The sequence below is a fragment of the Somniosus microcephalus genome, chromosome 20 (assembly GCF_052327205.1).
Source record: "Somniosus microcephalus isolate GS21.2 chromosome 20, FLI_Smic_1.0, whole genome shotgun sequence".
Taxonomy (NCBI): domain Eukaryota; kingdom Metazoa; phylum Chordata; class Chondrichthyes; order Squaliformes; family Somniosidae; genus Somniosus; species Somniosus microcephalus.
Genome location: NC_141006.1, coordinates 41,800,691 through 41,944,869, shown reverse-complemented (window position 1 = coordinate 41,944,869; position 144,179 = coordinate 41,800,691). Strand labels below are relative to the sequence as shown.

At 45.8% G+C, this 144,179-nt stretch overlaps 2 protein-coding genes across 2 annotated transcripts; both read left to right on the top strand.

The window, feature by feature from the left end:
- The first annotated feature begins 30,979 nt into the window (after positions 1-30,979).
- Positions 30,980-121,495, top strand: rhbdl2 (rhomboid, veinlet-like 2 (Drosophila)). Its single transcript, XM_085962490.1, has 8 exons — positions 30,980-32,790; positions 58,211-58,449; positions 62,128-62,276; positions 64,877-64,989; positions 76,801-76,901; positions 105,308-105,368; positions 105,946-106,007; positions 116,983-121,495. Exons 2-8 carry the CDS (start codon positions 58,246-58,248, stop codon positions 117,160-117,162), a joined length of 870 nt encoding a protein of 289 aa, XP_085818616.1. The 5' UTR covers positions 30,980-32,790; positions 58,211-58,245; the 3' UTR covers positions 117,163-121,495.
- An 11,539-nt stretch (positions 121,496-133,034) lies between these two features.
- Positions 133,035-134,640, top strand: LOC147103149 (gap junction alpha-9 protein-like). Its single transcript, XM_085963135.1, is given in 2 exon segments — positions 133,035-133,436; positions 133,438-134,640. Coding segments are annotated over 2 exon segments (1,536 nt in total). The 5' UTR covers positions 133,035-133,059; the 3' UTR covers positions 134,597-134,640.
- Positions 134,641-144,179: the final 9,539 nt, after the last annotated feature.

Sequence of the window (144,179 nt, the reverse complement as noted above, 5' to 3'; positions counted from 1 at the left end):
GTCGCAGTCATTGACTGCTGCGGTCTGCTCCACGTCCCTGAAATGCACGGAGGGATCTCCTGACTCGGAGAGTTTTGGGATGTGACTTATCATCTCTCTTAGCTGTCGTGCGCTATGAGGCATTATGATCTGACTCTCAAGGGGTCCGTCATCGCCATTTTCTTCATTTGGACCGAGCTTCCGGTGCCTCGTTGGACACAACGGCGCTGGCCCCGACTCTACTGTCTGGGGTTGCTCTACCTCAGGGCTCTCTTTCTCTACCGCCTCCGTCTCCTGTCCCAGAGTCCAAGACTCCTCATAGGCAGGAGGCGCAGAGGGTTCGGGGGTTGGTACCCCAACTGCCTCTTGTGGAATCGGTCTTTTGGATTCCTTGGCTAGCAACAGCTGACTCGCTGGTGGATTTATGAGACACACCAACCCGTTTGCCTTCGCTAGGGCCTTTCTCAGGTCCTCTAGCTCCCGGCGGCAAGCGCTGTGGTCGGTGTTCTCAGATCTATCCTCCATGGCCATCTTATATGCTGCCCTGGCTCCCAGGAGCTTTTCCTCTTGGGCATCTACTTGTTTGGCTAGACGGAAACACCTCTCTCTCATTCTACCTTCACTGGCCTTGGCCTCAACGACCTGACATTTCAAATATTCTACCCGGGTTTCGTGGCAGCGAATTACGGAGCGGCGTTCCTGATTCAGCGCGTCAAGCGATTCAATCAGTTTTTTGACCTCCCGCAACCTTTTCCTCTACGTCTTTAAGCAAGCCGTTGATCTGGACTGTCTGTGCTGCAACTACCTGGTCCAAAAGCTGGACTTGCTTCTTGTAGCACATCAGCCAGACCGCCTTTTCTACAGATTTCTTATGCTCTCTACCCGCTGTCCACCTGATGGCTGCGTCTAGCGGGCGCCTATCCCTTAATAGACCAGATATCCATTGTTTTGTGAGGTTGACTTTTCCGAAAACATAATCTGCTATTCTTTCATCCATCACATTTCGTTTATTCAGATCTTGATCTAACACACTACTTTCCTGCTGCCAAGGTCCTGCCGCGGTCGCCATTTCTGTAGGGTTTTTTTTCCTGCTCTCTTGCCCGTTCTGGCCTCCTGCCAGGCTTCGTGCAAGAATTACCCTTGAGTGGTTCGACCGACTCCCCCTATGGTTCTAGACCTTGGACTTAGATGCAGAGAACAGTAGTGCAGAGAAAAGGACTCAATAGACCAGGCTGAATAGCACGAAATGGATGCTTTTATTTTTAAACAGTTTGAAGCATTACAAAATACATGTCATAGGCACAGATTAAAGCAACTACAATCATGCACAAATTTATGAACTTGACTCTATGGAAATGGGGAACACACGGCACGTCGTAAAAGGGGAAACACATTACGATTTCCCTTAACTCCCTCCCCTATACCTAAACTAAGTTTCGACCTGGGGAACCTGGGATCATGCTCACCACTCTCGAAATCGCGAGAAAGGGGGTTCGCAGCCTTTTTGGCACCGCTTTCCGTCGTCACGTGGATTTGGAAACTTCTGGCGCAGTCGATATTCTCTCTCTCTCGAAGCGGTGGGGTAGACACAGCCTCGATGAGCGCTCGTCAAGGTTGAGATCCACTAAGCCTGTCGTGGATTTTTGTTCATGGAGTAGAACAACAACCCAATGGGATGTTGAGACACGGGAGTGTCAGGCCCGGACTGTCCTTTTTGTCTCCGGCCTGGTCGGTTCTCCAGAGGGTTTCTTCTCCGTCGGCCTGGGTCATCGATGATCTCCCGACCCCAGCACCCGGGCCACCCTCGTCGTCTTCTCGTCGTGGCCGAGCCTTGTTTGGCTGAACACCGACCACGTTGTCCTTTTTACCAAAACCGTCCGTCTTTAAAAAGACGAAAACGTTTTCATCGATTCTGCATCTGCCGAAGTGGAAGAGGCGCCAATCCTGGCCCCGTCCGAAGAAGTTGAAGTCGTCCAAGAAGAAGAAGCAGCCGCCATCCAGTCAAGTGAAGTTGTTCAAGTAACCCGAAGTCCGAAGTAACTTAGATGGACTTTCAATCCATAGTTATACTCTTTTGGGACAGTCTTATCTCCCGCCAAATCATAGTCCTGTCTTTGTATTAATTTTGGCGGGCAGAAATCTCTGCAGGGGCGCTTTGTCTTGTAACGGAGCCGGTGATAACTTAAACTGGCCTTCCTGGCCGATAATGTCTTTTAATGTCTTTTGCATTGTCACCGCGGCTCGGTTCGCATATTGATCGGTCCGGAGATTTTCCTTGATGGCTGCTAAACGGTTTTTCCTTTGTACAATAAATGGGTATGAGTGATTTTGCATTGTCCGCCCATATCTAGATGGGCCCCATCCTGTACTTGTAATCCATTGAATATGTATGCTGTTCCTCTGAGTTTCGGTTCCCAGATACTGGCTTTCGCGGGCTCACTGTCTTCAATCCACAAGCCTGTCTGGCTTGCAGTAACAGAAATAAAATGGTTCAGAAACTGATCACGGGGCCTGGCGGCCATTTTGTATGCCCTTTTATCAAAGGTTTTTCTGTGCAAGCTTACTTTGGTCAATAAACAGTCTTATTTTATCCAGTTTTTCTTGCGTGATTTTTGCTGAAAATTGCGAATCTTACAGTACCGAGACCGGACGGGGCATCTCTTGGATTGCCTTTCGTCGGTCACTCGGCATAGTCCGGGTCCCCTGGGATATCTGTTGCCCCAAATACGTAACTGTGCTCTGCCCAATTTGAGCCTTCTTAGGGTTTATTTTAAATCCCCCTTTCTCTAAAGCTTGTAAGACTTCGGTTAAGGCAGCGGCGTGTCCGCGCTCATCTTCCGAGGCAATTAATAGGTCATCCACATACTGCAGCACAGTGCTGCGGTACGGGCTGAGGTCCACGGTCTCCAGTAATGAATTCATTACTCGGTGGAAGATTGCCGGACTGTTATGGAACCCCTGGGGTAACCTAGTCCATGTATATTGTTTCTCCCTGACTGTAAAGGCAAATTTATTCTGAGATTCCTGGTTTAAAGGTAAAGACCAGAATCCGTTAGCTATGTCCAAAACGGTAAAAATCTTGTGCTCCATGCTCAGGGCATTTAGGATTGTGGATGGGCTGGCTACTATGGGGTGTAATTTAGGCGTAACCTTATTTAATTCAGTATAATCAATAGTTAACCGGAGTGAGTTATCCGGCTTTACGACTGGCCATACGGGCGAATTGGTCGTGCTTTCAGTAATCTTAATTATGCCCTTCTCATCCAAATCACGTACAATTTCTTGCACAGCTTCCCGTGCTTCTGGCTTAATAGGGTATTGTTTATGGGGCTTGTGTTCCGGACTGGGGACTACGATTGATTCTATCTTCACCAATCCAGTGTCCTGTTTCATTTTGGCCCAGACTCCTTTCATCAGCTCACATATGGTCCCGTAGGGTTTTTGTTCCAAATCCCATTCCCTACTTAAAGAAGTTGCGCTTCCCACCTTAGCCAAGTGAGCACACGGTTTATCTATACTAACCTTGGATCCACCTCCTTTAAGCCAAACAATTTTATTTCGCGCTGAGTCCACTAATATATTGAATTCTTTCAGCAAATCTATTCCTAGCACGGCGCCTTCATTATTTGGGCAGACATAGAACTGGGCGGGAAGGAATTTCCCTGTTATTTCTAAAACCTGTACCTCACTTTTATAAGCTTTGATCTTGGTGCCCCCTAACCCTACTATAAAAATCCTTTCTCTGGTTAACGGAAGGGGCAAATCAGTCAAGGATACTGATGCCCCTGTGTCAACTAACATCTCACACGGTTGGCCCCCTAACACTGCTGCTATGTAGACTCGATTATCCGAGCCTCCCTTTGCTGGGGCCGCCTCCCGTCATTGACCTTTCCCTTTCGACTTGAGGTACTCGAAGAAGTCCCTCCTTTCGTCCGGAGTAAGATAAGTGTTTGTCTGTTGGTTTCCGTCACCTTTCTTTTGCCAACAGTTACTACTCTGGTGTCCTGGTTTACCACAATAGTCACATTCTGTCTTCTTTCCACTTCTACAATCTTTTGCCATATGTCCCATTTTTCCACAAGTAAAACATTTCCCTTGAATTTTTTTACTTGGCTGTGATGAACCCCCTGCTGCTACCCGTTCCTGTTTAACTTTTACACCTCCCTTATCGGCGCTTTCAGATTCTTTTGCGTCTATCTGACATGCCCACTGAACCGCGAGCTCATGCGTGGGGGCAGCAACTACTCCCAGTTTTAAGATAGTTTGGTGTGCTGATGAGAGTCCGTCTTTAAACATCTGAACAAATGGCAGATCTGCCCTTTGGGGGTTACCCTGACCCGATGATTCACAATAAACGTCAAATAGACGTTCTCCATAATCACTGCTAGATTCTCCCTTTCTCTGTTTGACTGACTGTATTTTTCCCCAATTAGCAGGGGCCGCTCCTAATGCGAGTTCAACTGCAGCTTTAAAGGGAGCATAAGCCAGCTGTTGTGCTGCTCGATCTGCTGCAGCCGGAACCACTGTTGCCCACGCCCCATCCTGCATATTTGGCCCTACGATGTTTCTCCATTTCTCCTGTGGACACTTTGCTCTTATTATTTGATGGAGATCTCGTGGGTGCATGTCATGTGTGTCCCACATTTCGTCCAAATTTCTCCAAAATTCTGAGTTTTGACTTCGTGCCTTTAAAGTACCCAAATCCTTGAGAATAGTTTGTTTCTCTAAGGGGGAAAAGGCCTGATATCGATCATTTGCTGGGTTAACATATCGCTGAACTGGCGCAGCTGATACCACCAAGCCGTCGGGCTCCTCCTCAGGAGGAGCCGAGGGAAAAGGAGGTGTCCTCATATGCTACTCGTTCCTATTTCCTTTCCCCATTAATTCCATTCTTGTTACTAAGTCCTCCCATTCCTTTGCCAGCTGCTTTAGTTCCTCTAATTCAGCAGTTTGTGTCTTAACCTTTTTTGTCAATACCATTAACTGATGCACTAGGATTATTCCTGCCTTTCTGATTTTCTTGTGCTTTTGCTTCTCCCACCATTCTCGTTGTGTTATTGGTTTTCCCTAAGGATCCCATCCGTCTTTTGTCATTTTATCGACCAAACCTTTCTGATCATCAGCATAGAGCCAACTTAATGACCCTGGCGGTCCCCACTCTGGGCCTCCACCTTCTGCCATAATGTATTATTTTTTGATACTAGTTTACCGCATTCCGGTCCCCCCTAGTAACTCGTTCTCAGAGGTCTACCGTTCATCCACCACTAGTGATGGCGGTTCTGACTTGTAACTATCTTGCTGTCAGAGGTGATTCATTCTCACTTGTAGCCGTTAACACATTAATCTCGCTCTCAGAGGTGATTTCACTTGCAGCCGTTAATACATTATTACCATACGTCACGTCACGCAACACAACGGAGACTTTTAGTCTGTCTCGGATTCCCAACTAACTCTGGCCTTCACGTGGGGCCCAATTGCCCTCTTAATTCCGGCTCAGTATGGGTCCTCGAGACATTTACATTCCGAAATAACACATCAGATTTCAATCAACTTAACCACTTATTTAGACTTATCCACTATTTAAACTGCATCTCTCACCCGTCACGGATACCAGATTCTTTTGGTACTGCGTTGCTGTCACACCGCCCTTCCGAATGATCCAATTTCTGGACGGTCAAGATTTGACTGCTCGCCCCATTCACTGGTACAGGCGGTCTTCCAGCTCTGAAGTACCCTGCTCGCAGCGCCAATTTGTTGGGGTGAAAATAAATTCACATCTAAACCATGTAAAAGTAAAAAGATGCAGTTTATTATCAGAGCTCTGGGAGAAGCGCCTTAGACCCGTGTGAGCACCTTCTCAACTTTACATAGTGTGATGAAATATGCCATTCATCAGACTCTGTAGTTAACTGTATATATTGTATTGCCTGCTCCGGTGTTTGTACCTTGTATTGTGTATAGGGCACTGCCCCCTTTGTGTGTCAGCTCCACCCATACCTGGCCCTACTTAAGACAAGTCCAGGCTTGTCTTGCAGTAGAACAGCAGCACGCTAGGTGAAGCTAGGTGCAGACACCGGCATCTTTTCTTTGCTAATAAAAGCCTTGTTTTATTCTGCTAACTTCGAGTCTTGAAGTTATTGAGGCGCATCAATTTTATTAGCAAACTTTTAACGATGGATCAACTTTTGAAACCGGAACGCTTGGATTTGGACCCGCATGCTTCGGATGCATCGGCACGGTTTGGACACTGGTTCCAGTGCTTGGAATTCTTTATGGCCAACTCTGAAGCCGTCACAGCCTCTAAAGCCACCGGAGATGTGAAACTCGGGATCCTGCAGAATCGGGTAAGCCACCGGGTTTTTCCACTCATACAAGACGCCGCCACCTACCTGGATGCCTGCAACATTCTAAAGGCCCACTATCAGCGGCCTACCAACGAAGTGTACGCCAGGCACCTGCTTGCTACCTGCACACAGCGACCCGGAGAGTCGCTAGAGGACTTTCTAGTCACCCTAAAAGTGCTTGGCAAAGACTGCAAATGCAAAGACGTGAAAGCCACGGTATACACAGACGAGCTGATTTGGGATGCCTTTATCGCAGGCCTTAGCTCTAATTACATCCGGCAGAGACTGCTAGAGAAAACGGGCCTAGATCTGACACAGGCTGTGGACTCAGCGCGATCGTTGGATGTGGCTCAGAAGAACTCTGACTCCTACTCGGCAGGCCGCGCGGCCCACGCCACCTCTGCTTCCCCGCCCGGTAGCCCAACACCGTCGGGGCCCTGCTCTCCCCCCAGAAGCCCTACGACCGCCGCGACGCATCGGGGCCCCAAATGTTACTTCTGCGGGCAGCCGAAGCACACCAGGAACCTGTGCCCGGCGAAAGGCACCACCTGCTTTAAGTGCGGTAAGAAGGGGCACTTTGGGAAGGTGTGCAGAGGGAACCCCGCAGGCAAAACCACCACCGCCGCGTGCGCGCCGTGGGAGCGGCCATCTTGGACGCCATCTTGTCCGACCTCGTGGGGTCCGCCATCTCGCGAGCAGACAGCATGGACGCCATCTTACCCGGCCTCGTGTGGCCCACCATCTTGCCCCGATCAGGGCCCTACAGTGGCGTCGATCACAGTGGACCAGTCCAGACCGCACCCACTATCCAAATCGATGGTGGACATTGAGGTAAACGGGTGCAAGGTTAAATGTTTAATTGACAGCGGGAGCACAGAGAGCTTCATTCACCCTGATCTGGTACAATGACTCTCTCTAACTATAGTCCCTACTCAGGGCAGGATCTCTATGGCCGACAAAACCCAGATATCGACTATTGCGGGTTACTGCGCGGTACGATTGTCCGTTAAAGACACTGTATATAATAATTTTAAACTGTTAATTATGAAGGATTTATGTGTGAGCGTGATCTTGGGCCTGGATTTTCAGTGCCACCACCAAAGCATCACGCTCAATTTCGGTGGGACCCAGCCGCCCCTCACAGTGTGCGGTCTGGCTACCCTGAAGGTAAAGCCGCCTTCGCTATTCGCGAACCTTACCCCTAACTGCCGGCCAATAGCGACCAAAAGCAGGAGGTACAGCTGGGAGGACAGGCGGTTTATCGCGACCGAGGTAGACAGGCTCCTGAAGGAGCGCATTATTGAACGCAGCAACAGCCCGTGGCGCGCCCAAGTGGTGGTGGTGAGGGGTAGCGAGAAGAAGCAGATGGTGATTGACTATAGTCAAACAGTCAACATCTATACCCAACTAGACGCCTACCCGCTACCCCGCATATCCGAGATGGTGAACCAAATCGCCCAATACAGGGTGTTCTCCACCATCGACCTCAAGTCAGCGTACCACCAGCTCCCTATCAGACCAGAGGACCGTTCGTACACCGCCTTCGAGGCAAACGGATGCCTCTACCAGTTCCTCAGAGTCCCCTTTGGGGTGACGAATGGGGTCTCGGTCTTTCAGAGGGAGATGGACCGCATGGTCGATGACCACCACTTGCAGGCAGCCTTCCCCTATCTCGACAACGTCACCATCTGCGGCCACAACCAACAGGACCACGACTCAAACCTCGCGAGGTTTCTGAAAACCGCACAAAAACTCAACCTCACCTACAACGAGGACAAGTGCGTTTTCAACACCACGCGCCTCTGCATACTAGGCAGCGTGGTGGAGAATGGGGAAATCGGACCAGACCCCGACCGATTGCGCCCCCTACGGGAGCTGCCCCTGCCCAACACTCCCAAAGCCCTGAAAAGGTGCCTGGGGTTATTCTCGTATTATGCCCAATGGGTCCCTAACTACTCCGATAAAGCCCGTCCCCTCTTGAAAGCATCCTCTTTCCCGCTCTCTGCTGAGGCCCATGCTGCCTTCAAAAGCATTAAGCAGGATATTGAGCGGGCCACGCTACAGGCAGTGGACGAGAACACTCCCTTTCAAGTGGAAAGTGATGCATCTGACTTTGCCTTGGCGGCCACCCTCAACCAGGCAGGGCGGCCCGTAGCTTTCTTCTCGAGGACCCTCCAGGGGCCCGAGATCAGACACTCCTCCGTGGAAAAGGAGGCCCAAGCCATCGTGGAGGCAGTGCGCCACTGGCGGCACTACCTAGCCGGCAAACGCTTCACCCTACTTACCAACCAGCGGTCGGTAGCGTTTATGTTCAATAATAAACAGAGGGGGAAGATTAAAAATGATAAGATTCTTAGGTGGCGGATCGAGCTCTCCACCTTCGAGTACGACAGCATATACCGGCCGGGGGCCCTTAACGAATCCCCCAACGCCCTCTCACGAGGGATGTGTGCCAACGCCACCGGGGATCGGCTACAGATCCTCCACAACGACCTCTGCCACCCAGGGGTCACACGGCTGTTCCACTTCATAAAGTCCCGCAACTTACCCTACTCGATTGAGGAAGTTCGGTCCCTGACCAGGAACTGCCGCACTTGCGCTGAGTGCAAGCCTCGGTTCTACCGCCCTGATAGAGCCCACCTAATCAAAGCTACACGGCCCTTTGAGTGGCTTAGCTTAGATTTCAAGGGCCCCCTCCCGTCCGTCGACCGCAATGTTTACTTCCTGAACATTGTGGACGAATACTCCCGTTTCCCATTCGCCTTCCCCTGCCCAGACATGATCAGCGCTACGGTCATTAAATGCCTCAACAGCCTGTTCTGCCTGTTCGGTATGCCAAGCTATATCCACACGGATAGGGGGGCGGCCTTCATGAGTGAAGAGCTACGCCAGTACATGCTGTCCAAGGGGATTGCCACGAGCCGTACCACCAGCTACAACCCCCGGGGTAACGGTCAGGTGGAGCGAGAGAACGGGACAGTATGGAGGGCAGTCACCCTAACTCTAAGGACCAAGGGCCTTCCTATCTCCCGCTGGCAGGAAGTCCTCCCAGATGTGCTCCACTCAATACGGTCACTATTGTGTACCGCCACTAATGCCACGCCTCATGAGCTAATGTTTGTGTTTCCCCGGAAATCCACCTCAGGCGTATCCATACCGTCATGGCTCTCCACCCCAGGTCCGGTACTTCTGCGAAAGCATGTGAGGGGTCACAAGACGGACCCTCTCGTGGAGCCAGTGCACTTGCTCCACGCCAACCCACAATATGCGTATGTCCGGCACGCCGACGGACGGGAGGACACTGTGTCCATAAAAGACCTCGCCCCAGCCGGTAACAACAGCAACAACGACAACGACTACAACAACAACAACAACAACAACAACTATTACCCACCCACTCCACCCACTATTCTTTCATCACCCCCGGAAGAACACCAGCCAACGGTACCCCCACCACCTACCCCCCCACCACCTACTCCTTCAACAACCCCGGTGGCGCCCCCGGCAGAGACCCAGGAGACCACCCGGGACACCCAGCCGGCACCCGCGGCACCGCAACCGTTACGTCGGTCACAGAGGACTATCACACCCCCGGACAGACTAAATCTGTAGAAGGGGTGAATGTGATGAAATATGCCATTCATCAGACTCTGTAGTTAACTGTATATATTGTATTGCCTGCTCCGGTGTTTGTACCTTGTATTGTGTATAGGGCACTGCCCCCTTTGTGTGTCGGCTCCACCATACCTGGCCCTACTTAAGACAAGTCCAGGCTTGTCTTGCAGTAGAACAGCAGCACGCTAGGTGAAGCTAGGTGCAGACACCGGCATCTTTTCTTTGCTAATAAAAGCCTTGTTTTATTCTGCTAACTTCGAGTCTTGAAGTTATTAAGGTGCATCACATAGCTGTTAGGCTCCTTTTATACACCTCAAGGAGCTGAAAAAAAATACAGAAGATACATAAATTCACGTGGTTATTACATCACTGCTTAAGCAACAATTGTTCTCCAGTTAAAATCTTTAAGAAAAAGTTGATTGATTACAAAATCTAGTCTTTCAATTGATTTGACATTGTATATTAGTTAATTAACCATATCTTATAATGATTCTGGCATCTAAGCCCTTGTGACCCTTATTCGGTCTATAATACTGGGCTGCAGGTCCTAGGTTACTTACAAACAGTCTGTTTGTAACTGAGCCCCTTCTTTCTGTTTTGCTTCTTATCTCTGTCATTTGGACGATGAGTGCAATTCTACAAACTGCCAGACCAGCTGATGTTTCCTTTCCTCTACCTTTCCAAAACTCAGAATAACTATTAGTATATATATATATATATGCAAGCCGATAGCCAATTCGTAAAGCCATTTTTATTTCTTTATGTTACTACTTCTAAGTTTAGCTGACATTTTCTTAAATTTTTCTCACACTTTAGCATTGGCTGTGTGTAGCCTGGTGGCTACACCTTATCTTATTCTTGTAAGGCTCCATTGTATAAAGTCCTTGAGCTGGGCAGACATTTTATCTAGCCACCTGGCTTCTCCTCAGCTCTTAGTGATTTCGCACATAACCCCTTTCTCTTTAGGTGTACAGATAATAAGGAGATAGAAAGGTTGAAAGAAATTTGAAAAGGACAAGATAGTTTTTAAAAAATCAGGAGTTGATAAGGCAAAAAAGGAAAAATTGCAAAACCAAAAGGAATCTAAACAAAAATGCGTATATATTAATGGAGAGTATAAGAAACAAAATTGTGGAACTTAATTTGATTGAAACAGAAAATCATGACGTAAGTGGCACGATTTTATTCTATGGGCACTTGACCGCGCACTTGACAGGTGCAATGTCCCTGAGATACGCTGCACGTGTCAGAAGAGGGGATCACATGTTTTTTCCTGTCCCAGGCCATTTGCATGGAAAGCAGAACAGAAAGCAGCAGGGACTCCAGACTTACAATCTATCCATATCTGATTGGACTCTTGATTTTGGGCCTGTCCTATGGCTACTCCCTCTGATCTGCTGGGGTCTTCGCACATGCCTTTGTGTAAGGTTCCTTCAGGCACCCAGCTGACAAACATTGAGGAAACTGAGGCAGGAGGCTGCGAACAATCCCCTTCCACCTTGGTAAGTTTTAACAGGCACAGGGGGACACATAAAATCGTGGGACAAAATAGTGAGGGTGGAGACCTGATGTAACGGGTCTCTGACCCTTTTTCTTCATTGTGCTTGGGAAATCAGCATTCCCCAGGCACAGAGAAGAGGAAAATCCACCCCATGCAGAATAACTGAAACATGGTTGCAGCTGGGTCAGAATTCGTATTTAGGTATGGCTCCCTAGTGCCTCCCTCCCCTGAGGGCTCCAATGCTTCCTCCTTGTATGGGGTGAGAGGATGTCGGTTGGGTGGTCCACCTAATCTTGCTCTGATGTTATAGTTTGTGTTACAAGTTTCAGCTCTGCCTTAGATATTCTCTTGGATATAATGGCGCTGTTTACTCCCACAAGCAGTCTCAGCATCTTTTGTTAAGGCGCATACCCATGTAGCCCAATATCTAATTGTATGGTTGTGTAACTTGGGAATTTAACAATAGAGCCCATTTGTGATATGAACTGGACATCATGTCTTTCACACACACACTTCTCCAATCTTTCTGAAAGCAGACTGAAAAAACACTTTAGTGAGAGAAGGCCAGATATGAAGTAGTGTACATGAGTTAAAAATCATGATAGATAAATAAATAAGTCTTTTACTGTGTGCAGTTTTGAGTGCCACACTTTGGAAAGGACTTTAAAGCCATAGAGAGCACACAGCATAGATTCACTGGGATGGTGTCCGGGATGATAAACTACAGTTATTAGGAGAGACTTGAGGAAACTGAGACTTGCCACTAGAGCAGAGAAGGCAAAGAAGAGTTTTAATAGAGGTTTTTAAAATTATGAAGTGTTTTAATAGTGAATAGGGAAAGACTATTTCCACTAGTTGAGGCTGGGAAGTCAGCAATGTGGTGTCATCAATTTAAAATTGTCATTTAAAATTTTTAATAGTGAGGATAGAGATGAGGAGAGAGAGGGTTATTGGAGCATACTGCCGCAGGAAGTGGCTGAGATGGAGCCGATTGCATCTTTTAAGACAAAATTGGATAACTATTTGAAGCAGAAGAGGTACATAGGAACAGGAGTAGGCCATTCAGCCCTTCAAGCCTGTTCTGCCATTCAATGAGATCATGGCTGATCCGTGACCTAACTCCATATACCCGCTTTTGGCCCATATCCCTTAATACCTTTGGTTACCAAAAAGCTATCAATCTCAGATTTAAAATTAACAATTGATCTAGCATCAATTACCGTTTGCGGAAGAGAGTTCCAACCTTCTACCACCCTTTGTGTGTAGAAGTGTTTTCTAATTTCACTCCTGAAAGGTCTGGCTCTAATTTTTAGACTATGTCCCCTAGTCCTAGAGTCCCCAACCAGCGGAAATAGTTTCTCTCTACTAATCTGACCCCCTTAATATCTTGAAAACTTTGATCAGACCACCCCTTAACCTTCTAAATTCTAGGGAATACAACCCTAATTTGTGTAATCTCTCCTCGTAACTTAACCCTTGAAGTCTGGGTATCATTCTGGTAAACCTACGCTGCACTCCCTCCATGGCCAATATATCCTTCCTAAGGTGTGGTGCCCAGAACTGCTCACAGTACTCCAGGTGTGGTCTAACCAGGGTTTTGTATAGCTGCAGCATAACTTCTACCCCTTGTATTCTAGTCCTCTAGATATAAAGGCCAGCATTCCATTAGCCTTTTTGATTATTTTCTGTACCTGTTCATGACATTTTAATGATCCCCAAGTCTCTTTGGACCTCCACTGTTTTTAGCTTTTCACCATTTAGAAAGTACCCTGTTCGATCCTTTTTAGATCCAGACTGGATGACCTCACATTTGCTTACAATGGGCAAAACTGTGGCAAATGGATTTCATTCACTTAATCTTACAGTAACATGCATTCTCCTACAAATAATAAAACAAACTTTAATTGTAATTTTATGCTTTCATTTACACTGCCTACAATGCCGCCTATCTTTGTGTCATCGGCAAATTTGGATTGATGACTTTCTATGCCATCATCTAAGTTGTTAATAAATACTGTGAATAGTTGCGGCCCCAAAACAGATCCCTGCGGGACACCACTAGTCACATCCTGCCAATTTGAGTACCTACCCATTATCCCTACTCTCTGTCTCCTGAAGCTCAGCCAATTTCCTACCCAGGTCAATAATTTGCCCTCAATTCCACGGGCTTCTACCTTAGTTAATAGTCGCTTATGTGGGACTTTATCAAATGCCTTCTGGAAGTCCATTCCTGTCTACTACTTTAGTCACTTCCTCAAAAAATTCAATCAGGTTTGTCAGGCATGACCTAGCTTTCACAAATCCATGCTGGCTTTCTCTGATCAACTGAAACATTTTGAGATGTTCACCCTATCCTTAATTCCTTCATTATAGACTCTAGCAATTTCCCGACAACAGATGTGAGGCTAACTGGTCTAATTCCCTGGTTTCCCTCTCTCGCCATTCTTAAATAGCGCAGTGACATACACAATTTTCCAATCTAAAGGAACGGTTCCTGAATCGAGAGAACTTTGGAAGATTATAGTTAGGGCACCTACTTCCTTTAAAATCCTGGGATGGAAACCATCTGGTCCTTGGGATTTGTCACTCTTTAGTGCCATTATTTTCTTCATTACTGTTATTTTACTTATGTTAATTTTATTGAGTCCCTGCCGCATTTCAATGTTAGTTTCCTTGGGATTTCCGGCATGGCTTAACTATATACTGACACAAAGTAATTATTCAACATATCTGCCTTTTCCTTATTATCATGGGCAATATCACCACTTTCAGTTTTTAAGGGGCCAACATTACTCCGGACTACCCTCTTTTTCCTAATGTAATTGTAAAAATTCTTTGTATTGATTTTGATATCCCTGGCAAGTTTCTTTTCATACTCCCTTTTTGTAGCTCTTACTATCTGTTTTGTGGCCCTTTGCAGTTCTCTGCATCTTTCCCATTCGCCAGGATCTGTGCTATTTTTTGCATTTTTGTGTGCGTCTTATGCTGTCCCTTACCTCGTTAGTCGTCCATGGCTTTTTTGGCACATAGAGCTCTTGCCCTCAGGGGTATAAACTGGTTCTGTATCACATTAAATTCTTTTTTTAACATCTCCCACTGACCTTCTGTCATTTTACCCATTAACAGATTTGCCAAGTTTACTGTGGACAGTCTCTGCCTCATCCCATTGAAGTCAGCCTTACCTAAATCGAGAATCTTAGTAGCTGTTTTGCGTTTCTCCCATTCAGGGCTGTAGGATGACAGCGGGCAGTGCAATTAGATATTTTCTCGAGTATAGCAGTGCTCGTCATTCCCGTATGTGCTCTGTTTATCTTATACTTAGGAATGTGCTCACACTGTCCAATTTCTAACTGTATAATAGCATAACCTAGTTGTAATAGTTGTATCCCCTTGTGCTCTAAACTGGGCATTCATGTCTTGCACCTGTGCTCCACTCTTTTTGAGGTGATTTGAGCAAATATTTGGTGAGATGCTTTGTTAAGCTGTTTTATTTTATAGCAACAATTATGATAAAACTCACTTGGTTCAACCTGTGCAACTTGTCTTCATGTAATAATACATAATAATGAAGATGCTATGCTTCCCCACATTGGGGTCATCTTGTTTCTCAAGCATAGTTAATTTTAACATTTTTACCTTCTCGCAGCTTTTGCTGGACCTGCCTACCTATGTAGCCTTATGTGGACCTCCCTGCCTGTCTCTGCCTTTGTGTTTAATCTCCCTCTTTTCACAGCTGGAAAGGAGCCAGAGACTTCACACACAGTGGATGTGAGATGTTTATGAACAGCTCAGTCAGACTAATAAATTGCTTATTATTTACAGTCAATGGGGAAACAACATTAAAGCTAATTTATTATTAGCATTTTAACTACCTCAGTGCCTTTTTTAACTTGTGTGAATACACTATGTTATGAAACAGAATATTTAAAAAGTAACTCTTTTTCCAAATAATCAAAAAATCCTGAAGGGTGACAAACACATTCAAAGAAAATCCGATCTAAAGATGTGACATCCAGCTTCCTTGAGCAGCCTAACATAGATTACTTGTACAGTTAGAAGAGATTGCTGTAATGGTGCATTACGTTTAAAACACATTACAAGAATTGTACACATGGAACTATGCTGGAAATATTGCTTTTACAGTAACATGCATTCTCCTACAAATAATAAAACAAACTTTAATTGTTAAAAGCACTGACGATACAAGCCTCACTATGATGTATTTGTTCAATTAAATAAAGTGACTTTAATATAATACTAAACTGAAAATATAACAACAACTTTTCCACAGAAACGCAAAATGTATCTTATGGCATTCTGCAGCTTTCTCATGGTAGATCTTTAGAATCATGAAGTGGGAAAGAAAGTGCCAAAGTAAGGGTTGAATTGGATTGAAACAATTACAAGGTTCACAAAAATTATGCTGTAGTTTTGGGAGTTTCAAAAGAGGGGTTAGGTCTTCGTCATTTGCTTTTTAAATATGTAATTTATAGCCGAATAAATGAATATGAAGAACTACATCAATCTTCCACAAGACGTAAACTTTCAAAGGCTGAGTATTGGTATCGATATCACTTTTAAACATAAAGTTCTACCAAACCCACTCAATCTCCAACTATAGGAAAACTTTTAGGATAAAGTTCTATGATATTTCTCCCTGGCTACAGACGTAAAAAAAAAAATAACTACAGAACATAATCCAAATTTACAACCCACACTTGCAATTCTGACTATCTGAATACCACAGCTGATGTATTCATGCATGGACAATCTTACTCTAACCAGCATTTGATTTTCTTTGTTTATCTTTATTGCTTCTAATTCCATTCTTAAATAGATATTTATCCATCTCTTTTTAAATAAATTAATTAATATAGCATTAATTGCTTCTGTTGTGAGTTTATTCCACATATCCACTATTAATGGGGGGGAAAAAATTACTAATCTCTAGTCTCGCTTACTTGTCCTCAGTTTCTGCACCCACAGTATTCGCTGTGTCTCTCATAATTCCACAAACTACTCAATTCCAAAAACTACTCAACTCAATCTTTTGTCTTGCAATGAAGAAAAGTTTAATTCTGTTGTGAGTCCGTCTTCAGAACTGTGACCTAAAAGTCCCAAATAATAGAGATTAATCAGTGTAAGTAATTTTACTTACATCTGCAGATGTGGAGTTTGCACATTCTCCCCGTGTTTGCGTGGGTTTTCTCCGGGTGCTCCGGTTTCCTCCCACAGTCCAAAAATGTGCGGGTTAGGTTGATTGGCCATGATAAAAATTGGCCCTTAGTGTTAGGGGGGGATTAAATATGTGGGGTTATGGGGATAGGGCTTGGGTGGGATGGCTGTCGGTGTAGGGACCGGGTGCTAGGGTTTGGATGATCAGCCATGATCTCGTTGAATGGCGGAGCAGGCTCGAAGGGTCGAATGGCCTACTCCTGCTCCTAGTTTCTATGTTTCTATGTTAACCTCTCAACCAGCCAAGCAAGGATACCCATAACTTTCTACTGACCATATTTTGAAAGGAATTCGAGTCAGTTTTTCAGATGAGATGGTGCTTTTCTGTAGAACCAGCAAGCCAGCTAAATTTGACAGCTTGGGAGTCTTGTTTGCTGCTGCTTTTCTTAGAGGCCCTGTTTAATATTGGGATATCCTGATTAAAATGGAATAGCTGAGATTTTGGACATAATCCACCAAAATCAGGGACAGTTGTTTTTGACTGTACACACTGCCTCAATCCTGTCTTGAACCTTAATTTGTATTGTAACCACCTTTTACACACAAAGCTCTTACAAGAGACTCGATCCATGTGTTGCACCAGTTAAGTTGTTTTTATAACAACAACTTATATTTATATAGCGTCTTTAACGTAGTAAAATCTCCCAAGGCTCTGCACAGAAGTATTTTAAGACAAAGAATTTGACACCAAGCCACATAAGAATAAATTAGGGCAGGTGACCAAAAGCTTGGTCAAAGAGGTAGGTTTTAAGGAGCGTCTTAAAGGAGGAAAGAGAGGTAGCGAGGTGGAGAGGTTTAGGCAGTGAATTTCAGAGCTTAGGGCCTAGGCAACAGAAGGCACAGCCACCAAAGGTTGAATGATTGATTATAATCAGGGATGCTCAAGAGGGCAGAATTAGAGGAGCGCAGATATCTCAGGGTCGGGGGGTGGGGGTTTGTGGGGCTGAAGGAGATTACAGAGATCGGAAGAGGCGAGGCCATGGAGGGATTTGAAAACAAGGATGAGAATTTTGAAATCGAGGCGCTGCTTAACCGAGAGCCAATGTAGGTCAGCGAGCATGGGAGATGGGCGAACGGGACTTGGTGCAAGTTAGGACACGGGCAGCCGAGTTTTGGATGACCTCAAGTTTACGTAGGGTGGAATGTGGGAGGCCAGCCAGGAGTGCGTTGGAATAGTCAAGTCTAGAGGTAACAAAGACATGGATGAGGGTTTCAACAGCGGATGAGGTGAGGCAAGGCTGGAGACAGGCAATGTTATGGAGGTGGAAGTAGGCGGTCTTTGTTATGCTGCGGATATGTGGTCAGAAGCTCATTTCCGGGTCAAATATGATGCCAAGATTGCGAACAGTGTGGTTCAGCCTCAGACAGATGTTGGGGAGAGTGATGGAGTCAGTGGCTAGGGAACGGAGTTTGTGGTGGGGACCGAAAACAATGGCTTTGGTTTTCCCAATATTTAATTGGAGAAATTTTTGCTCATCCAGAACTATATGTCAGACAAGCAGTCTAACAATTTAGACACCGTGGAGGGGTCGAGAGAAGAGGTAGTGAGGTAGAGCTGGGTGTCATCAGCGTACATGTGGAAACTGACAGTGTTTTCGGATGCTGTCACCAAGGGTCAACATGTAGATGAGAAATGTACTGCACTTCTGGTGTTGCTGCAGTTACCCGTGGGCCTGGATGTAACACCAAAGTGCATTATGAAATGGGCAGGCACCCATCATTCCATTATTAGAGGTTCCTCCATCAAAGACTTGATGCATCACTGGTAAGGATGGGCGTTTAGCTCTAATAGAAACGTAGCTGATGTGAGGGAACAAAGCAACTATATGGGATCTTGTCACATCCTTTACCCTGCACTTGCTTAAAATCTGTTGCATCTCGAACATCTCTAACTTTTTCCAGTTCTGACGAAAGGCCATCGACGTAAAACGTTAACTCTGTTTCTCTCTCCACAGATGCTGACTGACCTGAGTATTTCCAGCATTTTCTGTTTTTATTTCAGATTTTCAGCATCCACAGTATTTTGCATTTGTATATGGGGAGATCTTGCATTTGTATCATTTCATTTGAAAAGGAAACAAAGTTCTATTTGTGGTCATAAATGCTTAAGAATATTGTACAGTGTATGTACCTCTTTTAAGTGAAGGAGTCACATTTGATTTGATATTTTGTATCAGTCTTCACAGTAGAAGTCACTAAAAACATCCCAATAATAATAGATATTCAAGGGGCTATAGGGAGGGAGGAACTTAAAACAATCACTAGAGAAAAAGTACTTGTCCACCTTTTAGTCCCATTAGTTTGCCAAGTCCCCTGGACCTGAGGCCTGCATCCTAGGAGCTTAAAAGAAGTGGCTGCAGAGATAGTGGATGCATTGGTTGTAATCTACCAAAATTCCCTGGATTCTGGAAAGGTCCCAGCGAATTGGAAAACCGCAAATGTAACGCCCCTGTTCAAGAAAGGAGGGAGACAGAAAGCTGGGAATGATAGGCCAGTTAGCCTAACATCTGTTATTGGGAAAATGCTGGAGTCCATTATTAAGGAAGTAGTAGCAGGACATTTAGAAAATCATAATACAATCAAGCAGAGTTAGCATGGTTTTATGAAAGGGAAATCATGTTTGACAAATTTGGTAGAGTTCTTTGAGGATGTAACGAGCAGGGTGGATAAAGGAGGACCAGTAGACATAGTGGCCCCGATTTTCTGCCCGCCGAGGGCCGAAAATTGGCGAAAAAGTGGGTCGGGACCCCCCCCTGCCTGATTCCCCGCCCCGTCCGACTTTCGGACTGCCGTTTCCGCGCGCCCTGCTTCAGTCTCGGCCGCCGCTGGCGGGACTGGTCGTTGGAGCACTAACAAGCAATTATCTGCTTGTTGAAGTGGATTTTCCCGTGCCGTTGCGACTTTGGGGCTTTCCCCACCTGAAACCCGCCTGCGGGGAACCCCGCTGCTGAGAGCTGGCGTGAAAACAGCTGGCTTGCTTGCTTGCAGCAGCAGGTCGCTGAGGGCTGAAGAGATTTAAATAGGCAGCATTTGCAGGCTTGTTGATCAAGGCTTGGGGGAACTTTCTGAAGCCTTAGGAGCAGCTGCAGAAAGTTGGAGCCTCACACACTTCTCCAGTGTGAGCTCCTGGGAAGCCCCTCTCACCACCCTAACTCAGCGCCCCCTCAACGGAGGCATCTGCCAGAAGCATGGGAGGCCTTTGGGACGTTCCCTTCCTGGCAACAGCAGAGGCGGCAGCAGCAGAACCAGGAACAGCAGGCTGCTGCTCACTCACCTGAAGCTGCAGGGACCAGCGCTTGGAAGTGGCTTGAGAGCACCTTGCTGCGCTTTAGGGGGCCAGTGGGACCCGTTTCTGCACTGGCAGTCCTACTCAGAAGGACTTCCATGAAGATCTGGTTTCTCTGTTCAACAGATGGCCAACGCTCCTCAAGAGATGTCATTCTCTTATGAGCACTCACCATGTTTTCCGTTCCCTGGCGACTTATCTCCTGCATGGAGGTTGCCAACCTTTCCATGGTGATGCATTCATGCGCCAATGACTCCACAAAGGCTCTGTTCATGGTCGCTATGGACTCCTCCATTCGCTCCACACTCGCAGCGACCCTGGAGACAAAACCTGCCAGAGACTCCTGCATCTGTGCATGGAGATCCATCACCTCTTCTCTTGCGGATGGACCCAGAGGCAGAGGGTCGTCATGCAGCACAGCTGAGCTGAGCTGGCAGAGTCCTGCGCCCTCCGACGAGGACTCTCCACTGCTGTCCCTGTCTCCAAAATCTGCTGAGGCTCACTTGTGAGCTGTGAAGCACCAGGTGACAACAATACTCTATGTCCCGAAGGTCCCCCCGAGGTGTGAGTGTCTGCGCTGGTGCTGGGTGCGCTTACTTCTGCTGATGCTGTGCCCTCAGAGGTTGGAGCTTCCTCTGAGGAGTCTGGTTGCACAGCCTCTTCCTCCTCCACAGTGAGGACGGGGGCTCTGGATGGTACTGTGGGGGAGTAAAGGAAGGAGATAGAGATGTAATGCCAAGGTTCTTCTGGTGATTCCCAGCGAGTTGGTATCTGCTGACACCTGCATCCATGCAGCATTGGTCTCAGTGGGAGGCCTCTTCCCCCCTGACCTAGGGGAGAGGACCTCCCTGTGGGCCCTAACCCCATCCAATAATGCCTGCAGTGAAGCCTCGTCGAATTTGAAGGCAGCTCGGCCTCTGCCGCTGGCAGCAGCTGGTGCAGGCTCCTCTGCCATTATGCAAGAGTGGTTGAGAAGCCTGCAGAGGTGGAGAAGCTTGCTGGACACTTTGAAAGCACCACGAATGATGACATCATAGTGTGGGGATTTCTGACTCGAATTGGACAATTAGCAAGGCTTCCCAGATGCTGGGAATTAATTGGCCACTTGAGGGAAAATTGCGTGGAGCTGGCTGACACTTTTTTATGTGTGTCAGCAACCCCACATTCGGAGAAATCCGACCATTCCCCACACAAGCCAAAAATCGGGGCCAGTGTATTTGGATTTCCATAAGGCATTCAATAAGGTGCCACATAAAAGGTTACTGCACAAGATAAGAGCTCACGGGGTTGGGGGTAATATATTAGCATGGATAGAGGATTGGCTAACTAACAGAAAACAGAGAGTCAGGATAAATGGGTAATTTTCAGGTTGGCAAACTGTGACTAGTGGGGTGCCACAAGGATCAGTGCTGGGGCCTCAACTATTTACAATCTATATTAATGACTTGGATGAAGGGACCGAGTCTAATGTAACCAAATTTGCTGATAATACAAAGATAGGTGGGAAAGCAAGTTGTGAGGAGGACACAAAGAATCTGCAAAGGGATATAGATAGGTTAAGTGAGTGGGCAAAAATTTGGCAGATGGAGTGTAATGTGGGAAAATGTGAGGTTATCCACATTGGTAGGAAGAATAATAAAGCTAATTATTATTTAAATGGAGAGACTACAAAGGGACCTGGGGGTCCTTGTACACGAAACACAAAAAGTTAGCATGCAGGTACAGCATGTACAGTAATCAGGAAGGCAAATGGAATGTTGGCCTTTACTGCAAGGGGGATGGAGTATAAAAGTAGGTAAGTCTTGCTACAACTGTACAGGGCATTGGTGAGACCTCCATCTGTGTACAGTTTTGGTCTCCTTATTTAAGGAGGGATATACTTGCATTGGAGGAAGTTCAGAGAAGGTTCACGAGGTTGATTCCTGAGATGAGGGGGTTGTCTTATGAAGAAAGGTTGAGCAGGTTGGGCCTATACTCATTGGAGTTTAGAAGAATGAGAGGTGATCTTATTGAAACATAAGATTCTGAGGGGGCTTGACAGGGTAGATGCAGAGAGGATGTTTCCACTCGTGGGGGAATCTAGAACTAGGGGGCATAGTTTCAGAATAAGGGGTCACCCATTTAAAATGGGGATGAGGAGAAATTTCTTCTCTCAGAGGGTCGTGAATCTTTGGAATTCTCTACCCCAGAGAGCTGTGGAGGCTGGGTCATTGAATATATTTAAGGTGGAGATAGACAGATATTTGAACTACAGGGGAGTCAAGGGTTATGGCGAGCGAGCAGGGAAGTGGAGTTGAGGCCAAGATCAGATCAGCCATGATCTTCTTGAATGGCGGAGCAAGCTCGAGGGGCCAAATGGCCTACTCCTGCTCCTATTTCTTATATTCTTATGCAAAATATGCATCTACACTTGCTTCTGATTGGCTCAGAATTTATATATATTAAGAATGGCAACACCTCACAACTGAAGAGGTAGAGAACACATCAATTAAAAGCAGACAAAGTTACTAATCAACTACCATTCAACAATCACCAATCAGCTAAAAAGTTTAGAATAAAAAAGGGAAATCATTTAAATTAATCCAAATGTTTTTTGGAAATTCATTTGGGTGTACGGAAATACAGGTTATAACATAATAATGACAAAAGATTAAGTTATAAAGAAATTATTAAACTTACCTATACAGTAGCATCTTCTGAGATTGAAATGCTTATAACAGCCTCTCGGAGAAGCCTGAGGCCGGATTATGCACCTCATAGAATCATAGAATGATGTAGCACAGAAGGAGGTCCATCGTGCCTGTGCTGGCTCTATAAAACAGCTATCCTATTACTGTAGTATCCGGCACTTTCCCCATTGCCTTGCAAATTTTTCCACTTCAAGTATTTATCCAATTCCCTTTTGAAAGTTATTATTGAATCTGCTTCCACCACCCTTTCAGGCAGTGTATTCCAGATCATAATAACTTGCTGCAAAAATTTTTTTTCCCTCATGTTGCCTCGGGTTCTTTTGCCAATTACTTTAAATGTGTCCTCTGGTTACCTACTCTTGGGTCAGAAAAAACGTTTCTCCTTATTTACTCTGTCTAAACCCTTCATGATTTGGAACACCTCTATAAAATCTCCCTTAACCTTCTCTGCTCTATAGAGAATAACCCCAGTTTCTCTAGTCTCTCCACATAACTGAAGTTTTTCATCCCTGGTACCATTCTCATAAATCTTCTCTTCACCCTCTCTAAGGCCTTGACATTCTTTCTAAAGTGTAGTGCCCAGAATTGCCCACAATACTCAAGCTGCGGCCTAACCAGTGTTTTATAAAGATTTAGCATAACTTCCTTGCTTTTGCATTCTATGGCCAGAATTTTCACATTGTAGAGCGTGCGGGTTTGGGAGCAGGTCGGCAGTTAAAAGCACTGAAATTGACAGTGCATCGGGATCCCGCTGACTTCTACATTTAACTGGGGCATGTTTCGAAGCGCACCACGGACCCGCTCAGGAGAGGCAGGCGACCTTATTGAGGTACTTAAGGGTCTCCCAACAAGTAGTTAAGAACCTTGTTAACGTGAGGTTTCATCTTTAACTGCTTACACATGGGATTCACGGACCTTGGGAAGCTCGCCTGTGAAGGCAATACAGGAGCTCAGTGGCCATTGTGCTAGTTCATTAAGTGGCAACTGGAGAAAGCAAATAAATACACACACCTTACACCTGCTTCCTTGCCTAAGGGAAAGGCTCTTGCTGACACCATTTTGTGCAGAGATTTTGCTTTCAAGAGTTTGCAGGTGATTTCTGCAACCTCAGAAGCCACTCTCACTACATTGGAGGATTGTGCCTCTGATCTCCACTTTACTTGGCATCTATTAGATCAGCATGGGTGCCGCTTATGCTGTTTCACCTTGGATCTCAGATTCGGATCAACATCAACAACACCAGCAGCAGCAGCAGCAACAACTCACTGACCTGATGTTCCACATGAGAGGGGATCAGCACAGGGGAGCACCGAGCCAGAAGCGATACCCCCAACACAGGATGTACAGCCAGAGGATGAGCTTCCTGGACAGGACTGAACAGCAGTGCTACAGGAGGCTCAGACTATCGCGCCAGGTTGTCGCAGACATTTCTAGCTTGCTGGAATGAGATCTGCTGCCCAGAGGACCTGGTGGACACTCCTTACCAGTGGCTGTCAAAGTCACCACCACCCTCAACTTCTTCACCTCGGGCTCCTTCCAGGGATCTGCAGCAGACATTTGTAGGATCTCGCAGTCTACTGCCCACATATGCATCACCCAGGTGACCGATGCCATGTTTCACAAGTCAGCCACTTATGTAAACTTTGCCACTGATGAAGCCAGTATTACGGAGTGGGCGCTCAGCTTTGCGGCTCTGGCTGGTTTCCTACAGGTGCAGGGCACCATTGACTGCACACATGTGGCCATCAAGGCACCCTCAGGAGTGTTTGACGTAAGAAACTACTAGGCACTTGGTCTAAGTGTTAAACAAAGCTTTAATCAACTGTTTTACAACATGGCGGTCTAGTTGTGTCCTTCACTAGTTCCTGTTAAGAATGTCCTGCGCTAGCTGGGCCCATGCCCAAGTATTTATAATCTCCCTAGACAGTGCCACCCGCAGGCCGCTCAGTATTATTTCATAAGTCTTTATTTCATGAATGACTGATTCATGTCAATCGGAAGGGCTTCCACTCCCTCTTATCATCAGGCATGTGTGTGCCAGATTCCCAGGGAGCTGTCATGACTCATCCTGTGCCAGTCCACCCACCCTCAGCTCTTCGCACCTTCGAACAGACTTGCTGGCTGCTTGGAGACAAGAACTATCCATGGAAGATGTCGCTAATGATACCCTTGAGGAGGCCAAGCAATAAGGCCGAGGAGCACTATAATGAAAGCCACATGTCAACCAGATATGACATAGAGCAAGCAATCGGCATGCTGAAGATGCGCTTCAGATGCCTTGACAGATCTGGAGGAGCCCTTCAGTACACACCAGCCAGGCTCTCCAGAATCATCAGTGTAAGCTGCGCACTGCACAACATAGCGCAGCAGTGAGGATTGGAGCTGCAGGAGGAGCAAGGCACAGAGTGCACAGCCTCTTTGGAGGAGGAGGAGGAACAGGTGGAACACGAGGAGGAGGAGCAACCTGAGCTGGAGATTGCACCAGCAGCGGCACACATTGTTGCCCAGAAAGACCTCATAATGGCCCAATCTAGTTAATTTGCACCAGCGCTCCCATTTGGCTCCCAGATGCTGCATCAACTCTTCCCACCGCCACCACCCCCCCCCCCCCGACCTCCCACCAGCAACACAAAGCAGACCTAAAATGACCAAAACATTCCTGTCAAACACACACCCATTGCTTGAAGTTAAGTAATGTCTCACCATTCACTCCACGTGACAAGGTCACTTCCTAGGTAGCAGGTAAAAATGGACAAGAGGGGTAAGTGGTGCAAAGAAATAAATTTATGTGTGTCATAAATAGAACTGAAACTTAACACTAACATTTTGGCAAACACTCGTGTATCTACGATTGTGCCTTCTTTCTTTTCCGAGTGCTTCTACGAGGTGCAACCCCTGTGGCTTCAGCAGAGGTAGAGGCAGGCTGCTCACTTCCCTGCTGTGACTGCTTTGACACTTCTGGCGGACATCCTCTGGGTTTTGGAGCCTGTGAGGGCCCCGTCAAAGACTGCTCCTCCTGCAACTGTGCAGGGGCAGACTTAGCCATCGGGATCTGAGGCAGCATGTGGGACTCTGACTGAGGGGGAGGCAATGGGGGAGAAGTGGGAATGCTTTGAGCAGAGCCCCCACTTCCATGTGCCCTCTCACCATCATCCCTTTCATGGGCCATCCACTCCCCCCTGCTGACAAGGAGCTAGAGAGCACCTTGTTGCACATCAGTGAGCCGATGAACACCCAAGTCTATGTTGCTATCCCTTCTAGAGATGAGATCAGTACGAGTCTGAAATCTGTTGTTCACAGCAAGCATGTTCACGTTTGACTGGCGCATTAGCTGCCCCATGCAGGTGGCCATCCTTTCCATGGAAGAGCACATTGTCACCATCGCCTGCGATATGGTGCTGCTCATGTTAGAGATGGACTCCTCCATTCTCTGTACAATCGTGCACATCGCAGCTGGAAAAGCTGCCAGAGCCTCGCGCATTTGTTGCTGCACCTCCAAGATCAACCTCTTGGTCCACCACCCCCCGAGGTTCAGCTCTGCATCCAGCTGAGCAGAGCTTGGAGTGTCCTGTGCCCTCCGGCGAGGACTTTCCACTTCTGTCCTTGTCTCCACCATCTGCTCTTGCTCACTTGTGATGTGTGAGACACCAGGTGACAACATTGCTCTATGTCTTGCTGGACCCACCGACTTGCGCATATCTGTGCTGGTGCTGGGTGCGCATGTGTCTGGTGACGGGGGCACTTGATGGACCTGTGGGAGAGTAAAGACATGAATTTGATCTCTTATGAGAATGTTCACGTTACCATTATGCACATGATGATATTTCACTGGCTGTTGACATCAGTCACTGTGAGTGACTGTTGTATGCCATGTGAGATATTTAATTCTGTCACCAGGTTGCTGGGAGGTTCCCCTTTCTCCGTCTCCCACCGCCAGCACCTCTGCCACTCCACTTATTTCAAGTGCCTCCTCCTCTGCTGGTGTCATATAAGTATATATTGAAGGGCTACCTCCAGTTCTTTCTCTTTCTCTCCTGTTCTGCGCTCTCTTCTGCAAGGAGGGAACGAAGAGAATTTTGAGTGAGAGTGATGGAAAGATTGTAAGGGATGGATGGGCTACATCTGTAGAGGGTGACTATGAGGGAGTGGCATTGACATTGCCAAATGGCCTCTTTCTATGGCGTCACTTTCTAGGATTGCCTTAGGCTGAGGGTGAGTGTCAGTGGTAGTTAATCAGATGGGGATGTGAGTAGGTGCATAGACAGTGAGGGATGGGTGCACCTGCAAGGTAGGTTGGTGTGAGGAGTGACGTGCAGGAGTAGGCTTGGGAAGGCAGAGTGGTGGGGCTGGGGTGGCATGCACATCAGGATGAAGTTGAGTGTGGCATTGTACTCCCCTTTCCTGACCTCATGAGATCATTAAATCTCTTGTGGCACTGTATCCAGGAGTGGCTGACAATACTCCTGCTGCTCACGTCTTGTGTGATCTCCAGCCATGCCCTCTTGGTTTCACTGGCTGCACTCTTCTTGCTGCTACCAGGGAAGAGGACCTCCTTCCATGCTCTGACTCCCTGGACCAGGACTTCCAAGGAGGCATCCGAGAACCTGGGCGCAGCCATCTGGTGCTGTGACTCCATCCTTCCTTGCACCATCACAGAAGTCTTCGATAGATAACAATAGCCACCTCTCCCAACCACCTTTAAGCCTCCTTCAACTGTGATGTGTGCAAGGCTCCTTTAAATATCTGAGCCGCAAGTGAGTCATTGATGACCTCATCAAACCCGCTCCATTTAATTGGCCGGGAAACACGCATGACTCTTTCAATGGATCCAATTCAGTTAAACGCACAGTGCAGAACGCGCTGTTGAAAACTTCATGATGGCGACCCGTTATGTGGCCCGCATGCACCCGCTCCGACTCTAAGGTGGAATTTCCGGCCTATGTCTCTATTTATAAAGCCAAGGATCCAGTATCCCTTTTTAACAGCCTTCTCAACTTGTCCTGCCACCTTCAAATTCTTGTGTACATACATACCCAGGTCTCCCTGTTCCTGCACTCCCTTTAAAATTGCACCATTTAGTTTATATTGCCTCTCTTCATTCTTCCGACCAAACGGAATCACTTCACACTTCTCTGCATTAAATTTCATCTGCCATGTATCTACCCCTTTCACCTGTCTGTCTATGTCCTTTTTAATTTGTTACTATCCTTTTCACATGTTTACTACATTTCTGAGTTTTGTGTCATTTGCAAACATTGAAATTATGCCCTGTATACCCATGTCCAGATGATTAATATATATTGAAAGGTGCAGTGATCCCAACACTGACCACCGGGGGACACCACTGCACACATCCCTGCAGTCTGAAAAACAACCATTCACCACTACTCTCTGCTATCTATCCCTTAGCCAATTTCATATCCAGGCAGCCAATTCCCCTTTAATCCCAAGGGCTTTAATTTTGCTAACAAATCTATTATGTGGTACTTTATCAACTGCTTTTTGAAAGTCCATATACACAACATCAACTGCACTACCCTCAGCCACCCTCTCCGTACTTCATCAAATAACTCCATCAGGTTAGTCAAACACGGTTTGCCTTTTAGAAATCCATGCTGGCTTTCATTTATTAACCCATATTTTTCCAAGTGCCAATCAATTTTGTCCTGGATTAAGTTTTTTAAAAGTTTCCCCACCACCGACGTTAGGCTGACTGGCCTGAAATTGCTGGGTTTATCCCTCTCCCCTTTTTTGAACAGAGATGTAACATTTGCAATCCTCCAGTCCTCTGGCACCACTCCAGTATCTAAGGAGGATTGGAAGATTGTGGCCAGAGTCTCTGCAATTTTCACTCTTACTCCCCTCAGCAACCTAGGATGCATCTCATCCAGACCAGATGACTTTTCTACTTTGAGTGCTGCCAACCTTTTAAGTACATCCTATTTATCTATTACTACCCTATTCAATTTCTCTCCTACCTCCTCCTTTACTGTGAAATTGGCAGCATTCTCTTCTTTAGTGAAGACAGATGCAAAGTACTCATTTAGTACCTCAGACATGTCCTCTGCCTCCACAAGAATGTCTCCTTTTTGGTCCCTAATCGGCACCACCCTTTTGATTACCTTTTTACTATTTATATGTTTATAAAAGACTTTTGGGTTCCCTTTTTTGTTACCCACTAATCTATTCTCATACGCTCTCTGCATCATTCAGGGAGCTCTAGCTTTGGATTCACTTTCTTTCTCCCGCGTGTCTAGTCTGTGCCCAACCTATCTCCTCTTTGAAGGCCTTCCATTGCTCGTCTGTGTCTGTATCTCCCAGCAGACAGTCTATAATTCCCACTTGCTGTTTGTAAGCCATGTCTCTTCTCACTCCTGTGAACGATAGAAAAGTACTGATATCTAAAATTCCTGAGGTCGAGTCTCTAGAAGCAATAAAACAAATCATTTTTTTTGCATAAATCTCCAAAACCAGATAAAGCATGAATTTGTCAACTTGTTCTGTGGCAAAGTAACCAAAAAACAATGTAAGTCACAATATTTAAGTGATTGTTGATTTGGTGTATACATAATGTTGCGTACATTGTGACAAACACATTTTTTTTGCAATTGTTTCATTTTTAATTTATATGCTGTACTATATTCTAAAATCAGCTGAATTTATCTTATTTATGTGTGATTGAGAGAGAACTCAAAGCAATGTTTAAAAAATGATTAAATATAGGATTTGAAAACAGTGTCAGTCTGAAATTGGAGGAGGGACAGAGCGTCAGCATAACGTTGGGGGGGGGGGGGGTGGGAAACGTTGCCAGCTGAAGTTAGATGGGGAGGAATACCAACACAAAGTTGGTGGATGGGGGGGGGGAACAATACCAGTATGAAATGAGGGGCGGTTGGGGAAGAAAGTGCCACTGTGAAATTGAAGGGGCGGGGCAGAGTGCCACCTTGATCTCAGAGGACTAAGGAAATATAATACCACCTTGAACCAAGTGGAGGTGGAGAAAAGTGCCAGCTTGAATTGGGAAGGGCAGGAATTTGGCAATTTGAAGGGAGGGGACAGGGCACAAAGTGCCACCTTGAATGGGAGGGGTAAAGAAGGCAGGAGGAAGAAGGCCATGGCATCAAAAGGTAGTGAAAAGTAAGAAGCCCTGGACCATCCTAAGCACGTTTCCAAAGGTTTCAGCACAACAGCAACTTACATTAATGTAGCACCTTTAACATTCCAAGGTGCTTCACAGAGGTATAATCAAACAAAAATGGATGAGGAGCCAATGAAGGAGATATTAGGAGGGATGTCCAAAAGCTTGGCCAAAGAGCTGGATTTTAAGGAGGGTTTTAATGGAATAGAGTGGATGGAGAAGCGGAGGGGTTTAAGTAGGAAATTTATATGCAGTCTATGGACTTCATGTTGAGCTACCAGAATTGATACGTTGGACATGGCTTTGTTCATTTTGTATTTTTTCACATAAAATTGTTGGAGTTTACTCCGATTACAGAAAACACAATACTTACATTGATGCGGCCATTATCAACTTAAGTCAGTGAACCAAACGGATTAAGGTTCGTTATGAGCAATTGGTGTTTTTAAAACTAAAAAAATGAAAAATTCCAACACCATGGGGGCGATTTTGCCAGCCCTGGGGAGGCAGGTATGGAGGTGGGACTGCTGGGAAAATGGCAGAATTTGGGGGCGGGTGCCCAACCTGCCTCCATGCCATCTTCCCAGGAGGTGGGTAGCCGTCCCGGACTGGGTCCCGTCTCCTTGGAGGCAGGAAGGGATTAAAGCCTATTAACTGCCTGTTAACAAGTAGTTAACTGGCAGAAAATAGGATTATCCCCTTTTTGCCCTCACAGGTGCGGGTTTCCCGAAGGCTCCAAAACACGCCAGCTCGGCGAGGCGAGTACTGGGTCTGCGGGGGTCGGAGCAAAGGTGTGGTGTGAAGGTAAGTGATGGGTGCAAGAGTGGAGAGGTGAGTATCTGAAGTAAGTGCAAAGTGTTTTTAAAAGTGTACTTACCTTTGTTTCTTCCTGCAGGCTTCAGTTGGTTTGTATGCGGAGACTCTCAGACCTCCGTGTGGCAGATGAGAGATGGCGGTTGCATTCTCAGATGCAACAACCATCTCATTTCTGTAAAAGAAGGTTGATGAGGTCTTGTATGCAAGACCATATCAAACTGCAGAGAATGTCACTGTTTGACAGCTTCACAGAGCTGTCAAATGATGACAATTCATCTGTCAAAATTTTTTTGACAGATGAAATGTCATACGTTGACGTGCTCTGCAACCGGCTTTCCCTTAATTGGCCTGCTAAACGCACTGGGCGGGCTTAACAAGGTTAATCAAGGGAAAATAGCGTGGGTTGGCCACAAATCGATGGAGGCAGGACACCGACCCAACAAGCAGCAGTCCCGCCTCCAACGCGCCCCCAGTCACAAAATCCCCCCCCCCCCACACTATTGTCGGGATTAAAGCAGGATCTGGTGTATTTGGCAGAAAATGAAGACAAGATCAGAATGTGCTATTTCCTTGACAAGGTCCTACCAACATTCAGCGTCACACACTTTATATTGGGTTTGATCCTTAAGATATGAATGTGATGGAACATTATAGTCAGAATAGATACTTTTATTCATTAATGCATGCGTATATACAAGTAAAATCTTAATAAAAATGTATTGAAATACTGCCGTATCAATTATCACGAACAGATATATTGGTTGTTTAACTTATTGAACTTTAAAATATAATAATTCATCCTAATATTGGTAACATTTGAAGTGTTTTCGTGTAGAAAGTACTGTGTGAGGATGGAGAGAAAGCAGAATTTGATAAATAATTTGATCAATGTGCTGGCCTGACAACACAAAATGTTGAATGGCATATCAGGCAGTTCCAGGAGTGACATAGTTAATATTTCACTTTGCCGACATGGTATTTTGTTTACACATGTTTAAGAAACTACTTCCTCCATAGTTGAAAACGATGTTTTAACATTTTCTCTCCCTTTTTCTGTCTCCTTTTTCTATGTGGTGACAATGTGGGGTGCGCTTTACTGCTGAAGAACAGGGGACAGCGAGAGAACATGGCTATCCCAGCATCCCGAGTGGCCGGGAAAGCTCCCTATTAAAACTATCCAACGACCCTTGGTGGAAGCGCATGTGTATGGACAGAATTGGCACACTGTGAGATTGAAGAGGCTGCTGACCATTCTTGTCCTATTTAGATAAGGAAATGAAATGACCGTTCGGGTGAAGCGCCGAAGGGCCGTCAGCAGTTGTGGAACTGTCGGAGAGAAGGAATAAGGAAAAATTACAGCCGGAAAACCCCCCAGAAAATTCCTGATTTCCTATTGACGTTTGCCATTACGTGTGATATAAAACACAAGACATATAAAAGAAATAAAGACTTGCATTTATATAGCGCCTTTCACGACCACAGCCAATGAATTACGTTTGATGTGTAGTCACTGTTGTAATGCAGGAAATAAGTCTCAAACATTGTGGAGCACTGTTTTTAAAGAAAACTTTAAAACATTTATTAAAACGATGACTGTGATTGATTCTGGAAATGCATCGTGTCAGGGTGTCATTTGCGCAAGATACCTTAAGAACGATTCTGCCTCCGAAAGCAACACCTTTGCTAAACATCCCTTTCATGAAGATTGTTCCTTTTAATATTTTACATTATATACCAGTTGCCTTGCCAATGACCTAAACATGTTGCAACATCACAAGTGTACAGCCAAACTAAATTTGTGTTTGATACTGTCCCATGCCTACTTTCTGTCCATTAACATTGTGGCAGACCTTTTTATTTGTGGTCTTTAGAAGTCTTTTGTTGTTCAAAGTGACTTCCTCCTGGTAGTACAAGGGCAGGAGAGACATCAGATAATTGACAGCTCATCCAGCCTCTACACAGCCTCCCGGCTCCCGTGTGCACCAATCAGCTTGATCCTGGCGGCTGGAAAATTGATCAAAACTTTTACCAACAAACTCAAGGCTCGGAAGGTTTACAGAGAGTTTGTGAAAAGCAGAGAGTAGGCAGCAAAGGGATACCGGTTTCAAATTCACAGCACGATCTCGTTTAAGGACGCCAGAAAGGAAATCCTTAAAAAATATATATCTGAAGAGCACCTGATCCAGGTAAACAGTTCAAACTGCTTTCCTTAGGGCGAAACAGTCTGTCATCCCTTCTTCTTTCCTCGGTGCCATTTATTGTATGTACCGATCTTTTATGGATCGCGATAATCTTGTGTTATTTTATTCGGCTCAACCCAACAAGAAATATAACATCAAAAGATATTGCAGTTGTGAGACGGTTCACTCAACGTTGCTTTTTAAATTAAAAGAAAATAAACAATGTTTTGATAAGGATTGTTAGTTGCAGCCCTGATCTGCCGGCGAGCTCTCTTTACGTAATCCTCAATGTTCCACAGCTTTGGTGACAGGAAATGTTTAAAATAGCAGCTGATGTTTTGCGCCCAGGAACTGGGGCAAGAGCGAATGATAGCAAATGAACACGCCAGACAAAACAGGGCTAGCCGCTTATTTGCCTGTGGATAGACTGGAATAAACGTATTATTGCAATGACTTGTAGACTAATCAAAAGCTGCAGTTTCTCAGTTGGCGCTTTTAATTAAACCTTCCCAAAATATAAATAGAGGCTAAGGCCACCTACTTCTTCACAAACTGTTGGGTCTAAATCCAATTAGAAGTGTACCTTTTTAGTGTAAATGTGGGATAGGTCATGAAATATTTGTAATATCAAAAGTCCAGTCTCATGGAAAAACTCCTGGACCTTTCCCCCCCCAATTTTTTCTCACTAGTGTCCTCTCCTCTCTCAACCTATTGACTCCCCTCCTTGATGGGTGCTGGTTGCCTAAATATCCGCATTCATAGGCCAAAGTGATGGGATTTGAGAAGGTTTTTAAAGATAGTGGGGGAGCGATCCAGAGACAGAAAGGTTTAAAGAGAGAGTTCCAGAAAGGAAGAGCAAAGCCGCTGAAGGCATTGTTACCAACGGTCTGGAAGGGGAGATGCACAGGAGGCCTGCATCAGAGGAACAGAGCATTCGGGAGGGGATATAGAGCTGGAGCAGATTAGACATGGGGTGGGGCAAGGCAATGAAGGGATTTATAGACAAGGACCAATATTTTGAGTTGAATGTTTTGGGAATGGGAAGATTGTGTAGGTCTGGAGGAACAGGGTGATGGTTGAGCGGGACTTACTGTGAGATAGGATGCATGTGGTGGAATTTTCGACAGTTCAAGTTTGTCGAGGGTATAGGATGGGAGGTCAACAGGGAGAGTATTAGTGTAGTTAAATCCAGAAGTAAGGGCAGAGGCAGGCAAGGCTGCAGATGAGGAAACAAATAGTCTTGGTGTTGGATAGGATACCGAGTTGAAAGCTCAGTTGAATACCAAATAGTATGGCAAGATTGCAGATGGTCTGGTTCAGCCTGAGAATGGCCAGGGAGAGTGAGGGAGCCTATGGAAAAAGAGTGGAGTTGTGGTGGGGGCTCAAGATTATGGTTTTGGTCTTTCCAGTGTTGAGTGAAAGACTCAAGGACTTGATGTCAGACAAACAGTCTGACAGGATGGAGGTAGTTGAGTAATTTAAAAGAAAAGTTACAATGAGGAATCATCAGTGTACAAATAAAAGCTGAGTATAAACTAAGTTTAAGATCCTGACGCCCATTACGTTACAAATGTGATGATACAAACACCAACTTGCATTATCCAGTGCCTTTAATGTAGAAAATCATCCCAAGGTGCTTAACATTACTTCACCTCATTTATTGCTGTACATTTAAACAGCAAGTGCACTTGAAAACAACAACAAAGTAATGCAAATAATTTGAGATTTGTGCAGTGAGTGCCGCTGTTTATTTTCCCTGGCAAATGCTCTTTATGTAATTAGCCATTGAACAACTGCTGAGGAAACAGGAAACACTTTATATTTTCACAAATAACCTTTGACATTTTCTATCATGTCTCAATGGAGGAAAGATCCATTTTTCCAACTGGTGATAAATTAGTAAAAATAACTGACTCCCATTTCATCTGCTGCCGTGGTTTATTGCCAGTGACTGACTAATGACCTTCTGTAGTTTGCAATCCACAAAGTTTTACTGTTCATCTCCCGCCCCACCCCGCCTTCCAACTCCCATAGAAAGCATAGATAACTTGATCCAGTCTATAAATATCCATATTGGTTTAACTTAGTTTTTACACTAGCCAGCAATTTCGGTACAACAGTTTATGCTGCCCTCAGCTGTCCATGCTGGAGAATGGGCACCGTTCCACTGTGATCAGCAATTGCTCCAAAGTCAGGTATTCCAAATGTGGGAAGCAGGGTAAATTTCCCTCACATCTACTGCAACAAGGTCCATAATCCCAGAACCTGGAAGAGGTGTGACATTCCCACAATAACATCCTGATGGACCTCTCTGAGTAAGACTACCAAGTTAATAGTAAATCATGCTGAATTTTGTGTGGTTTTGTGCTCTAGACTTGTGCCCACTACCTGCACATTACACCTAGGAACATTATGACTGACAAAGAGAACAGATCGTCACTCCATCAGTCTAAGTTGTATTTGAAACCATGGGCAGAACTTTTATCTTTGCCGCAGGTGTAAAGCGGATGGTATTGGATCGGCCATCCATTATACACCTCACACAATTTTCCTTTCCAATTAAGTCTGATCTGCTGCTGCCTGTTATATGCTCCCGCAAAAGTTGAAAGTTCCACCCCATGCCTGAAGTGAAATGACAGTGATTTAACCCCTTCCCTCCCTCTCCATGACACTCATTCCCTGAGATAGGGCTCTTGAACTGTAATAATTAAATCCTTGGGCAACCAAAGGTCATCACAGCTTTTAAAAAGTTAGGCACGTTCTTGTTGTAGGAGTGTAAGGACTACAGGCGATGAATATATATTGCAATAAAATTTTAAAATTTTCAAAAAATAGATTATTTTGACTCTAATTCCACCCCAGATTCTTTCAGAAGAATCCAGATAAACCACATTTGAAAGTAATAGTGTACTTTTTGATGTTAGTAATTTGTTCCCCAAAGAGGGTCTTGCAAGTTGGGTGGGAGCCTGGGGCAGGGGAGGCCTAAGCATTCCTTGTGGGACCCGAAGGAGCACTCCTGCTCCTCCAGGCCCCACTAGGAAAGTAAAAAAACATTCTTACTTGTATGGGCCTCTTCTGGTCCTGGATCCTCTTCCTGCCAAAATGGCTTCCCTGCTCAGGCCACTGTTAAAATTGCAATGGGGCCCTGATGATGTCATCTGAATATTTGAAGAAGGAACCCACTGCCTTCTGGCTTTCCACTGCTCAGAAGAGCAGGTTAAAATAGAAGGCAGCGGGATCGGTGCGGGACATTGTTTGTCAAGTGACATTTTTTTTATTCGCTTATGGGATCTGGGTGTCGCTGGCAACGCCAGCATTTATTGCCCATCCCTAGTTGCCCATGAGAAGGTGGTGGTGAGCCGCCTTCTTGAACCGCTGCAGTCCGTGTGGTGAAGGTACTCCCACAGTGCTGTTAGGGGGGGGGAGTTCCAGGATTTTGACCCAGTGACGATGAAGGATCGGCAATATACTTCTAAGTCAGGATGGTGTGTGACTTGGAGGGGAACTTGGAGGTGGTGGTGTTCCCATGCTCCTGCTGCCCTTGTCCTTCTAGGTGGAAGAGGTCGTGGGTTTGGGAGGTGCTGCCGAAGAAGCCTTGGCGAGTTGCTGCAGTGCATCTTGTAGATGGTATACACTGCAGCCACGGTGCGCCGGTGGTGGAGGGAGTGAATGTTTAAGGTGATGGATGAGGTGCCAATCAAATGGGCTGCTTTGTCCTGGATGGTGTTGAGCTTCTTGTGTGTTGTTGCAGCTGCACTCATCCAGGCAAGTGGAGAGTATTCCATCACACTCCTTACTTGTGCCTTGTAGATGGTGGAAAGGCTTTGGGGAGTCAGGAGGTGAGACACTCGCCGCAGAATATCCAGCCTCTGACCTGCTCTTGTTGCCACCGAACTTATGTGGCTGGTCCAGTTAAGTTTCTGGTCAATTCTGGCCAATTTTACCTGCCCGTCCGTCTGCTTTCTGCCGGGCGGGTGGGGTTAAATTCAACCCTGTTGAAAGTGAAATAGCAAATTTTCTGTAAAGTACTGTGTTTAAAATCTATGTAATTACATTACTTTTATTACATTCCATAAAGAAGGCAAAGTATTCTAAAATGGCTTAGGATCTTAGAGAAAATTTTAATTGCAACTTCATTGTAGGTGTCTGCCATACTTTTTCATAATAAAAGCTAACACTTTTGAGCATTTCTAATGTTATCATCTCCTCCCCTAAGTTGGCACTTATGTCTGTTACACTGTATACCTTTGCTAAATGGTTTTTGTAAGGTCATACTTTTTCTTTGTTTGTAAGTGTCACCACATTACATGTAGAAAAAGATCACTGGAAGTTTTGCTCAATGGTTCTTCAATGACAGTAAGGCTCATTAATTAATTGCCTAGTGTTGCAGCCCTTTATGTTTATGTTAATTAAATGTTTATTTAAGATACAGGTAATTGCCTCTAATTCTTGATTTGCAGATGCTGACATGTTCTTGATTGATCTAACACGGTCAATTTTACATCTTATTGTTTATTAACTATTGGTCTAACCAAATGCCATTAAGCTATTGTACATTGATTAAAATCCATGATTTTGTAAAATATTTATTTGCCATGCATAACACAGAGGAGTAAATAAAATTGTGCAGTGATTTAATGCATTAAGTGCCGTGCACTGAAGGACTGTCATGAGTCTTTTAGCTCATTTCTACCCTTAATATCTGAAACACGGCTCCCAAAATGGAAGGCAGATTGAGGGTGTTTTGAAGGTTGCATTGAGCTCACTGTATACTCAAAACAGGGAAATTGCATTAGAAAATTGATATGTTAGAAAGGGTTTATTTTTTTAAAACTCAATCGGGTTACAGGTCTCCCTTTACATTGCAATGGAGTCTGTGTAAGTGTATATCAGAAATAGCTATGAAAATTTCTTAGCAGTTTGGATCTTATCTATAATCATTGATGTAATGTTTGCTTCCCTTGTGTTGAGGTTGAACAATGAGAGGAATTTATATAAATTTAGGTGCTTACTAAAATAAAACAGACCGTGGTGCATTTCTTCCATTTCTACATTAGAATCTACACATTTAGCTCCTTCATCAGTTGGATGTCTTTACAGCAATTATTCCTTTTCTTGCTCTATTTTTAGTGAAACTTAAATATATAGTTGATCATAAGGTTCTCATAATGCTCAGAGACCCAACAGAGCCTATCTTGATTGAAATTCCAGTAAAAAGAGGATTTTTAGCTACATATTCTCACATTTGCTTCTATAGTTTCCATTCTTTTTCTTAAGATTATAATCTTTCAACATTTTAGTAATGACCATTGATATTTAAACTCCATTGCAGATTGACCATCCTATCTTGGCATTACCCATCGGGCTTTTAGATCAACAATAGCAGTTATTATTGAAAAGGTTCAGATAACATCGTTGCTGGGCTGCTTTATTGAGCAGAACAATCCTAAACCACTCAACAATAGTTACCAGTTTTTTGTACATTTGCCATATTTTAAAGCCTAAAAACTATTGCTGATGATATTGATGGATGAACACTTAATGCATTGCTAAGACTCCTCTGTCTAGTAACACAGCTTTACTTTTGAACAGCAGCTTTTGCAGCGCACAACATGGATACCTAGTTAAACATCTATCAGGAAATACAAGCACTTTCTCTAGAAACTTAACTAATATATGAAAAATTGAATGATTATCTGAGTCTGGATCACCGGTTAACTGCACAAGACTTACAAACATACGAAAATGATGGGCAGGAAACGATTAGCTGGTCCATCAAACTTGCCCCACACTTAGCATGCCTGGAGCATCATGACCAGACACTTCCTACCCACTCCTCTGTAGCTAAGTAATCTCCCAGGAGAGCCAGTAAATGACATAAAAATAACCATGGCTAATAAGGGAAAAACAAATCTTGAAAATTCCTCTCCGTCCCCCTCAGGCAATTGAAACCAGTCTAGGAGATCACATTGACCATGTGTACGCTAACTGTTAATCCACTTACCTTTTATATGATATGATGATGTGATCTCTGCCCCAGCAAGTACAGGCCCAGCTCTCCCTTGAAGGCATGCAGAGTCAGCACACACTGGACAATCCGGCAACGTATTCCAGAGGCTCACTATTCTCTGGGAAAAGAGCTGCCTATGATCTAGCCTATTACTACTTTTGTGTATTTTAAATGCATGTCCCCTGGTCCTCACCAATCTCTCAAACTCAAATAATCCATTTCATTATTTTATATATCTCTATCAGGTTGCCTCGAAGTCTATGCTACTCTAAAGTATATAGACGCAGCTCTTGAAGCCTATCTGAGTAACAAAGGTTCTTTAAGCTAGGAATCATTTTCTTAGTTCTCCTCTGAACCTTTTCCAAGACCACTATATCACGTGAGAGGAATAAAACTGGGTGCAGTACTGCAGAATGTACAAAAAACTAATAGCTATGGTTGAGCGACTTGTTGTAATCATCCTTGACAAACCAATTTTACATTCAGCATGCAATTTGCCAGTAATTATTTTGTTTTGATTTTGCGACTGAGATCTCTGCATTGTATAAATTGTACTGGTTTTGCTTAGCAGATTGAATTCTTGCTTTAAAATTATATTTCTGACTTTGGCAAAGATAGTGAACTAAAGGTACATTTTAATGCATAGCAAGTTTTATTTGAACTTTTTTTCTCTATGTAATTTGCATATATGCTTCAGACTGTAATTTATTCATTCAGACAGAATGGCAGTCTGCATTCAATGGAAACTTGATTCTCATCTCTATGACAATTGTTGTGTGCCACAGGAAACCAACTCCAAACACATTTCTGAAACACTAATTAACTACAGTACTTAAAAGGCTACCAAAACTCTGTAATTTATCTTGGTAGCCTTTAAAACAGTGAACTATTTGTGTCATGAAGTATTTTCTTGGAGAATCTCAGAGCGGTCCTTCTGTTGCCATGCGAGATTGACTGAGGGCTGGATTTTCCCTGCGGAGGCGGGATGGCGGCGGGAAAGCTGTTTGGCGGGTTCCAGTCCCGCTCCTGTCTGCAGCCGCTCTCGATTTTCCGTAGATTGTCCTTGTTAAGCCCGCCCTGCGGAGTTCATGGCCAATTAACAGGAAGCGGGTCTGATGACATCATTTGATGACGCGTCAACAGCCAGTTTTCTTAAAGGGACCATGGCCACATTGATTTTGACAGTTGTGCTGTCAGTGTTCTGCAGCATTGAGGTGCTGCAAACACTGGCAAGCACTGCACAAAGATGCACGTCTGCACCAAGACTCTCGCATGACTCCCTCCATAAGCTTATGGAGGGAGTCACAGCATGCAGGGAGATTCTCTTCCCTTCTCATGGGCAGAAGAGACCTCCCCAGGTGATCAACCCAGTCTGGTTGCACATTGCACAGGAGGACACAAGCAGGGATGTCGTCAGGAGTACCTGGCTGCAGTGGCGCCAACCTTTCAATGATCTCATTAGATCAGGAAACGTTACTGCAAAGCCACACCCAACCTCATCCTGCTGTGCCACTCCTCACATCCCCATCACTCTGCCTTCCCTACCCTACTCCTGCATATCCTTAATCACACCAACTTACCTTGCACCTCCACCCATCCCTCTCTATCTACATTATCACTTCCCCATCTCACTAGCCACCCCTCACACTCACCCTCATCCTACTGCAAGCATAACAACTAACAACACACAAGGATAGGCACTTGAGAGGGTTATCCAATGTTCATGTGAAGTTTCTGGTAAGGTGTTGTCATCCATTGAATGGATATTTTTCAACACTTCACCTTATTGGACAGATCTGTGCGCACCTTGAGAAGTGTCTTAGTGAGTTCCAGTGAATGTTGAGACATAACTCCCCCCTCCCCACCCCAGCAATTGTGATGAGTGTGAAAGGAATGGCTTGGACATTAAAGGGATGCTTTTATGGTGCTGGCCTGGGGTGGTGTCAACCTGGCGCATCATGTGGCAGGCAGGGTTTACAGCGTCAAGTGAAGTAAATCTGGCCATGGTGATGTCATCGCTGGCATCCCGGGCAGCAATGTTGCCAGGGACTGATGTCCTGTGTCCTGTGCAGCATCAGATGATGGCGGAGAAGGTTGGCGATGTTGGTGTGCCTGGTGATGTTGGTGTTGGGGCTGATCAGAGGACCAGGGTGTGATTTATTCAAAGGCTGGAATAGATGGCAGCTGCAGTTGAGATGACATTAGCGATCTGTCAATGGTGAGAGAGGTTGTTCCAATGAGGTGCCACTGGATATACAGTTGGCTCCAAACACTTGCAAGCTAAAGAAATTGCTATAAGTCTTACAAATGCAGTTAACAACAGTTTCTGAGTTCTGAAACTGAACAGCGGCAACATGGTATCCTTTATACCACTTCTGCAGCTTTCAGGTTATCAGATAAATTAAACTCATGCCGGGGTGAGTTGGCATGTTCCCCGAGCAGCAGGTAACCTGTGGGGGGGAACGTAAAATTACACGGTAGGCTCAAAATACCATTAAATTGGCTGTTAACAAGCCATTTAATGAGCTCAGTTGTCTCCCCCGCTGCTCGGTGTTGGGACAGTTCTGCGCAGATAGACCCGACACCTGGGAGACTCGCGTGGAGGCGGATTGACAGCGGGTTTCCGACCCGCTGTCAATCTTTGCTATTTTGACAGCGGACCCACCTCCAAACCCGCCCTCTGAGCGCCAGCAAAATCTAGCCCTCTGAGACTCTAACTGAGTCTTGGAGTAGATGAAAGGTCACAGGAAAATCAAGCAAATGGCAGGAGAGGAAGAATGACAAAGAAAACAGTTATTTGTAAATAAAAGTATGATCTTTGATCAAGCCATTTCTTGCATGCAGACAGTGACTTGAGGAGTAACGAAGCAGCAAAGGAATGTGTAGGTCAGTCAGGATTGAATACTGGTGATATGGGGACGGTTGGACAAGCTGAGGTTTTGCTAAATTACTATTGAGGAACAGCGATAATTAAAGTGTAGAATTTTGAAAAGAGAGATTGTATGTGGTCTGGGGAAGCAATAGCTTTGATGAGCCAAAGGCATCACGGGAGTTAGAGAAACCAGCGAAAGATGTGGCTAAGGTGGGGTGGAGCCCGGAAAGGAGATGTGGCTTGGAGAGGAAGGGGGCAGCAATAGAGGCAGCTGAACAGATGGTCTCAATCTTAAAACCCAATTTTGACCTAACCTACTCATCCTTGTTTTCAAATCCCTCCATGGCCTCACCCCTCCCTATCTCTGTAATCTCCTCCAGCCCCACAACCCCCCCGAGATGTCTGCGCTCCTCTAATTTTGCCCTCTTGAGCATCCCTGATTATAATCGCTCAACCATTGGTGGCCGTGCCTTCTGTTGCCTAGGCCCTAAGCTCTGGAATTCCCTACCTAAACCTCTCCAGCTCGCTACCTCTCTTTCCCCCTTTAAGATGCTCCTTAAAACCTACCTCTTTGACCAAGCTTTTTGTCACCTGCCCTAATTTCTCCTTATGTGGCTCGGTGTCAAATTTTTTGTCTTATAATACTCCTGTGAAGTGCCTTGGGACCTTTTACTATGTTAAAGGCGCTATATAAATATAAGATGTTGTTGTTGTAACCTGCCCAGTGGGAATGGGGCAGATTCGGGTCCGATGCCCATCCGATTTTACTTTCCATTGAAGTCAACAGAGAGTAAAAATTGTATGGGGTGTCAAATGGGCATCTGACCTGAACCCACCCCATTCTCGCTGGGCGGGTTAGGTTAAAGTCGGGGCTTTACTGATGAAGTCCATGAGCTTGTCAAACTTGTTGAAGATGAGAGTGTTGCAGTCAGAGGAGAAAGAAAGTGTTTTAAGGAAACCGTGGGTAGTGGAAAAACTATGCTGGGGGTTATCCTTGCTCTCAGGATGATCCTGGAGTAGTGAGTGATTTTGTCAGAAGTGAGTGAGGCCCAATGGCGCTTGATGTGTTCCAGCCAGATCTGGTGATGGATGGCTAAAGTAGATGTGCACCAAATATGCTCAAGACTGCGCCCTTTGAACTTAAGGTAGCTAAGGGGTGAGGGGTGGGGGGGATGGTTTGGAGGGTGGGGAATGATCAGGATGGGGGAGAGTAAAGGGTTTACTGGGGCAAGGGCATCAGCGGTGGAGGTGTGGGCATGGTTGAGCAAATCTACAGCTGCAGAAATTATCATGGTGAATTGAAGGCCAAAGGCAAGGCAGTTGGCAGCTTGAAAGTGCAATTGTAAATAACTAACTTTGGAGAGTTTTTCCAGGGCTGACACAGAAGGATGTGGGGTTGGAAGGTGGTAGGGTGTTATGTGTAGTGAAGGATACAAGGAAATGACCAGCGATGCCCTTGTCTGTGATTGAGACCATTGATGTAGAGAGGCCACAAGAGACGGCAGGTCGAGGGGACGTCATGAATATGGGTAGGAAAGCTTATATGGAGGGAGAAGTTTAGGGAGACTAGGAGGACAATGAAATCAGAGGAGAGAGGGGAAAGTGAGTTGAAATAGAGATTAAAACTACCGAGGATGAGGAGTTGCTCAATGCAAAGGCTGAGGGAGCAAAGGAGGGAGGATATCTCGGGGAGAAACTTGATACGGAGCTTTATAGAGAATGAATATTTAAAAGAGGAGGCGAGAGACGAGAGAGGTGGAACAAGGTGAGATGCTCGAAGGAGGAGAACGTGCCAAAGGAGTAGGGGGAGAGATCAAGATGTGATTTGGTAATACGAACCTGTACGAAAGGCTGATATTTAGAGATATTTAGTAGACGAGAATCATATACATATAAATTCAAGTGTAGATATTGACCAAATAATATTACCCATAATTACTCCTGAGTAACTAAGAAAGCTAAGACTTGTTCAAAATGTAGCTGCATGGTCAAAAGCAGTTTTAACTAAGCTTTGATAACAAACAGTTACAGGCTGCGAGTGAAGGTTAAATCATTAAATAACATACTATGATGCTAAGTAGAAATTAGAATTCACTTAACAAAACTAATTGCAACAATATTTAAAGGATAATTAGAACCAAGACATAAAATGAGAGAGATCATGGAAGTTAAGGTATTTATCTGGTCGATTAAAGTGAGATAGTTTGGATACCTCAAGGCTAGTGAAACAGCGCTGATATGGGCCCTTGGTATAGAAAGGCCTTGTACCAGGGAAGCTAGAAATGAAAGAGATAAAGTAAATTCCAATGGGGTGAAAAACTATAAACAAGATAACACTGAACATGGCAAGGTTGGTGGAAAAATACTGGAAAGGCAGGATGCTACCTTAGTCTGAGTGACAATGGTATTTTGACCATTAGAACCAATTAAAAAAGGTGATTTTGTTAAAGACCATTTATGGACACTGGCCAAATGAACTGTTGATAAGAAAAGAGTTAAAACCTCGATACTCAAAGAATAACTTCACACAGACGTACTGCGAGGACAAAGGAACAGACGTAAGATGACGTCATCTGTGTCCGAGAGGTCCCAGAGACCTAGGGCTGCGAACTACTCATTAAAACTATCGCCTAATATTAAGTATATTATGCTGGATACTTAATAAATCTTGATCTATTGCTCAAACATACTGGCTGCTGCCTATTGGTGTCTTGTCCAAGAACTCAGAGATATTTAAGATCTTACAAATCACACTGTGGTTTGGGTGAGGCAGATGATGGAAGGTATAGCCAGGTGGGGAGGCTTCAGTCAGGGGTAAGGTGTCACCAGCCATGAGCCAAGTTTCTGTCAGCCATAATGTCGATGCAACCATCCACATTAAAGTCGTGGGTGGCAAGAGCCTTGTTCTTAAGTCAACGGACATTCTGGAGGGTAATGCAGAGAGGGGCAATGATAGCTGGCAGAGTCTGAGTGGGCAGTGGTGGGTGGGATGAGTGAGACAGGAAGGAGGTTGGTAACATTAGCCCTCCAACAGGTGCGCTGAGTGGGACAGTCAGCGAGAGAGGAGGATGAGGCATTTGAGATTGCTGTCCAAAGGGAGGCAGTGACAGGTGCCTTGATGGGCCCTTTGGGGAATGCCAAGAGGCACAGAAGGTAGCTGTGGGTTTATCCAAGTGGGTTTCAAGCCTAGGATTGCACGGAAGAGTAGGAAGGCAGTGAATGATGGGTTGGGTAGCAATTAGCAGGGGTAAATTACCTGAGAGCAGAGAAATGAACGGCGGCAGGACTGGGTGACAGGAAGTGGAGGAGACAGCGGAGAAGGACCCGAGAGGAGCCAAGAGGAAAAAGAGGGAGATGGAAGTAATAAGCTTGGGTCCAGAGCGGCAGCTAAAATGTGCCTATGAATGGTCACCGAGGGATTTTGGGTTATATAGGCACAGTAAGGATTAGGAGAGACATGTCCTGGTTGTAAACAGTGGACATGGAGGAGATGATATGAGAAGGTTCAAAGAGCAGGATGGGAACCAGCAGGAACAGATCAAAGCTAGCTCAGTGTGGAATGAAACATTTCTAGCAGAGGAGCAGAAAACTGAGCCTGCAGAAGCAGACCAGGTATTGGAATGGAGGCAGTCCAGCCCAGAAAACAGTCTCAGTAGAAATTAGCATTACAAAAACAGCTCATTTAAAGCAACAATATATTGGCCGGGAATTTCCTCGGAGCTGCTCCCGCTCTGCCGCCGTAACTTTGCCAGAAGGTTTCCATCGCGCTTCCGCCCAAGTTATGACAGCAGAGCCGGATCGGCTTCGAGGAAATTCCCGACCATTGTAATTTTAAAATTCCACCCTAACTTGTAAATGTAAACCGCTTCCAATTGAGAAAGAATAATTTAAGATTGGTTGCACGCTGGGGATTATTTGTTTTATCCTTGTAGAGCTGTTAATATAAACTGTGAGGATGTGCAATGGAGCACAGGCTCCCGTCTAGTGGAAATATGCTACCCAAGTACTGTCCACTCAGTTGGCAAGCATGTCTATAAATTAAACTAATATGCATGCAGGTTTAAATTGGCATATCTCTGTAATTAAAAGGAATTAGAAACAAATCTTTTGAAGCTTGCGTTATTTTAGGAAATGGTTTAAAATGGCGGTGCATTGAAGCTATAATTCAATAAGAGGTATGACAGCTGCAAATTACATCAACTTCCTATTGCTGCTGTGAACATCTTCACAATTGTAGACTTAGACTTGACTCATGCTGCCAGTTGAAGTAAACAGTGGCTTTGAAGATAAAGCTATTTCCGCCTTGCTTCTAACACAGGAATCCCCAAAGTACACTGTGATTGAAAAACAGTAGGCCAATGTGACTCACAGTGAAGGTCACAACAACATTTGGATCCATTGCACCATAGTGAGTTAGACACAGACAAGCGACAAGTGACTTTTTAAATCCAAACGTAAACATAACATTGAGGGAAATAATTTATATAGGAACAGGTAGGTCCCACAGCAGCAGCAGCAGCGGCGGTAGTGCGGACCTGGGAGGAACGGCGAGGCGACGGCGGTACCAACTCAGCACCGGCAGAATTTTCAAAGAGTGACGTCAGAAGTCAAAAGTGAGGTCGGCACAAGAGGAGGGGGCTGATTGGTGAGTATCTGGTAAGTGTTTATACTTGGCTTTCTTAAAGTTTTAAGTTTATTCCAGCTAGGTTAGTAAATAGTCTGTTAATTAGAGGTGTGGCAGGGCAGCTCACACCCATGGAATGCACATCCTGTGCCATGTGGGAAGTCCTGGACACCTCCCGTGGTCTGGACGACCACATGTGCGAGAAGTGTCGCCAGCTACAGCAGCTCGAGCACCAGGTTACGGAGATTGAGCAGCAGCTGCAGTCACTGCTGTGCATCCGCGAGGCTGAGAGCTACGTGGATAGCACGTTTCGGGAGGTGGTCACCCCGCAGCTTAAGAGTGTGCAGGCAGAGAGGGAATGGGTGACTGCCAGACAGAAGAGAAGGACCAGGCAGGTAGTGCAGGAGTCCCCTGAGTCCATCTTGCTCACCAACCAGTATTCGGTGCTGAGTACTGGTGAGGTCGATGGTTCCTCTGGGGAGTGCAGCCAGAGCCAAGTCCACAGTACCATAGAAGGCTCAGCTGCACAGGGGTGGGGGGAAGAGGAGAGGGAGAGCAATAGTGATGGGGGATTCAATAGGGGAGCAGACAGGTGTTTCTGTGGCCGCAGACGTGACTCCAGGATGGTATGTTACCTCCCTGATTCCAGGGTCAAGGATGTCACTGAACGGCTGCAGGGCATTCTGAGGGGGGAGGGTGAACAGCCAGAGGTCGTGGTCCCTATCGGTACCAACGACATAGGTAGAAAGAGGGATGAGGTCCTGCAGGCAGAGTTTAGGGAGCTAGGAAAGAGGTTAAAAAGCAGGACCTCAAAAGGTAGGAATCTCCGGATTACTACAAGTGCCACGTGCTAATGAGTACAGAAATAGGAAGATAGAGCAGATGAATGCGTGGCTGGAGAGATGGTGTAGGAGGGAGGGCTTTAGATTACTGAGGAATTGGAACCATTTCTGGGGGAGGTGGGACCTCTACAAGCTAGACGGGTTGCACCTCAACGGGAATGGGACCAATATTCTCGCGGGAGGGTTTGCTAGTGTTGTTGGGGAGGGTTTAAACTAGCTTGGCAGGGTGATGGGAACCTAAGCACAGAGTCAGTAGGGAGGGAAGAAAAACCGGAATTGGAAAACAAAAAGATAGAATGTAAATTGGAAGGACAGAGAAATCAAGAGCTAGATAGTAGTCAACAAGGAGGTTTGTCTGTACTACTGTAAATGGTATATACTTCAATGCAAGGAGTATAGCGAACAAGGCAGATGAGCTGAGGGCACAGGTTGACCTCGATGAAGGAGAGAAAGAACAACATGATCCTTTAAACACAATCCTGAGACATCATTCATCCTACAGTATGCTATGCTCGTTAAAAAATATACTTTTAAAGTATGAAATGCAGATAAATGCAGTACATAGCAGGATTAAAGCTAAAGGTCAGCCACACTTACTTGAACTTAATAAGCCCTAAAAAAAAATAAACGGAGTGATCAAAGTATAGCGACTAAAGGAAATGGGCTTATCAGGGACAGGTTTATAGCCTTTCTTCTGATCAAACTCCATTCAATAACATCACTTTTAGCTGACCTTGCCCTGCTGTGGTCGCAGTGCACAGCAAAGTATTCCAGCAGTTCATGAAACAAACAGGAAGTGAAGGGGAACTTCAGTTTTGCAGCATTTTCATCATCTTCTAACAGCTGCAGTTTTTTATTAAGTGAAGAAGCACTGTGAATGCAGTTTGAATGTTGAATCCATTTAGAACTACAATACCGAATGGATTTAAATTGAAACGTTCTTTGCACATTGGCCGGTGTTTGAGGAGACTTCACATTACGTACAAAATATTTCTTCCTCTGCTGGTCCTCATTTATGTCAACAAAGTCTTATCTGTGGGGCCTGGCTTTTCCAGAGGGAGCAAAACAAAATACAAACAAAGATCACATGCATATTTTCCTTTTGCAGAGTGGTCAACACTAGCAGTCATTCCTACAAACCAGTCTTTTTAAAAATTCATTCATGGGATGTGGGCGTCGCTGGCAAGGCCAGCACTTATTGCCCATCTCCTAATTATCCTCGGGAAGGTGGTGGTGAGCCGCTTGTTGAACCGCTGCAGTCCGTGTGGTGAAGGTACTCCCACAGTGCTGTTAGGGAGGGAGTTCCAGGATTTTGACCCAGTGACAATGAAGGAACGGCGATATATTTCCAAGTCAGGATGGTGTGTGACTTGGAGGGGAACTTGGAGGTGGTGGTGTTCCCATGTGCCTGCTGCCCTTGTCCTTCTAGGTGGAAGAGGTCATGGGCTTGGGAGGTGCTGCCGAAGAAGCCCTGGCGAGTTGCTGCAGTGCATCTTGTAGATGGTAAACACTGCAGTCACAGTGCGCTGATGGTGGAGGGAGTGAATGTTTAAGGTGGTGGATGGGGTGCTAATCAAGTGGGCTGCTTTGTCCTGGATGGTGTCGAGCTTCTTGAGTGTTGTTGGAGCTGCACTCATCCAGGCAAGTGGAAAGTATTCCATCACACGCCTGACTTGTGCCATGTAGATGGTAATAAGGATTTGGGGAGTAAGGAGGTGAGTCACTCGCTGCAAAATCCCAGCCTCTGACTTGCTCTTGTAGCCACGGTATTTATGTGGCTGGTCCAGTTAAGTTTCTGGTCAATGGTGAACCCCAGGATGTTGATGGTGGGGGATTCAATGATGGTAATACTGTTGAATGTCAAGGGGAGGTGGCTAGACTCTTTCTTGTTGGAGATGGTCATTGCCTGGCACTTGTGTTGCGCAATTGTTACTTGCCACTTATCACTCCAAGCCTGAATGTTGTCCAGGTCTTGCTACAAGCGGGCATGGACTGCTTCATTATCTGAGGAGTTGCAAATTAAACTGAACACTGTGCAATCATCAGCAAACATCCCCACTTCTGACATTATGATGGAGGCAAGGTTATCGATGAATCAGCTGAAGATGGTTGGGCCTAGGACACTACACTGAGGAATTCCTGCAGTGTTGTCCTGGGCCTGAGTTGATTGGCCTCCAACAACCACAACCACATGATGGTGTTCACAGACTGTCAAGGCCACTTTGGTCAAAGGTCGATATCTGTGGTTTCAATCCCTATGCGATTTCTTTTTTTTTTTAATTGTCCTCACCATTTAGCATTTACCTGTAATATCACGATGATACTGAAATCAGTTTTACTACATATTTTAAACCACAAAAGTCTGATCATCCTGGAATTTCATTTAGAAAGGAACAGTAAAGCCACTTTGTAAAATTAGTTTTCAAAATACATTTAAAGCTGCTGACTGAGTAAAAGCAGCAGGGCACCCCAGAGCCTGCAGGGGGAGCACTGACTGTGGGTGGGGAAGAGTGCGGTGAGGGGAGGGGGTGATAAACATTGCACCGATTATCTGGATGGAGAGCACTGACTGGGTGGGGAAGAGTGCGGTGAGGGGAGGGGGTGTTAAACATTGCACCGATTGCCTGGATGGAGAGCACTGACTGGGTGGGGAAGAGTGTGGGGAGGGGAGGGGGGTGTTAAACATTGCACCGATTACCTGGATGGAGAGCACTGACTGTGGGTGGGGAAAAGTGTGGGGAGGAGAGGGGGTGTTAAACATTGCACCGATTGCCTGGATGGAGAGCACTGACTGTGGGTGGGGAAGAGTGTGGGGAGGGGAGGGGGTGTTAAACATTGCACCAATTACCTGGATGGAGAGCACTGACTGTGGGTGGGGAAGAGTGCGGTGAGGGGAGGGGGTGTTAAACATTGCACCGATTGCCTGGATGGAGAGCACTGACTGTGGGTGGGGAAGAGTGCGGTGAGGGGAGGGGGTGTTAAACATTGCACCGATTGTCTGGATGTGGGTGGGGAAGAGTGCGGTGAGGGGAGGGGGTGTTAAACATTGCACCGATTGCCTGGATGGAGAGCACTTTTGTATCTCTACCTAGCCTGTTTTACTTCTGTTAGCAGAATGGCTACTATTGGGAGACAGACTGGTCAATACAACCGGCAAATCTAACAACAAATGTACTGATGCACTGCTGGTATTTGCACATAATCACAATCACAGACTTGTACACATAAGTCAGGCTACTGCCAGGTCACTAGTGCCATTATTTTTATCTCTATATGTCAACGGTGTGAAAACTGGTTTAAACACAGGAAAGTAACGATCACCATTGATTTGTGAGGGGCGGAGCTATGATAATTAACTTCTCACTCTTTTTGGCGAGGTTAATGGCGGAGCAGTGCAAAGGTCCCAGGAAAATAGGAAGTGGCATAATTCACTTACTCCATAAATTCCTCTTTCTTTAGCGATGTTCAGGGGTCCCTACACCGTGGATGCACCATTAGAATGGTGCAAGTCCCCAGGAAAATCTGGGCCTTTGTTTATATGTTTGAGATAGGTAAACTGAACTGGTTCTGCAGTTCTGATAATAATTAGTAGAATGTATGTGTCATCGTGGCACAACCAGTAACTCATTTGCCTAAGTTTGTGGGTTCAAACCCAACTACATGTCTGTGTAGTACTGAGGGAATGGATGTGGAGTGCTTTGGGGTGTCTTGAGGACTTAGTGCTTTACAAGTGCAAGATTTTTCTATTATATAAATTATGAAAGATGTCTCAAGTTCACATGTATGTGTTTTCCAACTGTCTCTGTTGGTAGTTTGATCAGAGCCTAAGACACAGGAAGTGATTATGATCCTAAAAATACATACACTAGAGTTTGTAGTGTAGGTCACATAAATAACTAAGCTCAAACCAGATGAATAAGTCTAAAGGATTTTTCCCTTCTCATTAAGAAAATAGCCGTACACTTGGATGGTACCGCATCAAGGGTTCAGAATGAGTAACACTCAAGGCTTCATGTTAATGTTTCTAATGCTGCACATTATTAAACTGATGTGTGTAATTTCCTGTCTAAACAGGATTTCCACTCATAAACAAACTAGTTAGTTATTTGGGACAGTATCAGCCTATCAGCAATCAGTTCCACATCTCTGCATTATTTTTTTAGCAGAATGCCAGATCTGATGTGCTGTTACAGTCTCCAACTATGTCACGAAGACTGACTGAAATACATGTATTCTATCCTGTTCCTACCTCAAGGTGCACCGTTTAAAATAAAGTCACAATTAGTGATTAGAAAACATGGAGAAAAACCTCTGGGATGGGGGAAGCAAAATGCATCATTCCAAAGCATCCGTTTTGCATGCGTAATAAGGATCTTGTAGAGTGAAGTATTTTTTCTGTTGGAACAGGTTCCTATGGGAGAAATCTTTCAAAGTACGTTTTAAGTATCAAGAATATCCATAATTTTGTTTTTTTTTTCTCCCTCCTTTGTGTGGCCTCCACGAGACCACACTTAGACAGCTTCACTCTCTGCTCCCAGTGATCACCTCACCCTGTGTGCTCCTTGGTTTAATCTCGCCAACTTCCTCCCCATCCTGCTATTTTCTCTCACTGGCACCCCCCAACTCCATCAATCAATCAACAATCACTGTCCCTCTCTGTATATCCCACCACAACAGTCACTCCCTCAAAAACAAGATCATTTGCAACTTGATCATAGATGATTCTAATGACAGCTGACACTGACAGAAACATGGACCGGAATTTTGCCTACCTGGGCGGATCTGGTGCGGGCGATGTCCATGGCGGGTCACGACCCTGCTGCTGGCTCCATCCCACTGCTGAAAATGAACTTACCTTAACGGGGCCTATTAAGCCCGCCCAGCGCGTTACCCGGCCCAATTAGATGGAGCGGGTCTGGTGACATCATTCATGATGTGCTTTAAGCCAGGATCCTTAAATTACATTTGATGCTTAATCAACAAAGTGGGTGTTGAATCTACAATAATATACTAAATGTTATATATGAGTGACAAAGAAATATTTAAATAATATTATCATTAAGTAATATGATGCCATCTACAAATATGATCAAGAACACAATTAAAAAAGTACATTAATTGACTTTTGTATCAGTAACTGGTACAAATAAAAGATGTGTGTGTATAGGTAATATATAAAATTAAGCAGATTTTAAATGTAATTGTAAAGAGGTGGATTTACAATCTTATGCAAGTTCAGCAGAAGAGCTGCGGAATCCCTGGCAAACAGTGTAAGTGGCGCTTACAATGTGTTTCTGGGATTTCTGCAGCTCTTCTATTAAAGTTAACAATGGACAAGTGAGAGAACCTCCACAGAAATTCATCCTAAAGTCTCAGACTGAAAAATTAAATTAGTCAGATTCAGGGACTGAAAGCAAATTGAACTAGTGGAATGAGTGATGAGAATGAAATTGTTACAGTTGATGACATGATTTAATGTGTAACTGGACAATCACAGTATACTGTGAGAAAAACCTGACCAGAAACAACACAAACATTTATTTAAAAGGTATATGTCATTTTTTATAGTTGATCAATTTACTGCAATTACTGTTAAGTTGGAAGGCAACAACTGAGAATGGCCAGTGAAAAATGTATTTCCCTCACCATCCAGGGTAGATGGGGAACCTTCAGCACTTACATCCCTTCAGGAATTTCTGAATTAACGTTTACCAGTAGCTTTTCAAGTAGAACAGAATCTCCATCAATCTGTTAGCTGATGTAATCAACATGTTTTTATTTTGGTTTGTTTTCCATGCTGTCAAGTAATCAGCTGGAGCAATGGCCACGGAACTCACGCCTCAGGTTGACAGTCGTGGTTCTCAAGCTGCGTGAATCCCGTGGCCATGCAGAGAAATTTAAAAGGTAAGTGAAAAAAGGCTCTCAAGTAAACTACCTGATAATCATCTCAATTGGGTCCCCCACCACTGCAGGTCGGGTCGGCTCCACGATGACAGATGCGCCTGTGGGAAAGGCGCGTGGAAACGAGATGACAGTGGCTTCCTGACCTATATTCACAATCTATATCAATGAGTTGGATGACGGGACCAAATGTAATCTATCCAAGTTTGCTGAAGATGCAAAGCTAGGTGGGAATGTAAGTTGTGAGGAGGATGCAAAGAGGCTTCAAGCGGATATAAACAGGCTAAGTGAGTGGGCAAGAACTTGGCGAATGGAATATAATGTGGAGAAGTGTGAAGTTATCCACTTTGGTAGAAAAAATAGAAAAGCAGTGTATTTTTTAAATGGTGAGAGATTGGGAAACATTGGTGTTCAGAGGGACCTGGGTGTCCTTGTACACAAATCATTGAACGTTAACATGCAGGTACAGCAAGCAATTAGGAAAGCAAATGGTATGTTGGCCTTTATTACAGGAGGATTTGAGTATAAGAGTAAAGACGTCTTACTGCAATTATATAGAGCCCTGGTGCGACCACACCTGGTGTATTGTGTACAGATTTGATCTCCTTACCTAAGGAAGGATATACTTGCCATAGAGGGAGTGCAACGAAGGTTCACCAGAATTATTTCTGGGATGGGGGGATTGTCCTATGAGCAGAGATTGAGTAGACGAGGTCTATATTCTCTAGAGTTTAGAAGAATGAGAGGTGATCTCATTGAAACATACAAAATTCTTACAGGGCTTGACAGGGTAGATGCAGGGAGTATGTTTCATCTGGCTGGGGAGTCTAGAACCAGGGGTCACAGTCTCAGAATAAGAGGTCAGCCATTAAGGACTGAGATGAGGAGAAATGTCTTCACTCAGAGGGTGGTGAATCTTTGGAATTCTCTACCCCAGAGGGCTGTGGAGGCTCAGTCGTTGAGTATATTCAAGACAGAGATCGATAGATTTTTGGATATTAATGGAATCAAGGGATATGGGGATAGTGCAGGAAAGGGGAGTTGAGGTCGAAGATCAGCCATGATCTTATTGAATGGCGGAGCAGGCTCGAAGTGCCAAATGGTCTACTCCTGCTCCTATTTCTTATGTTTTTATATTCACAACCTCTCTTCACCCATGGTCTTAATGCAATCTCTGACCACTTCCTTGTCTCCTTTATTGCCCACATCCCTCTACCCTCCTCCAAGCCCAGTTTTCTTCTGGCCATTGATAAAAACTCTTTTCTCTACTGACCTAGTCAGCAACAACAACAACAACTTGTATTAATATAGCACCTTTAACATAGTAAAAGATCCCAAGGCACTTCACAGGAGCAGAATCAGACAGGAATTGAGACCAAACCAAAGAAGGAGAAATTAGGATGGGTGACTAAAAGCTTGGTCAAAAACGTAGGTTTTAAGGAGCATCTTAAAGGAAGAGGTTTAGGGTGGGAATTCCAGGGCTTAGGGCCTAGATGGTTGACTGCACAGGGCGAAGGAAATCAGACATGCACAAGAGACCAGAGTTGGAGGAATGCAGAGTTCTGGGAAGGTTGTAGGGCTGCAGGAAGTTAAAGAGCTGGGGAAAGGCAAGGCTATGGAGGGCTTTCAACATGAGGATGAGAATTTTAAAACTGAGGTATTGGTGGATTGGGAGCCAATGTTGGTCAGCGATCACAGGGATGCTGAGTGAACGGGACTTGGTGTGAGTTAGTGATCACAGGGATGCTGAGTGAACGGGACTTGGTGTGAGTTAGTGATCACAGGGATGCTGAGTGAACGGGACTTGGTGTGAGTTAGGATGCGAGCAACAGAGTTTTGGATGAGCTCAAATTTATGAAGGGTAGAAGATGGGAGGCGGACCAGGAGAGCATTGGAATAGTCGAATCTGGAAGTAACAAAAGCATGGCTAAGGTTTTCAGCAGCAGGTGGGCTGAGGCAGGGGTGGAGACGGGTGATGTTATAGAGATGGAAGTAGGCGGTCTTTATGATGGCGAGGATATGGGGTCAGAAGCTCAGCTCAGGGTTAACATAGAAACATAGAAACATAGAAGATAGGAGCAGGAGTAGGCCATAATAGGATGTCAAGGTTGCGAACAGTCTGGTTCAGCCTGAGACAATGGTCAGGGAGGTGGGTGGAATCTTTGGCTAGGGAATGGAGTTTGTGGTGGGGGCCGAAGACAATGGCTTTGACCTTCTCAATGTTTAATTGGAGGAAATTTCAGCTCATCCAAGACTGGATGTCAGGCAAGCAATCTGACAACACAGAGGCAGTGGAGGGGTCGAGAGAGGTGGTGGTGATGAGAAAGAGCTGGACGTCATCAGCGTACATGTGGAACCTGATATCTTATCTTCGGATGATGTCACCAAGGGACAGCATGTAGATGAGAATTAGGAAGGGGCCAAGATAGATCCTTGGGCCTAGAAATTTGTGTTCGCCACGAAAGTTGCCGGTGTCACCGGGAACTGGAGTTAACAGCCGCTGAAAATGGCTGCAACATGAACGAGACTAAGTTCGCCTGGGGAGCTGGAGATTGGTGGTGCAGCGCTTACCTTCCATGCAACGCCATTCTGATGGTGTTAGTGGAGACCTCTGAGGTGTAGTTCCTGTCCTGAAGTGGCGTGGTAGCTTCGCACAGCTTCTGGGAGTGAGGCTGTGGCGCTCACAAGGAATTCTAAGCAATAAAAAGGTTTTGAATTAAAGGGGCAATGCACTCAGAACTAACACAAATTAAAATACAGTGAAACAATGCAGTTTTCAGCCCTTTCTACTTTTCAAAAAAAAAGTAACATTAAAAAGAAATCCCAAATGTGAATATTCAGCTCTTAAAGCTGAATTCCCTTCCTAACCTCAAAAATTGGAAAACTGCCTCAGCACTAACAGAAATGGCTCAGCAAGCCAGGGAAGGGGCACCTAGGGTCTCACATGCAGCACTCCAGCTTTGTGCAGGGGGTCAACATTGCAAGAGCAGCCCTCTACCCACAAGGGCCAGGAGGCCCTCCAAACACCATATCACCGAGGCCGTCACTGCCAGCAGTGTTGCCCCCACCACCTGGTTCCAGTGCCCAAAGAAGCTTCGTGGCCTCAGACCACTGGTCAAGGTCAGTGAATGCATCTTCAAAAGTCGTCTCCTACCAACTGCACCACTAGCCTCACACACTCTTAATGCATGGCCCACCACCAATCACTCACCTACCAACAATATGCACCAATCACAAGGCAGATCTCCCATTCCTAGCCTCACCTCACCCCCTTGGAGGATTCGGTACAGGCCATTCTTGGCAGGCGCATGGCTGAGCCCTTGGCCAGTGCCAGGGCTGAAAGGTTAAAAGACACTGGTATCCTCATACATTATCCTCCTTCTGGCATGCACCGCATGCTTTCCTGCCCTCCCCTCACCACAACTCCACCCTTGTAACTTCCTCATTTCACACAGAAATGCAGCCTGTCCAGCCAGTGGGTGACCAAGAAGAGGGAGAGGAGAGTGAAGAAGAACAAGAAGAAGAAAACTGATTTGACACTCCCAGCCGCCAGCTCCTCAAGGTCGACCAGCAAGGCCATTTGCAGTGTCCCCCACTGAAAGTCAGCAGCCTTCCACTAGCCATGCTGCAGCCATTGGGGGAGCACAGTGTGACATCAGTAGGATTGGCAAAGGCACCCACAAGACAGTCACTGAGAGAATGCATACAGGTGATGAGTTGATTTCTTGGTGTCATATTGGATGTATAGATGGATAAAGTTGGATTAGAAAGTTTGCTTTGTGGTGGCTTTTATTTCAGCATCGTGGCCAAGAGGACATTGTGATGGTCAGTAACAGATGGAAGGTAAGGTGTGGGATTAATGTTGAAAGGGGACTTGGGGATGTGGTCATTGGGACCGCAGGTGGATGATTCCATCCTGGATATCCCGACCACAAAGGGGCTGTCTGGGAGGCATCCTTCCTTCCGCTTCCTCCTCTTCAGCTTCCTCCTCTTCGGCTTCCTCCTCTTCAGTATCTTCCTCTTCCCTCTGCAAGCGGATGCTGTAAATCTGAAATGACAGCATAAAATGCTGGAAATACTCAACTAGCCAGGCAGCATTTCGACCTGAGACGTGAACTCTGTTTTTCTCTCCACGGATGTTGTGTGACCTGCTGAGTATTTGCAGAATTTTCTGTCTTCTCAAAGGCCTTCATTTACCATCAGAGCCCTTGCAAGCATCCAGCAGCACTCCCTACACACTTAAAAAACGTTTAACATCCAATGCAGCAAGCCACTACCTCAATAACATCAACAAAACGCAGTCCAAGAGCTTAAATCTAAACTTACCTGAAAAATGTGTGTGTCCCTTTAAGAGTCGTTGACATCGCCACTGTCAGTCTGCTTGCACGCCAGGTGCTTAGGACCCAGCGCTGAATTCAGCGCTGGGGTTGAGTTACGCATTGGTAACGTTAAGTCGACGTTGCACGCCGATTGACGTCACCACGCCGCCTTTTTTATCTGCATTGTGCTGCTAGTTACCGGCAATGGTAAGGACGGAAATAACGGCTAATGCGGGACCCAACACCAGCTGTCGAAAGAGCGGCAGCCGGTGTTTTAGTGCCAAACGTGTGGCGCTGAGTAGACAAATTTCTAGCCCTTGGGGTCTTGCGGGACGAGAAGCCATTGCAGGATATTCTCTGGCTATGACTGGATAAGTAAGGGTGGAGCCAGGCGCGGGTGTTCCCACTCAGCTAGGTAATGGAGGAGAGATGTTACTTAATCATTAGATCTAACTTGATCACGTGCTTCGCCCTCCTCAGCCAAAATAGCCTATTAATTAGGATTGCCACATAATGGCTGGATAGATACCTCAGATTTTAGGTACAGAGGGATACAATAGATGCTGGAATGCTGTGGAATAGTTACTTCAGTGAAAATGTTCTGCATCTTAGATCAAATCTGCTATTCATTCAACACTGTTTGGTACTTTTAACATCCAATAGTTGTCTTGTCTAATGGTATATTGGAGCAGGAGTTGAGCACTATATCACACCAAATACAATATGTTCCTCCATTTCCATACTAGTTTCTGCTGATCAGCCAAGAATAGTATGTCTCTGATCTTGGCCAATGTAATTCTGAACTGTTGGATTTTGGTGTCTTGGAAATTGTTTATGTTGTGACTTTTTTTTAAACAGATAACATTGAATTAGGATTTACTCCGGTCCTAAAGATGGAGATGAAGCAAAGAGAACCAGAAAATGAAAATCTGAATGAAGAGGCGAATAGGGAATCGCCTCAGTGCTGTTCATGGTGTCACAAGGTTCACACAACCGTGTCTAATTGGATGCTTCCTGAAGATACCAGAAGTCGCTATATGGAAAGAGCAAATTGCCTTCCTCCACCGATCTTCATTATCTCCATAAGTTTGGCTGAGGTAGAGTCCACATTTATGCTAAAATACAACCTGTAGTGTACAACTGTAACTGATGAGAATGTATCATTGGGGAACAGTGAATTTCTCTGTTTCACCACTGCAAATGAACTGGTCTTCTGAGAGTTCACATTACAGCTCCATATTTGGGCTGGGGAGATGGACCAAAATTACCCTTTTCAGTCCTCTACATTCCTATGTTCATATATTCTGAGATGCAACATCATAGCAGTGAGATCCTTTGTTATTCACCAGTAACCAGAAATATCAAAAGAAGCAACCACCACCAAAAAATGTTAAACTCTCCATTATATGAATAATAGATGTCTATTAGAGGATAAATGGCAGCTATCCAGCCTCAGTATTCTGCTGATGAACAAGCCATTCGAGCCTTGCTCTTGCACTTTGCAATGTCATCAGAAGTCCTTGATCTGAATTACCTCCTCCTAATCTAATGGTAGGCATCCAGCATCCTTCATTTTTCCACAAGTAAGGAAGACTTGATGATAGCCTGATGATAAAGTGGGTTATTATTAAGTTTTCATAAACTAATGGAGAAAAACCCATCACACTGTTCCCCATTGTGTGTTCCATTTATATTGATGTAACTGTGCAAACTACTGCATTATGGCAATGAAACGTTTTATTTACATGGAATCATTTATACTGGAGATAGAACCTGATGTAAGAAAACTACTCGGCACTTGGTCTAAAGCATTAAACAAAGCTTTAATCAACTGTTTTACAACATGGAGGTCTAGTTGTGTCCTTCACTAGTTCCTGTTAAGAATGTCCTGCGCAAGCTGGGCCCGTGCCCGAGTATGTATACTCTCCCTGGACAGCGCCACCCGTAGGCCACTCGGTATTATTTCATAAGTCTTTCTTTCATGAATGACTGATTCATCTCAGAACCTTTTATGATGACATGAGGAAGATCTTAAGAAATGGAAGATATTATCCTACCAACATGAACCTTCTGTCGCCATCTGTTTTCCTTGTGAAGATATTTGGGATGTTCTTTATGCTAAAGGTGCTAAATAAATGCACGTATTTGGTTGTCATTGTCTTCACTAGATCTGAAAGGCCAGTACACAAAATAATAAACTGGAGATGTTGAGATAATGACTCCTATTTCTTACCAATTGACATGTTTCTATCTTCTTCATTGTACAATACAACACTGTGGCGGGATTTATAAAATTATTTTTGCGGTATGGTTTTCATATGGGCCTAGAGCAATGATTTTCAAGCTCTTCTGTGTGGGGTGCCCCTGCAAATATTAAGACACTTCTGCGGAACCTGTGTCCTAACACCTGACAGACAGTGTCTGATACTCAAAGAAAAACTGTGCTATCAATTTAGAAAATATTTTATTTAGCGTACAGAAACATTGTGCTGGCAAGTCCACAAATACAGAAAAATACAGCAATCTGATTAATAGAGTCTTTCGACCTCAGGGATCCCCAAATAGACCCCTAGGATCTGGGGAAACGTATGCTCTAGAGTCTGTGATACGAAGACAATTTACCTTTTTTAAATTGTCTTTGCTACTACTGTCCTCGACCTTAGGCTTGACATGCCTGTGGAAATCCCTTAAAGGCGAGAAAGAATGTGCAAAAAACACATGCCTTTATGGGTGGCTATTAAGATGTTTTAAAAACACATATTAAAGAGTGTTTTAAGAAATGCAAACAATTCATGTAGAAATTTTAAATATAATAATTTATTTGAGTTGTGCAGAACAATTACTGTGGGTCAACAGTTTGCCTTCTACTTCAATATTGCTAATTGGCCTGTGAAATGTTAAAGAGCATTTCTGATTTATTTGTTTAGGGCAGCCTGATTTGACTGAGATATTTTATAGCTTATGTGGTTCTAAAATGATGCCAGTGAGAATTGCATTTCCATACTTTAAGTTGCCACAATAGTGCAGTTCACTCTGGGGCTTATCCTGGTTCCATATGTTAAAAAATAGTATCATTTATTTTACCATGATTTAAGAGGACCATCACTCACTTTTGGAGAATAAAACAAAAAATATACAGACTTTAACATGATTAACGTTATTCACAGTATTTGTTGGTAGAATTGAGATATGAGCTAAATTCATTTTGAATTAGTTCACGAATACTTGCATATTGCCAAATTTGGATTATTTTAGGGTGGTCTGTTGCTTCAAAATATGATGGGCTTGAAAATGCAGGAGAAAAATATAAGCATGAATTCCGGCTACATCATTGCACATTTCCCCACTGTCCTGTCGTGGCTGGCGCAGCGGCAATACAGGGAGGGCTTTAGCCCATCTCCACCCTTGCCTCAGCTGATCTGCTGCTGAAACCCTCATCCATGTCTTTGTTACCTCTAGACTTGACTATTTGCACACACTCCTGGCTGGCCTCCCACGTTCTACCCTACGTAAACTTGAGGTCATCCAAAACTTGGCTGCCTGTGTCCTAACTCGCACCAAATCCCGTTCGCTTATAACCCCTGTGCTCGCTGACCTACATTGGCTCCTGGTTAAGCAATGCCTGGATTTCAAAATTCTCATCCTTGTTTTCAAATCCCTCCATGGCCTCGCCTCTCCCTATCTCTGTAATCTCCTCCAGCCCCACAACCCCCCGAGATATCTACGCTCCTCTAATTCTGCCCTCTTGTGCATCCCTGATTATAATCGCTCAACCATTGGTGGCCGTGCCTTCTGTTGCCTGGGCCCCAAGCTCTGGAATTCCCTGCCTAACCCTCTCCGCCTCTCTACCTCACTTTCCTCCTTTAAGACGCTCCTTAAAACCTACCTCTTTGACCAAGCTTTTGGGCACCTGCCCTAATTTCTACTTATGTTGCGCAGTGTCAAATTTTTTGTCTTATAATGCCCCTGTGGAGCACCTTGGGACGTTTTACTACGTTAAAGGCGCTATGTATATACAAGTTGTTGTTGTTGTTCTAATCATCCTGCTCATTTGTCGGTTGTGGTGCGAAAGTCTGGCTTCCTTCAAGTTCTAAGTAGATGTTTATTTTCCCTTTTGGTGTTGGCTAGCTGTTTCAAGGTTGGTCATTTAGAGGGGAGTGTACATCAATTTTCTCCAGTGGCACACAATCCTCTGAGAGGGAGAGAAGGAGAAAACGAGAATAAAATGAGGTCCCTTAAAAAAAAGCATCTGTTGGTTTTCCTTGGTGGCCTAGAAAGACTCTTGCATGTTGTGTGGGATCAGATTCTTGGATTCCATTGTACAAATATGCTTATGTTCTTATGCTCTTATGAACTGAGGAGAACCTTTTTCACCCAGAGGGTGGTGGGGGTCTGGAACTCACTGCCTGAAAGGGTGGTAGAGGCAGAAACCCTCATCGCATTTAAAAAGTACTTGGGTATGCACTTGACGTGCCGTAACCTACAAGGCCACGGACCAAGAGCTGGAAAGTGGGATTAGGCTGGACTAGCTCTTTTTCATTTGGCACAGACAGGATGGGTCGAATGGCCTCCTTCTGTGCCATAAATTTCTATGATTCTATGAAATATTGGATCTCTGAATGCAACAAAAAGCCAAATCCCACCCCCCACCACCTCCATTTTCTGGGAATTCATAACTACCACAAAGCACAGCACTCTGTGGTTGGGTAAGTTATTTACTTCTAGAGAATTTGTGTTTAAAATGTCCTTTGTGAAATTCCCGTTTTATTTTTCAGCTGGCTATTTTTATTTACTATGCCGTCTGGATGCCTCAGGAGCAGTGGATTACTTTGGACAAAGGGGTGTGGGAAAGTCCATTCATATACCGGCCTGACAAGAGGAAGGAGGCCTGGAGATTTGTGTCTTACATGCTGGTGCATGCCGGGTAAGTGATTCTCACATGAATATTGTTTTATTTTGTGGATAAATAAAGCACAGGAAATGCCTGAAGTCACACACCTATAATAATTAGGTTTTAGTGTTGACTTTTATAAAAAAAAGGAACTGGGCATCATGATGACAATGGTTCAAGGCACCGTATGGCATGATACTGAGCTATACTGACCAAATGAGTCGGCTGTTGTCATCTGGGGAAATGGTGGGGACATTACAATTGGCTTCCCTGTCTACAGCTCGGGAGGGAAGAAAACAAGATACCCAATGTTCAGCTCAGGTGGAAATAAGATTGGGCGTGACACTAATTCCTCAATAAAGCATAGCCTGTGCACACTTGCAAATGAAGGCTGTACTGCCTGTCAATCTTTGATTCCAGCTTCATAGAATGGTTACAGCACAGAAGAAGGCCATTCAGCCCATCGAGCCCGTACTGTTGGGAAGGAATGCTGTATATCATCGTTGGTCGTTGAATCATTATTAGTTTTAATATTACATTTCTACCAATAATAATCTACCAAAGCATACATATAGCAGCCCAACCACAATTCATGTGCCTATTCTCAGTGGAGTGATTTATCTTGCTGTTTTGTTGCACTAAACTATTAAGACTTTACATTTATGTGGGTATTGTACATGGAAAAAAGCAATCTGGCCCATTTTGTGTAATAACAGGGCTTGAAATTGAGGCTGGATTTGTTAAAGATGTTACAACCTTCAAAACTGACTATAATTAAAAATGTATTTTTCTTAATCCACTAGACTCCCAGGAGTAAATGTAATGACAGACCAATGGCTATAGGAGTATAGAATTTTACAACACAGAATTGGCCCAATGTGCCTATATTGGCTCTGTGGGATTACGCCATGTAATCCTCTTAATCCCATTTCTGTGACTTTTCCCCACATTGGTTTGATTTTCAGCTCTTCCCTTGTTGCCTTAATACTGGCCAATTAAATGGGCATCATCTAAATTGAGAGACCGGTGAAATAGGCCAAGGAATAACTTCATTTGGGCTTAGTTCCCTTTTGTACAATATGGTTGGTTAGTTATTTTGAAAGTATATTAAACATACAATTGATTTAAGAAAAGTATTTTTGCTAGACATAATGGCCATGGTTTTCTGCTTCTGCACCTGCCAACTGCAGTTTTCCACTTATTCACATTGATGGAGAGAAAGTAATAGGCTGGCAAGCCCAGAAACAGAAAACCCCAATCAATGTCATTGACTCTTTGAAGTTGAGAAAATGAAAAGACAACGCAAGTAAAATCAAATCACATCAATACAGTGATAAGCATCCTGAACATCTGTCAAATCTGACCAAACAAGTCCTTATCTAGAACAGCATTTCTGTGAACTGTATAAAAATGTGCTGTAGTGACTATGCTGTCTGGAACCATGAATGGCCAGTGGTCTGCCAGAACACATGTGAGGATCAAAGGATGTGTGTTTGGCCCCGATTTTAACTCCAGTTGGATTCCCCGCTCAGGCCTGAGTTAAAATTACAGTCGGGTCTTAATGATGTTATTGGCCCACAACATGCCTATTGGCTCCGGGCACGTGTCCTTGCTGCCTGCTCAGGAGCACATATTGGCCCAGAAATTAGGTTTGGGGGCTTGCCACGCGTGCAAGCCCCCGATGTGCACTTACCCGGCGCGCCGACAGCTGAAGCCTGGGACTGCTTGGAATTCCCGTCACTGGCCCGGTTCAGCTGTCGGCGCGCTGTGCTTGCCTGATCCAGCGGCGTAGTTAGTTCGATGTGCCGGCTGGGATCAGGTGAGCACTGGGCAGCCAATCAGGGGAGGGAAAACTTCATTCATGAGTTTGATAGTAAGAACTGTCAAACTCATGAAAACTACGGGTGCCCAAAACACTACTTAAACTTTAAATAAAATTTTTAAAAAATCCCACTAATTAAATGAACTATAAATAACTTTAAAAAACTATTTTAAACAATTAATCAAATTTTAAAAAAAAATAATTTTTTAAGAAATCGGGTCTAAAAATAAACTTACCTTACTGTAAAGTCCTTAAAAACAATAAAGCTGTGGAAAAAATGTTATAATTTTAAATAATAGACCACTTACCTTAAAGAATCAAGTCCTTACGTCTCCTTTTTACATTTCTAAAAAGTTGAGGCCCTTACACACGGGCAAACCTGTCAAAAAGAAGGAAGTTCAACACGTGCGCGCAGAGTCCTGCGCGCACGCGTTGGACCTCTGAACCCCTTGGAGGAAATGCCGGTTTCCCGCACATGCGCTGTGCATGCTGAAATCTGGCACTTCCAACGGGCCCACGCGTGAGTACCCCGTCCGTACTCACGCGTTGGGACCGGAATTACTGGGCATGGTGGCTTTCAGACAGGTAAGAGCCAGGGCGATTTTAACTGCCCTCCCGCCATGTTTCTGCTGAGCGAGTAGGGTTAAGATCGCCACCAATAGTGGTCTATCAGAATGACTAGGGCCACTGCACTGCTATCTCCAACGTACATTAATCTTTGGTCGATAAGCCAGTCTTGAGGGTGATGCTTTGTGCGAAATGTACACATGCAAATAATCAAAAAGAACCTGTTCTTCTTTTGTACCTGCAGGGTCCAGCACATAATAGGGAACCTTTTTATGCAGCTTATTCTGGGAATTCCATTAGAGCTGGTTCACAAAGGCCATCGGGTTGGCCTGGTCTACCTTGCAGGTGTGATTGGAGGTGAGTTAGTTTTACAGTTCCATGATCCTTTGTGAGCTATTCCAAATCATGTGTTTAGCATTGAAGAATGATTTAGTTTTAGGAGGGAGGGTGAAATACCTTGAGAGGACAGTCTGGGTGAAGGTCTAGCAGGAGTAAGGATATCTGTGCTCACATACTAATTCATGGTGTACACTTGTGAGCGGTGTTGTGCACTATCTTTTTGTAATACAATTCATATCTGTGTAACGCAGCATTTCACGCCATTTCAAACTTGTTTGAACATTTCCGAATCTAACCTGAAGAGCTAGTTTTGCAGACTTGCTGGCTGCAGAGCAACTGTCACTTGACACCTCCACACTGCAAGAGGCAACACGTGGTGCAACTCGAAAGACCCTCCTTCTCTAGTTTTTTTGAAAAAATGTTAGTTTCTGTCTCATGTACCCCGTGTAAAGGACCATGGCCTAGAAATTCAGTGGGCTGCGCCACCCGTTAGCGCCTTAAGAGGGCGCTAAGTGGGTTGGAAGCCACTGGCCACGCCTCCCGCTAAATTCAGCGGGACACTAATGGCGGTGCTAGCCGTTAGCGCTGTGCCGCTACCGATGATGTCATCGGTGTGCGCAGCGCCCCGCTAATGCCCCGATCACGATATTTAGATGCGCCCCCTGCTTTAACACTGGACGCTATTTGCGATCGGTTCAGGGGGGCCTACCTGCGGCGGTAGAGGCGCTAATTAAAGGAGGTGCGGGGCGGCCATTTTTTTTGCTGGCCGCTTGCCAGCACCTCTCCGCGCCGCCGTCCCCAGCCTCCTGAGCCCCCCCCCCGCGGAGTGCCGACTGCATTCCAAGAGCCCAGCACTTCTCCTCGGTGCCGGGCTCTATTGCTGGCACTCGCGATCCTCGATCACGCTGCACAAGGCTCCTCCCCTTTAAGAAGGGGAGGAAGGCCTGCAGTACCGCAGCGCGACACGCTGCGGCATGTTGCGCAGCGATATTCAGCTGCAGCGCCCCAAGAGGGATGCAGGGTGCCCCCAGTAGCGCCGCGCTTCCCTCTGGGGTGCGCAAACTGAATTTCCGGCGGGCGGCCGCGACTGCTTCCGGGGCGCTACTTTTAGCGCCCTGGCGAGGCTGGCACCCCAAACTGGGCGCTACTGAATTTCTAGGCCCATGACTTCAATATTAACCCTCGCACGATGGATGGGAAAGGGTTGGGTTAAACCTTCAAATGCGTGGAATGCAACCCTAACCCACCGCACACACGCCCGTTGCCGTTTTTATGACGGTGGATATTGGGATGGCCGAATATCCCTTCGTGGAGAGATGGGTCCATCATTAACATATTTAAATCATGCTTCTATAATGTGATTGTGAGCCAGATTTGGAATTAACAGCTGCTGCAGGGGTTCCACGGACAACTCAGCACTGAAACCAAGGCGAGATGGAGCGACACTTTATTGGGCTGCTTAAAGGTCAGGAGGCCCATTGTCAATAAAGGCTCAGTGCTCACAGCTGCTTTCTCAGTTCCCTCTGGGAAACGGCTTGGCGAGAGTACTTGTGAGAGACTTGTTTGTACAGTTTGGAGGTGTTCACACAGAGAACAACAGGATGGGTGGCGCCGAGGCTGCTTCTGATTGGACTTTGGACCAGGAAGGGAATGAGCATCATCAGCAGCAATGGTGAGCTGCGGAGGGAGCTGCAGGTGGACAAGAGAGAAGGGAGCAACAGAGTGGCCGAGGTTGCAGGAGGCACTACCCACTTAACAGGCTTTACAGAGGCTCAGCTTCCTTGACTTCTCAGAGGAGCAGTGCTTCCGAAGGCTGAGATTGTCATGTCAGATGGTCGCAGACATCTGCAGCCTCCTAGAAGACAACCTGCTCCCTGCTGGACCTTGTGGACACGCATTACCAGTGGCTGTGAAAGTCACCACAGCCCGAAATTTCTTTGCCTCTGGTTCCTTCCAGGGTGCTACTGGAGACATAGCGAGGGTCTCGCAGTCAGCTGCGCATAAATGCATGAGGCAGGTAACGGATGGATTGTTTTCCAGGGTTGGGAGGTATGCAACCTTTCCCTTGTGATGAAAATAGCCAAAATGAGCATGCACTCAGAATCACGTTTCTGGCTGGCTTCCCACAGGCACAGGGTACCATCACCTGCACACGCATGGCAATCTGAGCACCTCCAGATCAACCAGGAGCATTTATCAACCGCATTGGATTTCATTCCATCAACATTCAGCTGGTGTGCAACCACAAAAAAGGTTCATGCAGGTCTGCACCAGATTCCCTGGGTGTAGTAACCTGGGAGGTTATGAGTAACCTGATCCACCAGGTGGTGCTGTGGCAATTGGTCTCCTGAGTTAAGTCTGGTCTGTACTGGTTGTACTCTTTGCTTGTGCTGCCTCATGGCAGAAGCTTTTATGTGCAAGTGTTGATTAAACCATGTTAAGGAGTTAACCTGTGTCCGTCTCCATCTATGGCCACCTCAAGATACCACACTGGGAGCTGCCGTGATGCTTTCATACTGTGGCAGTGCAACATCCCCGACCTGTTCAGACCTGGAACCAGCCTTAAAGGGTGGCTGCTAGGCGACAAAGGATGTCCCCTTCAAACCTGGTTGATGACACCTCTGAGGAACTCCACCGATAAACACCAGGAGCGCTATAACATGAGCCATATGAGAACCAGATGTGTCATCGAGCAAGCTATTGGCATGTTCAAGATGCACTTCAGGTGCCTGGAGAGGTCTGGAGGTGCCCTTCAGTACTCGCCAGCGAGGGTCTCTAGGATAATCGTGGTGCACTGTGTTCTGCATAACATAGTGCAGAAATGAAGACTAGAGGTGCAGGAGGAACAAGCCGCTCAGCACTCCTCATCTGGTGAGGATTCCAATGCTGAGGAGGAGGATGAAATGGGGCGCCCCAATGGCAGACCATTCGATCACACTGCTGCTCAAGATGCCAGGGTTGCCCTAATAGCTCAAAGGTTCAGCTAGTCACTCACACTGGGCCAAAGTAAGTATCACAATCCCCGTCCCCTTCCCCCCGCTCTCCCCCACTTACACAAACAGTTCGGTAGCCATCCATCCACTCATTACACATTAACCAGTTGCCCTCAGTCAATTCCATGTCTTCACATTCAGCAGCAAACAAATGAAAAGCAGACTTGACACTCATCATTCAAGAATGGGGAACACTGGAAAATGGTGCAACGTAATAAATTTAATGTGACTTTATAAATTAAATACATTAACAAATTTTTGAAAACACCCATGCGCGTGCACTTGGTGAACTTCAAAGCTTTTTTCTTTCTCTAGCACTTCAACGTGGTGCAATCCCTGTGGCTCCAGCAGAGGTAGTGGCAGCTGCTCCCATCCCTGCTCGGACTTTTGCGGTGCTTGTGGCCGATGACCTATGGATGTTGGAGCCCGTGAGGGCCCTGCCAAAGACTGCTCCACCTGCATCTGTGCAGGGGCAGACTGGGCCAGTGGGAGAGGAGGCAGCACGTCCATGTCCACTGGTTGAGGGAAGGTCAACAGGTGAGACATGAAAATGCTTTGAGAGGATGGTGCACTTTCACCTCCCCTATCGCCATCATCCCTCTCCTGGGCCAGCGACACATCACTCCAGCCTTTCTGTGGGACAGCAGCTTGGAGATCAGTGATGCCTTGGAAGCCCACGCCTAATCTATCTGCCATTCCTTGTAAGGCAGTAGACACGCTGGTTTTCATAGTTTGAAAGGCCGCAGTCAGGCCCTGAGGGACTCATTAATGCTCTGCAATTTACGTTCCACAGAAGAGGCCACTCTCTCAATGGAAAACATCTTCACAATGGCCTGCGACATCACTCCACAAATGTTTGAGCTGAACTTCTACATTCTCTGGCACATTGTAATTAATGTGCCTGGCAGGACTGCCAGTATCTCGCACAGTTGCTGCTGACCCTCACACATTCTCCTTTTCATTGATGGCCCCCCTGGGTTCAGCATCTCTGTCCAGCTCTGCCCTCTGACACTGACTCTTCACAGCTGTCCCTGCCACCACTCTCTGCTCGTGCTCACTTATGAAGTGTGATTCACCTGGTGATACCCCACCTAACCCTCGAAGAGGACCCACCAAAGTGCTTGTATCTGCATGGTTTGCATGTGTCTTGTGCCAGTGCACCCTCAGCAGGAATGAGCTCCTCTGAGGAATCCTCATCAACAAAGGGCAGGGGCTGCAGTTATTCATTCACGTGATGGCCCTGGAGGAGAGAAGTGATGGATATGATTTAGTCATGAGAATGTACACATGTTGAAATGCACATCATCAAGGTGATCATATTTCATTGAGTGCTCAAGTCAAGATGACTTAGTCTTGTAGGAGATGTGGATCTGAGAGATGAATTCCTTCACCCTGCAGCAACGCACTACCAGTCTCGCCATCTCCGATGCAGAGGAAGGCAGAGATGCCATTTATCTCCAACTCCTCCTCTTCTGCTGTGGCGAGCTCCATGGTCTGCCTCTGGTTCTCCCCCTCACCCTTGTATTCTGTTCTCTCTTCTCCTGCAAGGGTGGTACGAAAGACCTATGAGTGGCTGTAAGGCATGTGTGCATCCGAGGGATGCAGTGCATTCAGTGAAGGTGACATTCAGGCAGATGCATCACGAGTGGCACTGGCATGCATTTGAGGAACGTGTTGACAGTGCCATTTGAGGACGTGTGCTGAGAATCGGGGAAGCTAACTGAGGTGGTATCAGATTACATGAGGATTAGGGTGAGTGGCAGTGGTTGATGGGGAAGGGGGAGGTGAGGAAGGGCACTGAAACTGAACGAAGGGTGCTGATGAAACTTAAGTGGGTGTGAGGACTGATGTGAATGGAGTACACTTGACAAGACAGAGTCGGGGGGGCGGTGCGCACTACAGGATGTAGGTGAATCTGCAACTTTGCTCACCTTTCCTGACCTGGATCCAAGTCCTATTAATCGCGCTCCTGCTACTCACTTCTTGGGCCACCTCCAGTCATGCCTTTTTGTCGTGGCTGCAGGTTTCTTGTTCCCATCGCTGGGAAACATGACCTCCTTCCTCACCCTTACTGCACCCGGCAGTACGTCCAGGGGTGCCTCCTTTTACCTGGGTGTAGTCTTTGCCCTCCTTGCTTCCATTATTCTGCTTCCACTTAACTCGAGACAATGCACAAAACTCCAAACCTCCGCCACCACAACATCTGTGAATTGGGTCCTTAAATAGTTGTGTCATGTGAGTCCGCATCATGCCTGCTTATGTGCAGTGGAGTTGCAAAACCCGGAAGTAAAAATCTGTTGAAATTGGACATTCCCACACGTCCCACGATGTTGTGCGTTGGTCATCCGCTATCGCTAACCCCCCAGCGTTCCGATCCTTGTTAATAGCAAGCTCCATATGTGCTTGTTGCTGTGATGGTCCTATCTGTATTATTATAACCAGGGCATCTGCAAGCTGATAGCAACCACATATTCCATCTGGATGGGCCTTGTGCTTCCTGCTACTAAAATAGGAGCTTCCTTTGTGGTACATTACATTATAACGCAATACACTGAATGTGGTGAGATGAATAATTTAGAAACTAGGGCCTACATTTATCAAGCAGGATAATTGCTTGTCTCTGCCACCTACAGGATTTCCTGGCAGAAGTGAAGAGGGTGGGGCCATACGGAATATGCCTGCCTAAATATGGGCCTATTCAAACATTACGCAAAAATGCTTTGATGTTTTCCCTGTCATTTGGACAATAGCAATGCTGGATCCATGGGACATGCTTGTCCCTGGTGTACAGCGATGCTATTGTCTAGGGGGTGGCAGAGTGTCCCTTTTAAAGTTTAAGTGGTTAAAGAAACAATGCACTCTATTGCATAGGCCACGTTTTTAAAAAGATTAAAATTTGGCTGAGCACACTACACTGTAGCATGCCACTGAGGTCTGCTACAGCCAATCTCCATGTGCCCTCCCTCCCCAGGCGGAGGCTCAGAAGCTGCCTGGAGAAGGCAAATGATCCACAGGCCAGAAATCAGCCTGGCTCAAGGGAATGTCCCTGTGACCAACGCTCTCGCTAAGCTGCGCGGTCACGTGGCCACACTGTGGTCCGGAGGTTTCGCGCAGGCTACTGACTGGCTTTTATATGGGAGAAACTGCGCATGCGCGAAAATCTGAATGGGCCACGCAGCCACTTAAAGGGACCACGTACCAACAAAAAAAAAGTACGAGGGAACTGTGGTGTATGTAACCTGTTCCACCTTAAGAGAACTTAAGCCTGTTCCACCTTAAGAGATGTACTACTTTCTCTGGCTGCTGTATACGTAATACCGGTGGTGACCACCGGTATATAAGTACTGTGTAGTGATATTGCTGTTAGTATAGCCCTGACCTCCAACTAGTAAAGACCTGTTGAAACGTTATTCTTGTAGTCTGTGTCAGTAATTAATCTTAAATACAACTAGAACACACAGACTTAACAGTGGCGACGAGTCCGATTCTTACCCTGCGGCAGTTTATATCCACGGCGGCTTCGTCCACAGAATGGGCGTCGAAGAGAGGCATCCACCCTCATCACCCTGCTGGAAGACACGTCGCGCGGCAGGCATCGAGAACCCGGAGTGCAGAAGATATCCTGAACTTGAAGCCTCCATCAGCGGCAGTCAGCTATCTTCCTTCTACCTCGGTGGTGGGTAAGCCGGTCAGCGACGCGAGCAGAAAGTCGGCCGCGTTGGCTGTACAGACGGGGAGGGAAGACGGAGGAATAAGGGCGGTGAGATCGATCGCGACCGGAGATAAGGGCCGGGCCGCATTCGGGCCAAAAGGCGCAGCGCGGGGACATCGATCGCGGCTGGTGATAAGGGCCGGGCCGCATTCGGGCCAAAAAGGCGCAGCGTCTGGGGCGACTGAAGGCGCGAGAGCCGCGGTGAAGGCGAACGCAGCCGGTGCTAATAACCGGGCTGCAAGAAGGGCTGCGAGGCGCGACATCGGGGAAGCGCGAATGCCCGAGGGAGCCGCGGTGAAGCGGAGACAGCGTCGGGGGAGTTACTAACCGCTGGGAAAGGGGAGCAGCAGCGGCACGCCAAACGCCATTGCAGCCAGCGGGTGAAGAAGGCGAGCGCGGGAAAGACCGCCAAGCGCGGGAAACCGCCATTTTGTAGGCGGAGGACGAAGACAAGAGCGGGAAGCCACCATCTTGGAAAAAGGGAAATCACTAAAAAAAAATTGCAATGATGCCTAAACATGGGAACATTAATACCTTTGATAGCGACATCGAAGATTGGGCCACGTATGTAGAACGCATACAAAATTATTGTAAAGCAAATAAAATCCCAGATGATGAGAAAGCACTAACTTTATTAAACTTAATGGGTGCGAAGACATACGGGCAATTGAAACACCTTTTATCACCAGATGAACCGGCGGAGAAGACGTTCGAGGAGATTGTTACTGTCCTGAGAAATCATCTAAACCCCACGCCGCTGATGCTAGCGGAACGATTTAAATTTTACAGCAAAAAGCAGCTGAAAGATGAAAGCAATGCTGAATATTTAATGGAATTGCGTAAGCTAGCAAAGTACTGTCAGTTTGGAACGGGACTAACAGATGCGCTAAGAGATAAATTTTTGTGTGGATTATTAAAAGAAGATACACAAAAGTGACTGCTCGAGGAGAATGAGCTGACGCTTGAGAAAGCGGTCACTATGGCAGCATCACACGAAGCCGCAGCGAGAGGCACGGCAGTAATGCAGCTACGGTCACCGGAACTCAGTACAAATCAATTGGTTTTGAGTACTGTAAAATGTTATCGTTGTGGAAAGACAACGCACGATCAGAACCAGTGTTGGTTTAAAAACCAAGAATGCAGAACGTGTGGCAGGCTTGGCCACATAGCTAAAGTATGCCGGTCAGGAAAGAAGACCAGCAACAAAAAGTCACCGCAAGGAAAATACATAAAGGTACACAAGGTGACAAAGAACAGTTCGAACTAACAGAAGTCAGATTCAGACGCCAGCAGTAATGAACTGGGTAGCTTAAGAGTACACAACGTTGGTAAGGATGCAGATCTCCAGACAATTTGGGTCACTCTTCAGATAGCAGGAGTCCAAGTAAAGATGGAATTGGACACTGGATCGGCATTGACGGTCATGAATAAGAAAGATTACAAAAGGTTATTCCAACATATTCCCCTACGGGATGCGGAGATTATATTGAAAACATACACGGGGCAAAGAGTGTACCCCATCGGAAAGATAGAAGTAAAAGTGGTCCACAAGGGCAAAGAAAGCCAAGTAATGGACTTATATGTGCTACCTGAAGGAGGTCCACCACTACTGGGACGGGAGTGGATTAGGAAAATGAATATGGACTGGCACTCCTTAAAGGCACTAACGGTAGATTCCGGGGAAACAAATGTCAAACCTAAACGATTGTCCAGAATATTGGATGATGCTAAAGAGGTGTTCCAGCAGGGACTGGGAACACTGAGAGGAATTACGGCAAACATCAAGATTGATGAACATGCACACCCAAAATTTTTCAAAGCCAGACCGGTACCCTATGCAATACGACCTGCTGTAGAAGCAGAACTGGAAGCGCTAGAACGTTCAGGTGTACTGTCTAAGGTAGATTGGAGTGAGTGGGCTACACCCATTGTTCCCGTTATGAAACGTCCTTCGAGCAACAAGCCAGGAGAACCAGGGAAGGTTTGCATCTGTGGAGACTTCAAGATCACCGTTAATCCGGTGCTTCACACGGTGCAGTATCCGCTTCCGCGGATTGAGGATATTTTTGCTTCGTTGTCTGGCGGGAAACACTTCACCAAGATAGACCTGGCACAGGCGTACTTGCAGATGGAGGTTGAAGAAGAGTCACGCCAGTACCTCACGATCAACACGCATAGAGGTTTGTACCGGTATAATAGGCTGGTTTTTGGAGTGGCATCGGCTCCAGCAATTTGGCAGAGGGCCATGGAGCAGGTATTACAGGGAATTCCAGGCACACAATGTTACCTGGACGATATTCTGATTACAGGAGATGGTGATGAAGAACACCTCGCAAACTTGGAACTGGTGCTCAACAGACTGAAAGAGTATGGACTTCGAGTTAATCGGCAGAAATGTGAGTTCTTTCAGAAGCGGATCTCATACTGTGGTCATGTCATTGACCGGGAGGGGCTTCATAAGTCTCCTGACAAGATAGAGGCAGTTGGAAAGGCTCCCGCTCTGGATAATGTCTCTCAGTTGAGGTCGTTTCTAGGATTGATTAACTATTACCATAAGTTTCTACCGAATCTATCCACGGTACTGCACCCGCTGAACGCTCTTTTACAGAAGGGGGTACCATGGGAATGGAGCGAAAACTGTAAGAAGGCATTTCGCAAAAGCAAAGAATTGATCACCTCAGAGGAAGTGTTGGCTCACTTCAACCCGACACTGCCTATTCGGTTGGCTTGTGATGCTTCTCCATATGGTATTGGGGCAGTACTCTCACACAAGTTGCCAAATGGCACGGAAAGGCCAGTTGCGTTTGCATCCAGATCATTGACCTCCGCTGAGCGCAACTATGCGCAGATCGATAGGGAGGCTCTCAGCCTTGTATGGGGAGTGAAGAAGTTTAATCATTACCTGCAGGGCCAAAAATTCACACTTCTGACAGACCATCAGCCGTTGGTATCCATTTTTAACCCTAAGAAGGGTGTTTCGGTGATGACAGCACAGAGACTCCAGAGATGGTCCCTTTTCCTAGGGGCACATCAATATCAAATAGAATTCAAAGGTACAAAGCAGCATGGCAATGCTGATGGGCTGTCGCGCCTGCCACTACCTGAAGAAGAAGAGACGACGAAAGTTGACCCTGTTGAGTTATTTCATTCGACCATCATCGAGTGTTTAACAGTCACCAATGCAAGTATTGAAAGAGAAACCAGGAATGACCCGACACTGTCCCGAGTCTACGAGGTGACAGTGAAGGGATGGCCAACACATGGTGATCCTCTGTTACCGGCATTCTCGGCAAGGCGAGACCAGCTGTCCGTCTGCCATGGTACTTTGATGTACGGGACAAGAGTGATTATTCCTCCCAAGTTAAGGGAAAGAGTTCTAAAGGAACTGCATGAAGGTCATCTGGGGGGAGTTAAGATGAAAAGTCTTGCTAAGGCTTATGTATGGTAGCCGGGTATTGACCAACAGATAGAGGAGTTGACGAAAAGCTGCGCTGGGTGCCAAAAAGTGCAAAATGCACCTCCGATCGCACCACTACACCCATGGGAATGGCCTTCAGCCCCATGGCAACGCGTACATATTGACTTTGCTGGTCCATTCATGGACTCCATGTTCCTAATTGTGGTGGACGCACATTCCAAATGGCCAGAAGTGATCAAGATGAATACCACTACTTCAGAAAAGACAGTTGCGGTGTTAAGAACAATATTCGCAAGGAACGGATTGCCAGAACAGATATGTTCGGACAACGGACCACGGTTCGTGTCGGAAGAATTCCAAAAATTCTTAAAGAAGAATGGGGTGAAACATTATACCTCTGCCCCATATAATCCGGCGACAAACGGGTTGGCCGAGAGATTTGTCCAAACATTCAAAAAGGCAATAAAGGCCATGAACGATGATCAGATTCCGCTACAACACAAGGTGGACAATTTCCTAATGGCATATCGAAACGCCGCTCATGCAGTAACTAACCAAAGTCCTGCCATGATGTTTTATAACAGGAGGTTGCGGCCCAGGTTGGACTTGTTAAAACCAAATGTGCGGAGGGAAGTGGAAAACAAACAGTTCCGGCATATTAATAACAAGACCACTCGAAGTTTCGACGTAGGACAACCAGTGTTGGCAAGGGACTATGGAAACGAAAAATGGCAGTCCGGAACAATTCGGGCCAGACAAGGACCTCTGATGTACACAGTAGATATTGGTAACAATGTGATAAGGCGTCATGCGGATCAACTGGTAGAATCGAGAGCAAGGGTCGAACCCATGGTTGCGACAGAGACAACTGTGGAAGACGTTAATGAACCTGAAGCATCTACCTCGGCAGGGAATGTACCTGATGATGACGTCCAATACATAGGAAACCAACTAGAGGAGTCACCTCAGCAACAAGAATCAGAGACCACTGAAAGGCGTTATCCAACCCGAATCAGAAGGCCTCCTGAGAGACTGAACCTTTGAACTGTTTATACCTGAAGTTATATATGTATATATGTTATTATGTTATGTTAAATGGGGATATGACTGTTAAGCTAAAAAGGGAGGATTGTGGTGTATGTAACCTGTTCCACCTTAAGAGAACTTAAGCCTGTTCCACCTTAAGAGATGTACTACTTTCTCTGGCTGCTGTATACGTAATACCGGTGGTGACCACCGGTATATAAGTACTGTGTAGTGATATTGCTGTTAGTATAGCCCTGACCTCCAACTAGTAAAGACCTGTTGAAACGTTATTCTTGTAGTCTGTGTCAGTAATTAATCTTAAATACAACTAGAACACACAGACTTAACAGGAACATTGCCTGTGACTGGCACAAATCCGGCCACAATATGCTTCCGCTGGTTTAACAGCCAAGCGCAGAATCCAAGCACATAACTACTTTCTGCAGATGGCAAAAGCATTTGATTCTCTTCAGTGTGCTATGTGTATATGTGTACATGTGATGAGCGAGAGGGTGGAAAGGAGAAGAGCCAGACCTACTAAAAGGATGCGTTTTAGTCTTGCATGTAATCAGACCAGAACTTTTGTAAATGAGCCTTTAGCTCTGTTAAGTTGGGTTGTACACATGTCTAGATTTGCAAGGGAAATTAAGTCCTGTTATCCTTTGCATTATTTATTGCAGGCTCGTTGGCTAGCTCAATATTTGATCCAATGCTTGGGCTAGTTGGAGCTTCAGGTGGAGGCTATGCCTTAATGGGAGGCTACTTTATGAATGTACTGGTGGTAAGTGGTAAGAATTAACTAATATTTGATTCACATTGTAGTGCGGGGGAGGGATGGGGTTGTTGGTAGAAGAAAGAGTTTTGACCAATTAGCGTGTTTTTATTAACTTAATGCGCCACTGATTTTTTTTTTTTTCTTTAAACCTTTCTTACCTGGATTATTTCTTCTCCCCCATGTCCCCCTCCCCCGTGCTCCCCATTCCCCGTGTCGCAATCTTTTTTTGTGGTTAATGAGGAAAAATGTATTAAAGACAGCAAAGCTGCTCTGCTCTTTTGATCTTTTTTCTCAGTAATTCTCGTGCTAGCTCTAGCAATTGAGGCATTGAGCTTTTAAAAATCATTTTTTATAGAGCTACTAAAATCAAAGGGTTAGTATATTTTCTTGCATGGCATTTTCAGTACATTTGTGTTTTAAAAACTGTTTTGTTACATTTCTCTTTTTCTTAATCCTTAACTTTTTTTTATTCTTCTTATTTTGCATTTCATATCTTGTTATATTTTGTGTTTTTCCCCATTTATTAATTATTCTCCCATTGACTAATTTCTTAATGGAGATCAACTAACTGAGCACAGACTGAAACCTGGACCTTTCTAGTCTGTTGCACAGTACCACTTGGTGTGATACTGAGATACGTTGTAAGGACCTGGGTCAGACTATGTAAACATCCTGATTTTCATTTTAGTAAGAAAATACCACCAGGTTCAATCATCATTGCATGGTGAGTTATGTGATCTAAACTAGGTGACTGTACGAGCGCTATAATTAGTCTCATTGCCTCTGGACTATTAATGGAGGGAAAATAAATCAGCCAGGGTTCTAATTCCTGATCGATGTTCCGTGACTCCTCCTGGAAAGTGTGGATGTGGATTTTGTAAGGACAGGATTGGACTCACACACAAAGAATGACCACGTGTGTTCGGTACTGGAGGGCTCTCAGCACTGGTAGAATGGTACACCACCATGAGCACTTTCAGGAGAAGATGGGAGAAAATAGGAACAAACAAAATCTTGTAAACGCCAATGTACAATTTCAGTCTCTACCCAATAGTGGCTTTTAATGTAAAAATGCTATAGGCTGACCTCTGACCTGGTAGCCATGGAAATCCAGATACCAATATTTTGTATTAGCTCGGTAATTTGCATCAGAATCTCTGTGATGACAGAATACTCAACCCTTTGTTCCTTTACTTTACCCGGTTACTTTTTTTTTTCTTATTTCATTGTTTTCTTTTTGTGGTTCTGGGGAGGAAAAAAAGACTAACTCTGGGAAAGGGAGAAAGCACGAAGCATTGGTAACCCAGCATAGAGTCAAAGAGGCAAGGAGAAAGAGTGAGTGCAGAAAAGAAACCGAATAAACACATTCACCCTGAAATGACGCTGTGGGATACTCATGTCTGAATACGTACTTGACACCCTCTTTTCCGCTATGTTAGTGGAGGTGCCACCTATTTATTTTTAATAGGTTAATATATGTGGTAAAATAGCAGAGAGAGGGGTTTCTATGAATGTCCCAAGTATTCTGATGCTCGTCTCACACACCATTAATTCAACGCCTTTGAACCATATGTCCATGGTATTTATAGCTGCCATCTTGAATGAACTATGAGCTCAGGTTTGCAACATTGCTTCTAGTCAGTAGTTCCCTGGAAGGTAACAAATTGTATAATTTGGCTAGTTTGTTCAGCAACTTTTACACAGCAGCTACACTTTTTAAAAGCATCATTGGAAGATTATTTAAGTTTTCAAATACTTTATTACTGAATCCTCCATGAAAGATGACAGGGGAATTTTCAGTGGAGTGCCTTCAAAGGGAGTTAGCTTGGATTTCTGAAGGGTAGGTCATGTCTGAATAATCTAGTTACATTTTTTTGAAGGGGCACTAACATAGTGGACAGGGGAGTGTCAATGGATGTTATGTTAATGAACTTCCAGAGGGCATTAGATAACGTTCCACACAACAGATTATTGTCAAAAAGAAAAGTGCACGGAATTGGAGGTAACCTTGTGACATGAGTTGATAATTGATTTAGGTAAAGAGAATAGGGATAAAGGGAATGTACTCTGATTGGTAGGATGTGACAAGTGGTGGTTCCCAGGGATCTGTACTGGGATCTCAGCTTTTCACCATGTATAATCAATGACTTAGATGAAGGAATAGAGAGTAATGTATTCAAGTTTGCAGATGACACTAAGTTAGGAGGGACAGTAAGTTGTGTAGATGGGAGCAGGAAGTTACAAATGGACTTAGATGAAATCAGTGGGCAAAACTATGGCAGTTGCAGTTCAATGTGGGGAAGTGTGAGGTCATCTACGTTGGATCCAAGAAATGCAAATTAGAACATTTCATTAATGCCGAGAGACTAAAAACTGTGGAGGAGGAAAAGGGTTTTTGTGTCCAGATACACAAATCACTAAAAGCTAGTGCGGTACAAAATGTAATCAAAAAGGCTAATGTAACGTTGGCCTTTATCTCAAAGGGGCTGCAATACAATGGGGAGGAAGTAATGGTTCAGTTGTACAGAGCCTTGGTCAGACCCCATCCGGAGCACTGCGTTCAGTTTTGGGCACCTCGGGAAGGATATATTGGCCTTCAAGGGGGGGAACAGTGCAAATTCACCAGAATGATGCCGGGGCTTAAAGGGTTAAGTTATGATGACAGGTTGCATAAACTTGGCTTGTATATCCTTGAGTTTAGGAAGTTATGGGGTGATTTAATTGATGAGTTTAAAATTATAAAAGGATTTGATAGAGCAGATAGAGTGAAGCTATTTTCTCTCGTGGGGGAAATCCAGAACAAGGGGGCAAAATCTTAAAATTAGAGCTAGGCCATTCAGGGGTAGAATCAGGAAACACTTTATCACACAAATGGTAGTGGAAATCTGGAACTCACTCCCCCAAAATGGTTGTGGGTGCCGGGTGAATTGAAATTTTCAAGACTGAGATCGGCAGATTTTTATGAGGTAAGGTTATCAAGGGATATGGAGCAAAGGCAGGTAAATGGAGTTGAGGTACAGGTCAGCCAGGATCTGAATGAATGGTGGGACAGGCTCAATGAGCTGAATAGCCTGCTCCTGCTCCTGTGTACAAACTCTAAAGGATTGGTAATTTGTGAAAAATTCAAAGATTACAAATTAATATAAAAAATCCAAGTTGCCATTTATCACTTCTTTTTGCGTAGTAGTTTTGTTGCAAAATCAAACCAGATTTATATTGACACAGACTGGGGGCTAATTTGTGCTTCTGATATTTAATCCTTTACAAATGTTTTGCCATCTAGTTTAGCCTCTTCCATGGACTTGGAGATCAGTAATCCTCGTGTTAACATGGGGATCATTGGTTACTAGTTCTGACAAGATTCGTGAGAGAGTGAAAGTGACCTTGTCACATATTTTGTATTCCAACAAAAAAATGGAATAGTGCACAGTGCAAAGAAAACTAAACACGGATGGAGAGACATGCATTAGTGCATTCCTGTGGTTAAAAATTGTACCAGATAAATTAAATATGGCTTTCTGCCTTAATGACAGTAAACAGTCCCGAACAATTGCAGCATTCCTGACTGCTAACATGGGTGATAAGCAAAATCAGCTCTTGCCTTTTAAGGAGAAACAACACAAAAACCAGGAGCTATTTTCATCTATCTCCTGTCTTAGCACCAAGCCTCTACTCCTCAGTGAATCAAGAAACTATCTACATTTTTTGAGTACTTCAACTATGTCCTTGTTTACTGTACTAGGTTTGTTTATTCCATCAACTTGAGTCCAGAGAGGTAACAGTTTAAATGAGCTAAGCACTCAGCTGTAACATTTTTACACTGAACTACTCAGATCAATTCACCAACATTAAATGCTCGTTGCAGGCGGAAGAACATTATCACCAGCAAAGCTCTCCAAGATCTTGCCATACAGATAGAGGGTAGATCCCATTCCTTCTGAGTACGTTTTTCAGCTCCTGTCTTACTGAATGCACACCATAATCAAATGTAATTGGCTCATTCAGACTGTAGCCATTACAGGCTGCTAATTGTGTTGTTTCAGACTATTGCAGAGGTAATCTATTTGCTCACATCTAACTTTCAGAAGTGCTTTCATGAACAATGTATAGTACGTCAGTGCTCTTAAGTAACTGACTTAAGGACATATGGCTGAAACACTTCAGTTTATTTTTATTTGTTCTTGGTGTGTGGGTGACATGGGTGTTGTGTCCGTGTATAATAAGACACAGACTGCAGGAGAACGGTACAACAGGTGTTTACTCAACGTGGTTCACACGGGAACTGATCTGTACAGATTACTACTCAGTGCTATATACAGGTGTGGTCACTGCTGGTACTGCAGTATACATGAACTGTAAAAGATAGTTCCCCCCTTAAAGGTATATACATTACAATTCCTCCCCTTTTAGATTAACAGTACCATAACACTCATTTAACAATTAAATATCAAACTAATTACAATTAACACTTTTAACATGCAACATTAGCTGAAAATAGTCTATTTATATATTCAGTCTTTGGGGAGGCTTCCTGATCCTTTCTGGATAGCGCCTTTCCCGAGTGTCTTGCTCTTGGTGTGGAGGCGATTCTGGCCCCCTGTCGTCGGTTGGTTCATCAGCTTCCGATGCTACTGTTTCTGGGGTAGATGCGACCTGTACGTCGGGTTCATCACCAGGTACGTATGGGCGAGGCATGGGGTTGACTTGTTCCTGTGACTCTAGGATCTGGTCAGCATGGTGTCTCACGATGCTCTCCCCAACGTCCACTGTGTACATTAGGGGGCCCTGCCATGTGCATATCGTTCCTGGCTGCCATTTTTCTGTTCGGTAGTCGCGGGCCAAGACTGGTTGCCCTACATTGAAGCTCCTTGTTGGCTTCTCATGGATGTGCTGGAATTGCTTACTCTCAACATCTCTTCGTACGTTTGGTCTGAGCAAATCCAGGCGAGATCTTAACCTTCGGTTAAAGAACATCATGGCTGGGGCCTGGTTGGTGACTGCATGTGTCGCATTCCGGTAGGCGAACAGGAAATTGTCCACCTTGTGCTGCAGCGGAATGTTGTCATTGTACATAGCCTTTATTGCCTTCTTAAAGGTTTGTACGAACCTCTCAGCCAATCCATTTGTGGCTGGATGATACGGGGCGGATGTGTAATGCCTTACCCCATTCTATTTCAAGAACCTCCGGAACTCTTTGGACACAAACTGTGGTCCGTTGTCGGAGCAAATCTGTTCTGGCAAGCCATTCCTGGCAAAAATGGTCCATAGGACTGCAATAGTTTTCTCCGTGGTGGTGGAGGACATTTTGATGACCTCAGGCCATTTCGAGTGTATTATGTCCGTGTATAATCGAGACACGGACAGCAGGAGTGGATCATAACAAGTCTTTACTGAATGGAGACAAACAGGAAACTGAAACTACAGAAGCCTGCTAGGGCCTTTTATACAGGGGTGGTCACTGCCGGTACTGCAGTCTGAGACCAGTTATTCCCTTAAAGGTACATACACAACAATTCCTCCCCTTTTAGATAAACAGTACATAACATTCATTTGACAACTAAATAATAACTAATTACAATTACAATTACGGTTGCTAGATACATTGGTTGAGGTTAAGCAATTATAAGTTCAGTCTTTGAGGAGGCTTCCTGATTCTGTCTGGATAACGCCTCTTTGGGGTATTAGGTTCTTCTGGTGAGGGTGAATCGGGATCAATGTCGTTGTTTGATTCATCTGCTTCCAATATCACCGATTCTGCGGTAGATGCAATTGGTACTTCGGTTTCATCGCCAGGTGTATCAGATCGTGATGTGGAGTTGACGCTTTCCAGTGACTCCAGAATCTGGTCAGCATGGCGTCTTACAATACTCTCTCCAATGTCCACGGTATACATTAGAGGTCCTTGCCGTGTACAGATCGTTCCTGGCTGCCATTTCTCTGTCAGGTAGTCCCGGGCCAAAACTGGTTGGCCTATCTTAAAACTCCTGGTCGGCCTTTCATTCATATTCTGAAAATGCCTGTTCTCCACATCTCTTCGGACGTTTGGCTTAACCAAATCCAAGCGGCATCGTAGTCTTCGATTGAAGAACATCATGGCTGGAGTTTGGTTGGTAACCGCATGTGTCGCATTCCGGTAGGCAAACAAGAAGTTATCCGCCTTATGTTGTAGGGGTATATCTTCATTACACATTGCCTTGATAGCCTTCTTGAATGTTTGAACAAACCTCTCGGCCAATCCATTAGTGGCTGGATGATACGGGGCGGATGTGTAACGCTTAACACCATTGTTCTTTAAGAACCTCCGGAACTCTTCAGACACAATATGTGGTCCATTGTCAGAGCAAATCTGTTCAGGCAGCCCATTTCTGGCGAATATGGTTCGTAAAACTGTGATGGATTTTTCTGTGGTGGTTGAGGACATTTTTATTACCTCTGGCCACTTTGAATGGGCATCCACCGCAATTAAAAACATCGAGTCCATAAAGGGACCAGCAAAATCAATGTGCACCCTTTGCCATGGAGATGAGGGCCACTCCCATGGATGTAGAGGAGCTTGTGGTGGGGCGTTTTGGACCTTATGGCATCCTGTACAGCTCTTGGTCATTTCTTCGATTTCTCTATCGATTCACGGCCACCACACAAACGCTCTGGCTAAGTTCTTCATTTTTACCCCACCCAGATGACCCTCATGAAGCTCATTGAGCACTCTATCCGTCAACTTAGGTGGAATTACTACTCTGGATCCACACATCAAGGTTCCTCTGCACACTGACAGCTGTTCTCTTCTCGGCGAGAATGCTGGCAGCAGTGGTTCGCCATGTGCTGGCCATCCCTTCACCGTTAAATCATAGACCCGGGATAGTGTCGGGTCATTCCGTGTTTCCTTTTCTATGCTCGCATTCGTCACGGGGAGACATTCGACTATGGTCGAGTGGAATATCTCCATTGGATCCACTGCAAGTTCTTCTTCCACCGTCGGCAACGGTAGGCGCGACAATCCATCAGCATTCCCATGCTGTTTAGTGCCTTTGTACTCGATATCATATTGGTGTGCCCCTAGGAAAAGGGACCACCTCTGTAGCCGTTGTGCTGTTATTATCGGTACGCCCTTCTGAGGGTTGAAAATGGAGACAAGAGGTTGATGATCAGTTAGTAGAGTAAATTTTTGACCGTGCAGGTAGTGATTGAACTTCTTCACCCCCCACACTAGGCTGAGGGCCTCTCTGTCAATCTGGGCGTAGTTACGCTCGGCCGATGTTAACGAACGTGACGCAAAAGCTATCGGCCTCTCTAACCCATCAAGGAATTTATGTGACAGTACCGCCCCAATGCCGTAGGGAGACGCATCACACGCCAGTCTGATCGGCAGTGATGGGTTGTAGTGAGCCAATACTTCCACTGAAGTGATTAAGTCCTTACTCTTCTGAAAGGCCCGCTTACAGTCACTGCTCCATTTCCATGCCACTCCCGTTCATAGTAGGGCATTCAGTGGGTGCAAAATTGTGGACAAATTCGGTAAAAACTTATGGTAGTAATTTACCAATCCGAGGAATGACCTCAGTTGCGACACATTTTCAGGCGCTGGGGCCTTAACAACCGCTTCAATTTTGTCCGGGGACTTATGTAACCCCTCTTCATCAATCACGTGGCCACAATACGATATCTGTCTCTTAAAAAATTCGCACTTGGGGCGGTTGGCTCGTAGCCCATGTTCACGTAGTCTAGTGAGCACCTGTTCTAGGTTGTTAAGATGTTCACTGTCATCTTCACCTGTCACTAGGATGTCGTCCAAGTAACACTGAGTCCCCGGAATCCCTTGCAGGACTTGGTCCATCGCTCTTTGCCATATCGCCAGAGCTGATGCTACTCCGAATACCAGTCGATTATACTGGTAAAGACCTTTGTGAGTGTTTATCGTGAGATACTTCCTAGAGGATTCTTCAACCTCCATCTGCAAATATGCTTGTGCTAGGTCAATTTTTGTAAAACGCTTCCCTCCAGATAGTGAGGCGAAGATATCTTCTATCCTTGGAAGAGGATATTGTACTGTGTGAAGGACTGGGTTCACCGTCACCTTGAAGTCCCCACAGATGCGAACCTTCCTTGGCTCCTCAGACTTATTGTTTAACGTTTTCTTCATGACAGGAACGATGGGTGTCGCCCACTCGCTCCAGTCTACCTTAGATAACACGCCTGCATTCTCCAGACTCTCCAGCTCTGCCTCGACGGCTGAGCGAATTGCATATGGTACCGGTCTTGCTTTGAAAAACTTGGGAATTGCATTCTCCTCTATTTTTATCGAGGCGGTTACGCCTTTAAGAGTGCCCAGTTCTTGTTGAAATACCTCTTTGGCGTCAGCTAAGATTGTTGACAATCGTCCAGGAGTGATGTTGTCATCCTTTTTACCAGCCACCGTCAGTGCCTGAATGGAGTGCCAGTCTAAACTTATCTTTCTGATCCATTCACGTCCCAATAACGGTGGTCCCCCATCTTGCAGAATGTAGAGGTACAATTTCCGTATTTTCTTGCCGTTGTATTCGACAGGCACCCTTATTTTCCCTCTGGGGTATACTTTTTGCCCCGTATACATCCTCAAGACAATGGATGTCTCTCTCAAGGGTATGTGTGAGAATAGCCGCTCGTAGTCTCGTCGATTCATGACGGTTAGGGCTGATCCTGTATCCAACTCCATTTTGACTTGGGACCCTGCTATCGTGAGGGTGACCCAAATGGTTCGGTGATCCTCTTTTGCGATTACGTTGTAAAGTTTGAGACAGCTTAGTCTCTTGTTCCTGGATTCACTATCGCTCATCTGATCTTCGGAACTACTGTCCGTCATCTTTTGTACTTTCCTGTACGGTTCCTTAGTAGCCTTTTTGTTGTCGTTGGTCTTCTTCCTAGACCTGCAAACTCGTGCAATGTGTCCCATCTTTCCGCATTGCCTGCATATTTTGTCCTTGGACCAGCAGTCCTTCTGGTCATGGTTAGTTCTGCCGCAGCGATAACATTTTGTAAATCCCCGTGTCATTTCGTGGGTGCCGTATTCCTGTGGCTTTTGTTGTATTTCCACAGCTCCCCTGGCTGCTGCTTCATACGATACTGCCACGCTGAAAGCCTTATCTAGCATCAGCTCTTTCTCTGAGAGTAACCTCTTCTGGGTTCCTTCACTCAGGAGTCCACAGACAAATTTGTCCCATAGGGTATCGGCCAGTCCTGCTTCGAACTGGCAGTGCTTTGATAGCTTGCGTAGTTCTGTAAGGTACTCAGCATTGCTCTCATCTTTACGCTGAGTTCTCCTGTGGAATTTAAATCTTTCTGCTATCAGCGGCGGTGCAGGGTTTAGGTGTTCCTGTAGGATAGCAACAATTTTGTTAAAACTCTTCGCCTTCGGTTTGGCTGGAGCAATCAGGTCCCGCAATAGGCCGTACGTTCTTGTGCCCATTAAATTTAGCAGTATCGATGCCTTTTTCTCATCGGCTATTTCGTTTGCCTCGCAATATACCTCGACTGATTCCACATACGTGGTCCAGTCCTCTATTGCATTATCAAAGGCAGTGATACAGCCAGTCTTCGGCATCTTGGAAATCTAAAATGGCGCCTCCCGCGCTTTGCCTTCTTCTCCGATTTAACAAAATGGCGCTTCCCGCGCTTTGCCTTCTTCCCCGCTGGATTAAGATGGCGCCTCCCGTGCTTTGCCTTCTTCCCCGCTGTTGCTAGCGCTGCTTTCCGCGGTTTCCACCGCAACCTGCAGCTCCTCGCGGCTTTCTGCGCGTTTTATATATATTTCCTTTGTTATTTTATTATTTTCCCGTCGTGGAACAACCCTGTGGGACTCTTGCTACCCTCTTCTCGGGTCTGTACGCAGCCCGGCTTTGTAGCACCGGCCGCGCCCTGTGTGCTCCACCCTCTCTCTCTCTCCTCTTCCCGACAACGCTGCTCGGCCCTGTTGCAAGCCACCCACTCGAGTTCTAGACCGCCGCAGCCCAGGAAGGATCAGTGTACTACCTGCCACCAGCCCGATTAGCTGAAGCACCATCGACAGGAACCAAGCCCCGCTCTCGACAGCCTCTCCTGCAATCTTCAACTCCGCTGACTCAGGGGCGGATGCCCACGGTCGACGCCCGTTTCTACTGCTTCTTTCTTCCTTCTGGCCTCGACCTCTGCTCACTTCGCTTCAGGAATGTATCCCAGGAGGTGGTGCAGACTGTAGGTAAGTTCGTAGCTGCTCGTCACCAATATTATGTCCGTGTATAATTGAGACACGGACAGCAGGAGTGGATCATAACAAGTCTTTACTGAATGGAGACAAATGGGAAACTGAAACTACAGAAGGCTGGTAGCGCCTTTTATACAGGGGTGGTCACTGCCGGTACTGCAGTCTGAGACCAGTTATGCCCTTAAAGGTACATACACAACAGGGTGCGCATCCACGGCTATTGAGTCCATGAATGGACCAGCAAAATCAATATGCACCCGTTGCCATGGAGATGAGGGCCACTCCCATGGGTGTAGAGGGGCCTGTGGTGGTGCATTTTGGACTTTCTGGCATCCTGAGCAGCTCTTGGTCAGGTCCTCGATTTGTTTATCGATTCCCGGCCACCACACATAAGCCCTGGCTAGGCTTTCCATTTTTACCCCTCCCAGATGACCCTCATGAAGCTCATTGACCACTCTATCCCTTAACTTGGGTGGAATTACCACTCGGGATCCACACATCAAGGTCCCCCGGCACACTGACAGCTGTTCTCTTCTTGTCAAGAATGCTGGCAACAGTGCAACAGTGAGTCGCCATGTGCTGGCCATCCCTTCACCGTCAAATCATATACCCGAGACAGTGTCGGGTCATTTTGGGTTTCCTTTTCGATACAAGCGTTAGTTATCGGTAGGTATTCAACTATAGTCGAATGGAATATTTCGACAGGATCATCTGCTGGTGCTTCCTCCACAGTAGGCAGTGGCAGGCGTGATAGCCCATCAGCATTTCCATGCTGTTTCGTGCCCTTATATTCAATCTCATAGTGGTGCGCCCCTAGAAAAAGTGACCATCTTTGTAGTCGTTGCGCAGTCATCACCGGAACGCCCTTCTTTGGATTAAAAATGGAGACAAGAGGCTGGTGATCAGTCAGCAAGGTGAATTTCTGCCCGTGCAGATAGTGATTGAACTTTTTCACTCCCCACACTAGGCTGAGGGCCTCCCTGTCAATCTGGGCGTAGTTACGCTCGGCTGAGGTTAGTGGTCGTGACGCAAAGGCTATTGGCCTCTCTGAGCCGTCCGAGAATTTGTGCGACAGCACCACTCCAATGCCGTAGGGTGACGCATCACATGCCAACCGAATTGGTAATGCTGGGTTGTAATGGGCCAATACCTCTTTCGATGTGATTAGTGTTTTGCTCTTCTGGAAAGCTCGTCTACATTCGTCACTCCACTTCCATGGCACCCCAGTTTGCAGTAGAGTGTTCAGTGGGTGTAGTATTGTAGACAAATTTGGCAAGAACTTATGGTAGTAGTTTACCAGCCCGAGGAACGACCTCAGTTGTGATACATTTCCCGGTGCTGGAGCCTTGACTACTGCCTCAATCTTCTCTGGGGACTTATGTAACCCCTCTTTATCGATAACGTGGCCACAATACAAGATCTGTTTTCTAAAAAACTCGTATTTGGGGCAGTTAGCTCGGAGCCCATATTCCTGCAATCTAGTGAGCACCTGTTCCAGGTTGGCAAGGTGATCACTGTCATTTTCGCCCGTGACCAAGATGTCGTCCAAATAACACTGGGCCCCTGGGATCCCTTGCAGGACTTGTTCCATTGCCCTCTGCCAAATAGCCGGAGCTGATGCTACCCCGAATACCAGCCGATTGTATTGGTAGAGACCTTTATGGGTGTTGATTGTGAGGTATTTTTTTGATGCTTCTTCTACCTCCATTTGCAGATACGCCTGGGCCAGGTCAATCTTAGTGAAGCGTTTCCCTCCAGATAGCGAGGCGAAAATATCTTCAATCCGCGGAAGTGGATATTGTACGGTGTGAAGGACCGGGTTCACTGTTACCTTAAAGTCCCCACAGATGCAAACCTTCCTTGGTTCCCCAGGCGTGCTGCTCAACGACTTTTTCATCACAGGGACAATGGGTGTAGCCCACTCGCTCCAGTCTACCTTGGACAGTACACCTGAACGTTCCAGACTCTCCAGCTCTGCTTCGACGGCTGGGCGGATCGCATAAGGTACCGGTCTGGCCTTAAAAAATGTTGGGCTTGCGTTTTCTTCAATTTTAATCGTCGCTGTCATGCCTTTTAGTGTTCCGAGTCCTTGCTAGAACACTTCTTTCGCGTCAGTTAGGATCTTTGACAGTCGCCCAGGTGTGACGTCATCATCCTTTTTGTCAGCCACAGTCATTGCCTGTATGGAATGCCAATCCAGTTGTGTTTTCCGGATCCATTCACGTCCCAGTAATGGTGGTCCTCCATCTTGCAATACATACAGGTCTAGTTTTGGTGTTTCCTTACCGTTATATATAACGGTCACCCTTATTTTTCCTTTGGGGTAGACTTTTTGCCCCGTGTACGTCTTCAAAATAATTTTTGTGTCTCTCAAGGATGTGTGTGAGAATAGCCGCTCGTAGTCCCGTCGGTTTATGACTGTTAGGGCTGATCCTGTGTCCAATTCCATCTTTACCTGGACTTCTGCTATCTTGAGAGTGACCCAAATGGTTCGGTGATCTTCCGTTGTGATCACATTATGTAGTTTCAGACAACTCAGTTCCCTGCTTTCGGAGTCGTTATCAGTCTTTTGTTCATCTGAACTATTCTCCGTCATCTTATGTACCTTCTTGTACTTTCCTTTGGTAGGTTTCTTATTGCTGGTTTTCTCTCCCGACCTGCAGACTCGTACTATGTGTCCTACTTTTCCACACTGTCTGCACACTTTGTCTTTGAACCAGCAATCATTCTGGTCGTGTGTTGTTCTGCCGCAGCGATAGCACTTCTCTGTTCTATATGACATTTCGTTTGTGCCATATTCTTGCGGTCTCTGTTGTATCTCTGCAGCGCCCCGTGCTGCTGCTTCATATGATACCGCAATGCTGAAAGCCTTTTCCAGCGTAAGGTCCTTTTCAGATAAAAGCCGTTTCTGGGTTCCTTCACTTTGAAGCCCACACACAAACTTGTCCCTTAAGGTATCTGCCAGTCCCGCTCCAAACTGGCAGTGTTTCGATAGTTTGCGCAGTTCTGTTAAATAATCAGCATTGCTTTCATCCTTATGCTGGTTCCGTTTGTGAAACTTGAATCTTTCTGCTATCAGCAGCGGTGTGGGGTTTAAATTTCCCTGTAGTATCGTTACTATGTCTTCAAAACTCTTTTCCATTGGCTTCGTTGGGGTTACTAGATTTCGTAATAACCCATACATCTTTGCACCCATTAAATTTAACAATACCGACGCTTTCTTGTCATCTGACACCTCATTTGCCTTGCAGTATACCTCTATTCGTTCGACATATGTAGTCCAATCTTCGACTTCATTGTCAAACGCGGTGATACTGCCACTCTTCGACATTTTGGGTGTGGTTTAAAATGGCGTCTCCCAATGGCTTAAAATGGCATCTCCCGCGCTTTCCTTCCTCCCCCGCTGCTGCCAACGCCGCTCCCGGCGGTTCTTGTGGCAATGGCGGCGCCCTGTAGGTTTCGCGCGCTTCTCCTGCGCTGCTGCCAATGCCGCTCTCGGCGGTCCTCGTGGCAATGGCGGCGCCTCGCAGGTTTCTGCGCGTCTCTCTCTCCCTCTCTTCGATGCTGCTTGGCCCCTGAACACCGGCTGCACCCTCTGCACTCTGCCCTCTCTCTCTCTCCCCCGTCAACGCTGCTCGGCCCTTTGCTGTGCCGCTCGGTCGTTCTCTAGCCCGCCGCTGTCCGGGAAGCGTCTGCGCACTACCTGTTGCCAGCCCGTTTCGCTGGACTACCTCGACTGGAAAGCCAAGCCTGGCTCTCGACAGCCTCCCCCGCAATTCTCGAGTCTCTGCTGGATGACTGGCGGTTGCCCGTGGTCGACGCCCGAGTCTCTGGCCTTGACCTCCAATCCACTGATCTCCAGGAACGAATCCCCGGGAGGTGATGCAGAGTTGCAGGTAGGTTCGAACTTGCCTTGTCGCCAATGTTGTATCCGTGTATAATAAGACACAGACTGCAGGAGAATGGTACAACAGGTGTTTACTCAACGTGGCTCACACGGGAACTGATCTGTACAGATTATTACTCAGTGCTATATACAGGTGTGATCACTGCCGGTACTGCAGTATACATGAGCTGTAAAAGATAGTTCCCCCCTTAAAGGTATATACATTACAATGGGCAAGACATTATTGGCTGCCTATCCCTGGTTGCCCTGATGGCATTAAGAGTCAACCACATAGTGCGTCACATCTCGCCCAGGCCAGATTGAGTTGGCAGGTTCCCTTCTCTGAAAGACATTGGGCCAGAAATTCCAGAACGGGGCTTGCAGCGCGTGCAAGCCCCGTATTTGCACTTACCCCGCGCTCCTGCCGATCAGCTCCAGGGACGCCTGCACTTCCAGAAACTTAAGCAAGAATCCCGGGCAGCGTATGACGTCACGCCACCCAGGAGCGCAGCCAGCGCGGACCCAGGAGCGTGCAGTGTAAGTGAGACACGCCCCTTGAGGTCTCAGTTTCACTGGGCACGCCCCCAATGTTTCTGTCAAGCTGCTTTGCTTTTTTACATGCAAAGCAGCAGTTTAAATAGGTTTTTGGAAGTTTTTTGAAGATTTTGGTAACTTTTATAAACTTTTTAAAATGTTTACATTATTTTGAGTAATCTGAAGTAGTTTTAAAGAGAATTAAAGCAATTTAAAGACTTTTAAAAGCCCTAAAAGAATTTTTTTAATTCCATTTATTTATTTAGCAATGTCGTCGTCATACGTGTCTTCACACTGTTCCCTTTGGGGAACTGTATGAAGTGGTGGAAGGATTTATGGCCGTGATTAACGCTCATTCCGTGACCGTAACCATCTTTGAACCAGCCATTAGGGCGGTTAGTCCTATGGCGGGAGGGTTTTACGGGCTCCCACAAGCTATACAAGGAGGGGGGGCCACCCACACCCACGGACGCAAATATCCCACTGGATGTCAACCCAGAATTTAGAGCCGGAGCTCCGACTCCACTTGCCGGGACTGTCTGGAGCGGGGTTCGAAACCCTACCCTGATCTGGCCCAGCGGCAGGGATCCTACCGCTATGACAAAGGCCCAATCCGATTAGCAACGTGAAATGGCAGCATAGGGCTCCAGTCACGGGGAGGGAAAAGGCGCAGGAAACGTATGGGTGTCACCTTTTGTGCGGAGTGGGCCTTTTGCGTAGCAGTAAGCATCCCCGCCGCTGGGCCAGAAGGAGTAGGGTTTTGAACCCCACTCCAGACAGTCCCGGCAAGTGGAGTCGGAGCTCCAACTTTAAATTCTGGGTGGACATCCAGCGGGATACTTGCGTCCGTGGGTGTTGGTGGCCGCCCCCCCCCCCTCCCCCTCAGATGGGTTGTGGGAGCCCGTAAAACCCTCCCGCCATAGGACTAACCACCCTAATGGCTGGTTCAAAGATGGTTACGGTCACGGAATGAGCGTTAATCACGGCCATAAATCCTTCCACCACTTCATACAGTTCCCCAAAGGGAACAGTGTGAGGATACGTCCGATGATGACCTCTTGCGCAATGCACCTCCTTGGACCCTCAGTCGCAGGTGCGAGGGGGCAAGTGGTGCAAGTGTTAAATTTTTTATTTTATTGACATGTAAAATGTTGGCCCAATAATTCCCTTCCAAATGCGCTAGTACGGTCGGGGTACTTACGCATCTGGCCGGATGAAATGCCAGTTTTCAGCATGCACTGTGCATGTGGGGAAAACCGGCATTTCCTGTCCTCTGAACGAAGGGGTTCAGAGGCAGAACGCGTGCGACTGCACATGCAGCGCATGCGCAGTATAATTCGCCGCTTTCATTAATGCTTTCAGTGAGGTCCAGTCATTACAACTTACACATGAAAAAAGCATGGGTACAGTTGCTACAGAGGCTGCGGAGGAAGATATTTCTTATCGTGGAGCTTCTGAAAGTATGTATGTCTGTATATATTCCTTTGCGTGTTATGTATATATTCCTTTACTTATGTGTATGAATGTATTATTTAATTATGACTTTCAGAGAAAGTAACTTATTGGAAAATCATAATTAAAAACATATATTCATAGTAAAGGAATATAAAACATACATACATATACGTAAAGGAATATATGTGGACATACATACATAACTCATTCTCACATTCCATTCACACAGCCACAATTGCTCCTTCTACCTACCGTTCTGAAAACCCTTTAAAAAAAAAAAAATTTTAACTTTAAAACTTACTTAAAATTTCTTAAAATAACTTCCCTCCCTTTCCCAAACAAAAATATTGCATTTCAAAAGCTCCACGATAAAATATATCTTCCTCCGCAGCCAATGAACCACTTTACACTTGCTTTTTTTCAGTGTAAGTTCTGAGGACTTACCCTCACGGATTTCATGAATGAAATCCACGAAGTTCACTGCGCAAGCGCTGCCTGTGCAGTCGCACGTGCTCGAGGTCTGGAAATGCCGGCGTTCCCCGCATGCGCTGTTCCTGCTGAACGCCGGCATTTCCAACGGCCAGAAGCGTGAGTACCCCAAGCGCACTCACGCTTCTGGCCTGGAATTTCTGGCCCATTAATTGGTTTTTTTTGACAGCCCGACAGCTTTAATGGTCATTTCTGGTGCTAGTCCAGCAGTTATGAATGGCTGAATTTTCTGGGGTGTCAATGGGCAGGTTTGGTGGCGGGTCGGGTGGGAAAGTGTTTTTTTTTACAGCGGGTTCTCGCCACAACGCGCCTTTTCCAATGGCACGTCTGTCAGCGCTGAGCAGACCCAACAGGCAGTGGCGGGTGACCCAATTAAGCTCATTATAATCTACTTAACAGACCCTTAACATGATTTTTTAACTTATGAACTTCATGGCCACGGGAACCACGCTGTTCGGTTAACACATCTGTCAAGCTTCCAATGTACAGTAAAAGCTCCCACCTGACAGAGATCACTTTCATCAGCCACAAGCTGCTCCTCACTGCATTTCCAGAACAGAATCAGCAGGCTGCAAGTGTTTCCACCAAAGTCTCCATTCAGTCTCACCTCATTACCTCTCTCACCATTGACAGATCGCTTCTGTCATCTATACTTCACCTGCCACCTATTCCATTGGCATGGGTGCCCTTTATACTGTCTCACCTTGGTCCTCAGAATCAGACCAAAATGAGCCCCAACTCCAGCAGCACCAACAACAACACCAACCTTCTCCGTAACCACCAGGGGACAGAGGACATCAGCACCCGAGCACATTGCTGCCCGAGAGGCCAGGGATGGCCTCATCGTGGCCAGATTTATATCACTTGACGCTGTACACCCTGGCTGCCCATAATGCGCCAGGTTGGCTCCACCCCACACCAACACCATAAAGCATCTTTACAATGCCCAAGCCATTCCTTTCACACTCATCACCATTGTGGGGCTACTGCAACTCACTAAGCCACTTCCAAAGGTGCACACAAATCTGTCCAAGTGTTGAAAATAAAGATTTAAATGTTTGACAGCACATTAATACAAACTTTACATAAACATTGGATAAAACACCCAAGTGCCTACCCTTGTGTGTTGTTAGTTGGTATGATTGCATTAGGATGAGGGTGAGTGTGAAGGGTGGCTAGTGGTATGGGGATGTGTTAATGCAGATAGAGAGGGATGGGTGGAGGTGCAAGGTAAGCTGGTTTAAGGATATGCAGGAGTAGGGTAGGGAAGACAGAGTGATGGGGATGTGATGAGAGGCACAGCAGGATGAGGTTGAGTGTGGCTTTGTACTAACGTTTTGTGATCTAATGTGATAATTGAAACGTTTGTGCCACTGCACCCAGGTCCTCCTGACCACATCCCTGCTTGTGCCCTCCTCTGCAATCTCCAACCAGGCTGTGTTGGTCTCCTGGGAAAGTCTCTACCGCCCATTGGAAGGGAAGAGGACCTCCCTGCGTGCGCTGACTCCCTCCATATGGAGGGAGTCACGGGAGAACCTGGGTGCAGCCTTCTGTCTTTGTGCAGTGATTGTCAGTGTTTGCAGCACCTCAATGTTGTAGAACACTGACAGCGCAAACATGAAAAGAAAGTTGGCCATGGTCCCTTTAAGGAAACCGGCTGATGACGTGTCATGAATGATGTCACCAGACCCGCTTCCTATAATTGGGCTGGGAAACGCGCTGGGCGGGCTTAACAAGCCCTATCAACATAATTCATTTTGGACAGTGGGATGGAGCCAGCAGTGGGACCGTGACCCGCCACCGACATTGCCCGCCCCGGACCTGCCCATGCAAGGAAAATCCTGGCCGAATTGTTTATTACAAGAAAACAATATAAACCAAAGCATGTTAAATCAGTAAAGGAGAATAGTTGGACAGTACTTAACTTCCACTAACACATGAAACTGTTTTACTTCCAACACAACAAGTAGTTTAGAGATCCTTGTTTTTTAAAAGTCCTTTACATGAGCTTTATAAGCAAGCCTTTCCACTCACAGAGTTCTGCCTTGCCACAGGATACACAATTTAATTAGCAATAGTTTCAAAAACCATGGGGATGAATCAAGTTTTCACAGCCAGGTGACAATTTCTGTTGCCATTGATGTGTAAGGCCCTCAGATTATTATCAGAAACTAGTTTAAACTTGCCAACTTTTCCCTAGCTGAAATTCCATACAAAAAGATATGATCAAATTTTATGGGTGAAAAACTCAGGGGCTTTACGCCACCCTTTACCGTCAAAAAATGGCAAAAGAGCATTGCCAGCTAGTGGCGGGTCCTGCGGCGTCCTCCGTGTTCGACATCCCCATAGCGCTGCTGGTAAGTATTAGCGCCCTGCAAAAAAATGGCGGATTCTTAACGTCACCACGGCCAACTTCAACCCTAGCACTGAGCTCAGCGTTGGGTCACAACCACACCAGGGAAACACAGCGAGTAAACAGTCTGACAGAGACGCTGTCAGCATCTCTTAAAGGGACACACATAAGAAATAGGAGCAGGAGTCGGCCATTCGGCCCGTCGAGCCTGCTCCGCCATTCAATGAGGTCATGGCTGACCTGCTGCCTCAACTCCATTTACCGGCCCTATCGCCATATCCCTTGATGCCTTTACTAGTCAGAAATCTATCGACTTCTGTTTTGAATATACCCAATGACCGAGCCTCCAAAGCCCTCTGGGGTAGAGAATTCCAAAGATTCACCACCTTCTGTGTGAAGAAATTGCTTCTCATCTCAGTCCTGAATGGCCTACCCTTTATCCTAAGGCTGTGGCCCGTGGTTCTAGACTCCCCAGCCAAAGAAATCATTCTCCCAGCACCCACCCTATCAAGCCCTGTAATAATTTTGTATGCTTCAATGAGATCCCCTCTCATTCTTCTGAATTCAAGAGAATACAGGCCTAGCTTACTCAATCTCTTCTCATACGACAGTCCCGCCATCCCAGGAATCAATCTTGTGAACCTTCATTGCACTCCCTCTATGGCAAGCACACACATCTTTCAAGTAAGTTTGCATTTAAGCTTTTGGACTGTTTTTTTTAAATTTCATTGAAGTAGTGGCTTGCTGCAATAGATGTTAAAAGTTTTTAAGTGTGTACGGAGTGCTGCTGGATGCTTGCAAGGCCTTGGATGGTAAAGGAAGTCCCCTGAGAAAACAGAAATGCTGCAAATACTAACAGGTCAGATAACATCAGTGGAGAGAGAACTAGAGTTCACGTCTCAGGTCGAGATGCTGCCTGACTAGCTGAGTATTTCCAGCATTTTACGCTATCATTTCAGGTTTACAGCATCCGCTCGCAGAGCGAAGAGGAAGACACAGAAGAGGAGGAAGCAGAAGAGGAGGAAGCAGATGGAAGGATGCATCCCATCAACCCCTTTGTGGCCGGGATATCTGGGATGAAATCATCTGCCTGCGGTCCCCGTGACCACAACCCCAATTCCACTTTCAACATTAGTCCCACACCTTACCTTCCATCTGTTACTGACCATCACAATGTCTTCTTGGCCACAATGCTGAAATAAAAGCCACCACAAAGCAAACTTTCCAATCCAACTTTATACATCCATCCATCCAATATGACATCAAGAAATCAACTCATCATCCTTATGCATTCCCTTAGAGACTGTCTTTTGTGTGCCATTGCCTATTCTACTGATGCCATGCAGTGCTACCCCAGTGGCTGCAGCATGGCTGGTGGAAGGCTGCTGACTTTCAGTGGGGGACACTGCAAATGGCCTTGCTGGTCGACCTTGAGGAGCTGGTGGCTGGGAGTGTCAAATCAATCATCTTCTTCTTCACTCTCCTCTGCCTCTTCTTGGTCAACCACTAGCTGGACAGGCTACATTTCTTGGGTGTGTGAAATGAGGAAGGCACAAGGGTGGAGTTGTGGTGAGGGGAGAGCGGAAAAGCAAGAGATGCATGCGAGAAGGAGGATAACATATGAGGATACCAGCGTCTTGTATCCTTTCAGCTCCGCTGCTGGGCAAGGGTTCAGCCATGCTCCTGGCAAGAATGGCCTACACTGTCTCCTCCAAGGGGGCGAGGTGAGGTGAGGCTAGGAATGGGAGCTGTGCCTCGTAATTGGTACAGATTGCTGGTAGGTGAGTGACTGGCGGGGGGGAGCATTGAGAAGTTTGTGAGGCAATTGGTGGGAGATGGCTTTTGAAGATGCATTCACTGACCCCATGACCAGTGGTCTGAAGCAATGAAGCTTCTTTGGGCACTGGAGTCAGGTGGTGGGGGCGACACTGCTTGCAGTGACAGCCTCGGTGATGTGGTCCTACATCATTCTTTCTGAAGGGCCTCCTGGCCCCTGTGCGTAGAGGACCTCTCTTGCAGTGTTGACTCACTGCACAAAGCTGGAGTGCTGAAGCACTTTTCCCATGTTTTTCCGGTTTGGAAGGGAATTCAGCTTTAAGTGCTGAAGAATCCCATTTGGGACTTATTTTTTATTGAAAGGCAGTTTCACTTTTTTCACTGCAATTAAATTTTTATTAGTTCTGAATGCATTGCCCCTTTAATTCATAGCCCCTTTAACGGCCCACAATGCCTCGCGAACTCCATAGCCTCGCTCCCAAAGGCAATGCCGACTGCGGACGGGAACTTCGGGTCGGAGGCCTCCATTAACGTCACCAGGAGGACTTTGCATGGCAAGTTAGCGCTGCGCTGCACATCGCCAACCCCTAGCTGTGGCCATTTTCAGTGGCCGTTAACTCGAGTACACAAATCTTTCCCCCTATAATTTGAAGCAGGATTGATTTGTTTTCAACACAGGATGCATGAACCTGAGTTCACTGTCTGAGTTCTCTAAACTTTTCCTTAAACTCAACCTCTGCTTTCTCTGACCACCAATGACTCTAAAGAATGCTCCTCTTTCATATGTAAAGGTGAATGAAAAGGCGCTTTATACATTTTTTTTACTGGAATGGAAGCTGTTGCTGTTGTTACAATATGATCATCCTGCTGCATACTTGAATATCAACACTACTCCCAACAACTCATTTGTGGCAGAGCTGAAGAACTCAATTCTGAGTCCTAATTTTAACTTAATCCACTTGGCAGGAACATCAATGGAGCATGAAATCGGGTGGGGTGTAAAACGAGTGTCCACCTTGAACCCGCCCCATTCCTGCTGGGGAGATTAGGTTATAATCGGGGCTTTAGTATCTGGAAGACACCTCACACAAAGAGAAGCAGAGAAGTGTTTCCAATGTTCTCCTTTACTTTTTTTACTCCCTGAATTCTAGTTTCTTAAATTTCTATTTTCTGCCCCAGTCATGAGATCATTATTCTTTTTGCTCAAATCCACCATCTTTGTCTTCATCTGTTTACTCTGGTTCAAATATGTTTAAGATCAGAGTTCCTACCTTTTAGGTAGTTAATATGAGTTGCCATCTCTTTAACTTGTGTTGTGAGAAATTGATACTAGGCTGTATTCTTACCATTATTCGAGAAACAATTTCCAGTCACATATCCAGCAGCTGTATGCTTGTTCTCCTTTTCATAAACCCATAAAGCAGGAGTCGAACAATGACCTAGAATACCGTTGCTTGGCGACATGTTCAGTTGATCTCAGAGCTGGCAATAGGAAGTTGCATCCTAGTTCATAAAAATCTTCCCTTAATAGTTAGCAAATCTATTAGTGATATATAAAAGGCAGATTTATTCTGTGGCCAACTGTATAGGAAGGGAATAATCCCTAATATAAGTGTGTGATCTTTCAGATAGACCTTCCTGACCAATTATCTTTTTCTGATTTTCTTCCGCCTCCCTCTCCCAATTTAACCTATCAACTCTCACCAGGAGTGTTGTGTGCATTAAGTGGGGGAGGTGAGGAAAGACACAGATGTATATTAAATTGATGAGGATACATAACTCAATATTCTCTCAGGTTTTTTATGGTGATTTAAACTTAGTACAGATACTTCGGGCTGGATTTTACCTTTCAATGCGGCTTGGGGGCGGGACAGCTGCCTTCCGGGTTCCGATCCCGCCCCTAACGACGTCCGACGCACAGACGCTATTTTGCGTCAATTGGCCTTCTTAAGCCCACCCTGCGGGCTTTCCGGACAATTAAGAGAAAGCCGGTGTCAGATGACGTCAGTTGATGATGCATCATCTGCCAGTTTTCTTAAAGGAGCCACACACAATTTTTTTTGACAGGTGAGTTTTCAGTGTTTGACAGCATTGAGGTGCTGCAAACACTGACAATCACTGTACAAAGGTGAGCCCTTTCACCCAGGCTCTCCAATGACTCCCTCCTTAGGCTAGAACAGATGGCAATTGCAGGTGAGGTTATAGAAGCGATCTGTCACTGGTGAGAGAAGTTCTCCCAATGAGGTGGGACTACACAAACACTTCAAAACTTGTTACCTACAGAAAAGTCTAAATACATAAAATGATTTCCCCAACAATCTCTTACCTCTGAAACTCACTAGTGTACCATTGGATCCTTCACACCACTTCTGCAGCTGTCATCAATGAAGAAACATTACAGTAGACCCACAGCACACCACACTTACCCTGGTGTGGTGTCTAGATGTCGGGAAGCCCGCAGTAGACCTGTCAAAATTGCAAAAAGCCTCTTAACTGCCTGTTAACAACCAGTTAAGTGCCTATAATCCTCTTCCCGCCGCTAGGTGTCGGGTCCATGCGCAAATCGGGGACCTGACACCCGGAAAGATTGTTTGGAGGTGGCTTGACAGCGGGTTCAGGACCCCCTGTCAATCTTTGCCATTTTGCCACTGGTCCCGCCTCCAAACCTACCCCCTGAGTGCCGGCAAAACTCCCCCCATCATCTTACAGCTGGCACTTATTTTTTGATATCACATTGCACGTATTCAAGGCTAAAACCAATTTGTAATCTACATTACTCTGTCCATCTAAAATCATATAAAAATTATACAGAAAATTTCATGTTTGAGGCACGATGAAGCTCTGCTTCTTTTACAGTGTGATAGAGATCTAAATCTATAGGGAGGCTTTAATTAGAAGGTATTGTGTCACCACTGTCTCACAATAGTATCTCATCCACAGATACAGCCGAAATCTAAAGATACATAAAAGTCTGCCAAATGCAACAGAAACAAAGGGGGAAAAGCATATTAAGAAAGCATTTCCTTTTTGCTGGGGAGAGAAGGGTTCTGACAGGAAATGCAGTATGGGAACCATTTTGCCTATCTCTAACCTATTGTTGAACCACAGTTTGATGCCAGATTTATACTCATATACATGCGTAAGTCCAGCGCCATGTGATAGTATAACAATAGCATTTAATAACTAACTGACTCCATCTGCTTAAAGTCAATGTTCAATGACAAGTTTGCTGTTGGCTAGAATTACTGACTAATTAATTGGATTTCACAAAGAATTTTTAATCTAGATAATTGGCTGTTATCTATCAATATTCAACAAATTCCAAAAATCAGTTGATAAACTAAGGCCTAGAAATTCAGTGGCCTGCGCCACCAGTTTGCGCCCAAAGAGGGCTTTTGCGCCAGTCTGCAAAATTCAGGCGAAATTCAGCGGTGCGCTAATGGCGGCGTTAGGCTGTAGCGCTGCGCCGCCACCGATGACGTCATCGGTGTGCGCAGCGCCCCGTTTCCGCGAAGAACGCCATATTAAGTCGCGCCCGCCTCTTCAGCGCCGGCCGCAAACAGCGACCGGTACACCGGGCCTACCTGTGGCGGTAGTGGCGGTAATTAAAGTGGAGGTGCGGCCGGCCGCTTTTTCGGCGGCCGCCTGCCCGCACCTCCTTCCCCAGCCTCCTCCACCACCACCCCCCACCGCGGCATTGCCGGCTGGTTTCCGGGAGCCCGGCACTTCTCCGTTCTGCCGGGCTCTTTTGCCGGCACTCGCGATCGGGGCTCCGGCTGCTGCAGGCACCTCCCCCTTAAGAGAGGGAGGAAGGCCTGCAGTACCGCAGCCTGCCGCTCCGCTGCGGGTGGCGCTGCGGCCACTAGCGCGCCGATAATCAGTTTCAGCGCCCAAGCGGGGCGCCGAAACCCCTGTTTAGCGGCCGCCTTCCACTTGGTGCGCTGACACTGAATATCCCGCTTGCGCAAGTGGATCCGCGCGCAGCGGTAATTCCGGCACCCAGGCGAGCTGGGCGCCCCACAATGAATTTCTAGGCCTAACTGTTCAGAATTTTTTAACAGAAAATGTCTGCTATAGTTACATGGTAGGGGTCATTTTCTAGCTTTATGCTTCTGGTGGGGAGCCTTGCCTGCGAGTGGTCTGTTATTTGAAAATTGGGCGAGCAAGGTGCATGATTTTCTGACCATTCATTTGAATGGTTAGAAAGTCATGTGGTGCACACCCAAATTACTAATGGGTTTCTGGCAGGGGAGCTGCCTCCCGGGAGTACCGCTAGTATGCACCGAGGAATTGGGGCACTAAAGTGAACTAAGCAGCAAACGTTACAGATCCCATCATTGAACATCTTCTCTTCCAATGTAATTTTAGATATTTCTTCCCCAAACATACATTTCAAATATTATAGTTTTGTTTAGAAACGAGTATATTCCTCCTCTCTATCTAATTTAAACTTATTTTCTGTGTGGGGACCCACCCTGCCCCTCCCACCCCTGCAAATAGCTACACATTCTAAAAGAGTTCTAAAAGAGGTGGCTGCAGAGATGCTGGGTGTATTGGTTGTGATCTTCCAAAATTCCCTAGATTCTGGAACGGTCCCAACAGATTGGAAGGTAGAAAATGTGACACCGCTATTCAAGAAAGGAGGGAGAGAGAAAACAGGGAACTACAGGCCAGTTAGCCTGATTAGAGTCGTCGGGAAAATGCTGGAATCCATTATTAAGGAAGTGGTAATGGAGCACTTAGCAAATCATAATATGATTAGGCAGGGTCAACATGGTTTTATGAAAGAGAAATCATGTTTAACAAATTTATTAGAGTTTTTTGAGGATGTAACTAGCAGGGTAGATAAAGGGGAACCAGTGGATGTAGTATATTTGGATTTACAAAAGGCATTCAATGAGGTGCCACATAAAAGGTTGCTATGCAAGATAAGGGCTCATGGAGTTGGGGGTGATATATTAGCATAGATAGAGGATTGGTTAACAGACAGAAAACAGAGAGTAGGGATAAACGGGCCATTTTCTGATTGGCGGGCTGTAACTAGTGGATTGCCGCAAGGATCAGTGCTTGGGCTTCAGCTATTTACAATCTATATTAATGACTTAGATGAAGGACCGAGTGCAATGTATCTAAGTTTGCTGACGATACAAAGCTAGGTGGGAAAGTAAGCTGTGAGGAGGACACAAAGAGCCTGAAAAGGGATATAGACAGGTTAAGCGCGTGGGCAATAAGGTGGCAGATGGAGTATCTATGCTAATATATCACCCCCAACTCCATGAGCCCTTATCTTGCATAGCAACCTTTTATGTGGCACCTCATTGAATGCCTTTTGTAAATCCAAATATACTACATCCACTGGTTCCCCTTTATCTACCCTGCTAGTTACATCCTCAAAAAACTCTAATAAATTTCACAAGGGCAGCACGGTGGCGTAGTGGTTAGCACTGTTGCCTCACAGCGCCAGGGACCCGGGTTTGAATCCGGCCTCGGGTGACTGTCTGTGTGGCATTTGCACATTCTCCCCGTGTTTGCGTGGGTTTCCTCCGGGTGCTCCGGTTTCCTCCCACAGTCCAAAGATGTGCGGGTTAGGTTGATTGGCTCTGATAAATTGACCCTTAGTGTTAGGGGGATTAAATACATGGGGTTACGGGGATAGGGTGGGATACGTGTTGGTGTAGGGGTTACAGGGATCGGGTGGGATATGTGTTGGTGCAGGCTCGATGGGCCGAAATGGCCTCTATCTGCCTTGTGGGGTTTCTGTGATAATGTGAGGAAATGTGAGGCTATTCACTTTGGTAGGAATAGAAAAACAGAATATTTTTTAAAGGCTGAGAAACTATTAAATGTTGGTGTTCAAAGAGATTTAGGTGTCCTCGTACAGGAAACACAAAAAGTTAGCATGTAGGTACAGCAAGCAATAAGGAAGGCAAATGGCATGTTGGTCTTTATTGAAAGGGGGTTGGAGTATAAGAGTAAGGATGTCTTACTACAATTATACAGGGCTTTGCTGAGACCACACCTGCAGTATTGTGCACAGTTTTGGTCTCCTTGTCTGAGAAAGGACATACATGCCTTAGAGGTGATGCAATGAAGGTTCACTAGATTGATCCCTGGGATGAGAGGGTTGTCTTATGAGGCGAGATTGAGTAGATTGGGCCTGGAGTTTAGAAGAATGGGACGTGATCTCATTGAAACATATAAGATTCTGAGGGGGGTTGACAGGGTAGATGCTGAGAGATTGTTTCCCCAGGCTGGAGAGTCTAGAACTAGGGGGCATCGTCTCAGGATAAGGGGATCAGCATTTAAGACTGAAATGAGGAGGAATTTCTTCACTCAGAGGGTTGTGAATCTTTGGAATTCTCTATCCCAAAGGGCTGTGGAAGCTGAGTCATTGAGTATATTCAAGACTGAGATCGATAGATTTTTGGACTCTAGGGGAATCAAGGGATATGGGGATTGGGCGGAAAAGCGGCATTGAGGTCGAAGATCAGCCATGATCATATTGAATGGCGGAGCAGGCTCGAAGGGCCATATGCTCCTAATTCTTATGTTCTTATGTTCATTCCTGGCTCCTTCTTTCCTAATTTCCAAAAGACAATGGGCGGTACTTACAACTTCGAAGGGGCGTGGAACTGGTAGTATCAGATCAGTTGGCTATTATACACCCAGCCCAATTTTCCTTTCTATTGATCTGAAACTACCAGTTTTATGTCCCCGCCAAAGTTGAAAGTTCCGCCCCACATCATTACAGACAATGTACTTAGATTTCACGGACCCCAGTTTGAAAACTTATGATATAACATTCCTAGTGACGTTTGTATAGGTGAATTTTCTTTTCATTGTTTAGTAATGTTCTTATTTTGAACTTGTTTTCATGTTCTTTGTAATCCAAGTTTGAATGACAAAAGTACTATTCGGCTCTAAAAACTTATATTCAGTTCAGCTTCTGCAAGCAAACCTCGACTTCAATGTTCCGGCTAGAGCAGTTTGCATCAAACTGGCTGTCTAATTGAAGTCTTGTCAGATATTGATGAAGGGAATGTCTCTAAATTGCATACTCAAACTGATGTGAAACAGTGAAATTTACTGAAGTAATAAAATTATTCCTTTTTCATTTAATTCCCAAACACTCATGCTATATCTTTTCTCCATGTGTTTAGATTTTCACAGATGTTTCTTTCTGGGATGTGCTTGTTTGTCCCTCTTATATCCTGTAATGCTGTGCAATATGTAAATTCCTTGGCACTAGTGATTAGAGTGCAGTGTCTGTGCACATCCGACATATTGGAGCCTGTTGGGAACCCATTCTCTATTATCAGTGCTTTAATTTTGTTTTTATTTTTAGCACTTCCTGTACCCACCGGCACTCCAAAGTGGTAATGCCCCCACTGTAGTGGGTTATATTGTATGAGTAGTTTTGAGCAGTGCTATAACTAAACATTCCTTTTATTCCTTCAGTTGAAAAAGCTTCAAAACATAAGCGTAGCAAAAAAAGTTTTTGAGCTGCCTGATACTAACATACAAACATGTTAATGCATTTATTTATTGGGGTAATGACTCTGTTATAGTAACAGATAAAGATATTTCAGGCTTATGCATTCAGATGCTAATATCACACAGTACAGTATTTTCAGAAAGAAAACATATCTCTTGTAGTTAAAAATAACTGTAGCTCCATAATATTTTTATTTGTTTCATTCCAGAATTTTAAACAAATGGTGCCACTGTTTGGTATTTTCAGATTGGCCTTTATTTTGATTATAGGTAAGTGTTTTAAATGTTGTATTACTGTTTTATAGTTCCCCCCGCCCCCAATTTCTTGCCTTGATCATTTGACTTCATAAAGATGTCATGACCTGGGACGAAGGGGAATTCCTGGCTGTAGAGGTGTAGCTAACAGCTACTCTATAGTCAGACAATATTGGGATAAAATCCTTTGCAGCTTTCAGTAACGTTATACTACTGCTATTGTGTTCTGTGGGGGGGGATTAACTGACATCATATCAAATCTGGAGTATCAAATGAGGTGTCCTTAATTGTGTATGAATAAGTAGCATTCATTTAATCTGAATGGTGAAATTTAATCTCTCATTGCATGTAATTCTCTCTACGTTCCATCCAGTTATTCAATTGGAAACACGCAATTCCATATGCTTGGCACGCAGGTTTATTTAAATATTTCTGCCATGAATGATTTCACCTCAAGTTTCTGTATTGACCATGTTCTGGGAACCCTACATCTGAAATATTTTAAATTTAGTTTACTGTTGTCATTAGCCTATATTTTCTGGTTATTAAATGATAAGTATAAAATTAATAATTTTAATATATTTATTTGCAGTGGGCACTGATGTGGGGTTTGCCCTATACAGAAGGTTCCTTGTTGAAGGACATGGCTTCCGTGTAAGTATTGTAGATGTCTGTTCTAACCTCTCAATACTGATGCATTCTTGCACACAATCTTTAATGGCTTAACCTAAGAATGAAACCAACTATTTGTTTAACAGAGAGCAAACTAGTGCTTGGTAACAATGGCATATGACAGCCTTGGATTAGTGGTAATCTGAGTCAGACGGTTCTGGGTTCAAGCCCCACTCCAGAGACTTGAGCACATCTAGACTTATTCTTCAGTGCACTACTAAGGGAGTGCTGCACCGTACGAGGTGCCATCTTTCAGATGAAACGTTGAACTGAGGCCCCGTCTGCCTTCTCGGGTGGAAGTAAGGGATCCCATGGCACTATTTGAAGAAGATCAGGAGAGTTGTCCCATTGTCCTGGCCAACATTTATCACTCAACCAACATCACTAAAACAGGTTATCTGGTCATTGCTGTCTGTGGGATCTTGCTGTGTGTAAATTGGTTACTGCGCTTACCTACATAACAAGAATGACTATTCTTCAAAAGTACTACTGGGAAGCGCTTTGTGGCACCCTGAGATCATGAAAGGCAATATATAAACACCAGCTCTTTCTTCTTTGGCTTATGGCATATTGAAACACGACAGTGGTAACTGCAGAATGGGCTGTGCAACTCGGTTACCAGGAAGTGATGGTAGACGAAGAGGGGGAGGGTTATTGATTGTAGTTTTTGGCTTGTGACTTGAATTTCCTTCAAGGTATTGTCTGAACTGGGAGTTGCGCAAATCTGAGAGTGGTGTCTAACAGCAAATCCCCTTGTCCTTCACCTAACTTTTCCAGTATTGGCCAAAATCCCGAAGCTTGGTGTGGAAGGGACATTCCAGTCCATATCGGGACATATCAGTGTTTCATGTCTGCTATTCAATGTTTCTTTTCCACTGTGATGAAATATATGCCTTCATCACCCCCTGTGTTTTACCTGCTTTGTATTGTGTGTGTACTGCCCCCTTTTTCCTATTGTGTGTATTGGCTACGCCCCTGTCTTTTGCCATATAAAGGTCTCAAGAGCTGTATGAGTCATTCTAGCAGGCGAACCTGATGTGTAAAGACCTGCAAAGTTCTTAGTGATTAAAAGCCTTTAGTTGAATCCTTAAACTCCTTGTCTTTGAGTTATCGATGGCACATCAATTTTAATCACTAAAACAACAAGATGGATCGACTCCTGAAACCAGAGCGCTTGGATCTGGACTCCCATGCCTCAGACGCAGCCACACAGTTCGGACACTGGTTCCAATGCTTCGAATTTTTCATTGCAAACTCATCCACCGCCATAGCAGCCGCCACCGGAGACGTGAAACTGGGAATCCTGCGAAACTGGGTGAGCCATCGGGTCTCCCCTCTCATCCAAGACGCCACCAGCTACGGGGATGCCTGCACCATTCTGAAGGCCCACTATGTGCGGCCAATAAACGAGGTGTACGCCAGGCATCTTCTGACTACTCGCACGCAGCGGCATGTTGAGTCACTAGAGGACTTTATGCTAAGCCTAAAAGTACTGGGCAGAGACTGTAACTGTAAGGCCGTGTCTGCCACCGTGTACATGGAGGAGCTGATCCGAGACTCCTTTATTGCAGGCCTCAGCTCAAATTACATTCGGCAGAAGCTGTTTGAAAAGGAGGGACTGGACTTAAAACAGGCTATGGGTATAGCGCGATCGTTGGATATGGCCCAGAGGAACTCTGAATCCTGTTCCCCAGGCCACGCGGCCCACTCCGCCTCGTGCGCGCCGTGGGGGCCGCCATCTTGGAAGCCATCTTCACCTCCCAAGTCTCAGGCCAGCCCAGCACCATCGGAGCCCCAGCCCCCACCCAGGAGCCCCACTACTGCCGCGATGCATCGGGGCCCGAAATGCTACTTCTGCGGCCAGGACAAACACTCCAGGCATCTGTGCCCAGCGAAGGGCACCACCTGTTTTAAATGCGGGAAGAAAGGACATTTCAGCAAAGTCTGCAGAGGAAACCCCGCCTCCAACTCCACCACCGCCGCGTGCGCGCCGTGGGAGCGGCCATCTTGGAAACCATCTTGTCCACCCTCATGGAGTCCACCATCTTGCCCCGACTACACGGACCTCCAGGACCCACTGGTGGCCTCGATCACAGTGGATCAATCCAGGCCGCATCCGTTGTCTAAATCGATGATGGACATAGAGGTAAACGGGAACAAGGTTAAATGCTTGATTGACTGCGGGAGCACTGAAAGCTTTATTCATCCTAGCCTGGTAAAACGACTTTCACTAACGATAGTCCCCACACAGGGCAAAATCGCCATGACTGATAAGACTCATACCTCAAAAATCACAGGTTTCTGCGCGGTTATGCTATCGGTAAAAGGCACTGATTACAGAGATTTTAAACTATTGATAATGCCAGATCTCTGTGTGAGCGTGATCTTGGGTCTGGACTTCCAGTGCCACCACCAAAGTATCACGCTTACCTACGGTGGGTCCCAGCCGCCCCTCACAGTGTGCGGTCTGGCTACCCTGAAGGTCAAGCCCCCCTCTCTGTTCGCCAACCTCGCACCCAACTGTCGACCCATAGCGACCAAGAGTAGGCGGTACAGCTGGGAGGATAGATGGTTCATTGCGTCAGAAGTAGAAAGACTCAAGCGGGAGGGTATCATCGAATGCAGTACCAGCCCGTGGCGCGCCCAGGTAGTAGTAGTTAAGGGTAGCGAAAAGAAGCGGATGGTGATAGATTATAGCCAGACGGTTAATCTATACACCCAGCTAGACGCCTACCCTCTGCCCCGCATAGCGGATATGGTTAGCCAAATCGCGCAATACCGGGTGTTTTCCACCATCGACCTAAAATCGGCATACCACCAGCTCCCCATTAGGCCGGAGGACCGTCCATACACCGCCTTCGAGGCGAACGGACGCCTCTACCACTTCCTCAGAGTCCCCTTTGGGGTAACGAATGGGGTCTCGGTCTTCCAGCGGGAGATGGACCGCATGGTCGATGAGAACCAGTTAACAGCCACCTACCCATACCTAGACAACGTCACTGAAATAAAGAATAGATTGCCTTTCAAAAGCTAGGCTTTATTAACCTTAAAAAACCAGCAAGTACATGTTGAGCACCCAGTCTCAACCAAACTGTAGAAAACTGAATTTAAGATGGCCACCACAGGTCACATGGAATCAACTAACCAATAAGTTTACAGCATATATCTCAAGGCAGGAAAACAGGCAACCAATTACAATGCTTCTTATAAAACAAGAATAATCACCACAGTCACCATCTGCGGCCACGACCAGCAAGACCACGACTCGAACCTCGCGAGATTTCTGAAAACCGCCCTCAGACTCAATCTCACCTACAACGAGGATAAGTGTGTCTTTAGCACCACGCGCCTCTGTATCCTGGGCTGCGTGGTGGAAAACGGGGAAATCGGTCCGGACCCCGACCGATTGCGCCCCCTACGGGAGCTACCCCTACCAAACACTCCCAAGGCCCTGAAAAGGTGCCTGGGGTTCTTCTCCTATTACGCCCAATGGGTCCCCAATTATTCCGACAAGGCCCGTCCCCTCCTGAAATCAACATCCTTCCCGCTCACGGCCGAGGCCCACGCCGCCTTCAACAGCATTAAACATGACATTGAGAAGGCCGCGCTGCGGGCAGTGGATGAAAACATCCCTTTCCAGGTCGAAAGCGATGCGTCCGACTTCGCCTTAGCAGCCACCCTCAACCAGGATGGGCGGCCCGTAGCCTTTTTCTCAAGAACCCTCCAAGGGCCCGAGATCAGGCACTCCTCGGTAGAGAAGGAGGCCCAGGCCATAGTGGAGGCAGTGCGGCACTGGAGGCACTACCTAGCCGGCAAACGCTTCACCCTGCTTACCGACCAGCGGTCGGTAGCCTTCATGTTTAACACCAAACAGAGGGGGAAGATCAAGAACGACAAAATTCTCAGGTGGCGGATCAAACTCTCCACATTTGAGTACGACATAATATATAGGCCAGGGGCCCTCAACGAATCCCCCGACGCCCTATCACGAGGGATGTGTGCCACCATCCAGGGGGACAGGCTACAGGGCCTCCACAATGGCCTCTGCCACCCGGGGGTCACCCGGCTATTCCACTTTATAAAATCCCGTAACCTGCCCTATTCTATCGAGGAGGTCCGGTCTATGACCAGGGACTGCCGCACCTGTGCGGAATGCAAGCCCCATTTTTTCAGGCCTGACCGAGCCCACCTGATCAAAGCTACACGGCCATTCGAGCGCCTGAGCTTAGATTTCAAGGGACCACTCCCCTCCACCGACCGCAATGTGTACTTTCTCAACATTGTGGACGAGTACTCCCGCTTCCCATTCACCTACCCCTGCCCAGACATGACCAGTGCCACGGTCATCAAGTGCCTCAGCAACCTGTTTTGCACGTTCGGCATGCCCAACTACATCCACACTGACAGGGGGGCGTCGTTCATGAGCGACGAACTGCGCCAATACCTGCTGTCGAAGGGGATAGCCACGAGTCGGACCACTAGTTATAACCCCCGGGGTAATGGGCAAGTGGAGAGGGAGAACCTTAGCACTAAGGTCTAAAGGCCTCCCCACCTCCCGCTGGCAAGAGGTCCTCCCAGACGTGCTCCACTCGATAAGGTCGCTACTGTGTACTGCTACTAACGCCACTCCTCACGAGAAGATGTTTGTTTTTCCCCGCAAATCAACCTCAGGAGTGTCCCTACCCTCGTGGCTCTCCACCCCAGGGACCGTCCTATTACGAAAGCATGTGAGGGGCCACAAAATGGATCCACTCGTGGAGGCAGTACACCTACTCCATGCAAACCCACAGTATGCGTACGTCAAGCACGCCGACGGGCGTGAGGACACCGTGTCCATAAAGGACCTCGCCTCGGCAGGAAGCGACGACGACGACGACCCATCACTACCACCCCCAGAAGAACCACCACCACCCCCAGGCTTACCACCCCCAGAAGTACCTGCAACACCCCCAACACATGGGTATGCCAAGGAGGGCACCACGGACTCCCGGTCGGAACCCGAGGTACTGTTGCGACGTTCAGGAAGGACTATCACACCCCCGGACAGACTAAATCTGTAGAAGGGGTGAATGTGATGAAATATATGCCTTCATCACCCCCTGTGTTTTACCTGCTTTGTATTGTGTGTGTACCGCCCCCTTTTTCCTATTGTGTGTATTGGCTACGCCCCTGTCTTTTGCCATATAAAGGTCTCAAGAGCTGTATGAGTCATTCTAGCAGGCGAACCCGATGTGTAAAGACCTGCAAAGTTCTTAGTGATTAAAAGCCTTTAGTTGAATCCTTAAACTCCTTGTCTTTGAGTTATCGATGGCACATCATCCACCTTTGCCATAAAATTATGTACTGGAAGCAAATATGTCTCCTATTCAAAAGGATTGGCTTAATTTCTCTTTGTAAAAAAAGATAAATTGTGAAATTAATAATATTGCTTCTGTCCATGGCAAAAGTGGAGCTGTGGTTACAAAGTATTAACAGCGCAGAAACAGGCCATTCAGCCCAACAGGTCCATGCCAGTGTTTATGCTCCACATGAGCCTCCTCCCACCCCTCGTCATCTAACCCCATCAACATATCCTACTCCCTTCTCCCTCATGTGCTTATCTAGCTTCTCCTTAAATGCAACTATGCTGTTCATCTCAACTACTCCCTGTGGTAGTGAGTTCCACATTATAACCACTCTCTGGATGAAGAAGTTTCTCCTGAATTCCCTATTGGATTTATTAGTGACTCTATTATATTTATGGCCCCTAGTTCTGGGCTCGCCTGCAAGTGCAAACATCTCTACGTCTACCCTATCAAACCCTTTCATAATCTTAAAGATCTCTATCAGGTCACCCCTCAGTCTTCTCTTTTCTAGAGAAAAGAGCCCCAGCCTGTTCAATCTTTCCTGATAGGTATAACTTCTTCGTTCTGGTATCATTCTAGTAAATCTTTATTACACCTTCTCCAGTGCCTCTGTACCCTTTTTATAATATGGAGAACAGAACTGTGCACAGTACTCCAAGTGTGTTCTAACAAAGGTGCTATACAAATTTAACATAACTTCTCTGCTTTTCAATTCTATCCCTCTAGAAAGGAACCCCAGTGCTTTGTTTGCTTTTTTAATGCTGTTTTATTTGTTTAAAAACACGCTTGCAAAGGTACAAAATAGCCAAGACGCACCAAGAGACTGTTTGAGTGGACGTTTTTCACATGCAGTGTTGACAGGGAAAATGAAGCTTTTATAGAATAAAGGTATTATTGCGCCTTGGTTTGATCTGGAACCCTCTTGTGTGTGAAGGTTACAGTTCTCAAAAGCAGTCTATATTCAGGGCGTATGGTCCCAGTTGGACTACCAATTGTGGAATACAGTCAGTCAAGGATGAATGAGGTAGGTTGTAAAGTTAGATTGATAACCTGGAGTCTGACACTGGATGGCCTTTTGGTGGTAGGAAAATGTTTGAGTATACGCCTATCCTGTAAGCTGCTGGCTCGGTCTTTTCATTGCCACACTTTTCTGATGTTTTTGCATTGTAGATGTGATTTTTCCACTTTTGACACCCAGCTTGGATCTTCCTCCTCTTAACAGGTGAAGGGCAGGCCCAGGTGGGAAATGGGGGCTTTACACCCACTTTAGCCACTGCTCAACTTTCCAGTGTCATTTCTAGCAGCTGGCAGAAATGCCCACTCTAAGTTGGGTGAACATATATAAACGAGACAGTTATTACACGGTGGGTCCATTTTGGGGTCCTGGTGCACGAAACTCAAAAAGTTAGTATGCAGGTGCAGCAAGTGATCAAGAAGGCCAATGGAATGTTGGCTTTTATTGCTAGGGGGATGGAATATAAAAACAGGGAGGTATTGCTGCAGTTGTACAAGGTATTGGTGAGACCGCACCTGGAATATTGCATACAGTTTTGGTGTCCATACTTAAGAAAAGACATACTTGCTCTCGAGTCAGTACAAAGAAGGTTCACTCGGTTAATCCCGGGGATGAAGGGGTGGTCATATGAGGAGAGGTTGAGTAGATTGGGACTCTACTCATTGGAGTTCAGAAGAATGAGAGGCGATCTTATTGAAACATATAAGATTGTGAAGGGGCTTGATCGGGTGGATGCGGTGAGGATGTTCCCAATGATGGGTGAAACTAGAACTAGGGGGCATAATCTTAAAATAAGGGGCTGCTCTTTCAAAACTGAGATGAGGAGAAACTTCTTCACTCAGAGGGTGGTAGGTTTGTGGAATTTGCTGCCCCAGAAAGCTGTGGAAGCTACATCATTAAATAAATTTAAAACAGAAATAGATAGTTTCCTAGAAGTAAAGGGAATTAAGGGTTACGGGGAGCGGGCAGGAAATTGGACATGAGTCTAGGTTCGGAATGGTCATGGCCCTGTGGCCGTGTAGCCTGGTTCTGCTCCTACTGTGTTCTAATTCTGTGTTAGATTTCAGGAGATGGTTTTATTCATGTTCCTGGCTGGGGTGGAGATCGCCTTTACAGAAGGTAAGTACTGTAGAAAATATAGGGACAGAGTGATCTCCTGGAAGAATTTCGATCGCCTAGATGGGTCGGAGAGGAATTTCCCAGATTTTTTTCTCCCAAATTGGCCATTGGGTCTTTATCTGGTTTTTCGCCTCTCCCGGGAGATCACATGGGTTCGGGTGGATGCAGAGTGATAGAAGATTTGAGGTTAGGATCAGATCAGCCATGATCTTATTGAATGGTGGAGCAGGCTCGAGGGGCCGATTGGCCTACTCCTGCTCCTATTTCTTATGTTCTTATGTTCCATTTTCTGTCATTACTGCCTCATTTATGCTGAGCAGTAATCACATCTGTATACAATGGTCACCTAGGCTTGCTAGGCGCGAGGAAAAAGGTGGAAGTAAACGTAAAGATCCAAACAGATATTTTAAAGCTTTGCAGAATGTGTATTTCCCAATGATTATAGATTTTTTTAAAATTTCTGCCCACTACTGTACAGTCTGTCTTTCTGCTGTGTTGGGCCCTCCTTCAGACACGACACAAACAGCTTTCCTATTGGTGGTTCCCCTCCACCATTACTTCCTGGGACAAGAGCAGGAGAGGGAATGGAGGGAGTCCTTGTTGATGAGTTTGGTGGTCTGCAGTTTGTCACCAGTCCCTTCCAGCATTTATGGGTTGCCTTCTTGAAGAAAGAATGTATACAGTGCGAATAACCTTTTCTTCCTATGACTTGCAGTAAAATCCAGGCTAGCAGTTACATTCCATGCATGCAAGTGTGGCAGGGCAGGACTTGCAGCCACCCAATGGCACGAACACTGACCAGGATCAGCTTAATTTGAATATTGTGCCCAAGCTCTAGGCATCCTAACCATCTTTGACTGGGAGCCCACTTGAGAGTGGAAAATAGTGGGCTTCTGTAGGACTTCCAGGTGCAGGCTGAGGGCATAAAGGGTGTGTTACCTCATGGCATTGCTGTAGGCTTTTCCAGCACTTTAAAACAGCGAGGGGAAGCTGGTTGCAAGTGGCAGACATGCACAGAGCTGTGCATTTTTAGAACGTGTAACTGACTTCTCTTAGCAAGGCCAATAAACTTTTTGAGATATTGAATGGCCGTGTGTCAAAAGGTGGAATTGGAACTGACCGTCTCCTTCCACTTATCTGCAGCAGCTCTTCTTGAGGCCCTCCTTTTGTCATTTGCAAAGAGCGTCTCCCTTCTGAACCTGACCTCCTGAAGCAGCATTTCAACATCAGAATCCACAAGTGGGGACTCTATGCCCTGCAGCAGGCCTCTGACATTTTTACATGAAGAAAATTCTTAGCGGTATACTAAACTAAGTTTTGTGTTGTAGCCCCTTTAAACTGCTGCAGGCCTTTAAATCTTTAGCACCAGTATGCCAAGTGTGAGCTCTTAATCCTAATGTAACGCTCCTCCTAGGTGCCGCCTGAATGGCAAAGACTTTGTAAACTTATTTCCCTTAGGGTACTGATAGAAGAGACCTTCATCGCATCAGTTTGAGTTGGTTTTGCACCCACTGTCTAGGAGAGAAAGGACAATTGGAGTCATTTTGACTTTGGATGATTTTTGCTTCCATTGAAGTGTTTAACGGGTGGCCGAGCTGCTATTGCACATTGTACACTATAATCCAAAGTCAAAATTACCCATAGTGTTAACCTGCAGTACAACCTAGTTCTCCAAGCTGACTTTTCTGTCTTTTATGCTATATAATGAACGATGTGCTGCTCCTTGATGCTGTGAGAGGCAACAGAACCTTCGACAATATCTGATTTTAATAATCAGTTGTGGAGCTCGGGTTCCTGCAAGATTCACAGCCCAGAATGTTGTGAAGAAATAAATATGAATGGTTTGGTAACTGGCTTTAATTGCTTGGAAATGTTCTGGTGGTTACCGCAGTGTATCTTATCAACTTTCTTCCCCTCTCATTCTGTCTTTCTTTTTTTCTGCTTTTTTTGAGATCGATTAACATTTTTCTGGCTTTCCTTCCTTGCTGCTGTGATTCCCTTCTGCTGAGAGTTTCTTTAACCTCTGCTTTAACAAACTGAACCACAAGCACATACAGAAGGTAAGAGCAAAGCTATTCAAGTATGAATTGTGAATGGATGAGAATAATATGCAATATTGTGCCACATAAAAGTTTAAAGGCTGCATTTCTTATCGAATAATAGGCATGACCCAAAGTGTGCAATAATGCTTTTCTTATTTGCCTTCAGCAATAGCACACTGAGTAGTGATTTCCCCACAAACGATAGTGCTGATGTTGTGTAGCGTCACTCTAAACAAGCAGCTTACCTTAAATTAGGAGCCACATCATTTCTGATTACCCAGCAGTCTAATAGAAACTGGGGCTCAGGGATTTGCCTCCATACCTTTTTTGCTGTAGTTGCACTGTTTCTCCCATAGTTTTCTCTTCTTTCCTCCCCTCCTCTTCTATGTGCTGGGATATTATCCAACACATTCAAGAATGGAGCATCATCCAAGTGGTCATTCTCCAAGGTGGTCAGGTTCCTTAGGCTGTTCATCTATGGAAGGCATCACAGCCGAGCTCAACTTAGTCCTCACTTTATGTCCTCTTAGATGGACTTTTCAGCAAAGGTTTCCAGATAGCAATCAATAGAAACACTGAAATAACAGAAAATGCTGGAAACACTCAGCAGGCCAGGCAGCATCTGTGGAGAGAGAAACAGAGTTAACGTTTCAGGTCTGTGACCCTTCGTCGGAACTGGAAAAAGAAACACTGGCGCTGATTTTTGGCATGAGGCCAATTGCAGGACCACCTGGGCTGAGATCAAATAACTTAGTACTGACTGGAGACTGAACTTGGGACCGATCTAGTCTTTATGGCTCCGTATCACACCATGTGCTGCACTTATCCACTGATCCATTGGAAACTCTTAAAGGATCCCAGTTTGTATGTCTACGCAAGAGAAAAAAAACAGGGATGAAAACTTGTCCCACAAGCAACAATTCCATTTTGGAACAATGCGGTGACGGTCTTTCGACAGCTCAAAATACAAAATAAATGTAAATAAGTTTATTTGCCAGTAATAACATTTTAGGTGGGGTGGGGTGGTCAGAGAATAGCTGCTTTCACACAAGACGTATGTTTTTCATCATTCACCAATGTTAGCATGTGTGTAAAGTGGAAGACTACTTTATACTTACATCAACCTTTTCACTAACACAGCAAATGGAGGACAATATAGCACAAGGTTTCTATGGCAGCCATCCCTCCCGACTGCTGCTGCCAAGATCCGGTGACAGTGTGTGAAAGTGAAAGTAGAGCAGCAAATTCGTCTTCTTTTTGTAGAACAAATGAAAAGTTCATGCTGCCAATTAGAATAAGTGCTGAGCTCAATAGATTGATTTGCAGGAATTATATTGAGTCCAAAATCTGTTACCACGTGATTATGTTTTTTCACCATGTTATTCTAAAATTAAAAACAATCATTTGTTCTAACATTATGCTTCTACTTCCTGTAGGTGTCCTTTGTGGCTCACATTGCAGGCGGCCTAGCTGGAATGACCATTGGCTATGTGGTTTTCAGCTGCTACGACCAGAAGCTCTTAAAAGATCCCAGATTTTGGGCTTCAATTTTGGCCTATGTTGCTTGCCTAGTATTTGCCATCATATTCAACATCTTCCTGTCTCCTGCTCCTTAAACAATAGGGAGGGAAATGGATTGGTCATAATGTTTTTTTAAATGTACAGTAATGCTGGCAGGTGATGACGAGATGCGCATCACAGCTCCTGAAGGCCAGTTGCAACAATCATTTCCCACAACCTGCTCAACTTCGCACAGTGCCAGTAATCTACTCTCAACACTTTCCCACTGGCATTACTTGTACATTTAGCTTATCTTTTATTAATCATCATCACATCGCAACTTGTGTTTTGGCTTCAATTTAGAGAAAGAGAAGAATGAGTAGAGAACTGCTTTATTTTTTGGTAAGCTGTCCGATGCTGAATATGTGACCTCCCTTTAATTTGACCTATTTTTGTTATGCTGAGGGTGCTGGTAGGCTTTTCCACTCCCAGTACTGAAATTGCAATCTCACAGTACTCAAATAGCCACACTTTTGAAGGGATGAGCAACAAACTGAATTCTGCACCCAATGTGACCAGATTGGAATAATTGGGATTAACTGAGTGAATATCTAAAGTTTGGCCATATTCAGATTTGAAAACATCAGTCACTTTTTCAGGACAGACAGCACCCCTAAACATATGCAGCACCATTTCCCAAATTACCATTGTAGTCCAGTCATTTTTTTGGGTCTCTGTAAGTATCATGCTTTTTTTTTATTATTCCAGTATACACTTGGTCCTTATTATATCTGCCCTATTAATCTAGTTGGCAGTCTCCTTCTGATACTCTGGTGGTCTAGTTGGTGGTCTTTGCCTCTCTGGCAGTTTGATCCAGAATCTCTGTCCAATTTCCAGGCCTCTGTCCTCGTGGTATTAGCATTGGCGTGGGTTGATGTTCTTTGGTGTGATAATAGATTGATCAGCTTGAGCAGGAGATGTTTCACTTTGATCTCAGCCAGTATAGAGGTGATGCACATCTTTGTATTCCCTGGCTGTAATGGTATATTGTAGGGAGATAGGTCCATGTTGCCTGGTGACACAGGATATCATGTGGAGAGTATAGCTAACTTGGGAAATATAATTAAGGGATGCCAGAGCACTCAATTATCTAGATCTTTTCCAATAGGTGTTATGTTAACATTGGCATTAACCCATTTAAAATAACTGTTGTTTACATATTGCTAATTGTAAGATCTAAACTAATGGATTTATTTATTGTGATGCAATTTGGATTATAAATTTCGGTATGCAGACAGTGTAACTCTCTGTGAAAAACAAATTTGAACGTTGTCCATGGAAGCCTTACTCCTTTCCCTTACAATGCATCCTGGGTTTGATTGTGGACTGATCTATTTCTATGTCTAATTTATAAATATATCTAGAATGCACTGCACCTCTTAAATTTTCAGCTAGTCAATCGCATGTTGCCCGAAGAAACTAATGGACACAAAAACACTGGGGTTATTAAAAATATGATTATATGCCATGATGGGTGTGTAAATGCACTAGAGGGGTGACCTTTCTCATACTTGAAACCTAACATGTTTACAGCACTTGCAGGACATCATTCTGCAGCTACCATATTAATAGAACACCTTAGATTGGAAATGACTTGCCTATTTTATGTAGAAGTGGCCAAAAGACAATTCTTGAGAAGAATTTATTATGATAATGGGTGTCGTGATTTTTGACAGCCAATAACAGTGCACGTGTAGGATGTTTACTTGCCCAAAGCTGGTCTGACTGAATAGGTGACAGGTAATTTTACTAAATTGCTTTTCCGGCAAGGATCTTTACTGGCTGAGTACACATAGTAGGAATTTGGGCATATGCTTCCCATTATTTTCTGTCTATCAATTGTAATGGCACGCACTCCACAGTACTGGAGCTGTGCTCGCAGCGGCCAAAGATCATGCCAGGTATGCAGATTTGTAAAAATTATCCTTGTTTACAATGTGGCATACACCTCTTATTCACAGTGATGTTATAGGGTGTTTTATGAATTGTAGGAGGTAGAGATTAAAGGTATATTAAATATTATCACTTGTAAACAGCATTTTCAAATTCGTTCAGAGGTTGAATGAAGGCTTATCCAGGATCCCCTCCCTGCATTAAAGTGATATAAAGTTTAATTTCACAAATTAAGGAGTTGTGGCCTCTGCAATTCAGTGACTTGTTTATAGTCTTTAATTGTTTGGGATGAGAAGAATTCCAGTCTGAAAGTGGCAGGGCACAAAGTGCTGCATGGCCTCCAACCATCCTACATGTCTCACAGGATACGTTTGATATATGGGAACTATCAAAACTCTTACATTTATATAAGTAACTAGTGATGCATTGGTAACTTGTGAGTATGATAAAGTATGTGTGTAGAAAATTCAATTGCTTGTTTAACAGGAGTTGCTCCTGTGGAAAGTAATGAAGGAAGCTAACATTTTGTTTTCCATTAAGAGAAAAAAGGGATGAAAAGATGTATATTTTATTTTTATCAATAGAATAAGAGTACTTAGAGAATGTTAGTAAAACCTGTGTTAAAGGTCACCTCCGTATGGTGACCTGCCTCCTTTACGTATGACCCAAAGATACATCAATGAATCATATTTAAATCTGTATTTGAATCTGTATTGGGCTACATCTGCTTACAAAATGCAGCAAAGTCTGACCTGAGTATAATCATTCTTGACAGGTTTCATTGTACTGACAGCAAAAATACCAGGCAGTCTCTTCTCAATTGTGAGGGATTACTTTAGTGCACATAGATAGTGTGAACCAGGGACACGCAAGGAAGCCTGTGGTGCAATGACAGACACAAAGCAAATTGCAGATATTCTTCAGGGATGCTGACCTAAATCAGAAACAGCAGCTCTTGTTACACAACCATATTTATTTTTGGCCTTTACTCTACTGTCAGTGTGGTGATATAACCACTGTATTGATCCAACCCTCTGCCCCTCGATGAGACTATGGTGTACATCACAGGCAGCTGTGCGCTGGGGAAAGTGAGTTGCAAAATTCCAGAATTGAGACTCTAGGAACTGATGGCCTGAGCCCTGAGTTTGAGCACATGTACACACCTCACTTTTGCAGAAATAACAACAGAAAATGCTGGAAACACTCAGCAGGCCAGGCAGCATCCGTGGAGCGAGAAACAGAGTTAACGTTTCAGGTCTGGGACCCTTCATCAGAATTGCCTTTTCCAGATGCTGGTTACTAAATTTGCTGTTTTTATTCACGCTATTTCAATGAAATTCATACAGCGCTTTTTAAAAATTGTTTAAAATGTAATGCATTTCTAGCAACACAACTCCTACATTTATTTGGGGTAAATGTTTATCATTTTTGTATCTGTGGAGAACTTGAATTTAAAATTTGTTACGGTTTTAAGGGGTGTTTCTGTCTTTTTTGTTGTTGAATGTTTAGTGGTTAAAAGTTTTTTAAATGTGTTAGTAGTTGACAAAAATCTCTGGTGGTCAGGCAGTTCGGACCTTGTATTTTAACCAGTCCTGACTTGTCTTTTGGTACCCAGTTTCTCCAAATGTGTCGATGCTCCCAGCAACGCCCAGGGCCAAATCTGTGACAGTCGTCTACATTTTTTTCTGTTGGAATGAATCGAACCACTTTTTAGTTTCAGATTGCCCAGTCTGCTCTAGTCCAGTCCAGGTTCTCTTCTAAAAGACTGAGCTGAACCGTATACATCTGATTTATTTTAAAACCATTTTGATGCCATTTTTTGTGTATTAACATATGAAAAAAAATCCAAATAATTGATTTGCCTGTACATGTTTTGTTAGTAAATAAATCAAATTAATATGGGACTGTGCTCCCTAAATGATGAACAAGTGGCGTATTTTGTTGTGCACAAACTTTATTGTATATTTATTCAGCTTTGGATCCACTCAGTATTATCCAGATACCACAGTGGAATTCTCCCTACAGTAATTATCATTTTAAAAGTTACTTTATTACCTTTACCTTGTTAAAAATGTGGAAATGCAGGTCAACGCACAGTGAAAGTTCATTATTAACAAGCTAAGTATTAACTGATGCCGAGGTGTGCCTTCACACCGAACACAACTGTCAGTGACTAAATGAGGCCAGGCATAACTAAGATAGTGAATTCTTCCAAAAGGTTGCATTATTACAAAGTACGTGTGTATATGCTGTAATTTTTTTAAATATATGTGTTTGATCACTAGGACCTCTACAATTCAAATTAGCACCTCATCTTCAGTGGTGTAAAATAATGGATATCGTTACAAATCTCAGATGTTCCACCTGACTCCCTGATCAGGAAATTCAGATATGGCTCTTTTGTGACACCAGTAATTGTGCTCTCTGCCTTTTGATTTGATTTTGTTAATACACATGAAAACTGTACAGTTCAGATTAAAAATCTTTTCTCGCTCAGTGGCACTCGTGAAATGAATTACTTCACTAGTACCACATGGTTCCTCTCACATGGACGCAACCCTTTTACATATTAATATATACTACAGCATTGCCAACACTGTTAGTACTACAGTATTTTGAAAAGTAAGCCCTTCTACCTCTTGAAAATAATAATGGTGACAGTGAACACAAGGACCTGTAAGGCTCTCGGTACTAATATTAGATTAAGCTCACCGGAAAGTTGTTTGCAAAATTGCTGGCTAAATAGTTAGGACATCACTTTGGGGAATGTTGCCCAGTGTTTACTGAAGAAAGCAAACACAAAGATGCCTTGCTTCCCCCCCCCCGCCTCGACTCCCCCACCTCCCCTCCCCCCCCCCCAATTCAACTGCAATATTTTGGATGGGCGTTCTACAACAGCATAGTGTGGATCAACCATATTTTATCCGGTGAATTAGCTGGGCAGATGATTCACTCTAAGGCCTTGACCAATATCACTGCTGGGGGATGCAAAAGCAGCTTGCGGTATCACATTGCACAGTTTTAAGAACATAAGAACATAAGAAATAGGAGCAGGAGTAGGCCAATCGGCCACTCGAGCCTGCTCCGCCATTCAATAAGATCATGGCTGATCTGATCCTAACTGCCAATCCACTATCACAGAACCATCTCCTGCATCTAACAGAATTAGACACACGAAATAGGAGCAGGATCAGGCTACACGGCCCCTGGGCCCGCTCCGCTACCCACAGGGCCATGACCGATCTGAACCTAGACTCATGTCCAAATTCCTGCCCGCTCCCCGTAACCCTTAATTCCCTTTCACCTTCTTGTAGAAATCACCACGCACCTGATGGGACTTTGCCTTGACTCTGCAATCAAGATGGGGAAGGTTGAGCTCTCCTTTAAAGGTAAGCGACTGTAATGATTGGCCTCATTTAGCCAGTGATCAAAACATCAATGACATCTAGTTAAATTTGGCAGTTGCCACCAAACCACGGTATGGTATTTTCTGCATTTGCACATGTAAAATATTGCTAATGGGGAGTTATCTGTCTTGTGGAAAGTTGGGTGTAATGATATAAATGAAACGGCTTAATTCAAAATCACCCACAGCGGTGACATAGATTCCAATGGCAGTAAAGGTATGAATATGACATGGAAAATCATTATTTATTTTAAGACATGGATGTTTCATAGTCTAGTTAATCAGGTCATTAAAAGTTAAGAGGAAATTATTGGCTGCACAAACAAATTGCTGACAGTTGCTGGACATCAATGTCTGGCTTGAAATAGCCCCAAAATAAAATTAACAAGATTTCATTAATTAAGAGGGTGCTGAGGCATAAAGAAGTGTTTCAAAATGGTGGCATATTTAAAGGTAGTCTTAAAAAAAGAACAATAAAGGAAGGACAACCATGGCGATGTGGCACAGGAAAAAAGCACTGTTGGCTACTGAAAAGAATAGCAACCTCAAGAAGGAGAAAGAGAGTGCATCCACCAAGCCCTTGAATTCTGGTAAGTTAATTTTGGGCATTACAAATTATACCACAAGATGAATATGGATAAAGAAGGCTCATTGGCCCATTTTAGCTCCTCCATCCAGAACAAAACTATAAGGGTAGATTTTCTTCTATGGGTGACTGAGAGGAAGCATCCGCCTTTGTTTTTCCTCTTTCAGTCTATTTGTAAAACCCACGGAAACATCTGCCTTGGGCTGTGTGCCTCCAAGTTATGAAGAGAATCAATGCACAATCATAGGCCTCTCACCCTGTGCTCCGAGCCACTAAGATTAAGGCCTTCTGGCTACTGCCTTTAGCTCAGATATGGCACTGAGGGGGCATCTTTCAAATCATAGGCGATTTGGTCTGTGAGTGCACTGTGAGAATGAGGGTATGAGCTGTGCAGTGTTTACACTGCGAGGGTGAGGCTATGAACCATGCGGTGTTTACACTAATGGAGGTATGAAACATGCTGATGCTACAGGACAGTGTATATATTCTCCCTCCCCCCCACCCTACCCTTGCCCAATTTAGTGCTAGTGTAAAATTTTTGCTCTGTGTCACTGCAAACAGGCAAAGCCCAGGGACACAGAGCAAAAGTACTATATCAGCACTAAATTTCTCCTGTCTGTGGCGCGATTAATGTTACCAGGTAAAATTTGACCTAAGTTTTGGCGAACACTTGGCAAATGCTGCACTATCGTTTTCAATATTACCAGATAAACCAAATAAATCATAAAGTCCCCTAGCTGTCTGTGTGACATGTGACTGCCTTGTAGCCATAGAGAAAATGTTTCCACTTGTGGGGAGTAAATATAAGATAGTCACTAATAAATGCAGGAGAAACTTCTTTACCCAGAGAGTGGTTAGTGTTATAAATCTCATCATCATGAAGAAACGACTCATGAAATAACACTGGACGGCCAGCTGGTGGTGCCGTCCAAGGAGTATAAATACTCGGGCGTGGGTCCAGCTTGCCCAGGGACATTTTGTAAACAGGAACTAGTGAAGGACAACTAGACCTCCATGTTTTGAAACAAGTTGATTAAAGCCTTACTTTATACTCAAACCAAGTGCATAGTGAGTTTTCTTACCTCAATTTAATCAACTTGATATCGACTCCACGCTCTGAGTGATTTCGGGAACAGCCAGCTATGACTTCAACTGCAGAAGGGAACTCCAACGTAGTAATCAATCCATCATGGACAAACTACTCAGACCCGCCTGTCTTGACCTGGACCCGAATTCACCTAAAACTGCTAAGGTATGGAAACACTGGTATCGTACCTTCAGCAACTTCCTCAGGGTGTGTGGTGAGAATGTTCCTGATAAATTAGAGATACTTGCCAATTATGTATCTCCTCATGTGTTTGACTATATCAAAGACTGTGTAGACTATGACTCTGCTATCCTAATATTACAGCGACTATATGTTAAGGCCCCAAACTAAATTTTTGCTCGGCATCTACTGGCCACAACTTGACAACAACCCGGGGAATCACTTGACGAATTCCTTCAGAAACTTCGCAGGCTCAGCAAGGATTGTAATCTTAAAGCTGTCACAGCTGACAGTACCAGGAGGAGTTAATTTATGATTCCTTTATTAATGGGATTGCGTCTCCCTTCATACGCCAGTGTCTGTTGGAGAATAAAACCCTCGAGTTACAGGCTGCCTATGACGAGGCATGTTCCCTGGACTTAGCAAAGAGGAATGCAGATACCTATCTTTTACCTCGTGCACGGGCTGCTGCTATCACTTTTAATGACTCCTTCGATAGGTCTCAGGTGGAAGCCCTCACTGACGATGACTCTAACCTAGCGGATGACAACCCTACCCTAGAAGCCTTCACTGATGACGACCGTGCCCTAGCGGCATCTTGGCAATCTGGAAGGAAGTGTTTCTTCTGTGGAGGTGCGTTCCATTATAGGAAATTTTGTCCTGCTCGTAACGCAACCTGCAATCATTGCAGCAAGAAAGGTCACTTTTCTAAGGTATGCCAGTCAAGAGCCTCTGTTAGTAAGAAAGGCCACTTTTCTAAGGTATACCGGTCGAGAGCTCCTGTTAGTTTTCAGCTACTATCTATAAAATTGCTCCTCCCCCAAGAGCCACTACTAAGGTTACAGCTGCTATCTATGAAACTGCTCCTCCCCCAAGAACCACTACTAAGGTTACAGCTGTCAAGGGTAAAACTGCTCCTCCTCCCATCACAGCACGGTGGCATAGTGGTTAGCACTGTTGCCTCACAGCGCCAGGGACCCGGGTTCAAATCCGGCCTCGGGTGACTGTCTGTGTGGAGTTTGCACATTCTCCCCGTGTTTGCGTGGGTTTCCTCCGGGTGCTCCGGTTTCCTCCCACAGTCCAAAGATGTGCGGGTTAGGTTGATTGGCCATGATAAAAATTGGCCCTTAGTGTTAGGGGGGATTAAATACGTGGGATTATGGGGTTACTGGGATAGGGCTTGGGTGGGATGGCTGTCGGTGTAGGGACCGGGTGCTAGGGTTTGGATGATCAGCCATGATCTCGTTGAATGGCGGAGCAGGGCCGAATGGCCTACTCCTGCTCCTATCTTCTATGTTTCTATGTTTTCCCCCAAAGTCTGTCCCATGCAGCCACAAAGGTTTTGGTAAATGGACACATTTTGAGCGCAGCAGCTCTGACAGCTTCATTAGTGAGCGGGCTGTCAGTAAGTTAAAACTGCGTATTTACCCCTCAGACAGGGAAATTGCAATGGCTCTGACGACACTGACCACCAACTCTTCCGGCTTTTGTCTTGTCGGCCTTATTCTCAGTGGCTGCACTTATTTCTCCACCCGGCTTGGGGTGCTCAAAAACCTATGCAGTGATGTGCTCCTGGGACAGGATTTCCAGAAACAACACAAAAGACTCACTTTCGAGTTTGGAGGGTCAAAGCCAGAGCTTACTATTTCCAAAGTATCATTTTGTGTGCTTTCGGCGGCTTCGCTTGACGAGCCCTCCTTGTTTGCCAATCTTTCCCTCCGATGTAAGCCCATAGTCACTAAATCACGACGTTTCAGCCAAGATGATCGATCCTTTATCGAGGCAGAAATCTCTCACCTTCTAGCTGACGGTATCATCTTCCGGCGGGCTCAAGTCGTCGTTGTTAAAAATCCTCTGAAGCAACACAAGAAACGTTTTTGCATCGATTACTCGCAAACTATTAACCAGTATACCGACCTGGATGCCTACCCACTACCACACATCGATGACATGGTCAATAACCTTGCCAACTACAAGGTATTTTCAACTTTTGATTTAAAGAGCGCATATCATCAAGTACCATTAAAGGACTCTGACAAAAAGTATACGGCCTTTGAGGCCAATTTATCAGTTTTGTTGCCTTTCATTTGGGGTCACCAATGGGGTGGCCGTCTTTCAACAGGCAATGGATAGCCTAGTCAAACAGGAGAACTTAATGGACACTTTTCCATATCTAGATAATATCACCATTGCTGGTCATGACCAGAAGGAGCATGATGCCAATCTCCAGAAATTTTTTGACGTGCTCCGTTGTCGCAACTTAACCTTAAATGAGTCCAAATCTGTGAAATCAGTACCATCAGTCAACATCCTTGGCTGCTGGGTGGGCAACTGTGTCATCAAATCGGATCCGGAGTGACTTCGTCTGCTTCAGGAGCTCCCTCCCCGTACGAATCTCGGCTCTCTTTGTCGGGGACTCGGCATGTTCGCCTATTATGCGAAGTGAATACCCCACTTCTCCAACAAGATCCAGCCCCTGCTTCACGCGAAGTCATTTCCATTGGAGGCAACGGCTATGTCAGCTCTCAAGCGACAACTGGAAAAAGCCACGCTTCGTTCCATTGATGAAAATCTTCCTTTCATGGTCAAGTGCGATGCATCGGAGGTGGCGATCTCGGCTACCTTGAATCAAGGTGGTCGACCCGTTGCATTTCTGTCCAGAACTTTGCAGGGTAGCGAGCTCCATTATCCTCCTGTCGAGAAGGAGGCTATGGCCATCATCGAAGCTGTACGTAAATGGAGTCATTTTCTCGCTCGTCGCCATTTCACACTTATAACTGATCAGCGCTCTGTGGCCTTTGTGCTGGATAACTGGAAACGCACTAAGATCAAGAATAACAAAATATAACTCTGGAGGATGGAATTGGCCGCCTTTGGATACACCATACATTATCGACCCGGCAAAGAGAATGTGGCCCCGGATACCCTCACGCGGGCATTCTGCTCTTCTATGTCAACTTCGACTCTTGCGGATCTTCATACTGACTTATGCCATCCTGGCGTTACCCGTATGTTGCACTTTGTGCGATCTAAAAATCTCCCATTTTCTACGGAAGATGTGAAAAGAACATGCTCCTGCTGTAGAATTTGTGCGGAATTAAAACCACAATTCTTCCGTCCATCGGATGGCTCACTCATACACGCTATGCAGCCTATGCAGCGACTCAGCGTTGACTTTAAAGGGCCATTGTCTTCCTCAACGCGAAACACCTACTTACTTACTATGGTGGACGAATATTCATGCTTTCCCTTTGCTTTCCCCTGTCCCAATATGCTTACTTCCACAGTGATCAAATGCCTCGATCAGGTCTTTTCCCTTTGCGGTACGGCCAATTTCATCAACTCTGATCGGGGTCCCTCCTTCATGTCAAGCGAACTCAGAAGTTATCTTTCCCAATGAGGAATCACCACAAGTAAAACAACACCGTATCATCCCATCGGTAACAGACAGGTTGAGAGATACAACACTATCATTTGGAATGCTGTTCATCTTGCACTGAGGTCACGCAACCTACCAGACCAGCAGTGGGAAACTGTGCTCCCTGACATGTTGCATTCCATCAGATCTCTTCTTTCTATGTCCACCAATGTCGTGCCTGACGAGCGATTCTTCAGGTTCCAGCGTCGCTCCACTCATGGGACGTCCCTACCGTCATGATTAGCAGCTCCTGGCCCTGTGCTGCTCCGAAGATTCGTCCGATCTTCCAAAAACGATCCTCTTGTTGACGAGGTGGAACTAACAGACGTGAATCCCACAAAAGCGCACGTGCGGTACCCTGATGGCCGGGAGTCCACCGTTTCACTCCGAGATCTGGCTCCCTGTCCAACCGGTCCCACGGACCCAACTGATAGAGGGACCCATAGTAATGATGCCGACACTCTGCGCTCCTTTGAAGATGACGCCCTACCTGGGACACCAAGAGATCTGCCGGCTACTCCACTGGATCAACTCAGGGAGCCGAGCGCTCCCTGTGGGATGGCCACCCGAGGCCAGGACGCCGGTCAATCCCTGGCTATCAAACAAGATGAAGCCAGCTCTGCGCCTGTGGGGACCCGTACCCGGAGTCACGATCTCCCCAGTCTCCCTCAGGTCGATCAAGGCGACACGGGCCCTGTCGATCTACCAGTACGGATCAAGCGACCCAGGGACCAAGACACGGTCCGGGGAGACTTGCCTTCCAGCCATAAACGAAGACCTAAAAGACTGCGGCTATTCGTGGTCGGCCTAATCTGTTAGAAGGAAGTTGTTGGACTTCCAAATCTTTTAGGCAGGAAGAATGTTATAAATCTCATCATCATGAAGAAACGACTCATGAAATAACACTGGACGGCCAGCTGGTGGCGCTGTCCAAGGAGTATAAATACTTGGGCGTGGGCCAGCTTGCCCAGGGACATTTTGTAAGACAGGAACTAGTGAAGTACAACTAGACCTCCATGTTCTGAAACAAGTTGATTAAAGCCTTGCTTTATACTCAAACCAAGTGCGTCGTGAGTTTTCTTACGTCAGTTAGTGTGAAACAGTCTACCACATGAGGTGAATAGCATAGATGCATTTAAGATAAGTGCGTGAGGGAGAAGGGAATAGAAGAATGTGCTGATAGGGTTAGATGAAGTAGGGTGGGAGGAGGCTTGTGCGGAGCATAAACACAAGCACAGATCGGTTGGGCTGAAAGGCCTGTTTCTGTGCTGTAAATTCTATGTAATGACACTCCAGACTGACTCTGTGGTGTTTGGGCGAAGGGCAGGTGTTGAATGGGGTGCCAATCAAGCGAGCTGCTTTGTCCTTAATCAACCCTTAACCTTCTCTATTCCAGCAAATACAAGCCTGCTCCTTGCACAACCAATTTACAATTTGTCCTAAACACATTAAAGAAAGACAAACCCACTCATAGATGGGTAGAGGCACTTTTATAAAATGAAACAAGAGACTATTCAGTTAACTATGAAATCGGACATGACCGATTGATTCATTCCTGGCTGTAAAATACAAAATTATTGATCAGCTGGTTGCACCCTCTAGACCTACGTGACATGGTCCTCACAAAACAAGTTTTATTCTCAGCATGTTTTAGTTACAAATGCATAATTCAATCTTGAAATTTGCGTATTATATTGGTTTTATATAATTGCAAGTCCTTTCTTCTTTGTTTGTTAAAATGTTTTAGTTTAATTCAATTTTGTATAGAACAAGTATCCTCCGGGCATCCCTGCTCGTTAGTTGTTGATTTCGGTTATTCTCCTTGCAGCCACAACGCAATCCGTTGTGAATCGATTTATCTCTTGCTATAAATGTTGCACTGGCAGTAGAGGGGATCAGTGACACGCTCACACACTATTTGGAATTACGTTAACACGGACCGTCCAAAAGTCCCTTGTTCCCAGCTCGACGGTGGATCGCTGAACTCGAAGCACAAATGTAATACCCGCATGTGGTTGGATCCTACAGCTCAAGTATTTCAATGGATTGAATACAGGTCAGTTCTTCCCTGTCTGGGACTCTGTCAAACTGCACTCCTGTTACACACTGAAAATTTCAAGCGCATTCACTATAACGAGGCAGTCAGTTAGACATGTTTCAAGTTATATATACTGTTTATTTGCCGAATCACTAAAATTGGCTAAAAATGCCATTTTAGAAAAAAAATAATAAAACAAGAAATAACTTATTATAATAATTATATTATGAACAATATATAATTATCATTTTGATTTGAGAATTCACTGTTTGTGGTACATCATATGAGGTTCTTGAACTTTAACAATGTTGTGTATATGATCACCAAGAGAAAACGTGCAGGAGAGGTCATATTTCCCAGTCGTGCAATAGGCTTAAAGCACATTATTGCTAAAGAGTTCATAATATATTTTCTATTTCTTTTTGGTATTTTTAAGTCAATCTTCTTGGGGCGCACAGCAATTGGAGACAAAAGAGCCGCTCCCAGGACTAGGCACCTGATGCTCTGAAGCAGCTACCCGGTAGAGTGTGGAACAATGGCCCACTGACAATTCTCTCCCCGACCCTCCCAGTGCCCACTGACAATTCTCTCCCCGACCCTCCCAGTGCCCACTGACAATTCTCTCCCCGACCGTCCCGGTGCCCACTGACAATTCTCTCCCGACGCTCCCAGTGCCCACTGACAATTCTCTCCCCGACCGTCCCGGTGCCCACTGACAATTCTCTCCCCAACCCTCCTGGTGCCCACTGACAATTCTCTCCCCAACCCTCCTGGTGCCCACTGACAATTCTCTCCCCGACCCTCCCAGTGCCCACTGACAATTCTCTCCCCGACCCTCCCAGTGCCCACTGACAATTCTCTCCCCGACCGTCCCGGTGCCCACTGACAATTCTCTCCCCAACCCTCCTGGTGCCCACTGACAATTCTCTCCCCAACCCTCCTGGTGCCCACTGACAATTCTCTCCCGACGCTCCCGGTGCCCACTGACAATTCTCTCCCCGACGCTCCTGCTGCCCACTGACAATTCTCTCCCGACGCTCCCGGTGCCCACTGACAATTCTCTCCCCGACCCTCCCAGTGCCCACTGACAATTCTCTCCCCGACGCTCCCGGTGCCCACTGCTGATTCTCTCCCCGACGCTCCCGGTGCCCACTGACAATTCTCTCCCCGACCGTCCTGGTGCCCACTGCTGATTCTCTCCCTGACCCTCCCGGTGCCCACTGACAATTCTCTCCCCACCCTCCCGGTGCCCGCTGACAATTCTCTCCCCGACCCTCCCGGTGCCCACTGCTGATTCTCTCCCCAACCCTCCCGGTTCCCACTGACAATTCTCTCCCCGACCCTCCCCGTGTCCACTGACAATTCTCTCCCCGACACTCCCGGTGCCCACTGCTGATTCTCTCCCCGACGCTCCCGGTGCCACTGACAATTCTCTCCCCGACCGTCCTGGTGCCCACTGCTGATTCTCTCCCTGACCCTCCCGGTGCCCACTGACAATTCTCTCCCCACCCTCCCGGTGCCCGCTGACAATTCTCTCCCCGACCCTCCCGGTGCCCACTGCTGATTCTCCTCCCGACCCTCCCGGTGCCCACTGCTGATTCTCTCCCGACCCTCCCGGTGCCCACTGCTGATTCTCTCCCCGACGCTCCCGGTGCCCACTGCTGATTCTCTCCCCGACGCTCCCGGTGCCCACTGCTGATTCTCTCCTCGACCCTCCCGGTGCCCACTGCTGATTCTCTCCTCGACCCTCCCGGTGCCCACTGCTGATTCTCTCCCCGACGCTCCCGGTGCCCACTGCTGATTCTCTCCTCGACCCTCCCAGTGCCCACTGCTGATTCTCTCCCGACCCTCCCGGTGCCCACTGCTGATTCTCTCCCCGACGCTCCCGGTGCCCACTGCTGATTCTCTCCCCGACGCTCCCGGTGCCCACTGCTGATTCTCTCCCCGACGCTCCCGGTGCCCACTGCTGATTCTCTCCCCGACGCTCCCGGTGCCCACTGCTGATTCTCTCCTCGACCCTCCCGGTGCCCACTGCTGATTCTCTCCCCGACCCTCCCGGTGCCCACTGACAATTCTCTCCCCACCTTCCCTGAGGAGAAGCTCCTGGAATGAAATGGCTGGGAATAGGGAATCATGATCCCATAATGTTCAGGGTGTGTATCAATGCACAGCCATTCCACACCTCTTTTAAAGTTTTGTCCATTAACAAGACGCCCGATTGACCATTAAAATCCTAGTTGGTGCCAGTATGACAAACAGTGCTCCATCTGGCTGCACTGTAAGAATTCGTGGAGTCTTCTCTCAGCAGATGTGGCAGAATGTGACTGGCAGCTCTGGGATTCCAATCAGATGTAATTAATCATAAATCCGCTTCTACCTACACGGGGAAAATCACACCTATCTATAATAAAATAAACACACCTGTTCCTTTGAAGCTACAGGGGACCCCACTTGTGTGTAAATCTTTGTATGTACCTTTTACCCATTGTTTCAGCCTCATGAACCTTCTGTTCCTTTTACAGTATATACAAGCCTGCTTAATGCTGCTCTTTTTTTCGTCCATCTAACCTATGGCATATATCAGAGCTCCATGTTTCTGATATTGAGCCATTCCATCCCTGGATGAGATAGCCTTTACCAAATTAAAAGTTGATCTTTACAGTAATTATTATTCAATGTGCATAAGAGAATATTTGTGAAGATGGCTTTTGTAGTAGATATATACATTTTTAGAAGGACTACATCAATATTAATCAAAGGTCATTGTTAGAAGAACAAATACACCACGCTGTACAAAATATTCACTCAATCCCAGGAGACTGTGAAAAAATTTTGATTAAAAATGAGCGTGATTATTGATTTGTTCAGTAGAGTCTAGACTACAGATTCCCAATGTCACTAATACATGTTTCACTTGTGAAATTCAATGAAATAGTTAATTCTGATGCTTATCGTGTATCTCTAGGGTATTTATTGGTAGCAGGTACATTGAACGGACATTCACTAATGTAATCTTGTCGAGTATAGCATATAGCATCATAAAAAGTTAATCTGTCAGTCTCCTCTGGGACCATCAAGTTCCCTTTCGTTGAAATTAGGTATAGGAACATGGGAACAGGAGTAGGCCATTCAGCCCCTTGAGCCTATTCCGTCATTCAATTAAATCATGACTGATCTGTATCTTAACTCCATCTACCCTCCTTGGTCCGTAACCCTTAATACCCTTGCCTAACAAACATCTATCAATTTGTAAGGTATCAAGTTACTGTTAATTGAACAAATGACCCATCTAATATTACAATAATTTCTGTTGTCAGGATTCTATACTGAAATAAAGCAGTGAGGATGGGCGACTGGAATTTCCTTGGAAGGATTTTGGAGGAAGTTCATGTCCACTCCACCATTGTTGGGAAAATATGGCTGACAATCCTTTTCATATTCCGCATGCTTGTCCTTGGAGTGGCTGCTGAAGACGTGTGGAATGACGAGCAGTCAGAGTTCATCTGTAACACAGAGCAGCCAGGGTGCAGAAACGTGTGCTACGACAAGGCTTTCCCAATCTCCCTCATACGATACTGGGTCTTACAGGTGATCTTTGTGTCTTCGCCATCCCTAGTGTACATGGGCCACGCCCTGTACAGACTCAGGGCACTGGAGAAAGAAAGACAGAAGAAGAAAGTAGAGCTGAAGGGTGAACTGGAAGAGACTGAGATGATGGTGGAAGCGAGAGTTAAGGCAGTTGGAGCGCAGAAAATTAAACAAAGCGCCACTGAGAGGGTCTCTGCTACGCACTTACGTCTTGCACATTCTCACCAGGTCTGTGGTTGAAGTAGGATTTATGATGGGTCAATTTTTGCTCTATGGACTTGAATTGGATCCTCTGTACAAATGTGAGCGGTTCCCCTGCCCCAACATTGTTGATTGCATTGTATCAAGAGCCACCGAGAAGACGGTTTTCATGTTATTCATGTTGTGCATTGCAGCAGTTTCCTTGTTTTTAAACATTCTCGAAATCATTCATTTGGGCTGTAAGAAAATTGAACTGGGACTTTTGAGATATTATCCCAAACTAAAAGAGGACGTGGGAGATCTCTGTATAAACAAGACACAGAAGAACTCGAGTGTTCAGCAAATCTGTGTCTCCACATTTGGACCTCCACAAACCATGATCCCTACTGCCCCCAGTGGTTATACTTTGTTGCTTGAGAAGCAAGCGGAGTCGACAATGTATCCAATATTTACACCACCGCCTGGATTCAAACCCATTCAAGACGATCGGAAACAAAGTCATAAGGATGAGCAGCAGGAGCATCCAATGGCCAATCAGTTTAATGCACATTTTAATGCTGCATCAAGCTGCAATGGAGGACAAAAAAAGTCAACTGGATCAGAGGTTCCTAGCCAAAGGAGCGAAGAGTTGAATGAGCACTCGAACACTGCCTCCCTTCCTGTTGGTGGCTCCACCCCAGGCTCATATTCAGCTAGTCAGATGGAACTATCGACAGCCGATACGTTATACCCGTCCCTTCACTCAGGTATGACATCATTCATCGCAATTACAGCCAGCTCCAGTCGCAAGCCACGGCGAGTCAGTGCCTCATTTAACTGTGTCACAGTGGTCGAGCGCAGCGGCTCTGCCACAGAATCTAAACCAAGCAACAAGGGAAGATGTGTTCTCAGTGCTACCAGGGTCCAGGCAGCTTCGAAAACGGACCTCAAGCGGCCCAGCAGACCTGACACCCCCGATTCAATCTGGGAATCCAGCTCAGAGTCGAAGCATAGCGGAAACAGCGACAGTCCTCAGGCCCTCTCTCCATCACGGAGAATGTCATTGGCAAGTAACGCCAGCAGCAGGTGTGCTCCCACTGATCTCCAGATATGAGCGTTAGTTTAATTAATACCTTACCTCCTTTAAATACAAGAGTACATACCTGGATCTTAGCAAAGTGGGGTTGTTTTGTCTCAAATACTGGGCCTGAATTTTAATAAGTTGGCGGGATGGGAGCGGGGTCGGGGGGGGGGGCGGTGGCGGGGCTTGGAAGCGGTTGGGACACCCAGGAGAACAGGTTTCCCACAGGCCCTGCTGAATTTAACGGCAGTGTTGAATCCGTGATTCTTAAAGTATGGTGTTTTCCAATAACTAGACTGAGGCTGTGAATTAACAATCAACAGGTGTTTACTGGAGGAGGGTAGTCTAAAGACTAACAGTACAGATGCCTGCTCAAGGCTTATATACAGGTGTGGTCACTGCCGGTACTACAGTATACAGGAGCTGTAAAAGTAGTTCTCTCTTAAAGGTACATACACTACAATTCCTCCCCTTTTAGGTTAATAGTACCCATAACATTCAAATAACAGTTAACACTTTAACATGCACATTTAACTGAAATAGTCCATTTATAGATTCAGTCTTTGGGGCGGCTTCCTGATCCTTTCTGGATAGCGCCTTTCCTGAGTGTCTTGTTCTTGGTGCGGAGGCGATTCTGGCCCCCTTTCGTCGGTTAGTTCATCAGTTTCCGCTGCTACTGTTTCTGGGATAGATGCTACCGGTATGTCGGGTTCATCCCCAGGTACGCGAGACATGGGGTTGACTCATTCCTGTGACGCTAGGATCTGGTCGACGTGGCATCTCACAATGTTCTCCCCGACATCCACTGTGTACATTAGTGGCCCCTGCTGTTGAGTCTATGTTTTCAATTGCAGTTATACTGAATAACAGGACACAGACTACAGAAGTAAGTAAACAGGTCTTTAGTGACTGAGGGTCAGGGCTGAACTGAGATACACTTTGCTCCGCAGGGTTTATATACCGGTGTGGTCACCACCGGTACTACAATGTACAGGAGCCATCAAAAAGTAGTCCATCACCTTAAGGTATCCTCTTAAGGTGGTACAGGTTACATACACTACACCTGCCGTGTGCATATTGTTCCGGGTTGCCATTTCTCTGTTCGGTAGTCGCGGGCCAAGTCTGGTTGTCCTACATTGAAGCTCCTTGTCGGCTTCTCATTGATGTGCTGGAATTGCTAATCCTCAACATTTCTTCGCACATTTGGTCTGAGCAAATCCAGACGAGGTCTCAACCTTCGGTTAAAGAACATCATGGCTGGGGTCTGGTTGGTAACTGCATGTGTCGCATTTCTGTAGGCTAACAGGAAGTTGTCCACCTTATGCTGTAGTGGAATGTCATCATCGCACATGGCCCTTATCGCCTTTTCAAAGGTTTGTACGAACCTCTCAGCCAATCCATTTGTGGCTGGATGATACGAGGCGGATGTGTAATGCCTTACCCCATTCCTTCTCATAAATTTCCGAAACTCTTCGGACACAAACTGTGGTCCGTTATCAGAGCAAATCTGCTCTGGCAAGCTGTTCCTGGCAAATATGGTCCGTAGGACTGCAATCGTTTTCTCTGTAGTGGTGGAGGACATTTTGATCACCTCAGGCCATTTTGAGTGCGCATCCACTGCTATTAGGAACATTGAGTGCATGAATGGACCAGCAAAATCAATATGCACCCGTTGCCATGGAGAGGAGGGCCACTCCCATGGGTGTAGAGGGGCATGTGGTGGTGCATTTTGGACCTTCTGGCATCCTGAGCAGCTCTTTGTTAGGTCCTCGATTTGTTGATCGATCCCCGGCCACCACACATAAGCCCTAGCAAGGCTTTTCATTTTCACCCCTCCCAGATGGCCTTCGTGAAGCTCATTGAGCACTCTCTCCCTTAACTTGGGTGGAATTACCACTCGGGATCCACACATCACTGTCCCCTGGCATACTGACAGCTGTTCTCTTCTGGATGAGAATGCTGGCAACAGTGAGTCGCCATGTGTTGGCCATCCCTTCACCATCAATTCATATACCCGAGACAGTGTCGGATCATTTCGGGTCTCCTTCTCTATATCCGCGTTAGTTACTGGCAAGCGTTCAATTATCGACGAATAAAATATTTCGATAGGGTCCACTGCTGGTGCTTCCTCCACAGTAGGCAGTGGCAGGTGTGATAGCCCATCAGCGTTTCCATGCTGTTTCATGCCCTTATACTCTATTTCATATTGGTTCGCCCCTAGAAAAAGGGACCAACTTTGCAGCCGTTGTGCAGTCATCACCGGAACGTCCTTCTTTGGATTAAAGATGGAGACAAGTGGTTGGTGGTCAGTCAGCAAGGTGAACTTCTGCCCATGCAGATAGTGGTTGAATTTTTTTACTCCCCATACTAGGCTGAGGGCCTCCCTGTCAATCTGGGCGTAGTTGCGCTCGGCTGAGGTTAGTGACCGAGACGCAAAGGCTACTGGCCTCTCCAACCCGTCAGGGAATTTGTGCGACAGCACCGCTCCAATACCATAGGGTGACGCATCACACGCCAACCGAATTGGTAGTGCTGGGTTGAAATGGGCCAACACCTCTTTTGATGCGATCAATTCTTTGCACTTCTGGAAAGCTCGTTTACATTCGTCATTCCACTTCCATGATACCCCCGTTTGCCGTAGGGTGTTCAGTGGGTGTAATACTGTAGACAAATTTGGTAAGAACTTATGGTAGTAGTTCACCAGCCCGAGGAACGACCTCAGTTGTGACACATTTTCTGGTGCTGGAGCCTTGACTACTGCCTCAATCTTTTCAGGGGACTCATGTAACCCCTCTTCATCAATAATGTGGCCACAATGCGAGATCTGCTTCTGAAAAAACTCGCACTTGTGGCGATTAGCTCGTAGCCCATATTCCTTTAATTAAGTGAGCACCTTCTCCAGGTTGGCGAGGTGATCACTGTCATTTTCGCCCGTGACCAGGATGTCGTCCAAATAACACTGGGTCCCTGGAATCCCTTGCAGGACTTGATCCATTGCCCTTTGCCAAATAGCCGGAGCCGATGCTACCCCGAACCCCAGCCGGTTGTATTGGTAGAGACTTTATGAGTGTTGATCGTGAGGTATTGTTTTGAGGCTTCTTCTACCTCCATTTGCAGGTACGCCTGGGCCAGATCTATCTTAGTGAAGTGTTTACCTCCAGATAGCGAGGCGAAAATATCTTCAATCCGTGGAAGCGGATATTGTACCGTGTGAAGGATTGGGTTCACTGTCACCTTAAAATCCCCACAGATGCGGACCTTCTTTGGTTCCCCAGGCGTATTACTCAACGACCTCTTCATTACAGGAACGATGGGTGTAGCCCACTCGCTCCAGTCCACTTTGGACAGTACTCCTGAACGTTCCAAACCTTCCAGCTCTGCTTCGACGGCTGGTCGGATTGCATAAGGCACCGGTCTGGCCTTAAAAAACTTTGGGCTTGCATTTTCCTCTATTTTAATCATCGCTGTTATGCCTTTTAGTGTTCCGAGTCCCTCCTGGAACACTTCTTGTGTGTCAGTTAGCATTTTTGACAGTCGTCCAGGTGTGATGTCATCATCCTTTTTGGCCTTAACCTTCAGTGCCTGTATGGAATGCCAATCTAATTGTATCTTCCGGATCCATTCACGTCCTAGTAGTGATGGTCCTCCATCTGGCAATACAAATAGGTCAATTTTTGGTATTTCCTGGCCTTTGTATATCACGTTCACCCTTATTTTTCCTTTGGGGTAGACTTTTTGCCCCGTGTACGTCTTCAAGACAATCTCTGTAGCTTTCAAGGGTACATGTGAGAATAGCCGCTTGTAGTCCCTTTGGTTTATGACTGTTAGGGCTGTTAGGGCTGATCCTGTGTCCAATTCCATTTTCACTTGGACTCCGTCTATCTTGAGCGTGACCCAGATAGTCTGGTGATCCTCCATTTTGATTACCTTATGTAGTTTCAGACAACCCAGCTCCTTGCTTCCAGAGTCTGTATCACTTTTCTGTTCGTCTGAACTACTGTCCATCATCTTATGTACCTTTTTGTACTGCTCCTGTGGAGATTTCTTGCTGCTGGTTTTCTTCCCTGACCTGCAGACTCTTGCTATGTGTCCTGCTTTTCCACACTTGGTCCTTGAACCAACAATCCTTCTGGTCGTGTTTTGTTCTGCCGCAGCGATAACACTTCCCTGCTCCATATGACATTTCATTGGTGCCATATTCTTGCGGTCTCCATTGTATCTCTGCAGCGCCCTGTGCGGCTGCTTCGTGTGATACTGCCATGCTGAAAGCCTTGTCCAGCGTAAGATCCTTTTCTGATAGAAGCCGTTTCTGGGTTCCTTCACTTTGAAGCCCACACACAAACTTGTCCCTTAACGTATCTGCTAGTCCCATTCCAAACTGGCAGTGTTTCGATAGCTTGCACAGTTCCGTTAAATACTCAGCATTACTTTCGTCTTTATGCTGGTTCCTTTTGTGGAATTTAAATCTTTCTGCTATCAGCAGCGGTGTGGGGTTAAGTGGTCCTGTAGGATTTCCACTATGCTTTCGAAATCCTTATCCACTGGCTTCTCTGGGGTTATTAGGTTTCGCAGTAACCCATAAGTTTTTGCACCCATGGAATTCAACAAAACCAGTGCTTTCCTAACATCTGGCACTTCATTCGCCTTGCAGTACACCTCAATGCGTTCCACATATGTCGCCCAATCTTCGACTTCATTGTCGAACGCAGTGACACTGCCACTCTTCGGCATCCCTGGGTGTGGTTAAACTGTCTAAAATGGCGTCTCCCGCGCTCTCCCTTCTTCTCCGCTGGCTCAAAATGGCGTCTCCCGTGCTTTCCTTTCTTCCCGCGCTCGCCCTTCTTCTCCGCTGCGGCTTCTCAAATGGCGTCTCCCGCGCTCTCCCTTCTTCTCCGCGGCTCAAATGGTGTCTCCCATGCTTCCTTTCTTTCCCCGCGGACGCTGCTCAGCCCTTGAGCCCTGTCTGCGTTCTGCGCGTTCTCCTGTGCACCTCTCTCGTTGCCGCCGCTCGGTCCTGAACCCCGGCTGTGCTTTACCCTCTCTCTCTTTTTGTTTTCCATTGACGCCGCTCGGTCTTCAACCCCTGGCTGCGCCCTGTGCGCTTCACCCTCTCTCTTACCCCATCGACGCTGCTCGAACTTTCCTGTGCCGTCGGTCAGCTCCAGCCGCCGCTGTCCGGGAAGGGTCTGCGCTGTACCTGTTGCCAGTCTGTTGCTGGATCGTCGTGGCTGGAGAACCAAGCCCAGCTCTCAACAGCCTCCCCTGCGATGTTCACTCTCTGCCGGATGGTCGACGCCCGTGCTTCTGGCCTCGGCTTTCTTCCACCGTCCTCCCGGAGCGAATCCTTGAAAGGAAATGCAGAGTTGCAGGTAGATTCGAATCGACCTCGTCGCCACTGTTGAATCCGTGATTCTTAAAGTATGGTGTTTTCCAATAACTAGATCGAGGCTGTGAATTAACAATCAACAGGTGTTTACTGGAGGAGGGTAGTCTAAAGACTAACAGTACAGATGCCTGCTCAAGGCTTATATACAGGTGTGGTCACTGCCGGTACTACAGTATACAGGAGCTGTAAAAGTAGTTCTCTCTTAAAGGTACATACACTACAGGCAGGGCCTGATTTGCATTTGAAACCTCTGTTTCCCACCCGCAGCCAGTCGGATGGAGAGGCTGGCTGGCTGCGGGGGGGGAGGGGGGGTAGACCCTGCAGCACTAGGCTGCAGAGAGGAGGGAGGGAGGGAGGGATCGCGTGGGGGCTGGATGCTGGTCAGGGGGGCTGCGGGAGCATGATCGGGGAGCCAGAGGAGCTCATCGGGGGCCCGGGAGCTCATTGGGGGCCAGAGGCTGATCGGGGGGCCGGGGGCATGGGGGGAGGGGGAGAGCAGCCGATACGGGGGGGCTGGAGGAGCATCATGGGGGTGTGGAGGAGATGGGGAGGTGGCCTCGTGGGGTGGGTTGGAGGCCTGTCGGGGGGGGGACTCGGAGCCTGGGGGGAGGATCGGAGGCCTCGTAGGGGGGTCTCCGATTGTGGGGAGGTGGGTTACGCAGGGACGCTGGATCCAGGAAGTAATTATAAAGGCACTTACCTCCTGGATCCAGTAGACCTCGCCTTCTATTAGCTGCCGGGTTTCACGAGGCCTGCAAAACACGACCAGCCACTGTTAAATTTAAAATGGTGGTTAAAGCTGAGGCACGCTAGCCTCATTATAATATTTAAATGGGTGACCCGCCTCCTGGGAGCGGGTTGACTGCCCGCCCCCGCCCGCCTCTGTTAAAACCGGAAGTGGGCGGGTTAGAGGAAGGTTCTGGTCGGGATTCAGATTTTTAACACTTTAATTTCCCATCTGACCCCAACCGATCTGTTATTTGGGGTTAAAATTCCCCCCTTAGGCTGACCTTTAGATCGGCAGTTATGTGTTGTCAGTACATGTCATATGAAAATATGACCAAGAAACAGAAATAGTGAATAAAGACTCTAATACCCAAAACAGATCTCTCTTTATTCAATGCCATGAAAACTAAAGACTATTTTATGTACATTAAGCATCATAGACCTTCAAATATGTTTTTTTTAATTGAGAAACAAGAGTGAAGGGGCTGAAACCCATCGTGCAAGACACTATCAAGATTTAAACAAACAGGTAAGTTAAGGAATAGTGGTTAGGTAATGCCAAGCTAGGGGTTTGAAAGTCTGTTGATTGTAGCAAGAAGGAAAGACTGCGGGAACTAAGAAGTTCCACAGTTCTGAGGTCCTGAAAGAATGGATTAAAGTAGGAGGGGGCAATGTGATGGGTCTTGATTGTCTTGGGTTGAGCCATCCTCTATGCTGCCAATACAAGTTTTAATAGACAAGTAAATGAAGCATGATACAGGAAACTTTCGTTTAAACGGATGTTAAATCTCCGGAATGTTCTATCCACCGGCAAAATTCAGGAGTCAGTTCAGATAACTTTTTTTACTTTTCGTTGCTTTTTTTCTCCATTCCTGGCTCTGCAAGCGTCTAGCTGAAGCTGTTGCTTAGCTACAGAGATGCTTGCAAGCTGCGCCGACTGTTTTGAAGCTGTTGCTAAGCAACAGGGTTTGTTGTTAGATACGGAGCTCAGAAGCTCCGTATGTTTTAACATTAGCGCTGGTTTCTCCGGCAGTGTTGATCGACCGGCACCAGCTCGGTCCTGGCAGTGCCGGATACCAGAAAGTTTCCTGTACTGGTATTGGCAACAGTGAGAATATAGAGTTTTGCCAAGATAGATAATGTAGTTAGATAATGTAGCTCATTATATGATTTTTGACTTCTGCAGGACATACATTCTGCTGCGGCCTTCTTGGTAGAGATATTGTACACATCTGGGTCTGTGAAGGCTCAAGCAGCAGACTGAGTAGTAGCAAAAGACAAGATAGACAGATAAGTCTTATCATTTCCTGTTATTGGGATAATATCAAGATGGGTTGAACTTAAAAACAAAAAGGGGGCTATCACTTTTCTGGGAGTGTACTATAGGCCCCCAAACAGCCAGGGGGAGATAGAGGAACAGATATGTAGGCAAATCTCAGAGAAGTGCGCAAATAATAGGGTAATTATAGTGGGGGATTTCAACTTCCCCAATATTAACTGGGATAGTCAGAGTGTGAAAGGCTTAGAGGGTGCAGAATTCTTAAAGTGCATCCAGGAGAGCATTTTGAGCCAGCATGTAGAAAGTCCTACAAGAGAGGGGGCGGTGCTGGACCTAATTCTAGGGAATGTGGCCGGGCAAGTGGTAGAAGTGTTAGTAGGTGAGCACTTTGGTGACAGTGACCATAATTCAGTGAGATTTAAGGTAGTCATGGAAAAGGACAAGGATGGACCGGAAATAAAGGTTCTAAATTGGGGGAAGGCCAATTTTAATATGATAAGGCAGGATCTGGCCAATGTGGACTGGGATCAGCTACTTGAAGGAAAATCCACATTGGAGCAATGGGAGTCTTTCAGAAAGGAAATTGAGAGAGTACAATGGCAACATGTTCCCGTAAAGGTCAAGGGTGGGACCAACAAGCCCAGGGAACCTTGGATGTCAAGGGATATATGAGAATGGATTAGGAAAAAAAGGGGGGCTTTTGGCAGATACAAAGGGCTAAAGACAGAGAAAGCCCCAGAGGAATATAAAAAGTGCAGGGGGATACTTAAAAAAGAAATTAGGAGAGCGAGGAGGGGCCATGAAATAACACTGGTGAGCAAAATAAAGGAAAATCCTAAGGTGTTTTATAAGTATATTAAGAGCAAGAGGATAACTAGGGAAAGAGTAGGGCCCATTAGGGACCAAAGTGGCAAGCTGTGTGTAGAGCCAGAGGATGTAGGTGGGGTTTTAAATGAATTTTTTGCATCTGTGTTCACTATGGAGAAGGACGATGTGGACATAGAAATCGGGCAGGGGGACTGTGATATACTTGAACATATTAGCATCAAGAGGGAGGAGGTACTAGCGGTTTTAGCAGGCTTAAAAGTGGATAAATCCCCAGGCCAGGACGAGATGTATCCCAGGCTACTATGTGAGGCAAAGGAGGAGATTGCAGGAGCTCTGACACAAATTTTCAGAACCTCTCTGGCCACAGGGGATGTGCCAGAGGACTGGAGAACAGCTAACATAGTACCATTATTCAAGAAGGGTAGTAGGGATAAACCAGGTAATTACAGGCCAGTGAGCCTAACATCAGTGGTAGGGAAATTATTGGAAAAAATTCTGAGGGACAGAATTAGTCTCCACTTGGAGAGGCAAGGATTAATTAGGGATAGCCAGCATGGCTTTATCAAGGGAAGATCATGTCTGACCAATTTGATTGAATTTTTCGAGGGGGTGACTAGGTGTGTGGATGAGGGTAGTGCAGTGGATGTGGTTTACATGGATTTCAGTAAGGCTTTTGATAAAGTCCCGCATAGGAGACTGGTCAGGAAGATAAGAGCCCATGGGATCCAGGGTGCCTTGGCACATTGGATCCAGAACTGGCTTAGTGGCAGAAGGCAGAGGGTGATGGTGGAAGGTTGTTTTTGTGACTGGAAGCCTGTGTCCAGTGGGGTACCGCAGGGATCGGTGCTGGGTCCCTTGCTGTTTGTGGTCTACATTAATGATTTGGATGTGAATGTAAAAGGTATGATCAGTAAGTTCGCAGATGACACGAAAATTGGTGGGGTGGTAAATAGCGAGGAGGGAAGCCTCAGGCTACAGGACAATATAGATGGGTTGGTCAGATGGGCGGAACAGTGGCAAATGGAATTTAACCCTGAAAAGTGTGAGGTGATGCATTTTGGACGGACTAACAAGGCAAGGGAATACACAATGAATGGTAAGACCCTAGGAAAGACAGAGGATCAGAGGGACCTTGGTGTGCATGTACATAGATCCTTGAAGGCAGCAGAACAGGTGGATAAGGTGGTTAAAAAGGCATATGGGATACTTGCCTTCATTAGCCAAGGCATAGAATATAAGAGCAGGGAGGTTATGATGGAGCTGTACAAAACGCTGGTAAGGCCACAGCTGGAGTACTGTGTGTAGTTCTGGTTGCCACACTATAGGAAGGATGTGATTGCTTTGGAGAGGGTGCAGAGGAGATTTACCAGGATGTTACCTGGGTGGAGCACTTCAGC

Coding starts and splice junctions, on each gene's coding strand:
- rhbdl2 (XM_085962490.1), top strand. CDS start 58,246: ATGGAGATGAAGCAAAGAGAACCAGAAAATGAAAATCTGAATGAAGAG. Junction 58,450..62,127: donor TCTCCATAAGTTTGGCTGAG/GTAGAGTCCACA, acceptor TTTATTTTTCAG/CTGGCTATTTTTATTTACTA. Junction 62,277..64,876: donor TACATGCTGGTGCATGCCGG/GTAAGTGATTCT, acceptor TTGTACCTGCAG/GGTCCAGCACATAATAGGGA.